This window comes from Salvelinus alpinus, chromosome 11 (genome assembly GCF_045679555.1).
Source record: "Salvelinus alpinus chromosome 11, SLU_Salpinus.1, whole genome shotgun sequence".
Classification (NCBI taxonomy): Eukaryota; Metazoa; Chordata; class Actinopteri; order Salmoniformes; family Salmonidae; genus Salvelinus; species Salvelinus alpinus.
The window spans coordinates 41,412,491-41,534,386 of record NC_092096.1 but is presented as its reverse complement, the minus strand read 5'-3'; the positions used below and the strand labels follow the sequence as shown (position 1 = coordinate 41,534,386).

At 43.6% G+C, this 121,896-nt stretch overlaps 3 protein-coding genes across 16 annotated transcripts; 2 read left to right on the top strand and 1 right to left on the bottom strand.

Moving 5' to 3' along the window:
- The first annotated feature begins 446 nt into the window (after positions 1 to 446).
- LOC139534177 (aldo-keto reductase family 1 member B1-like) lies at positions 447 to 7,854 on the top strand. 5 transcript variants are annotated; one of them, XM_071333046.1, is made up of 12 exons: positions 447 to 569; positions 1,193 to 1,324; positions 2,172 to 2,295; positions 2,698 to 2,865; positions 3,165 to 3,281; positions 3,383 to 3,460; positions 3,583 to 3,705; positions 3,815 to 3,921; positions 4,215 to 4,296; positions 5,009 to 5,092; positions 7,243 to 7,325; positions 7,413 to 7,854. In XM_071333046.1, the coding sequence occupies exons 3-12, from the start codon at positions 2,224 to 2,226 to the stop codon at positions 7,453 to 7,455; spliced, it is 957 nt and encodes a 318-aa protein (XP_071189147.1). In that variant the 5' UTR covers positions 447 to 569; positions 1,193 to 1,324; positions 2,172 to 2,223; the 3' UTR covers positions 7,456 to 7,854. The 5 variants fall into 5 exon arrangements, with proteins under 5 accessions (XP_071189147.1, XP_071189149.1, XP_071189148.1 ...); XM_071333048.1 differs by having other exon boundaries at positions 463 to 569; positions 1,250 to 1,324; XM_071333047.1 differs by having other exon boundaries at positions 463 to 569; positions 1,250 to 1,324; positions 2,122 to 2,295.
- Positions 7,855 to 8,494: 640 nt separating this feature from the next.
- Positions 8,495 to 23,180, bottom strand: LOC139534178 (aldo-keto reductase family 1 member B1-like). Its single transcript, XM_071333051.1, has 10 exons — positions 22,934 to 23,180; positions 11,940 to 12,107; positions 11,597 to 11,713; positions 11,237 to 11,314; positions 10,862 to 10,984; positions 10,065 to 10,171; positions 9,704 to 9,785; positions 9,501 to 9,584; positions 9,316 to 9,398; positions 8,495 to 8,839 (listed from the first exon to the last, which is right to left on the bottom strand). Exons 1-10 carry the CDS (start codon positions 22,997 to 22,999, stop codon positions 8,797 to 8,799), a joined length of 951 nt encoding a protein of 316 aa, XP_071189152.1. The 5' UTR covers positions 23,000 to 23,180; the 3' UTR covers positions 8,495 to 8,796.
- A 7,541-nt stretch (positions 23,181 to 30,721) lies between these two features.
- LOC139534175 (transcription factor EC-like) lies at positions 30,722 to 73,943 on the top strand. Of its 10 annotated transcripts, none has more exons than XM_071333036.1 (9): positions 30,722 to 30,814; positions 37,557 to 37,839; positions 65,404 to 65,655; positions 66,232 to 66,333; positions 68,600 to 68,642; positions 70,006 to 70,062; positions 70,160 to 70,235; positions 71,125 to 71,299; positions 72,730 to 73,943. In XM_071333036.1, the coding sequence occupies exons 2-9, from the start codon at positions 37,579 to 37,581 to the stop codon at positions 73,186 to 73,188; spliced, it is 1,425 nt and encodes a 474-aa protein (XP_071189137.1). In that variant the 5' UTR covers positions 30,722 to 30,814; positions 37,557 to 37,578; the 3' UTR covers positions 73,189 to 73,943. The 10 variants fall into 10 exon arrangements, with proteins under 10 accessions (XP_071189137.1, XP_071189144.1, XP_071189138.1 ...); XM_071333043.1 differs by having other exon boundaries at positions 71,152 to 71,299; positions 72,730 to 73,883; XM_071333037.1 differs by having other exon boundaries at positions 30,723 to 30,814; positions 65,389 to 65,655; positions 71,152 to 71,299.
- The last annotated feature ends 47,953 nt before the right edge of the window (positions 73,944 to 121,896 follow it).

Genomic DNA, 121,896 nt, shown 5'->3' with positions numbered 1-121,896 from the left:
TTTTACAGAATCACCAATAACTACTGCAATACTTTGGGTATGTGTGTTTGAAAATGTATTTGTGTTAAAGCTATTAAAAATGGCAGTTATGATGAGAATTATGCTAGGATAAGGTTATGGTTTGCTCAACATACTGTATTTAAAGTAAGAAAATTAGAACACCTCATCATTAGTAGCGAGTCATAATCAGGGAAAAAGCTGGTTCTGGCCAAACTCCGTTTTAGATCTGGCATCCAGATCCACGCCGGTATTGGCCCGCTTCACGGATCCGGACCAGATGTTGCAATAGGTCCAGGCGCGGATCTGGCGTGGATCCTTCTTGCTGTCTGGGTAGCTAAAGTCTATATGTCTGTGTGCTGCCATCCTGTTTGAAGGTAACAGATTATTTTATTACAATGGTTAAAATGGATTTTCATTGTGTTCCATGGTGTTCTTCGCCCCCTAGTGGAACTTTCTGGTACTTAAGACTGTACCCAAACAGGAAGTAGAGAATTCGTTCTACAAGCATAGAAGCAGCTAAAAAGTGTAGTTATTTCTTGTCACGCTTCAGCTTCGGAAAATATGTGTTTGTAAGTTTGATTCAAGCATTTAGCTAGTGATGATAATCTTGTTATTGATAGAGTTGCTTACATAATGTTGGTTGCATCTACTCACACAAATTGCAATGCCTTTCATGTATGCCGTCAGCTGTATTACTTTGCTCGTGCGTCATGCAAACGAATTGTAAAATATACAATACTGTAGTTTTGTTAATGTTTCTAGTGTAATATGCTTTGTTATTCTACAGAGATGGTTGTACATGATTAGAGTCATTAAAGGAGTTGCCAATTACCATATGAGTAACAATTAGCTATATGGTTTGGCATCATGCCAGATGCATGGTACTTTAGTACGTGCTTTGTATTCATGCAACTTCAAATGTATAATGTACAGCTACAGTATGTCGGTGTGAGTTGAATACTAAAGTATATTATTTTCTGTATTTTGAAGTTTCACAACATAAACGTTTTCAATATATTCATTCAAGAAAAGTCAGCCTTGGGAGTTTTATTGAAGACTTCGTTGTTAGCTATCTGTCTAGTTTTGCATGGGAACGCAACTCAAGGGCAGAATAGCCTGGCTTGAACCCATATCACAAGATTAGTCCATATAATTTACTGTTCAATCTCAGCTTTTCATCCTTTGTTTGTAGATTTTCACTTTTCTCAAGTTCGGATAAACGTGCAATAAAACAACGTGGGCACTGCAGATACTAGCTCGCTAGCTAGTTTGTGGCTCCAGAGACTTCTAGACAGGCTCTTCATAGCCATCACTAGTTACCACAGTAAGTTATAAAGCCTGCCCATTTCTACAATTTCTCTTCTTAAAATGTGATTTTAAACCTAACCTTAACCACACTGCTAACATTTTATGCCTAACCTAGATAGCGTGTGGTTTCAAATCTAGTAAACTAGCTATGCTTTTGAGGCTTGTGTTGCAGATCTGCGTAAAATATGGAGTCTGTGGGTCTGGGTCTGTTGTGTTTAATTTAATCAATTTTTATGCAAGGCCACCGTTATACATTTTATGCTAGTCACACCTTCATACAAAAATGTATGCACGGGATGCTGATTTCAACAGTCAGTGACTCAAGCATTACAGCTTGAGTCACTGACTGTTGAAATCCCCATGACTTGTCCTTTTTAAATCACAGTCATTGCAAGGTCAAAAATCACTCCAATATTGTATTTAAACACTAGTGAACAGGTTATTACCTTGTTCAAGGAAGATGATTTGGCTCTAGACATACTACAAATACTGATCAACAACAAAAAAAAGCTGTATATTCGACATTATTATCATATGTTCTTCAACTCAATCAATATTAGCATGAAATGCATGCTGCATCACATCCTGAATTGTTTAAACAAGCAATGTGTTCTTTGTCATTGTGACAAGCAAACCCGCTGCGCATGCACACACACTCATACATGCTGATTCATTCAGCTACTCCTTCACTCGCCCTTTCCTGGCCCCATTCGCTGCTTTAGCTGTAGGGGGCGGGAGGCAGGCGTAACCAATCAAACCCAGATGCTCTCCCTCTACATAAACCCCATAACCCTCTTCACATCTGTGTTTCAGCTGTTCATGTGCTGCACTGAGAATAGTGATTCCTTCCACTCTGAATACAGGGATCCTCTCAACCCAGAATCCTAGGATTGATACTACAGCAGATCTTTAAAAATGACACCCACACCCACTGTGACTCTCAACACCGGGGCCAGCATGCCTATCGTGGGCTTGGGGACATGGAGGGTAAGATAAAGCGTAATTTAGTTTCGTCTAGGCATCTTGCATGGATAGCATTGATACTTCTTGAACTGGCAGTTAACTGCTTCTTTCTTTTGGCAACTACCGGTATGTTCATGTTAAAATATGAGTCTTCTCATTTGCCATATATCCTGAGAGTTTTAATGAACTATGATGACCAAGATGAAGCATCTTATTTTTGCACTTATGTTTCACCGTCACACTTGGAATCGGGGGTTAGCCTATACTTGACTTTTTGACCTAACATAGGCCGTCTTAACGATGATTATATTATACAGTATAATCAAATCTGTCCTGATTAGTATTTCTACAGTATTATGTAGCCTTTCTGACAGAGGCTCAAGTCAAGTGTGAGGTTACCAAAATAGGCCCTCAATCCGTGTGCAGGCAGAAGCAGGCAAGGTAGCGGATGCAGTGAAAGCAGCCATCTCTGCAGGCTACAGACACATAGACGGAGCCTACTGTTACCAGAACGAGGACGAGGTGGGGGTTGGCATTCACACCATGATTGGCCAGGGGGTGGTGAAGAGAGAGGAGCTTTTCGTCGTCAGTAAGGTTAGTAAGTAAGGTTACACGCATTAGTCAAGTTTATAGATTTGGTCATGGAGCCACTATGATTTCCCCCTAGAAGCCAGGCAGACAAAGAGCTCCATACGGGCTTAAGGCATGTCATCACATGCTCTGTATGGTGACCAATGTCACACGAGTACTGTCATTTGTTCTGGGTGCTCCCTTACTCAACTGCCACACATCACCATGACACTTAAAAAATTTGTCCATAGGCTAGTATTGACATTTAAATTGTATTTCAACATGCGCCGCAGCAGTTTAATATGACGGTTTCTCCCAAATAGCTGTGGTGTACTCTCCAGCAGAAGTCTATGGTGAAAGGAGCCTGTCAGAAGACTCTGAGTGACCTCAAACTAGACTACCTGGACCTCTACCTAATACACTTCCCTATGTGCTTTCAGGTACTGTGTGTGTCTGTCACGAAAATGACTCAGCTTTCAAACTATCCCTGGTTAAGAGTGAGAGGACTATTGTCCTGTAACTAGTTTGTTTGCCATTGCAGCCTGGAGAGAATCTATTTCCTACTGGTGAAGACGGACAAGTAGTCGCAGGTGAAAGCAACTTCCTGGACACATGGGAGGTAAGGAAAACAAAAAAATGGTATACTGTATTCCAAAACAAACATCCCCCAACACCAGCAAACAGGATTAAACTACAAGACATTTGACAGTTTACTGAGCTTGATCTTGACCTATTGAACAGGCTATGGAGGAGCTGGTGGATGCTGGACTGGTCAAGGCTATCGGTGTCTCCAACTTTAACAAAGACCAGATTGAATCCATCCTAAACAAGCCAGGACTCAAGTATAAACCTGCCAACAACCAGGTACTGTAGTCTTTGGTGATCAAGACAGACAAAACAAGTCAATACAGTTAAGCAAGGCATTATTGCCCCTTATCTCTGTATTACCAACGCCTCATCTTTGTCCCTTCAGATTGAATGCCACCCCTATCTGAACCAGGAGAAGTTGATCAACTACTGTCACTCTAAAGACATCTCAGTGACAGCCTACAGCCCTCTGGGCTCCCCAGACAGACCATGGTGAGATAGGAATATCTTATAAAAATTGTGATCTAATGTGTATACAGTCACTTTGGATTAAAAGGAAGGTTATAGAATGAAGTACAATTGACCTGTACACTGAAATGATCCAAAACAGGCATTGTATTTAATTGGTTATTGACAACGTTTCAATGAGTGTGTGTGCATTGTCGGACCCTACCCTTTCCCTACTTACAGATTTTGTTTTTCAGGACCCACCCACCATTAAAAATGATGTGCGTTTGACTTCATGTCAACATAAGGAAGACTAAAATAAATTACATTTTCAACAGGGCGAAACCTGGTGAGCCGTCTCTGCTCGAGGACCCAAAGTTAAAGGCCATCGCTGATAAGCACAATAAGACTACAGCACAGGTATGAGAGAAGCATCAATAACCTCTACAAACAGTGAACTTTCTCCTAATTCTGCCTTTAGTGACATACTGTAGCAAAATTTGATCCGGTATTTTAAGCCTTATCCAGAAATATAAAATTACACCAAAAATGAAAGCAATTGTCTGAGGATGGTGCTGGACAATCTGGCATAAAAAGGGGACACTGATAAAAGCTTACATAAAAAAAAAAATAAAAAAAAAAGTTAACATCCAGGCATGTCACATGATTGCACCAAACACAGGGCCCTAGCTATAGGGAATACAAAGGGTATAACCAACCCATGTTCTCAACCATACTTACTCCGGTCATGATTCGTGAAATTCTACATTTTCAACAAACGTCCATTCAAGTTGAGGTTAACGCAGCTGATCACTCTCCAAATAATATTACAGTACAATTATATATGCTGATAGATTTTATATACAATAATTAGCCTGAAATTGGATATGGGTCCCATGTATAGCGTTTAAAGAAAACGGCTAGGGGTTAGAATGGGGACAATCAATTGTCAAGGGTTTGGCTAGTGTTTTCCAAGACAAGTCTCTAACATTAAGAATCATTGTTTTGAAACCATGTCATCGGGCGTGGGTCCAACGCTCACATGGTAACAGTTACATTCTTTGTCTGGATACAAGGAGTCTTGGTCTAGGGTCAATCAAGTGACCAATCCCTGTTCTTATCCTCTCCACAGGTCCTTATCCGCTTTCAAATCCAGAGGAATGTGATCGTCATTCCTAAATCGGCTACGCCCTCCCGGATCAAGGAAAATTTTCAGGTATTTTTTTGACAATTATCACTGTAGATGGAGTTGAGTCGGTCAGAGGTTAAATCCCTGCCTCCTAGAGGTTCATATCTTGTCTGTTTTCTACAGCTTTCAATGTCAAATATACGAAGAGCAGTGTTCTAAGAGTGGAAGAGCCATTGGCTCTGGTAAGAATCTTACCTCTGATGTACGGGGTTGTAGGTTCCATCCCAGGCTCAGCTCCTGAATGTGATTGCGTTGACTCTCTGGGATAGTTGGAAGGCTGTCAGAACTCATGGTTGTATATACCTGGGGTCCCCTCCTGTATAAAGCAGCAATTATGGAGAAAAGTGCCCACTTTTTCCAGGAGCATCTATATTTTCTTTATGTGCCTATATTTAAAAAAAAGTGTCCATTCGGAAAGTATTCAGACCTCTTCACTCTTTCCTCATTGTTACATTACAGCCTTATTCTAAAATGTATTATAGTTTTTTTCCCTCAATCTACACAATACCTCATGACAAAGCAAAAACTGGTTTGTACATTTTTTGGCATAAAAACAAACTGAAGTATCACATTTACATAACTATTCAGACCCTTTACTCAGTACTTTGTTGAAGCAGTTTTGGCAGCGATTACAGCCTCGACTCTTCTTGGGTATGACACTACAAGCTTTGCACACCTGTATTTGGGGAGTTTCTCACATTCTTCTCTGCAGATCCTCAAGCTCTGTCAGGTTGGATGGGGAGCGTCGCTGTACAGCTATTTTCAGGTCTCTCCAGAGATGTTCAATTGGGTTCAAGTCTGGGCCACTCAAGGACATTCAGACACTTGTCCTGAAGCCACTCCTGAGTTGTCTTGGATGTGTGCTTAGGGTCGTTGTCCTGTTGGAAGGTGAACATTTGTCCCAGTCTGAGGTCATGAGCGCTCTGGAGCAGGTTTTCATCAAGGATCTCTCTGTACTTTGCTCCGTTAATCTTTACCCTCGATCCTGACTAGTCTCCCAGTCCCTGTCGCTGAAAACATCCCCACAGCATGATGCTGCCACCACTGCTTCATCGTAGGGATGGTGCCAGGTTTCCTCCAGACATGAAGCTCTGTCAGAGTGACCATCTGGTTCTTGGTCACCTCCAGATGTGAAGCTTGGCATTCAGGCCAGATTTCAATCTTGGGTTTCATCAGAACAGAGAATCTGGTTTCTCATGGTCTGAGTACTGATTGGTGGAGTGCTGCAGAGATGGGAGAACCTTCCAGAAGGACAACCATCTCCACAGAGTAACTCTGAAGCTCTGTCAGTGACCATCAGGTTCTTGGTCACCTCCCTGACCAAGGCCCTTCTCCCACGATTGCTAAGTTTGGCTGGGGGCGGCCAGCTCTAGGAAGAGTCTTGGTGGTTCCAAACTTCTTCCATTTAAGAACGATGAAGGTCACTGTGTTCTTGGGGACCTTCAATGCTGCAGAAATGTTTTGGTACCCTCTGTGCCTCGACACAATCTTGTCTCGGAACTCTACGGACAATTCCTTCGACCTCATGGCTTTGTTTTTGCTCTGACATGCAGGGTCAACTGTGGGACCTTATATAGACAGGTCTGCGCCTTTCTAAATCATGTCCAATCAATTGAATTTTCCACAGGTGGACTCCAATCAAGTTGTAGAAACATCTCAAGGATGATCAATGTAAACAGGATGCACCTGGGTAGTGGACAATTTTTGATACACACAGGAAACTGTTGAGCGTGAAAACCCCAGCAGCATTGCAGTTCTTGACATACTCAAACTGGTGTGCCTGGCACCTACTACCATACCCCGTTCAAAGGCACTTAAATATTGTCTTTCCCATTCACCCTCTGAATGGTCAAGACAAAGTGACATCAGTAAGGGATCATAGCTTTCACCTGGTCAGTCTGCATGGAAAGAGCAGGTATTCCTAATGTTTTGTACACTGTGTATATGATATAGAGAGTTAAAAAAACAAACGGACAAGATGAGTTTTGAACCTACATGCAAGGCAGGATTTAACCTGGAAGCCACGGAGACCTTCACACTAACCTCTTCATATATTTGACATTGACAGTGGCAGAATTGTACACAAAAGGAGTGTGTGATTTGAACCCACAATCTTTTGGTTTCAAGCCACTGGTTCCTTCGCATGTCTACATTGTTATTTTGTCGCCTTCAAACAGGTGTTTGACTTCGAGCTGAATGACTTAGACATGAAAGTCATCCTGAGTTTCAACAGGAACTGGAGAGGATTCGCTATGGAATGGTGAGTTCCAGAGTGTCTAGATGCTGACTTCAACCCCACTTTCCTCTTTACCTGTTCTTCCCTGACGTACCCTCCTCCTCACTGCAGGGGCAACAAGCACAAAGACTTCCCTCTGCATGCAGAATACTGAAACCTCCGAGTGGACACCCACATTCCTACACTGGGGACATACAACGAGAAGTGCAGTAGTTGTATATAGATTCAAGCACTACTGTGACCTTGTTCATGAAGCGAACAGAATGTCAATGTGTAATGTAGTAAGTGCCAAATATTGTTGCCTTTACTTGTTCAGAGTTTAAACATGTTGTACGTTTACTTACATGTTGGAAAGTGCCTTTGAAAGCACGGTGTCCCTGTGCTCCTTGTTGTAATATGAAATTATATTCATAATTCCTTAGACAGTGCTCTTTAGATATCTCAACCACTATGTTAACATTGACAACTTACACTAAAATGTGACTCATTCCATCATTTCTTTATGTATTTCGATTCTAATCCTGAAATATAAATTGCTACCTGACTACCTTGATATGTCCTTATCTGCATGTATAATATTGTACGAGAACACAGTACACAATATTGAAGCAAAGAAAGCTATTATATAAAAAAAACTGTTCAAAGGGAACTGGGAATTTCACAACAGTCTCACACGTGCTTTATCATCCTGTAAGGCAGGATGATTCATTCTAGGCCAAAGGGCTCCTATGACTAGGCATTTGAGTGAATCATCCTGTAAGGCAGGATGATTCATTCTAGGCCAAAGGGCTCCTATGACTAGGCATTTGAGTGAAGGAGTGTTCAACAAAATATCTTAATGCACTATTAGGATAAGCTATGTCTATATGCCAATGTTTCACCCTTTGGCCATTTTTAAAAACAAAACTGATGTGTTGGTATGTAATACTGTACATCACATACAATGTCCATGTACCACTGTGATATTTATGTAACTTCAGTAAGACATACCCAGCTCATATGGTTGAACTATAAATTCTTTATGGTTATTATATGGCCTTTAAATGTGGAGGCTCATTGATGAAAAAGTCTTGAGACCATTAGACTCAAATCGAAAGAGACACAAACAAACTGGGTCATGTGAGAAGCCACAAACCCTATTGTGCGTTAGCAGATCCAAGGCTTCAGATTTCCTACCAAACCAGTAACCAAACTCAAGCTTTTTATTTATTTATTTATACTTCACTAATATCGATCCTATGTCAAATTATGTTTCCATGATTATAATAATAATAATTACTATTGTGTATTAGGCTAGAAGGCAACAATATATGTCATGAGAAATACAATACTGCAACACACAGATACTAAATCAGTCTTTAAATCGCTAGAAACTAGCTCAAGGATGGCCATTTATGCACACCGTCTTAAAGGGAGAAATAAGAATGAATCAAAACGAGAACAGAGAGCCCAGACATCTCAAGCAAGCCACAACACCAGATCTAACTTTGTTTCCCTAAAATTCAGCATTGAAGGGGTAGTCCTTGTGCTTCATGCTCCTAGGTGACAAAGAAAAACAAAGCATGATTCAGAGAGACTTATACAATTGTTCACATGTTCAAAAATCAAATAAACACTAACTATGTAGAAAAAGGAGGAAGGAAAGTGCTGCTAAGGTACAATAGTCGATTTTGGTAGACAGAAGGTGCTCTTTGGTAAAAGGGATCAATTGGTCATCAAAAAGAGAGGACCAAGGCACTCTTCATATAATTAATTAAAATGCCTTATTTGTATGGCATGCTCAATGGAAACAAAGTTTAAAAACTCAGACGCGTTTCGGCTGCATAGCCTTCGTCAGGGAGTACACCAAGTCTATTTACATTCAAAGAAAAGTAACACCGTAATAAACATAGCTGTCATCACATTAAAATGACGATTTGACTGAAATTCGGGGGGACATCAGTTTGAGCCTCTGCAGAGTGTGTACACTGTAAAATACAGTACATGGGTCTAACTAAACCAAGTAGAGTCTCACCCTGTCATTGGGCAGACTCTCCAGTTCCTGTTGAAGCCCAGAATGGTCTTCATTTCCTCATCGCTCAACACAAAGTCAAACACCTGCATGTTTCAAAAAGACAAAAATGACCCCAAAGCTACATGTGAACTAAAATCAGATGACACACCTCTTCAAATAAATTGAGAATTTATGGGAGAGAATACCTTGAAATTCTCCTGGATACGTGTGGGGGTGATAGACTTGGGAATCACAATCGTGTTCCGTTGAATATGGAAGCGGATCAGGACCTGAAGTGAGGATGACGGAGAGAGGAAAGCGGACATGTAAATGTGATCCCAGGTTAAAGAAAATATCAGTGTGGTTCGGGTTGGCTCGATAGTGTGAAAAGGGTTTTAGAGTACAGTACCTGGGCAGAGGTCTTCTTGTGCTTCTCAGCGATGGCCTTGATGTTGGGATCATCCAGCAGAGAAGGGTCCTCTGGTTTGGCCCTGTTATTGACACAGTGTTACAATCTTTTCACAGGGAGAACTGTAAATGGCTTTGTATGTTCAGAATTCATGTACTAGGTGAATGTACACCGACTATACCAAGCATAAAGGAACACATTCCTTATATTAAGTTGCAATATTGGATTTAACAAGTGACATCAATAAGGGATCATAGCTTTCACCTGGTCAGTCTGTCATGGAAAGAGCAGGGGTTCTTAATGTTTTGTATACTCAAGAGTATATCTCTTAGGTATTATTTGTTGAAGTATATACACTCACCATGGTCTGTCTGGGGAACCCAGGGGGCTGTAGGCTGTCACAGAGATGCCCTTAGAGTGACAGTAGTTGATCAACTTCTCCTGGTTCAGATAAGGGTGGCATTCAACCTGGTGGCATAAATCACTTGTGAGGATATTCACTTCACATGCAGTTCTTATACATGGGATGTATTGTAGCATTAGAGAATTAGTGGAGTGGTATTTTACGTTGATAAACATACATAATTAAATTATACGGTGGATTGCAAATAAATAACATTTATTTTAATTGAGACCCATTGTGTATTACTGTCAAAATACGCCCCATAAAGTTTTGCTGTTTATTTAGGAAGCCTGGGAAGTTGTTCAGTATGGTGACAATAGAAAGCACAAGAGGGTCTGTCCACTCAAATAATCAGATTGATATGTACCCGTTAATCAAGATGTCTATTGGGATAGATGTGCCTGGAAAACAGCAGGAATATAAGGTCACCAAAGCATTGCTGCCTTGCCTCAGGGAAAGAGGCTGACTATAAGGCACTAAACTGGCCTTTATCTGACCGAGCTGTCACTGTGAATAAGACAATGGGGCAGGGATATTGACAATGAGGCCTCTGCCCTTTGAGGGAGGGCTTAAAACAAGCGTTGGGTGCTCAGTGTCCTGAAAAGTCCCATTTAGAAGAAGGTTGAGGGATACAATATACAATTAAGAATATAGGATCAGCATTGTGTGCTTCACAATGTATTGTGTTGATCCCAGGCTTGTGAGCTTTTTGAGTGACTATCACTAAACACTCATTCAGTAATGAACGTCAGTACCTGGTTGTTGGCAGGTTTATACTTGAGGCCTGGCTTGTTTAGGATGGATTCAATCTGGTCTTTGTTAAAGTTGGAGACACCGATAGCCTTGACCAGACCAGCATCCACCAGCTCTTCCATACCCTAGTATACAGGACAACATCAGATCAGACACAGGTCAATACGGCATCCCCAATTTGTGATAGATTACAATAAACTCAGGGTTGTATTCATTAGGGCACACAACAGAAAACAAACATGTGCATTTCTTATTGGACCAGGTAGTCCCTGTTTCAGTCCGTTTGGTGTCTAATGAATATAACCCAGTTTAAGTGATTTTCAATTGAAGAGAACTGTACAGTGTCTTAGAGGACGCGTCGTCTCGCACTGGCTCACCTCCCATGTCTCCAGGAATTTGGACCCATCATCAATATTATTTCCATTGCTGTCCGTAGGGAAGAGTGCTTCTCCAGGCTGCGCAACAACGATAGTAGTAAAACAATTATAAAAGTCACAAGACACTCCTCTTACAACACCATAAACCAGGGGTATTCAAATGTGGACCTTGAAGCCAGTTCTACTGCTGATTCTCATTCTTCCTCTCTTATCAGGGACTGATTTAGACCTGGGACATGATCAGGTAGAACAGCAGCACTCCCATACCTCCAGGCTTGGATTTGAATAAACCCCGTCATAAACCAATGATGGAACCTCCTTGAGCAAAAAAGCTACAAGTTAAAATGGTATTAGTCTCACCTGAAAGCCCATGGGCCAGTGTATCAGGTAAAGATCCAGGTAGTCCAGTTTGAGATCACTGAGAGTCTTCTGACAGCCTTCTTTCACCATAGACTTCCCATGGAATGTGCACCACAGCTGAAAAGAGAGCAAGCTTGAGTTGCGTAACTTCGAACCAATTTCCTCAATTCAATCTAAACCACAGATTCACTAGCCAAGATTTGATCACTTCAATCACTTAGCCTTGATATCAAGTTTGTTATTTTAAGTAGCATATTAAAGAGTGATTCAACTTCTCACTGCAATGTCAGTGTTACAAACTTGAGACCAGAGATAACTGTCCTGCAGTGACATTGTATCTCACCTTGCTGACCACAAACAGCTGCTCTCTCTTCACCACCCCCTCCTTGACCATGGCATGAATGCCCTCTCCCACCTCGGTCTCGTTCTGGTAGATGAAGGCCCCATCGATGTGCTTGTAACCTGCAGCTATGGCCGCTTTCACCGCATCAGTTACTTTACCTGGAGGGGACTGGTACAGAGGAGGGAGCAGGAAACAGAATGATTCATTCTTTCAAATGTTTCAACTACAACATTAGCGAGATCTTTAGTAGCCAATCGGCGGTTGAAGGTGTGCTTAGGACGCTAAAAGGTGCGTTACGGGTACGGAGGTGGTATGACATCATCAGGGACAACATCCCCTTCTCCGATGGAGGAGGCGTTCCCAGAAGGGATATTGGAAAGATAACTGGAGATCTACTTAGTCAGTTGCAGCTACAGTATTTTTAGCAGTGCATATAGTATGGTACAGCTACATGGATAGATGTCAGGCATTGATTCTGGTAGTATTAGTAAGTATGAATAAATTCAGGGTGTCAAGCAGCTTGATCATCATGGTACTTTTTGGTAGTAAAGTTTACAGGCATATATTATGGTAAGTATAATTGAAATGTGTATCTCATTACAGTAAATGGTGAAATAAGTATAGTTAGCTGTAATTGTAATGGCTTAGCAGATTTTTGAAAAAGCATTATCAGTCTTTACCTGGCTAAAAGAGAATGAATATAATATCTATTGTTTACAGGAAACTCATTCTACAACTACAGATGGAGGTTGTGTGGAAAAGGGACAGGGAGGAAGAAATATTTCTGTCATGGGCAAAGAAACTCAAAAGGGGTGATGATATTAACTAACAAATAATTTCGATCCGAATGTGCAAACAGTCTTAACAGATCCGCAAGGAAAGGTGGATCCTTTTAAATGTGCTATTGGACGATAAAAAGATCTGGCTCATTAATCTATAAGGTCCAAATAATCATGATCCACACTTCTTAGAAAATATTTATAACAATCTATCGATCTCACAAGCAACAACAGATGCTATTATGGTGGGAGATAACACAGTTTTAAAGTAACTTCAATGGGCCGTAAAGGAAATCACACCCTCGTGCACTTAAGGAGACCACAACTATTATGGACACATTAGAACTAGTCGATATACGGAGGCTGAAAAACCTTGACCTACTGAGGTATACATGGATGAGGCTTAATTAATCTAGTCGTCTTGACTACTTTCTTGTGTCCTTCTCGCTGGCACCAAAAGTTTAAAAAGTGTTGATCGTAGACAGAATGCGATCGGACCACCATCCACATAACTTACCGAATTTCCGCGGTGGGGGGGGGGGGGGATATTGGAAGTCTAATCCAAGCCTACTGGATGACAAGCTGTTTTTAATCAAGACAGAATAATTTATAACTGACTTTTTCTTGCATAACATTGGTACAGTAGATCACCTTATTGTATGAGATACTTTCAAATGCGTCTTCAGAGGCCATGCAATTCAATACTCATCTTTAAAACAAAAACAATTTAGGTCAAAAGAGATTAGAATAATAACTCAGGAACATAAGGAATAGCATAGATGGATGGCAATAAAAATGGTACCATAAGGGTCTCCCGAGTGGCGCAGTGGTCTAAGACACTGCATCGCAGTGCTTGAGGCGTCACTACAGTCCCGGCCGTGACCGGGAGTCCCATAGGGTGGCGCACAATTGGCCAAGCGTCGTCCGGGTTAAGAGAGGACACCTCAGAACAGCCTCAATTTGTCGGGGATGGATTCTACAATGTGTCGAAAGCGTTCCACTGGGATGCTGGCCCATGTTGACACCAATGCTTCCCACAGTTGTGTCAAGTTGTCTGAATGTCCTTTGTGTGGTCAACCATTCTTGATACACACGGGAAACTGTTGAGCGTGAAAAAGACAGCAGCATTGCAGTTCTTGACAAGCCGGTGTGCTTGGAACCTACTACCATACCCTATTCAAAAGGCACTTAAATCCTTTGTCTTGCCCATTCACCCTCTGAATGGCACACATACACCATCCGTGTATCAATTGTCTCAAGGCTTAAAAATCCTTCCTTAACCGGTCTCCTTCCCTTCATCTACACTGATTGAAGTGGATTTAACAAGTGACATCAACAAGGGATGATAGCTTTCACCTGGATACACCTGGTCAGTCTAATGGAAAGAGCAGGTGTTCTTTATTTTTGTATTAGACCGAGTGTACAAAACATTAAGAAAACTGGATGGAAAATTGCACAAAATATTTTAGAATTTAATATAGAAATGCTATCAAAAATAATTTACAGAAACGGATTCCAAATGAAGGAGTCATCCATGATTCACCGAATGATATTTTGAAAGAGGAAGCAAAATATTTTAAGCATATTTTTTTGCATTCTCAGTCTCCTCCATCTCCACTGAATGATGTTAACTGTAATGACTTTTTTGCTAATAATAGCGTAAAATGAACAACTGTACATAAAGACTTGTGTGAAGCACAAATTAAAGAGGAGGAACTTCTTGATAAAGTGAATTCCTTTCAGTCCGGAAAAACTCCAGGGTTGATGGCACAACTCAATTTTGTGATGCAAAAATCCTAGCAAAATTCATAGCGTATACAATGAAAAAGGATATCGGATATTATTCATCTTGATCAGGTAGTTTTTCTTTTACATGGACGATACATTGAAGATAATAAGTCAATAGAACACTGATCTTCATAGCAGATTTTGAAAAGGCCTTTGATAAAGTATGACTAGAATTTATATATAAATGCCTGGACTATTTACATTTTTGAAAATCTCTTATACAAATGGCTAAAAGTTATGTATAGTAAGCCCAAGTGTAAAATTGTAAATAATGGTTACTTCTCAGAAGGTTGTCCATTGTCTCCATATCTATTTGTTATGGCCGTCGAAATGTTAGCTATTAAAATCAGATCCAACAATAATATCAAGGGGTTAAAAATAGAGGTCGACCGATTAAATCGGAATGGCGGATTAATTAGGGCCGATTTCAAGTTTCCATAACTTTTTTTTTACAACTTTATTTAACTACATAGGCAAGTCAGTTAAGAACACATTCTTATTTTCAATGACGGCCTAGGAACGGTGGGTTAACTGCCTTGTTCAGGGGCAGAACGACAGATTTTTACCTTGTCAGCTCGGGGATTCAATCTTGCAACCTTACGGTTAACTAGTCCAACGCTCTAACCACCTGCTTTACATTGCACTCCACGAGGAGCCTGCCTGTTAAGCGAATGCAGTAAGAAGCCAAGGTAAGTTGCTAGTTAGCATTAAACTTACCTTATAAAAAACAAATCAATCAATCATAATCACTAGTTAACTACACATGTTTGATGATATTACTAGTTTATCTAGCATGTCCTGCATTGCATATAATCGATGCGGTGCGCATTCGCGAAAAAGGACTGTCATTGCTCCAACGTGTACCTAACCATAAACATCAATGCCTTTCTTAAAATCAATACACAAGTATATACACTGCTCAAAAAAATAAAGGGAACACTAAAATAACACATCCTATGAATGAAATATTCTTATTAAATACTTTTTCCTTTACATAGTTGAATGTGCTGACAAAGAAATCACACAAAAATTATCAATGGAAATCAAATTTATCAACCCATGGAGGTCTGGATTTGGAGTCACACTCAAAATTAAAGTGGAAAACCATACTACAGGCTGATCCAACTTTGATGTAATGTCCTTAAAACAAGTCAAAATGAGGCTCAGTAGTGTGTGTGGCCCCCACGTGCCTGTATGACCTCCCTACAACGCCTGGGCATGCTCCTGATGAAGCATCCGCCAACTCCTGGACAGTCTGTGGTGCAACGTGGCGTTGGTGGATGGAGCGAGACATGATGTCCCAGATGTGCTCAATTGGATTCAGGTCTGGGGAACGGGCGGGCCAGTCCATAGCATCAATGCCTTCCTCTTGCAGGAACTGCTGACATGCTCCAGCCACATGAGGTCTAGCATTGTCTTGCATTAGGAGGAACCCAGGGCCAACCGCACCAGCATATGGTCTCACAAGGGGTCTGAGGATCTCATCTCGGTGCCTAATGGCAGCCAGGCTACCTCTGGCGAGCCCATGGAGGGCTGTGCGGCCCCCCAAAGAAATGCCACCCCACACCATGACTGACCCACCGCCAAACCGGTCATGCTGGAGGATGTTGCAGGCAGCAGAACGTTCTCCACGGCGTCTCCAGACTGTCACGTCTGTCACATGTGCTCAGTGTGAACCTGCTTTCATCTGTGAAGAGCACAGGGCGCCAGTGGCGAATTTGCCAATCTTGGTGTTCTCTGGCAAATGCCAAACTTCCTGCACGGTGTTGGGCTGTAAGCACAACCCCCACCTGTGGACGTCGGGCCCTCATACCACCCTCATGGAGTCTGTTTCTGACCGTTTGAGCAGACACATGCACATTTGTGGCCTGCTGGAGGTCATTTTGCAGGGCTCTGGCAGTGCTCCTCCTTGCACAAAGGAGGAGGTAGCAGTCCTGCTGCTGGATTGTTGCCCTCCTACGGCCTCCTCCACGTCTCCTGATGTACTGGCCTGTCTCCTGGTAGCACCTCCATGCTCTGGACACTACGCTGACAGACACAGCAAACCTTCTTGCCACAGCTCGCATTGATGTGCCATCCTGGTTGAGCTGCACTACCTGAGCCACTTGTGTGGGTTGTAGACTCCGTCTCATGCTACCACTAGAGTGAAAGCACCGCCAGCATTCAAAAGTGACCAAAACATCAGCCAGGAAGCATAGGAACTGAGAAGTGGTCTGTGGTCACCACCTGCAGAACCACTCCTTTATTGGGGGTGTCTTGCTAATTGCCTATAATTTCCACCTGTTGTCTATTCCATTTCCACAACAGCATGTGACATTTATTGTCAATCAGTGTTGCTTCCTAAGTGGACAGTTTGATTTCACAGAAGTGTGATTGACGTGGAGTTACATTGTGTTGTTTAAGTGTTCCCTTTATTTTTTTGAGCAGTGTATTTTTAAACCTGCATATTTAGTTAATATTGCCTGCTAACATGAATTTCTTTTAACTAGGGAAAATGTGTCACTTCTCTTGCAACAGAGTCAGGGTATATGCAGCGTTTGGGCTGCCTGGCTCGTTGCGAACTATGTGAAGACTATTTCTTCCTAACAAAGACAGCCAACTTCGCCAAACGGGGGATGATTTTTGCGAAAAAAGCACAATCGTTGCACGACTGTACCTAACCATAAACATCAATGCCTTTCTTAAAATCAATACACAGAAAGATATATATTTTAAAACCTGCATATTTAGCTAAAATAAATTCAGGTTAGCAGGCAATATTAACCAGGTGAAATTGTGTCACTTCTCTTGCGTTCATTGCACGCAGAGTCAGGGTATATGCAACAGTTTGGGCCGCCTGGCTCGTTGCGAACTAATTTGCCAGAATTTTATGTAATTATGACATAACATTGAAGGTTGTGCAATGTAACTGGAATATTTAGACTTATGGATGCCACCCGTTAGATAAAATACGGAACGGTTCCGTATTTCACTGAAAGAAGAAACATTTTGTTTTCGAGATGATAGTTTCCGGATTCGACAATATTAATGACCTAAGGCTTGTATTTCTGTGTGTTATGTTATAATTAAGTCTATGATTTGATAGAGCAGTCTGACTGAGCGATGGTAGGCACCAGCAGGCTCGTAAGCATTCATTCAAACAGCACTTTCGTGCGTTTTGCCAGCAGCTCTTCGCAATGCTTCAAGCATTGCGCTGTTTATGACTTCAAGCCTATCAACTTCCCGAGATTAGGCTGGTGTAACCGAGGTGAAATGGCTAGCTAGTTAGCAGGGTGCGCGCTAATAACGTTTCAAACTCGCTCTGAGACTTGGAGTAGTTGTTCCCCTTGCTCAGCATGGGCCGCAGCTTTTGTGAAGCGATGGGTAACGCTGCTTCGAGGGTGGCTGTTGTCGATGTGTTCCTGGTTCGAGCCCAGGTAGGAGCGAGGAGAGGGACGGAAGATATACTGTTACACTGGCAATACTAAAGTGCCTATAAGAACATCCAATAGTCAAAGGTATATCAAATACAAATCGTATAGAGAGAAATAGTCCTATAATTCCTATAATAACTACAACCTAAAACTTCTTACCTGGGAATGTTGAAGACTCATGTTAAAAGGAACCACCAGCTTTCATATGTTCTCATGTTCTGAGCAAGGAACTTAAACGTTAGCTTTCTTACATGGCACATATTGCACTTTTACTTTCTTCTCCAACACTTTGTTTTTGCATTATTTAAACCAAATTGAACATGTTTCATTATTTATTTGAGGCTAAATTGATTTTATTGATGTGTTAAAATAAGTGTTCATTCAGTATTGTTGTAATTGTCATTATTACAAATAAATTGTAAAAAATAAAATAAAATATATATATATTTTAAATCGACCGATTAATCGGTATCGGCTTTTTTTGATCCTCCAATAAGCGGTATCGGCGTTGAAAAACATAAAATCGGTCGACCTCTAGTTAAAAATCCAGAGTTTAAAAACATAAGTGTCAATGTACGCCGATAAGTCCGCAATCTGGATCACTGCACTGCAATGTTCCCTCTAATATTTGTCGGCACTGAGCAAATTTCAGGTCTGCTGAGCGCAAACTTGAACCCTGTGAAATTTCTGTGCAACTTCCGGTGCGTGTTTACTGTGAACACTGAGGCTGTAACCGCTTTTATTTACTATTTTAACAGCGGCCAAGTAGACTATTTGATCATAATGTAGGCCTACCAGAGTGGCCTACCATAAAAAAAAACTATGGAGAGAATGAATCACATAACATTTTGAAATGGAAATAGCTGTTCTATCATTCAGCCTACAGTAGCAGCCAATGTGTGGTGTTCAATGTAGGCCTACATTCCATGACGTTGGAAAAAAACATGCAGGGCTTGACATTAAAACCTGTTTATCCACTTGTCCTTCAGACAAGGAGGTGACTGAACATTTTGCTGTGTTGTTTGATGCAAGAAATCACTTTACAAAATAAAATTCATTATAATTCCCATGCCATTATCACAGAGAATCAGACACATTATGCTACCCTTTGCCTATTAGCTACTTAGCTTATTCAATCCTGTCTCAAAATACAACACTGCCCCTTTAAGACAAAAAAAACAACTCTTTACCTGACTCGCTTATCAAAGATATCTAGAAATGTACACGTTTTGTGCTCTTGTAGTAAGCAATCACTTCCCTATTGCTGTCTAGAAATGTACACGTTTTGTGCTCTTGTAGGAAGCAATCACTTCCCTATTGTTGACTACAAATTAGCTATAACTGGGCTAATAACTCACCAATTGGCGCTCCGGTCCGGCCTGAGTCGTGCCTGTCAATGCAACAGATTCCTACTCCGATGCGCTCTGCCTACAACAACATCTCTTGCATAGTTTGATTTGTTTCAGTATGTTGCAGTGAAAGTAGCTAAAATTGTGTTGATTTGATCACAATTCCCACACTAAAAAGGAAACGTTGATAGTGTTAACTAAATGGGGAAAACTCTAGAAAGTTGAGCGAAGTTCAAATCTCATGCGCATGGCAAATTTTTCTTCAGTCTCCTTGAGGATCTAGATGATTAATACTGCAGTAGTTAATGTGTCGGGGGGCTAGGGTCAGTCTGTTATATCTGGAGTATTTCTTCTGTCTTATTCGGTGTCCTGTGTGATTTTAAGTATGCTCCCACTAATTCTCTCTCTGCCTCTCGGAGGACCTGAGCCCTGGGACCATGCCTCAGGACTACCTGGCCTGATGACTCTCTAGTCTAGTCCACGTGGTCGTGCTGCTGCTCCACTTTCAACTGTTCTGCCTGCGGCTATGGAACCCTGACCTGTTCACCAGACGTGCTACCTTGTCCCAGATCTGCCGTTTTCAACTCTCTCTCTCTACTGCACCTGCTATTTCAACCTCTGAATGCTCGGCTATGAAAAGCCAACTGACATTTACTCCTGAGGTGCTGACCTGTTGCACCCTCTACAACCACTGTGATTATTACTTGACCCTGCAGGTCATCTATGAATATTTTAACATCTTGGCCATGTACTGTTATAATCTCCACCCAGCACAGCCAGAAGAGGACTGGCCATCCCTCAGAGCCTGGTTCCTCTCTAGGTTCCTGCCTTTCTAGAGAGTTTTTCCTAGCCACCGTGCTTCTTCTACATCTGCATTGCTTGGTGTTTGGGGTTTTAGGCTGGGTTTCTGTATAGCACTTTGTGACATCGGCTGATGTAAAAAGGGCCTTACAAATACATTTGATTGATTGATTCTCTAGCCTCTCTGGACTAAAACCTAATTATGAAAACTTATTGGATTGGATCATTAAAAGACAACTTTACCTGTAGTTTACCAGTCTGATGGTGAAGTAGACAAAAATAAACAAACTCACTACAACAAATTTCATTAGAAAGTTAGCAAAAATAAACGACATCTTGCAACCATGGAGAAGTAAATACCTGTGTATTTATGGAAAAATCACACTTTACACTTTAGTCATATCACAGTTTAGTATGACGCTGCCTACTTATATTTATATAATGAATAACAGTTTGGGGGGGATAAAATGGATTCAATATTAAAGAATTAAACCTCTCAATAAAAGCTTCAGTCATACAAGAGTTATACTTAAAAGGTCATGAATAGTAAAAATTATGTTTTTCATGAAAGTGGATGATATTTGAAGGAAACCAGATCAAAGAACGATGACCAAAGTATGAAAAATTATCACAAAGTTACTGGTCCCCTCCCCCATGTCAAACACATGGACAAATATACCAGTTTCATTTGAAAACCAAAATGTTGACAGCGGTGCCATACAGGTTGCAAAATAGCTGGGAAGAGATTTGAGATGTTCCGATTGCATGGCACATGGTTTATGAACTGATACACAAAACAACGCTTGATTCAAATTAAATTATTAAACAAAATTCTTGCCACCAACATAATGCTATGTATATGGGGCAAATAACCATCTCAGCTCTGCAGATTTTGGTCACAGGTTCAGGAGTGGCTGACAAATCATAAGAGGGTGGTTTACAGAGATACAGTAGGTGGAATGGGGAGAGAGCAGCTGAAGGGTGGGTTCAAAAGCCCATGATCTATAAATGTTATGACTGAAAATACTATATACAGTTCATTCAGGAAAGTATTCAAACCCCTTGACTTTTTCCACATTTTGTTACAGCCTTATTCTAAAATGGATTAAATAAATAAAAAATCCTTATCAATCTACACACAATACCCCATAATGATAAAACAAACTAAAACAGAAATACCTTATTTACATAAGTATTCAAACCATTTGCTATGAGACTCGAAATTGAGCTCAGGTGCATCCTGTTTCCATTGGCCATCCTTGAGGATGTTTCTACAACTTGGAGTTCACATGTGATGAATTCAATTGATTGAACATCATTTTGAAAAGGCACACAACTGTCTATATAAGGTCCCACTTGACAGTGCATGTCAGAGCAGAAACCGAGCCATGAGGTTGAAGGAATTGTCCGTAGAGCTCCGAGACAGGATTTTGTCGGGGCACAGATCTGGGGAAGGGTACCAACAAAAATTCTGCAGCATTGAAGGTCCCCAAGAGCACAGTGGCCTCCATAATTCCGAAATGGTAGAAGTTTGGAACCACCAAGACTCTACCCAGAGCTGGCCACCCGGCCAAACTGAGCATTCGGGGGTGAAGGGCCTTGGTCAGGGAGGTGACCAAGAACCCGATGGTCACTCTGACAGAGCTCTAGAGTTCCTCTGTGGAGATAGGAGAACCTTCCAGAAGAACAACCATCTCTGCAGCACTCCACCAAGCAGGCCTTTATGGTAGAGTGGCCAGACGGAAGCCACTCCTCAATAAAAGGCACATGACAGCCCGCTTGGGAGTTTGCCAAAAGGCACACACCTAAAGGACTCAGACCATGAGAAACAAGATTCTCTGGTTTAATCTCTTTGGCCTGAATGCCAAGCGTCACATCTGGAGGGAATCTGGCTCCATCCCTACGGTGAAGCATGGTGGTGGCAGCATCATGCTGTGGGGATGTTTTTCAGTGGCAGGGACTGGGAGACTAGTCAGGGTAAGGGTAAGAGGGTAAGATGAGCGAAGAAAAGTACTTAGAGATCCTTGATGAAAATCTGCTCCAGAGTGCTCAGGACCTCAGACTAGGGCGAAGGGTCACCTTCCAACAGGACAACGATCCTAAGCACACAGCCAAGACAATGCAGGAGTGGCCCAGCCAGAGCCCAGACTTGAACCTGATCAAACATCTCTGGAGAGACCTGAAAATAGCTGTGCAGCGACGCTCCCCATCCAACCTGACAGAAGTTGAGAGGATCTGCAGAGAAGAGTGAGAGAAACTCCCCAAATGCAGGTGTGCCAAGCTTGTAGTGTCATGCCCAAGAAGAGGGGATGGTCCAATAATAACAAGTATTCAGTAGCCTGCAAATGTATGGTCCCTACCTTGTGGATTCAAATGTATACAGACTTGATCACAAAATATTAAACAAAAGGCATTTGTGACTTTTATAGAAGCATTTGAAGAAATGGGTGCAGCCTTTCAACCATAAATCACAAGACCACAGCTACGAAAAGCTCCGTGACAGAAACTATGGGGCCCATTGCCTATTCCTAAAAACGTAAGAGTTCACACAATATCTTGACAATATAAATCGAACAAATGACATTGCTCATTTTATGGAATTACAGCTGGCTCCCAGTTATGTTATTGTCAAGAACGTGCTAGAGAGAAAAGTAATTGACAATATATTATAATTACATTAATAACGGAAGAGAGAAAGCTACGTATTCATTTGTCATAAATGCATACCATTCTGTAACGTCCAAAGTAGCTAAATAGCTCAAAGACCAAGAACTCAAAAAGTTGGCGCTAGCTAGCTAGTAGCATAGCTAGCTTTCTTGGCAAACTACAAGTAAAAAGGATTACTTGCTAAATTTAGAACGAACCTTCCACGTCCCGAGACCGAGAATGGGCATTTCTGCACCGGTGTTCAATTTCACGGATGTTGCCATCGTCCTCTTTGTTGCAAAATATACCTTTTAGATACTTTGTTGCAATTGCAGACAGTGCTTGTCCAACAGTTAAGTGCAGCGCAAAGTGCAAATTACGAATGGTATAGCAGCCAATCCATATTGTTGATAGATTGCTTATGTCTGGAATTCTATTTTGCTAAACATCTTGGACAACAGCGCCACCCAGTGCCACCGTCATTCTCTTTAATAATGAATCGCGTCATACAGGCAACTTTGACATAAACCTGCAGATGGATTTTAAATATTTACAGAATACGAATGACTTCTTCATAAAAGCAAAATCCTGAACCAAAATAGTTTATTAATAGTATTGTCACAAATTGAATAATCATTGCTGCCCCCCCCCCCCCCCCCCCCCAGCGTCATACAGGCAACTTTGACATAAACCTGCAGATGGATTTTAAATATTTACAGAATACGAATGACTTCTTCATAAAAACAAAATCCTGAACCAAAATAGTTTATTAATAGTATTGTCACAAATTGAATAATCATCAATCCCACACACACACCTTGACCTTGAATTCTACATTTGCATCTTATCAATATGTGTCTGACAGTTCATCAAAAACGTTTGCTTCACCTCAAGCATTATGGGTAACAAGCACTAGAGGGAGACATTACCACACCGTTCAACTGGCAATCAAACGCTTAAAGGTGCAATCAGCAATTGTTACGATATTTTTTACTTTGAAATTCATATACCCATTGATTCTTGAATAATATAACTTATAAACGTCTGAGCTTAGTTAAATTGTCTTACCGCACCAGAACCCAAAATATAAGCTTGTTTTACTCCTTTGTTTGGTAACACTGTATTGCCTAAAACACTTTGATCTTATGGATGGTCTGTCTTTGCATCCATAGCTCTGTCCATGAATTTGGGAGAATTAACATTTCTGTAGCCCCAATACCTAAGCTATTTACCAATTCAGGGGCAGTGTAGCCACTTTGTTATTGTTTGAACTACAGACTGCATCTTTAACTGGCATATTATGGCTCCTACACAATGGAATACTGAACTCAAAGGAAAAAATGAAATTATGCATTTAGTGATGCATGCATGAAGTCAAAAGGTTACGTTCTAATATGCTATTGATACTAAGATTTCTATACTTGTGTGAAATGTGAGGAAGAGAAGTGGTCAAGGGAAAAAAACATTGCATTGCCATCAATATTATTATTTAAAAAATAAGAAAAGACTAAGATAAAGCCTAAAGTATGTAAGTAGGGGGTATAATATAGACTAGTCTTTAGTACACTGAACACAAATATAAACGCAACATGTAAAGTGTTGGTTTCATGAGCTGAAATAAAAAATCCCAGAAATGTTCCATATGCACAAAAAGTTTATTTCGCAAATGTTTACACAAATTTGTTTACGTCCCTGTTAATGAGAATTTCTCTTTTGCCAGGATCTCCACATCCGGCTTCTTCACCTGCGGGATCGTCTGAGACCAGCCACCCGGATAGCTGATGAAACTTGAGTTTTCATAACCAAAGAATTTCTGCACAAACTGTCAGAAACCATTTCAGGGAAGCTCATCTGCATGCTCGTCGTCCTCACCAGGGCCTTGACCTCACTGCAGTTGGGCATTGAAACCGACTTCAGTGAGAAAATGCTCACCTTCGATAGCCACTGGCACGCTTCAGAAGTGTGCTCTTCATAGATGAATCCCGGTTTCAAATGTACTGGGCGGATGGCAAGCAGTGGCGGTTCTAGCTTGTATGGCTCCTTGGGCGAACCCCCCCCCTTCAGTCCCCCCCCCCCACAACAAACAAAAAAAGAACCGTTTTGCACTATTTGTAATTTTTATTCAGACATTTGGAACAACACAAATAATGAATCATAACATTTAAAACTATATAAATATAAAAAATATACACAAAAATATAACTCATAAATATCAAAAAGAAGTAACAAAGATAAATAGAAACAAATTGTAGTATATAAATAAAAAAGAGAATAGAATTATTACACTATTACCCTATTGCTAACAAAAAACACACAAATTAAACTAAATTGCACAAATCCTTTATCACACAAATAGAATAACACACTTATAAAGAAGAGAACCTGATTATTACACTATTGCACTTCAAACAAGAAACACACAAACTAAATTGCACAACTGCCATCTACATGTAAACCCTGACCTTTCTTGCCTTCATCAATTACATCATCATAAGAAATCTGCCCAGCAATTGCATAGTTAATACTGATGACAGCAAGGCCACTAAGGCGTTCCTGTGACATGGTGGACCTCAGATAGGATTTGATGAGCTTCAGCTTTAAAAAGCTCTTCTCTGCTTCAGCTACTGTCACTGGAAGAGTAAGACAAATTCTGAGAGCAGTCCACAAATGTGGATCCATTTCTGAGAGCTCCCTTTCGTGCATAAATATCAGCAGCTCAAGCAGGGTCATGGTCTTCGATGGCAAGTCAGGCAGGTTCTTCAGTTCCTGTGCAAGCTCTCTGCCATCCAAGTCTGAGTGTTCTTTATACTGCAGTGTCATACTAAGGGCCTCACATTGTTCTGTCAGCTCCTCATTTGGAAGGTTGTCAGCACTCCAAACTTCTCTCCCACACTTCCTGAAGGGCTGAGGTTGCAGAATCAACAAAGACATTGAAAAATGTCACCTCCAGCTTCTTCAGGGCATCACTCAAAGGCTCATAAAAGGATTTGTATGAAAAGTGCCTGCTTTGTGGACCTCAGACTTCTTTTGTTGTAGAACGGCCTCTACGTTCATACCCTCACAAATATCCTTGGCTGACATTTGTGCGGTCATAAAGTCTGTTGCCCTGTAGTTGCTGAGACCTCTCTCTGTCTTTCTGAGAAGACTGACTGCAACATCCACATGCATACTGGGAGACTGCATCAGCTTGCTTACATGTTGTATCTGGCTCAAGATGTCACACCACACCACTGTACAGATGGTGAAGCGGTATGATCCCACCACCACTGACAAGGACTGGGCCTCAATCTTTATCACAGGGTCTTTGGTTTGATCCCTCACCTCAATCAGTGCCTCTCTCACCGCTGCTGCCTGATACCTCAGTGGCTCGACACTCTTAACTTGACTCTCCCACCTTGTCTCAGTCCACATCTTCAAAGTGATGTCCACATGTTTTTTTTTCGGGATGGCCCATCGCTGTGTGGAGGCTGAGAACAAGGTGTACAGTTTGTGTAAGATGCCAAAGTATAGAATGATAGAGAAGAATTTTGCCAGCTTGGTGTCACTCACCATAATTGAAATGACCTTGATGCTCAACAAATCAATGAGTTCATTCTGTATTTGGTGGCCAAAGTAGTTGGTGGTGTGACTCGAGGTCCCTTTTTTAGAAATGGTTAAGGTGCTCTTTCATGACTGGATCAAATTGTGCCATCAGTTCAACCTCTTTGAGGAAATTTCCATTTGATGGAGAGTACAGCATTTCTGTGTGTCCCCTTAGTGCCAGATGTGCTATTTGATAGATTCCCCCGCTCCCCCCTCCCTCGGGCTTCCAGTGGGGAGACCTGAGGTCAACCTACCCCTGCCCCCCTCCCCATCTCATACTTCTGAGTGGGAGACCTTCCCAGGCAGTAGCCTGCCTAGCTCACAAACTAAAATCAGGGCGCCCACTCCGACAAGGTTAATTGACCCACAGTCCCACACGGTGACATGATATCATTGACGTGACGTGCAAATGAGCGATAGAAAACCGATCGCGCAAATGTCACCATTCCGAAAATGTTTGTTTGGCCGCCCCGTGCCGCCCCCGGCAAGATGGCGCCCTGGGCAGCTGGCCATGTTACCCATACCTAAATCCGTTACTGGATGGCCGACACCGCGTTTGGCGTTGTGTGTGCGAGCGGTTTGCCGATGTCAGCTTTGTTAACAGAGTGCCCCATGGTGACGGTGGGGTTATGATATGGGCATGCATAAGCTCCAGACAACGAACACAATTACATTTTATGGATGGCAATTTGAATACACAGAGATACCGTGATGAAATCCTGAGGCCCATTGTCGTGCCAATCATCCGCCGCCACCACCTCATGTTTCAGCATGATAATGCACGGCCCCACGTCGCAACGATCTGTACAAAATTCATGGAAGCTGAAAATCTCCCAGTACTTCCACGGCCTGCATACTCACCAGACATATCACCCATTGAGCATGTTTGGGATGCTCTGGATCGACGTGTACGACAGCGCGTTCCAGTTCCCGACAATATTCAGGAACTTTGCACAGCCATTGAAGAGGAGTGGGACAACATTCCACAGGCCACAATCAACAGCCTGATCAACTCTATGCGAAGGAGATCTGATCGCGGGAACGTTGCTTTTACATTTTTAACCTATAACGCAGATCTTCCGCGATATGGATTGAATCCAGCCCTTAACCAGGTTAGTCTCATTAAGATAAAAAAATATTCTTTTCAGAAAATCCCTTAAAACATGTGCAATGGGAATGTGTGGAGCCTACTGTAAGTATCGAACAGTTTTTCACCACCATGACGAATAAGCCAAACCCCGAGAGGCAACCAAAAGAAGAAAAAAAGTCAGACAAAACCTCACAGACCCTTTAAATGAGCCGTTCAAAATTCTGAAAAGGACGTACCTTTTCAGGAAAAAAGAAAAATAAGAAAAGAAACAAGAAACAGAAAAGTTATCAGAGCCACTGTCTGTGTACCTCACAATGGCTCTCGCTGAAGTTTGTGTCTCTTCTGATCTTCTCCCAGCTGGACTTCTGATTTCCACCCCGTCTCCTCTGATCTGCCTGCAGACATCCGACAGCCTTTTGCCAGCCTGTGAGCTGTCAAAGTACCCCTGGAATCAAACGCCCAGCCATCCCATCTCCATGCTCCGGCATGATCAAAGAGGCACAGGTAAGCCAGACATGAAGCCACATACAATTGCCATCTAAAAAGGTGGAACATTTTCATTTTTTTTTTTTTTACATTTATCTTTTGTGTAACTTGACTAGGCTGAGTTGACACGGCTCCTGGAGAACAGAGTCAATGCATCGATCAGAATCAAGGACAAAAAAGATTAGCAGTTTGGAAGATAAGAGAGATTAGTTGATCTTGATCTGACTGTCTCTCTGAAACTTTTGGACAAAAAGTTTAACACTGCAGTGAGTTGTCTAAACATTCGGAAGAATTTGAATTTGAGATGGAATATTCATCACCTTCCGTCTAAAGTTCATGTTTAAGTTATTAATTAAATACATATATACTGTCACTGTCTCATCCATGTCAAGATATGGCTATGTGCCTACTATTACCTATGATAAAGTGCAGGCAAGCATATATAGACAAAGAGAAATCTGGAAAGAGAACACACACACACACACACACACACACACACACACACACACACACACACACACACACACACACACACACACACACACACACACACACACACACACACACACACACACACACACACACACACACACACACACACACACACACACACACACACACACACACACACACACACAGAGGCTATTGACCAACACACATTATTGACCCAGTATTCCTTTCCAATGCTGCTACTGATCTCCCAGTCTGGCCTCCCTGATGTGTTTGGTCATAATAGGGTCTCTGTGGGCCGGTGGCCATGCTTCCCTTCTTCTTCCCGCTCCCTACCAGAGATCACACACTAAATCTTGGAGTCCTGACCTGTCCTGGGGAGATCAAACAGTATCTCTGTGAGCGGCTCGCCGGGCCTCCTCTCTCTCCGACTCTGTCTGTCTGCCAGGGTGAACTGTCCACGGACATTCTGTCTACGGACTAAACACAAAATAGGAGATATCGTCATCAGGCTTTTACTAGAAATCTCTACTGAAATCAACGGATAATGCTTTTCATCATCATGCTTTTAGTATAAATCTTCACTCGAAATACCAGGAATACTAGCAATCTCAACTGGGTTAATAGACAACGAACACGAACAAAGCAGTTATGATTGAATTGGGTCTGATCAATGTGAATCAAATTAAAGCAGTGGATTGTCATCTTCTGAGAAAAGTTATTTGCGGGAAAACACATAATGTAGAAACAGAAACATTGTAGAAAGTCAATGGTTCATTAAATATAAACGTGTCTCTTTCTTTTAGCATTTGATGGAATTCTGGCTGTACAATCAGACCTTGATGATGATACTCGAGTTCTCAGAAAGAACAGGAGAGAGGTCATATAAAGACATGCAACAAGTAGTCTGCACTATCCACCTCACCATCACACAGAAGAGCTCCTCTGTCCAGTGGGACGCCTGCTGCCCCTCTCAGAGCTGGGCGACCCTTCACCTCTGCTGTGCACTGAGGCAGACACAAGCCTCTGAGTGTCTTCTTCCATCGTCTGCCCACTCCCTGCCTGTGTATTTGTAATGCGGTGTGTGTGTACTGTGTGTGTGTGTGTTTGTGTACGGTCCGTGGAGCGTCCATAGCCACGGGCCTCTCCTGTCCACTCCTGGCCCCTCAAACAAGGCATAGGCTTCAGCTTGATTAACCACTTAGTTCATCCTCTCAGACAGAATAATGCAGGGAGAAAGGAGAGTAATGAAGTGCTTCTCTGACGCCTTGATTTTTTGGGTTCAATACTGTTTGTTCCCTGTGGACAATCTGAAGATGCTTCTTTTTCGCCAAAACAAGTGCCCATCCATGTCCCTCTCTCGCCATCCCTAACTGGTGTGAATAAACATAATCATAATAGTACATATTTTGAGAGGAAATTGGAGGCTTTTTCTCTCAAATCACTTCTGATGGGCTGTTCATCTTTCTAATTATGTAGATTATACTGCGTGTGTCAGACATGGGCTCAACAGACGTGGAATAGAAGAGTGCTTTGCCTTTGTACCGGACGGAACAGAGTGTCAGAGTTCCACAAAGGTTGGCAATTACGTTCTCCTGTGTGCTTCTTTGTTCATGGGAAGAGGAACTGCACTCGACAGACAGACATGGATAGACTGTCTCAAGAATGATTGAGGATTGAGGAGTCAAGACTTAGTTGAAAGTCAAGTAACTGTGCAGAGCCTGCAGTCTAGCAGCAACACTGACGGCTAGACACATATACCAATCCCCAGACCCCACCGTAAACTGGGGTTCAATTCCTGCGTCCACCTATCCTACTGTTCTCCTACTTGACTATCTCCCTCTCTGTTTCCAACTGTCTAAATAAAGTGCAAAATGTAAAAAAATATAGAAAAAAGGAATGTCAATTAACTGCTGTTAGTGTTTTTCTTTCATGATATCAAATTGTCTCTGCCTACATTCATACTACAACTCATTTACAATGTACAGTATCTGACTTTAAGGACTTCAAATAGCCCTGTTTACTGGAAACAATATTCTGTTAAGAACTTTCACAAACATCCCTCATTGAGGAAATAGATGCCATGTCAAAAACTGAAAATTCACCTGAAACTTTTACAGAAAATGTCACTTGTACTTTCGATCAGCGCTCCAAGCAGCTCGAACTCCACCCTAACGACGCATCCCTCTTTGAAAAAGACGCCATGGAGTGAGTGATGTGACACACATTCATCAGTGTACACAGCGGGATGACTTGTCAAAATCTGTGGGTGATTATTTCTGTCCAAGATATGTCAGACCAAGGATTTGACGCAACAACTTCCCTTTGCACTCCGCTCCAATAGACACAAAAGAGGAAACGGGGTTTGGTTAAATATCTAGGGCCTTTTCACTTGTCCATCCAGGGCTGATATCCAAAGCTGAAGTTAGAGTGCAACATTATAATACTCAATTGACTTCACCTACAGACCTGCTACCCACTCCAAACACAGGTAGGCTAATTCAGTTTTCATTCTAATAACCAATAATCCCAGATTTATCTAGACAGATATTTCTGATTTAAAAATTGTAGCTAGCAAAAGGTTTGTAGCAGTAGGCCTGTGTGGTTTTCATTTGAATGGATTCCATAAATTTGGATGATGATGGAATTCTGCCCCTTGTCTGGAGGTACATCAAACCACAGATCTAGGATCAGATAACCCTATCCACAATGCTACCCTTGAGCATGAGGGGGGATGAAGTATCTAACCGTAGACGATTGGTTGGATACAATTTATACCTACTCTGGTTTTATCCATCCCTAACTTCTCCACTAACCACATCCTGCTTAACAGGAACATCTTATTCAGGATGGATTGCTCTTTACAAACATCGGAAACATTTAAACTGTTGACACTTGTTGGATATTTTTAAGTGATGGTTCCGATTGGCTATGCGATGTTGGGGAACTAAAATAACTCTATAATAATATATCAAATCAAATCAAATTTTATTGGTCACATACACATATTAGGCAGATGTTATTGTGGGTGTAGGGAAATGCTTGTGTTCCTAGCTCCAACAGTGCAGTAGTATCTACCAATTCACAATAATACACACAAATCTAAAAGTAAAAGAATGGAATTAAGATTTATCTAAATATTAGCTCGAGCAATGTCGGAGTGGCATTGACTAAAAATACAGTAGAATAGAATACAGTATATAAATACGAGATGAGTAAAGCAGTATGTAAACATTATTTAAACATTATTCAAGTGACTAGTGTTCCATTACTATTATATAAGCTTGATTCTAAGTCATTATATGCCCTGATTAAAATGTATGTAGTAATGCTGAGGTTTACTGCCATTTGATTTTCTCCAAACAAAGAAGAAATCCGTCTCGCTTTGTGATTGAGAAGTACCAGGAAAGGAAATAAACACGTGAGTCACCGCGTTGCTTTGGAAGTTCACTATGAACTCATCCTTGTGTGTTCACTGCAGATAGTCGTGTTGCTGCGGCCGTGCAGTTGTTTGTGCTTGTTCTTCTGAGAGCAGCATGTCTCGTGTCCTGGGATTGTTTTTGTTCCAGTGAACTTCAACAATGTACACAATGGCATTGCAAGAAAAGCCTTCCACCCCCCCCCCCCCCTTTTTTTTGGGGGGGGGGGGGGGGATTTCCTGTTTTGTTTGGTCACCAGATATTATTCTCAATATGTTTATAAAACTCTCTCGGACTTCTGTAATTTGGCACATTCATCATGGGGCATTTGATTTGATCATGTTATATGGGCATCCTGTTTAGACAGGAATGTATTGGCTTGCAACCCACACTGGTGAGGGGCGAGGGACCCAGTGCGAGTATTTAAAGGGGCACATGAGTCATTACAGAACGTGTCACTATGACTTAGCGAAAACTCTACATGCCTATTGTGCATTATGAGTGGTGTGGTCCACTATGTGAAAAGTGTTTGTTGTCAGTGTGTTGTAATTTGTGTGGGAGTAGGCTACTGGATGAGTCAGAGTTAATTCATGATTCATGTAATACCTAGGCTATAATAGGATTTCTTAATATAGTTTCACCCCAACTGGACTTAAACGTATAATAGTCCTTTATGCATTCCTATAGGATGGCAAGAGAGGGGAACCACAAGGAGCATAGGAAATAGTGTATACATTGCCCTCTTGTGGATCATAGGTGAAAGACAACATGAGCATGAAGACAAGTAGAGCATCTTGGACCACTACCATCTTAGTGTTCAGTATCTCAGATATAACACTGTTCAGATATTATACTAATGTTAATGATAGTGGACAAAATAACATTGCCTCGATAAGAAAAGGATGACTTTGGTTTGAGATGACACTACTCTTCTATCAAGTGCTATGTCTGGTGATGGGAGAGCCCTTCAGATACTCACTTTACCGTAGAGGGGAAAAGAGTGGGCACTTCACTGCTCCACAGACACTAAACTAAAACGCTGAAAGAAGGCTTGAATAGAGAGAAGATAGCGGGATGGAGATATACGGACGGGAGAGAGAGAGACGGACAGAAATGCGGACAGAAAGAAAGTGAGAGAGAGACCCGAGAAACAGAGACTAAGACGTAGAAAGAGAGCGAGAGAGAGAGAGGTCAAATAATGTAAACATTGTATCATTGCATGGTCTAACAGTTCAGTTCCAAGTGGAGACCATGCTAACCTTACCCCAGTGGGGGGGTCTCATTGAGTTCAGTGAACGTATACGTTGCAACCCAGACCTGACCAACTAGAGATGACATAGATTGACATAGAGGATGGAGACGAGGAATCTATCTCCCACCCACTGAGACTACTCCACTGTCTCTTATGCTGGGGCGCATTTGTCTTTGAAGTAATGAAAGTGATCTGATTGACTTGTGAGGCAGACAGTCAGACAGATACAAGTGTATTTTCTCTCTCATGGGTAGGGTAATGATGTAATCGCAAGGCAGACATGCTCTCTGTCTGTCTGTCTGTCTGTCTGTCTGTCTGTCTGTCTGTCTGTCTGTCTGTCTGTCTGTCTGTCTGTCTGTCTGTCTGTCTGTCTGTCTGTCTGTCTGTCTGTCTGTCTGTCTGTCTGTCTGTCTGTCTGTCTGTCTGTCTGTCTGTCTGTCTGTCTGTCTGTCTGTCTGTCTGTCTGTCTGTCTGTCTGTCTGTCTGTCTGTCTGTCTGTCTGTCTGTCTGTCTGTCTCTGATAACGGAACACAGGTGCTACAAATTTGTGAAGAGACGGTTCAATCAACAAGTGTGATATCTTGACTAAGGACGCGAGCTGTCCGCTACCTCAAAACAAATAGCCCGTGTGTCAACATGCCTCTCGAACAACACGCCCAAAGAATGATCAGACTGTCAGGAAACATCTTGAAACACAGAATTGGACTGGTAGGCCTATTCTACCCGGCAGTTGAAAGGAAAAGTGATGTCAAGAAGTAATTTGATATAACTATGACCTATAATCTGAGTTCATTTGCACACATAACACGTGGTGATTGTAGAGTAGCAGAGTGCTTACGGTTGGGCTGTTCAGAACAGAATAGCAGGGCTGTGCCGTGAATAAGGCCTGCATCTCTCCAGGGTCCGTAGCCTCATCATTATCCCAGCTCAGTGACTCACATCCTGAGGAGAGAAAGCAGTCTCTCATGGCTGCCTTGTTCACAGCTCCACGGGAGGTGTGGAGGGACAATGATGGAGAATTAGCGGTGAAAAGAGCAAATAAATAGGTGCTTGCTACTTGAAAGGCCAGTCACAAAGCCCCAGCAGCCCACTGAAGACAAGAGAGGAAAGAGAGAAGAAACATGTTTTTTTCTCTTCATGTCTTGCCTGATGAAAATAAAGGGTTGAGGCTCAAAGGAAGACATAGAGGCAGTGGGGGATAGGAGGTGACGAGAGAGCAGAGAGCCTCACAGAATGGCGGTGTCTATGGGATGGGTTTTAATGAGGAGGAGAGGTGGAGGGTGGTTGAGTGGGTGAAAGGGGGCATGGGGGGGGGGGGGGGGGGTTGCTCGTCAGACTGTGACACAGACGCTCAGAACATAACATCCTCCTGAGGAAACGATGCACTGACTTCCTCTCTCTGGGGCTGAGAAGGACGTGTGTGTATGTGTGTGTTTTTGGTTGCACTATCCTTGTGGGGACCAGAAGTCCTCACAAGGATAGTGTAAAACAATCAAAATGTGTCCGGTCCCCACAAGGAAAAAGGCTATTTTAGGCTTAGGGGTTAGGTTTAGGGTTACAATTAGTGTTAGGGGTTAGGTTTAGAGTTAGGAGTTAGGGTTATGTTTAGGGGTTTGGGGTTAAGATTATGTTAAGGGTTAGGGAAAATAGGATTTTGAATAGGAATACATTTTTTGGTGCCCACAAGAATAGTCAAACAAACATTTGTGTGTGTGTGAGTTGGGCAGAGGAGGGGCAGAGGGACAATCACGAAAGCTGTGTCTTTTAAAAGGAGCGAGACCGTATAACATTTGCATGTTGCCTTCGAAAGACCCCAAATAAATAGCCTGGAGGCCCGTTAAATCAGGAAGATGTAACTGGGATCTGATTGACCCATTGATGGAGAATTAAGTGATCAAACCATGCTGTGATCAATAAGTTGCAAGAGAGAACACAATACAAGGGGATTCAAAGCTTTTACGCTTCCTAACATGTCATGTTTCATCATCTTGTGACTCAATCATATTCAACCTCGATTTTACGGCAGACTGTGAATATATTTTGCTGAATCTATTCTATATGGAATATGCATGTAGTATGAGGTCCATCTCATTGAAATATACAGAACAAAAATATAAAACGCAACATAAAATCATTTCAAAGATTTTACTGAGTTACAGTTCAAGTTTTTTTGTTTTTCAAATTATTTGTACCTTTATTTAACTAGGCAAGTCAGTTAAGAACAAATTCTTATTTTCAATGATGGCCTAGGAACAGTGGGTTAACTGCCTTGTTCAGGGGCAGAACGACAGACTTTTACCTTGTAAGGAAATCAGTCAAAATAAATAAATACATTTGGCCCTAATCTATGGATTTCGCATGACTGGGCAGGGGCGCAGCCATGGGTGGGCCAGTGAGGGCATAGGCCCACCCACTGGGGCCCAGCCAATCAAAATGAATTTTCCCCCACAAAAGAGCTTTATTACAGCTAGAAATACTCTTTAGTTTCATCAGCTGTCCGGTTGGCTGGTCTCAGATGATCCCGCAGGTAAAGAAGCAGGATGTGGAGGTCCTGGGCTGGCGCGGTTACAAATTCTCTAACATGACGTTGGAGCCAGCATATGGTAGAGAAATGAACATTCAACTCTTAGCATGCCAATTGAACGCTCCCTCAAAACTTGAGACATCTGTGGCAGTGTATTGTGTGACAAAACTGCACAATTTCAGAGTGGTCTTTTATTGTCCCCAGCACAAGATGATGATCATGCTGTTTGATCAGCTTATTGATATGCCACACCTGTCAGGTGGATGTATTATCTTGGCAAAGGAGAAATACTCACTAACAGGGATGTAAACAAATTTGTGCACAAAATTTGAGAGAAAGAAGCTTTTTGTGCGTATGAAACATTCCTGGGATCTTTTATTTCAGCTCATGAAACATGGGACCAACACTTTACATGTTGCATTTATATTTTTGTTCAGTGTAAATGCATATACAAATAATTTTGGTGGGCATATATAGTCACATCCTTATTTTTCAATTCAACACTATCCACCCCTAACATAGGTGTCAACTGTTTAGTAAATGATAGACAAAGACAGTCACTGCTAAATGACTTAGGGCCATTTGACCTCTAAATATGGCTAAGTAGTGTAATGGGTGTAACTGGCAACAAAAGCCTGGTTTAGTGACATTACCTTGCCCACAAGTGCCCATTAGTATATTACCACTGGCAAAATGGACTCCTTGTCAGAGATGGCAGAATGTCCTCTCCCTAATAGAGGGACCTACACACAAACAATGGCTAACACAGACACAGACCCAAGTCAAGTGCAGACAAGGCCAATTGTTCAAAATGGGCAGGCTAAAACAGGGATCACCCGTGGAATGGACGATAGGTGGACAAAATATGTTTTATTTTCCCGTCACCCAACTTCATCCAACACATTTGTCCAGTGTCTGAGATTATCTAGCACCCCGGTGGCAATTATCTAGCACCCCGGTGTTCTGCAATACTGGCAACAGAAAAAAAGAAGGGGCAATTAAATAGTGTTTGCGTTATGCACAGAGAGAGGGATAGGGACAGGGAGAGAGAGAAAGCGAGAGAGGGAGAGTGAGGGGGAGAGAAAAAGAAGGGGAAAGAGGGAGAGATGGAGAGAGAGTCAGCCAGAACCTTGCCAATTACATCTCCGTGTGAAAGAAGGGATGAAGAGGAGAAGGGCCATTGCTTAGGGCCCACACACTTCTCCTTCCCTTCCACCTCACCTCCCTTACCTCCCTATTAGAGGCCCCTTCCCTTCTAGTCTCTGCTCTGTTTATTTCTCAAAGCTGTCTCTGAGTGTGTGGGGCCGTCTCTCCACTGCCTGAGCTCTAATGGGGAACACATAGGGATGACACACAGACATTCAAACAGGCATGGGCCAGGGCAGCAGAAGCTGGCTGAGAGGTCCTCATTTGTGCCACAGGTGATTAACAATGTCGGCAGAAGTTGCCCGACTCCATATCTAAACAAAACCACCAGGAAAATGAAAGATGTCAACTTGTATGTTGTATGGTTAGGGCCAATTATTTGACACATGTGCATAATAGACTACTGAGAAAGGCCCCAAATTGACTTATTGACGTACAACATAAAGTAAAACATGGCATTTAAATGTATTACACTGTTTACAGACAGGCCACACTGCACTGGATCATGATTTGGATGAATAGTCCCCAATATGTCACTTTAAGTCATTTACAGATAGCTCTAGTTATTTACTGATACCATTGGTTTGTTGGCAGACTTGTTTTCCCCAATTCAATTGCCCAGCTTGATTTAGTTTATGTATCAACTGAATTCAGTATGCCGCGGTAATTTCGATGGTTTATACAGAACATGATGCTCTTTATTACTACAGTGACACTCTCATTATCCCCTAAAAGATTTAGTAGCTTTAGGAAGAGATAAGGACATTACCCAGCGAGCATGACCCCATGGCCCCATATGGGTATTTGGTGAGCAAGGTGGGCAGGGGCAAACATTACGGAGTGGCTTAATGACTGTAGAGGCCCTTGTCTGTCCTGTTTCTCTTCGACCCAGACAAGACCATTCGTGGAGAGCCATGTTCGATTCCCCGACTGACCTGCCTGTGGTGCAGCTGGTGAGGGGTCAACTAAGGGGACAGCCTGAGAGGGGGAAGCAGGAATACTTGGGCCCCCCAGGACCACATCCCCATACCTGGCCCCAGCAGCACCGGCCCTACCTCTACCCTCCTCACCCTGCATGTCCAACCCGGCCTGCCCGCCCTCCATGCCCATACCTGGGGGCCTACTACACAGAGCAGCAGCCTCCAGCCTGGTATCAACCACACAACACATGGAAGGTATGGACAACCTTTTTGTTCAATTTCTCACATGGGGGATATACAACTCTTTACCTACAGTTGAAGTCAGAAGTTAACATGCACTTAGGTTGGAGTCATTAAATCTCGTCTTTCAACCACTACACAAATGTCTTGTTAACAAACTATAGTTTTGGCAAGTCGGTTAGGACATGTACTTTGTGCATGACACAAGTAATTTGTCCAACAATTGTTAACAGACAGATTGTTTCACTTATAATTCACTGTATCACAATTCCAGTGGGTCAGAAGTTTACATACACTAAGTTGACTGTGCCTTTAAACAGCCTGGAAAATTTCAGAAAATGATGTCATGGCTTTAGAAGCTTCTGATAGGCTAATTGACATCATTTGAGTCAGGTGTACCTGTGGATGTATTTCAAGGCCTACCTTCAAACTCAGTGCCTCTTTGCTTGACATCATGGGAAAATCAAAAGAAATCAGCCAAGACCACGTTCATCTGTACAAACAATAGTACGCAAGTATAAACACCATGGGACCACGCAGCCGTCATACCGCTCAGGAAGGAGAGGCGTTCTGTCTCCTAGTGATGAAAGTACTTTGGTGCGAAAAGTGCAAATCAATCCCTGAACAACAGCAAAGGACCTTGTGAAGATGCTGGAGGAAACAGGAACAAAAGTATCTATATCCACAGTAAAACGAGTCCTATATCGACATAACCTAAAAGGCCGCTCAGCAAGGAAGAAGCCACTGCTCCAAAACCGCCATAAAAAAGACAGACTACGGTTTGCAACTGCATATGGGGACAAAGATCATACTTTTTGAAGAAATGTCCTCTGGTCTGATGAAACAAAAATAGAACTGTTTGGCCATAATGACCATCATTATGTTTGGAGGAAAAAGGGGCAGGCTTGCAAGCCGAAGAACACCATCCCAACCGTGAAGCACGGGGGTGGCAGCATCATGTTGTGGGGGTGCTTGCTGCAGGAGGGACTGGTGCACTTCACAACATAGATGGCAACATGAGTAGGGAAAATTATGTGGATATATTGAAGCAACATCTCAAGACATCAGTCAGGAAGTTAAAGCTTGGTCGCAAATAGGTCTTCCAAATGGACAATGACCCCAAGCATACTTCCAAAGTTGTGGCAAAATGGCTTAAGGACAACAAAGTCAAGGTATTGGAGTGGCCATCACAAAGCCCTGACCTCAATCCTATAGAAAATTTGTGAGCAGAACTGAAAAAGCATGTGTGAGCATGGAGGCCTACAAACCTGATTCAGTTACACCAGCTCTGTCAGGAGGAATGGGCCAACATTCACCCAACGTGTTGTGGAAGGCTACCCGACACATTTGACCCAAGTTAAACAATTTAAAGGCAATGCTAACAAATACTAATTGAGTGTATGTAAACTTCTGAACAACTGGGAATGTGATGAAAGAAATAAAAGCTGAAATAAATCATTCTCTCTACTATTATTCTGACATTTCACATTCTTAAAATAAAGTGGCGATACTAACTGACCTAAGAAAGTGAATTTTTACTGGGATTAAATGTCAGGAATTGTGAAAAACTGGGTTTAAATGTATTTGGCTAAGGTGCATGTAAACTTCCGACTTCAACTGTATGTGCAGCCTATGTGTTTGATTGACAAATCTACTGTACATTGTAAAGCAGTGGTCACCAACCTTTTCTGAGTCAAGATCACTTTCTGAGTCAAGATCACTTTCTGAGTCAAGATCACTTTCTGAGTCAAGATCACTTTCTGAGTCAAGATCACTTTCTGAGTCAAAATGCATGCCGGGATCTACTACTCCATTTTTAAAAAACATGACTTAAAAAACGTAAATCTATGCAACATTAACCAATTAAGAACAGTACTGTAGCAATGAAGTTCATGCAGTAAGCTATAGGTCCAATACATTATCACCGTATACTGGCTTTGTTTCAATTGCCCTGCCAATGCATTGTTGTTCTGGACATTTTTTGAAATTATATTTCAAAATTTGAGGTTGGCTATATGATCACACCGGTAATAGATCGATCAGTTGTTGTATTACTCGTGAGGCACAGCTGAGTGAGCATACATTTAAATAATTAGCTTGTTATTTGTACTTTACTGGGCTGAAGGTCCCTGCATCTGATGGTCAGTCTCGGTGGAGGGAGAGAGCAGCAGACGGACATGCTGACCACACCGCTTGCGTCGCATGTGCTGCAAAATAAATGTGCATATATATGTTATTCAATCATTGCATCCCCACTGCTCGCAAGCGTCTGCGTAGCCAGGCGCTAAAATAGAACTTGGTTCTATTTGTGACGCTTCACACGCTGCATGTCCCTCCTCTCCCATCTCCTCATTGGTTTTTAGGAGCATACACCCATGTGGGTGATTGAAAGATGAACTGAGGTCCACACTCCAGTCCAGTTGGTAGTGGTAATGCACCTTAAAGTTGGTTGCCAACCGCCATATAAAGTCCAAAGAAGAAGAAGCCTGAAGTAGGCGAGATTACTAGAAATGAACTCGGTTTAACGCTACCCTTTTATCTGTGGATTAATTGTTGGAGTAGAGGACCTTGTGCATTTCAGGTAAAATAACAATCCATTGTTTATATCCCAGGACAAATTAGTTAGCAACAGCAAGCTAGCTAGCTAATTTGCCATAAATGTTTAATGCTTTTCGACCTGTCCCCAAATTAATACAGTTGGTTCAGAGTTTGTTTTGATATTTCAACCTGCGTGTCCTGATCGCGTCTGGTGTGCGTGAACAAAATCAACATGCGCGCGAGAGGTCTGGTCCGCCTCTCAACGTTCCCCCGCTCTCCCTTTCCTCTGCTGACACTGACCAAAAAGGGACACCGTCTTCCAGCTGATGGTGAAATTTGAGTTGCACCGCTTTAATCCTGCCTCATGCACAAATACCTGTTGTTACTCCAATGAACAGAGAAAGTGAAATTCTTCACTATTAAAAAAGACCCATGCCTCTAATAATAACAATGCAAGCCTATCGATACACTTTCCTACTCATTCATTACAATACTGATTGTTGTCTGTGTGGAAGTAGGAAGAACATTGCATTTTATGGCATTTAAAAGTGTTGGAAAAAAAGTGTTGACAGTGTTGACAGACAACTTAAACATGAACTAACTCATAAAAACAAAAGCTCTTTGGTGTATTCGTTGACCGTCTCTCTCTAGTCATGGTTTTAAACTTTTTGAAATCTCATAGTATCAACTTTGCTATAGCGTTTTTTTTTTATGCCTGCTACGTCACTGCCGACACGGTAATCTCAGCCATCCGATTGGCCAGCAGTAGGCCTAGTGCACTTTATTTGCTCTCCTGGCCTGCCGGGAAGTCAGAGTTTGTCCCTTCAGACACATGAAATGATTCAAAATTGGAACATTTCTCCTACCCGGCGCACAGGGCAGCTGAATCGGGTACACCTACCGCCAACAGCGGGAGACAAGAAAGAAAAAAAAGATTGATGATTTATCGTTGGGTTTTATACAGAATGTTTGGCGATAGAATAGGAAAGCCTTGGAGATCGACCAGTTCCGATCGACTGTTGTAAAGTATGGCTGTATCAACAAGGTGAATGATGCTCATTGTTGATGATCCTGTCACATTCTGAAGCTCAATATGGCTCGTAGGTAACTAGAGGTACTGAGGTGAGGCACCTAGCTCTGTTCAAGGGCAGTGTTGTTGCTGTCCCTAGCCGGTGGTGGTGGAATCTATATTTTGATTAGTGTTGTGTGAGACTTGGCTGAGTGTGTGTGTGTGTCTGTCCGTGCCTTCTGGCTGTCTCTGCTCTGCTATCAATACTTAATCTCATGATGTGTTTAAAAAGGCATGCCGATGCCCACCCAAAAAGTCTCTGTGTTTCAAGGGTCATTTCTCAGGAATTCAGTCCCACAGGATTTGGCCGGTATTTTCCCTGAGAATAAGTCCTCCTCACAAAGTGCTGATGGACCACTGAGCCAAGACATGTCACTGGAATTATAGCTTTCAGTGTTAACATGTGCGTGTGTACGTTTATTTTGGTTGTACTAACACTAAATCCGGTTTCTTTTGAGTTTTTTTTATTCTCTCTCCTCCCCTGGCTTCTAGCTATGCAACTGAGAGTTTATATTTCCCAGTTTGGGGATGTTGGGGCTGTTGTCTATGAAGTAAAATAACTCCCAGCTCAGTTACAGTTGGCCAAGACAGGTTACCCAAAGCAAGAAATGAATCAGACTTGCAGCCGGTGTTGGGGAGAGGAGGGAAACTCAGGGAAACTTCAAAGCAGCAGTTCTGTTTTCTCTGGTCTGCAGGAGGCCTTTCATGTGTTAAAGTGTGTCTGGTTCAGGGGAGCTAGGGCCTTACCCGCGTCTCGGTGTGTGTGCCATTGAGTGTGTGTGTGTGTGAGAGAGAACGAGAAAGAGCGATTAAGAATGTGTGTGTATACACCTGTGTATTTATTTGTGTGTGTACTCACACGTGTTTGCCTGTGTGTAAGAGGTACCAAGAGGGTCGATCCTATCAGAAGCAGGGTCTCCCCTAAGGTTGCTGAGGGCATGGGGGATGGATGGATGGGAATCCAGCAGTGTGTATGTACAAGCAGCCCCTGCTGTGAGCCTGATTATGCCTGATGTTGACTGTCTCAGGGCAGGTGGAGGTGGAGGGGTTGGTGGGGGGCCCAAAGCTGACAGCCATATGGACCAGCCTGAGGGACTGGGTGTAGGAAAGGGGGAAGGTGTAGTTAGGGGGGGGGTAGCTAGGCTCCTTACATGCTAAGCCACAGAGATTCAGGCAGTGATTGGACCAGACCACCCATCTGGGCTGGCGCGGTGCCTGTGGGTGTCGTGCTGTGGCCCACTAGGCCTGCAGTCAGTCAGTATGAGGGAGTCTATCTATGTATCTACACACTCCAGTCCAGACCCCATCTCTGCTGGGATGAATCCAAAGGAAGAGCCAGAGGTAGGGTATTAAAGTCCCACAACCAGAGCAGCTGTGGTTCAACAGAAGAGCTTTTATAGTGTAGGCCTACACACACTCCGAGCCTGCCTGGGAGACCTGAGGGCCAGTTGCAATTACTATACAGTACTGTAGCATCTTTGAACTATACCTAGGTTACTCAGCTTTTTTAGGTTTCTTGTCTCTGGCCAGAATACTGTGTCAGGGAAACAGTCCATCTACCATATGGAGAAACACTGTCGAGCAGATGTGGATTCCCCTGGCACACATGGTTCTGATCCAATTCCTCTAAGTGGATAAAGGGAAAACAAAAAAATACGTAATGTACTTTGTTGTATATGGAAGCTGGTGTTTGGAGGATATATTGACACGGTTAGCCGCTTTTTTTGGTTACTACAGGATTCCATATGTGTTATTTCATAGTTTTGATGTCTTCACTATTATTCTACAATGTAGAAAATAGTAAAAAGAAAGAAAAACCCTGGAATGAGTAGGTGTTCTAGAACTTTTGACTGGTACTGTATATCTCATACTGTACTTTCCTCCCCAGATGGTTAAAAGATTTATCCATTCCAGTATTAATACTCCCTATACATTAAAGTAAAGGCCTTGTTTGACATTTGGAGATTTTCGGATGTGATTCGTAACAGCATTTAAACGTTGTGTTTTATGACCTGGGGGAAATAGAGTCACCTTTTTACTGAAGAATGTGTCTGTTTTTTAGGATTGTGTTTAGCTTTTTGTATATTGTTGTGTATAATAACGTGTAGTTTAATGTGTTTGTTGTATTGTGACGTGTATTGTGGTGCTATACAGGGCTCATCTGGAAAAGAGACCTTGGTCTCAGCACTGATTCCCTGTTAAAATAAAGGTTAACAATAATAATAACACGTCATCCCGGGGCAGTCCCGTACGTCCGACCTTTTTCAGTTGTCCCACCTTTTCTTTCTACAAAAAAAAGGTCCTTTTGTCAGCATGACTCGTCACTTATTTTGGCGAATCACTTTTTTGATGTTTTGTAACAGATGTCTCTTTCCATGGATCAAAGTGCACTGTTTGGATGCTGGAATTATTTTGGAGTGGACGAACATGCGCAGGATGCCTACTAAGTGACACACACACACACACACACACACACACACACACACACACACACACACACACACACACACACACACACACACACACACACACACACACACACACACACACACACACACACACACACACACACAGAGTCCCAGTCCTGAGCCCCCCCCACCCTCACCTCTTCCTCCTAATAAAGTCATTGTATTATCCTTCCCTCTCTTCCTCCCTCCCACAGATGGGTTCTTGGCAGCCTAACAGACCTAGGCTGGGGCTTGGAACAGGACAGGGACAGCCTTCAGTGTGTCTGCCAACTCTCAGATCCCTGCCCCATCATCCACATACACACAGGGCCTACTGCACACTGGAACACTGGCATCCCTGGCCCCCATTAACAAGCGGCCCCCACATACTAGACGTTATGAGATTAATGCAGTGCATGTAGCAGGTGTCTGCCAAAATTCCATTCCTATTTAAACCTCCCGGCCCATACCAGCGGTTAATCCTATTACGGCTAATTGAGTGAAGTCGTCAGTCTTTTTCAGTTAAACCAAGTTCAGCCACTAATAGGATTCAAAAGAAAAGGTACAATGGTACAATGCATGAAATAGAATAAGCAACCAGTTAGTCCAGTAGTGTGTGGCTGGAGCAGTGAGCGGTGAGCAGTGGCTAGTAAGGCCTGAGGAGATCTGCCCCCCCTGCTGATTTGGGATCTGTTTTATAATGAGAGAGGGGTGAGGCTGGGGTCTCTGGAGGCTAGAGGTGCTGAGAGGGAGATCAGGACTCAGTGGTGGGAGGGTGTGGTGGTGGGTTTGAAGGGGTTATGGTGAGGGTTTGAGGTGGGGGCTGTTGGTGGATGGTGACATTCCTGTCTGATTATTGGATTGATCCTTATCCCACTGTGCTCATCAAAGGGACCACACAAGGGACAAAAATGCTCTATTAGTTGTGTCATGTCCATGTACACATGGACAATATGAACCTGGAGCCCATTTCATGCTGATCCTACTTTAGAGAAATAGGAATTACTTGAGCAAAGCCCTTAACGTTTCCTAATTTCCCTACGTTCTAAACGGAAAAGCAGACAAATATTTCCTAATCGTTCATGACAGATGTAGAGTTGATCTCGATTTGTTAACACCACCAGGTCAAATGCATCAGTGGCCTCGTGAAAGACCCGACCCTAGCGTGATCTTATCTTGTCCTCCCTAGTCACCTATGACCTGCTCCTATCTAAAGAGGATGAGAAGCGAGAGAAGAAACAACTCCCTCACACAGACCCACTGTGTCCTGTCATCATTTGGCGTAATTTAGCCCCCTCCCCCTCATCCCTTCAGCCCCATCTCCCCTCTCCGGCCACCAAGTTAACTAGGCCAAAGTGGGACACATCTATTACCAGTGGCGTCAGGACAGACACTGCCCCAGGAACTAACCTTTGGAGAGGGGACAGGGACCAGTCTGAGACTGGTCTTAGCCAGGGGTGCTGGGCTACACGGACTCCCTTTGAAGAGGACAGCCATGGAGACCAGGCTAGCAGTGATACACAGTAGTTCCATGGGGTGAAATTAGAGACACGTCTGTCTGTTCATGACAGACAACTATTACTCTCCCTAGGCAGACGGGCTGTTGCCAGGGTGGCAGGTAGCCTGGCCAATAACAGAAAGGTTGCTGGTTCGAATCCTCGCACCAGCAAGGTGGAAAAATCTGCCGTTCTGCCCTTGGGCAAGGCAGTTAACCCCCACAATAACTGCTTCCCGGGTGCCGATGACGTGGATGCCGATTAAGGCAGCCCCCTACACCTCTCTGATTCAGAGGGGTTGGGATAAATACAGAAGACACATTTCGGTTTAATGCATTCAGTTGCGCAACTGACTAGGTATCCCCTTTCCCTAGGTCTGGGATTTCCGTCACTAGACAACTAAGGGAGCATTTGGACTAGCTGACATCGAAAGAACACAACTTCTTTAAAGTCCAATGGAGTGAGTCGAAAATAAATGCAAATCTTAATCTGGTTTTGGAGATGCAATAAACTTGAAAATAAGAATCTAAAATACAATTCATGACGAAGTATGAGATATGCAAGATCTTATATAAGCATACTTAAATTGTACGCAACTAAATTCAATTTTAAAACCCCTCAATAAAAAGGCAAACTGGTTTAACGACATCCTGAAATAATATAACAGGTTAAAAAGACCTTTTTAACTGACCTTTCACTAAGCACGGTAGACTGGCCAGTCATAGAACTATAAAATTCACAACTCTCATTTTCTACAGTCTACTTAGAACAATCCCTTAAGTCTCCTAAGTGTTTAAAGAGCTTACAGGCAAAAAACAACAGCAATTACCGAGCTAATTCAAATCCTCACACTAATTCCATTGGTGGGTGCTGTACTGTGGACTCCTGTATATTTTATACATATAAATAAAAGTAAATTATCTATCTATAGAATTGCCCATGAAAACTTTACTTCCCTCATCCATCATCTCCAGACAAGGACATGACATCTCCGTATTCACGCTTTCAGATGGAGGGAGAGATAAAGTGACCCAACAGACAATAAAATACTGAGTTGCCGTCTTTTCCGCCTAATCACATTGACACGGGTTGCTTAACAGATGACGGCCCCTCTCCTCCGCCATGGCCTTCACTGCTAGGATAATATGTCCTTTTGTTTCTTGTATTTTCATGGAATCCTCTGTGACGTTGAGGGTGTATGACTTGACCTGCAGCGGTAAGAGGGGAGTCCATAGCGTTGGATCCGAATATTATCAGTTACAGTACAATGTCAAATCAGTGCTTCGGTTGGAGGTGGTCTCTCTAGCAAAAGAGATGTTATCTCAATGAGACTATCCTGTATAAATTATGGTTTAATTCAATTAAAATGAAAGGGAGCAAGAAGAATGTCTCTCAGTGTTTGCAGTCCACTGAGTATAGGCCTATTCCATTCTAGCTTGGTTCCAGTCTGATTTATATCTGGCAACAGAGTAGTTCGAGGAGTCTTCTTTTTTGGGCCACATATTTCTGAAGTGCACAACCCACGTATTGTGAGGTTTAGTATCTACTATCCTACTTGGTAGGATAGACAGACAGACAGACAACAATGTCATTGACTGTACTTTATCTATACTATCTATCTATACCATAAATCAAGTGTGGCCTTTCCAACAGGCTGTTAACTGGCTCAAACTGTGACAGAGCTCCGGGCGGTTAACCCTTCATTCAGCTGTGGGAAATGAAAAGGAAGGAGCAAGCAAAGTCCACTGTGGAGAGCCATGTAGTTTTAGCTGGGTTTGACTTGTGGGAATCAAGGTTAGGGACAGAGAGTGTCTTCAATGGCTGGTTGAAGCAGGAGTTGTGACATAACAAACTAAATCACTTTGGACAAAAGTCTTTAAATGCTAAAATGGTCATGAATGATTACACACAGAGAGTTTATCTCTCCTGTCAGAGACATTTAAAGTTCAAATGGTATGTCTCCCCCCTGGTCTGTCCTCTGAATTAGAGAGGGTTTAAACCAGGGGTGGGCAAACTACGACAAGCGGGCCACACTAGATAGAGAGTACGTAGAAATGATAAATAGACTACATACTGCCCTTTTTCTAGTTTGCAAATTGATTTGGACAACAACAAAAAATTAGGCCCCTGCTAAAACCTTTGCCCACCCCTGGTCTAAATGGTCAATTCCCCCGGTAACATCACCAACCACAACCACCCCCAGATACGTGAGGGGGGAGAGGGGTATTGGTGTTGTGGAACCTACGAACCCTAAAGATTAAGAACGAGAACCCAAATGAAGGGGGCCAGGAGAAAAAGTAAAAGATACAAAAATGTAAGAATTGGATTAATTGGCATAATGCAAGGTGGCTAGGCACAGGGAGGAAGAGTGTCAGTGTTAGTAGGCAGTATCCCCACCATCCTCAAAGTAAGATGGTCTGCACAATTAGCCGTGCGACCCTTGACCCCGGTCAGAATAATTAATGAATAACAGAGGGGATAAAGACAAAAGACGTGGAGCGGTTTGGGTGAGGAGCACGGGCGGCGTAATACATCAAAGCGGGCCGGTAATTGGCCCGGTGGCTTTCATTCTTTGCCCTATTTCTTTCAATTCATTGACTCAAAATAATGGGTTCAGGTTCATTATCAACAGGTCGTAAGCTCTGGGAGTGCAAAACTTTCAACAGTGTAGTGGCTAAGCTGTGCTGAGTTGGGCTGTGCCATGTTGATGGGTGAGTGCTAAGCTAGCTATCCCCCCCGAGACCTGACGACATTATTAGCCAACAACGCCCAGGGAAAAGCAAGGAGTTGTACAGATACAGAACCGAAGAGTCAGAGTGGCCATCATATTTTAAGAACAGTTTAAACCGGAACAAACACCGCTACTATCAAGCGATAGCCATTATGCTGGAATATAATTGGTATGGCCAGGTAAGTCAAACGGAAATGCTGTTTATAGCTGTGTTTTGTTTTAGTCACTCATTTCAAAGTAAGATTAGAAATAATGTAGAATAAATAACAATAATAATAATAATAATTATCAAATGGTACTAATATAATAATATAAGATGGCATCACTCTTTGAGAATTACGGGCATTTTACTAATTCTCAAATAACATTTTCAATAGAGTACATGAATGGACCATGTGTATGCAAAGCTGTAACAATTGAATGAACTTTTAGATAAAGCAACTGTATCGTACACAAAGCCAGGAAAGGATCATCAAAGTTGAATGAACTCTGATGACAAGATAAATATCCCTTGGTCAAGGCCCAACCACTTGGTCTACAGATAATCATCTCTGGCATGCTCTTGTCATGACCACTCATCTTCTCCTGCAGTGTAGTTATCCTGTAGGTTGAGATGCACAGTTGAGTTAGGATAACAGGCTATGAGATTAACAGCATGTGCACGGGCAAGTCTGGTGACGTCAGCAATGTTATGGCTACATGATTACTGTAATATAATTATGAAACGAATAGTCTAATGACCATGTAACACGCACATGGTCATAGAACAAGTAGAAGAGGAAGAGAGTTGTGGCATTTCGAGACGTGCATTTTCTTTAAAGGTGAAAGCTATGGTAAAGGCTACAACCTGATTATTTAAAAGGTTTTCTGAGCTTTCTTCCTTACACCGAGGTCACCTTTAACAGAAAACAACAAAAACAACCAAGAAAATATTTTTGAGAGACATATCATGCAAAGAGAATCGTAGATAGCCTATTGGTTAAGAGCGTTGGGCCAGTAACCGAAAGGTCGTTGGTTCAAATCCCAGAGCCGACTAGGTGAAAAATCGGTCAATGTGCCCTTGAGCAAGGCACTTAACCCTAATTCCTCCTGTAAGTCGCTCTGGATAAGAGCGTCTGCTAAATGACTAAAATGTAAAAATGTCAAATAGGCCTGTTATCAACTCAAACTGAGGACAACATCAGGTTCACATACTCTGTGTTGCCTGATGACAGACAGAGGTGTGTATCTTGCAGAACCACCAGTGAGGGTTAGTCACAATACACAACCTATGCTGGTGTTACTATTCTGGTGCTAACGGTGGCGCTGAAAGAGCGTGTGTACGGTAGTACATTCCACACAGGGAAAACACTGAGCCCCATTCACCTATCCGTACTATCAGTTGTCTCTGACTGTGTTTGCAGATGGCATTCTGTGTCAAAGGACACAATTCAGAAGGAACCGAAACATCAGATTACGTGTAATTAGCCCAACTCACGCTACATACTGTGGCGGAGAGAAGAGTGTAGGAGAGTTTAACTCAATTGCCTTAACCCGAGTTTTTAAGCAGAAGACACGTGATTGTTGTAAAAAAAAAAAAAAAAAAATCAGCACTTGTTATGGTTCGAATCTAACCTCTTACAACTCACGCTTCTTTCTTTTTTTGAATCTGTGCTTTATTTGCTGTTAAAAGGTTTCCATAGTACCATTACCTGGGTGTGCCATGTCAAGCAATTAATATCCTAATAAGTCTAAAGTCAGTCTTTTGGTCTGGAGGGCACCCCGCTGTGATGAAAAGACTGGTGCCGTGTCACATTAGCCTCACACAGGTGCTCGCTCTCTTTCTCTCTCTCTCTTTCCGTCTCTCTCCGCTGCACATCAGATCATAGTGATGCTGAGCCCAAAAGAAAGGGGAGAGAGATGGAGGGAGAGAGGTGGGGGGGGGAAGAGGTGATGGGGAGAAGTGAGAGGAAAAGGGGGAGAGAAGAGGTGGTGAGAAACATCCCAGGAATGTTCTGTGCTCTGGTAGTGCTGGAGTTAACGCTGGGATTATTAGCCCTCTCTGGCTACATTAAAAAGACCAGGCTGAAGCAACTGTTGGACCTCTTTAAGGATTGCTACGTTACACCTTTAAAGGGTTTAGAGACTTACTGCTGAGCTGACCCACTCTGACATCACATGGAACACCATTTGAACTATCAGGGCAGTTAGTACTCAGGGTTCAGTGGGCTTGAGTGAAGTCAAAAACGTCTCAGCTGTTATCCTATTGTGAGATTAAGATGAAAGATAACGTCCGATAATCGATTGTTTTTGCCCTGTGATTGTTTTTGTTATCGACCAATAGCTATAGTATAGATCAGGGGTGGCCAACGTTGATGGGGGTGGGGGCCACCAAATAAATCGGAACTCTGCATACCCCCATCCATGGAGGAAAAAATACTACGTTTTAGAGTTAAATACTTGCAATTCTACACATTTTGCCATGGGGCAGAGAGAAGATTTTGCAGTTTTGCGGCAATTGGGTGGAGAGAAATGTTTGCTAATTCGACCAAATTTAGATAGCTGGACGCTAGACTAATTTACCAATCTAAACTAATTTATCTGACATGGGCTAAATGAGTGACTGTCAGTGACACAGAAAAACTGCTGATGCACAACCACAATTAGAAATGACACCCTGTGTATTCTAGTATTCCAACTCTCAACCGTAAATTGAGTCCCCCAACAGTTTTTACATTTGTTTTTAGGAAATTGATCCGCGGGACGCCAGTATATTGTGCTGGTATAGATTGTGCTAGCCTACACCTGCTACTGTACGCATACAAATCAAAGTAGATCAGTTGGTCATGAGAGGGTTTTAGAAGCGAGGAGAACTTAAAAAGAGAAGAGGCTTCTCCTCTACACGCAGGCAGGCTAAGAATACAGCTGATTCGCCGAGATGAGAAACGGACCTTATCTGATGTCCAACAAATCATTGTATATCTCCTCCGTGACTATCTTGGCGCTCGATCCTGGATCAGGTCCTAAAGAGATAGGGCTGGGACAGGGGACGGAGACCCACGACAGGACACGGGGAGACAAGGCCCCTCTTTGACAGGCCGGCCAAGGGAGGCTGGTACAGTGGTTTACTTTGTACTCCTCGCTCTGGGGGCCTTGTCTTCTTCAATATCAAATTAAACTCAGGCTGAGATGATTAATCAATTAAGAAAAAAGGGGGGCCATTGATCCAATTTAAAGCAGACTGGCCTGGACAATTAATTATTGTTCTATAAAGAAATTATTGAATATTAAAATCTATTTTATTAAGTTATAACAGTACCGTTATGAACTATAGTAGAGTACTTTGGGGATAGTTCATGGTTCATTACATCCCCCTGTCTGTTGTCAGTGGAAAAAATACATTTGCATGCCGAGTTGTAAGTATTTGTAGAACTTTAATAGATAGTAGAGTACAATTAAAGCCAGTAAAACAAACAGAATACAGAGGTCAATTACAGTGCCTTCAGAAAGTATTCATACCCCTTGACTTATTTCACATTTTGTTGTATTCCAACCTGAATTCAAACTGGATTAAAAATATTTATTTTCTCACCCATCTACACACAATACCCCATAATGACAAAGTAAAAACATGTTTTTAGACATGAGTCAATACTTTGTAGAATTTTGCCTGTGCTTAGATCCATTCCATTTATTTTTTATCCTGAAAAACTCCACAGTCCTTAACGATTACAAGCATACCCATAACATGATGCAGCCACCACTATGCTTGAAAATATGGAGAGTGGTATTCAGTAATGTGTTCTGTTGGATTTGCCCCAAACATAAGACGTTGTATTTAGGTCAAAAGGTTAATTGGTTTGCCACATTTTTGCAGTATTACTTTAGTGCCTTGTTGCAAACAGGATGCATGTTTTGGAATATTTATATTCTGCACTCTGTCAATTAAGTTAATATTGTAGAGTAACTACAATGTTGTTGATCCATCCTCAGTTCTCTCCCACCACAGCCATTAAACTCTGTAACTGTTTTAAAGTCACCATTGGCCTCATGGTGAAATCCCTGAGCTGTTTCCTTCCTCTCCGGCAACTGAGTTAGGAAGGACGCCTGTATCTTTGTATTGACTGGGTGTATTGATACACCATCCAAAGTGTAATTAATAACTTCACCATGTTCAAAGGAATGTTCAATGTCCGCTTTTTTATTTTTGCCCATCTACCAATAGGTGCCCTTCTTCGTGAGGCATTGGAAAACTTCCCTGGTCTTTGTGGTTGAATCTGTGTTTGACATTCACTGCTCTTCTGAGGGACCTTACAGATAATTGTATGTGTGGGGTACAGAGATGAGGTAGTCATTCAAAAATCATGTTAAACACTATTATTGCACACAGAGTCCATGCAACATATTATGTGACTTTTGAAACAAATTTACATTCCTGAATTTATTTAGGCTTTCCATAACAACTCAATCGACTCAAGACATTTCAGCTTTTAATATTTTATTAATTGGTAAAAATGTGTAAAAACCTAATTCCAATTTGACATTATAGGGTATTGTGTGAAGGCCAGTGACAAAAAAATCTAAATTTAATCAATTCAGGCTGTAACACAAACAAAATGTGGAAAAAGTCAAGGGGTGTGAATACTTTCGGAAGGCATATGGGTTACTAAGAGTGTGACACATAACAACAAATCCCCGGGGCAATAGGATTGTGATGTCATTGTGATGATATATCCAGTCATTATTCCCTTGGGTAAGACAGGCAAAAAAAAAATAAATAATTGTCACAGTATTTGTCAAAATGACACATGGCATGTATCAGAATTAACAAGGCTAATAGAAGTGTATAAAAGTGACTGTGACGTATGATTATGTGTAAACAACATTTAGCTAGGCTATGCAATGCGAGCATTGAGATTTATTTGCTGCTGTGTGTGTCGGGAATGTGGAGTTGTGAAGAGGACTTATGGGCCTTTTGTACGTACAACATTTTCACAGTATCTGAGTACATCCTAACAGTGTCTTGTGAGCATAACCACAATAACGATTTTAATTTATGATCTGGCAACTTTTCTTAAATCCTAATTTCTTTAGACTGTATGTGGGTTTCCCCCTTGCTTCTACAACACAGTAACCACCTCGTAACAAGACAGGGGACAGGGTGCCCATCTACTCTACCTCCTCCCCCCTATCCTTCACCGCTTTCACTGGCTCACGGTCGGTTCTAACCTCAGCCTGGGTGCCTCTGGGTAGCACAGATCTCCTCCTGTGCGCGCGTGCGCTCTGTCTCCCTCTCCCCCCTCGAAACATCCAACTGTGCAACGACAGGGGACCAAAGACGCTTAGGACAAACGCGCCTTTGTTCGCCACACACAAACCACATATTATTTGTTCCTGTAAGGTCAAAGTTGATCAAATGTTCTGCTTAGTTCTCATTAAACAGCTATTGCATTATTTCATTTCCCACAATCAGATTATGGGGGGGGGCGTAATGAATATATCGAGTGAAAGGTTTTGAACGGTGGCTTGCAGATTTAGCCCAGATATATACTTAATGTGCACTTTCAAAAGTTTGGAGGAGGATTTTACTCCAGGGAGATCCAAAAGGTCAGTTGGGGGAGGAGGTAAGGCAGGGATGGAACCAGTGCTTTTTTTTCATCTCCAGTCTCCACGTTATAAGCCAGGCAGGGCTGCTTTTAGTAACTCTGATATAGGAGGAATCAATGAAAGATTATTCACAACACGCAGTAAATATCACCCTGGTCGAAATGAAACCATTTTTTTGTGAGCTGTCAGCTTTTCTCCCTCAGTCACAGAGTAGATGATAAATCCAAACAATAGGAAAGCAGCGTGAGCTTCCCAGAATCAGACAGCCATGACAGGCCAGCTAATAGTTCACTCTCATTTCATCTACCCTGACATTTGTTGTAAAATGGACCAATTGTTTTCCATTCTCTTACCTCTATCGGAACGCTTTCTGCTCTGAGCGGAAGCTCGCTGTTTTCCTAATTGTTCCTGAAATAAGACAGACCAACAAGGGTTGGTTAAAACCTATTGCATTAAATGTACAGTGGTTGTGTTCTGCCTGACTATCAGCGTAACAATGTAAACAAAGTTGTGTTGCTACCATGCTGTGTTGTCATGTGTTGCTGCCATGCTGTGTTGTTGTCTTAGGTCTCTCTTTGTGTAGTGTTCTGGTGTCTCTCTTGTCGTGATGTGTGTTATGTCATACTTTTTTTTTTATCCCACAGGAGGCCTTTTGCCTCATGGTAGGCCGTCATCGTAAATAAGACTTTGTTCTTAACTGACCTGCCTAGTTAAATAAAAAATGAAAAAAGAGCATACAATGCGTATGACTCTTAGCGTGGTAAAATATTAAATCAAGTAGAACAATAAAATGGTGGTGGTTACAATAAGACATAGTATTTAACTTTTTCCCCCCTTCAAATTCAATCAATTTGTGAAAATAGATTTTGTCAATGGAAAGGACATTCAGTGAAAAAATCATTGCGTTCGGTATACAGTACGACAACGATAGTATTCAGTCTGCTTTTGACGTGCATTCTCTTCAGACTACTACTCTGCTATCGGAACATCTACTTAAGAAAATATCCACTATATCATACAGCAGTGGAGGCTGGTAGGAGGAGCTATAGGAGGATGGGCTCAGTGTAATACCTGGATTGCAATTAATGGAACGGCATCAATGGGGTTTGTATATGTTTGATCAGTTCGATACCGTTCCATTGATACATTCCAGCCATTACAATGAACCCATCTTCCTATAGCTCATCACACCGGCCTCCTCTGTTACGCAGGTATATTTCTTGGAAGTGAAAAAAACTTGAGTACATTTGTTCCATGAAATTGTGCTCTACTCGAGTTACGGTATCGACATCTCTTTACTGAGTGCATATCTTAGGACCTCAATGTTACAGAAGTGACCGCTTTGTACTCCCCTTCACTCTCTGCCAAAACACAGCTTAACGTAGCCTGCAACACCACTTCTCTTAACATCACCCAGAGGATGACAATAAAGAGGATCCATTTAGTCCCAGACCAGTGGTCAACCCAGTGCTCAGTCAAGGTTAGGGACAAAGATGCCCTTCAAAACTGCAGACACAGACACAGCAGTTTACCCATAAGCCACTGCTCTGTGGCGCTGGGCAGCTTTGTGTCTGAGGGTCAGGGAGGATGGAGGAGTCATGTGGCAGGAGATGGCCATTTGGTGATTCGGGGGGAGGTGAGGGTTTCGTGAGTACCATCCGGGAGGTTTATGATTTGTCACACTATTACCTCCTGAAGTTAAAGCTGCTCGTGCTTGAGTAATGACAAGAACAACTATAGCCATTTGATGGTAGCCTAGCGGGTAAGAGCGTTGGGCCAGTAACCGAAAGGGCGCTGGTTCGAATCCCCGAGCCGACTAGGTGAAACATCTGCCGATGTGCCCCTGAGCAAGGCACTTAACCCGAATTGTTCCTGTAAGTCGCTCTGGATAAGAGCATCTGCTAAATGACTGAATTGTAAAGGTAAAATGTTCTGTGACAAGAGGGACACTGAGGGGACATTCTGAGCCCTCAAATTGTATTGATGCATTCTGTAGTTGATGTTGATCATGCTTCTCTAATCAGTAACATTTGATTTGGTTAGTTTGTAGAGTATCTACAGATGGACTATCAGTAACATGTCAAAGTCTGTCTGTAGTTCATCTACAGGTGTTCAACAAACTATTTGTAGACTATCAGCAGCATTTTAACAGCATGTCTTTAGCCTTTCAGTAGCACCTCAACAGTATATCTCATCATTTTCAAAAACAGTGAATAAAAAACACCTGACAACCCCATTCAACCCATGTACAGTGTCTTTATGTCTGTCTGTGAGGAGAACAAAGATGTTTTATTGAAGCATGAAGTCATTGAAAATTGTGAAAAACATCTACTACATTCCCATTAACGTGAGATGAGGAAATGATGGTTAACATAGCTATTAGGTGATCAATTTTAATCTGATTAATATTGGAAGGCAAAACATTGTGGTTGTGCAACGTTGTGATATTGACGCATGGTTCATATATCATAAATTACTAACCTTTAGCATTAATTATTTAAAATTGACACAAACATTAAATTAAGTAACGTGCATTACAAACCAGAAACATGAAGAAAAGACCGATATTTTGCACTTCTCGCCCGCTGTTACTTCTGTCCCAAGGCTGTGTTACTCCCGCCCCACCGACAGGTACAAAAGTAACGGTGCAGTTGTTCTGTTCTCTGTCTATATAAAGGCACAAGGCGAGACCCAGATGCAGACACAGGAGGCAGATGGTTAGAGTCCAAGATGTTTATTAACAATCCAAAAGGGGTAGGCAAGAGAATGGTCGTGGACAGGCAAAAGGTCAATACCAGTTCAGAGTTCCAGAGGTACAGAATGGCAGGCAGGCTCAAGGTCAGGGCAGACAGAATGGTCAGGCAGGCGGGAATGGAGTCCAGAAAAACAGGCAAATGTCAAAACCGGGAGGACTAGTAAAAGAGAATAGAAAAGCAGGAGCACTGGAAAAACATGCTGATTGACTTGAACATACAAGACGAACTGGCACAGAGAGACAGGAAACACAGGGATAAATACACCGGGGAAAATAAGCGACACCTGGAGGGGGTGGAGACAATCACAAGGACAGGTGAAACAGATCAGGGCATGACAGTCTATTTAATTTAAACTAATTTACCCTAGAAATGAAATTACAGTTCTCCCCTACTATAGCAGCTCATTACCCTAGTTCAAGACAAGCGTATCACAGGGAGATCCATACAGGCACGCCTCTCATTGGCGCTGCTAGCTTCACAGGAAAATTGGCATACCTTCCAAATTTCCAATCTACCTTCTAATCTCTGTCATTTAAACAGGAGCAAAGAGAAGGAAGCAGGGAGGGAGGAGGATGACCTTAGATGCCTTAGCTCTCAGGTGTCCCTGTGAACAGCCTCTTGTCATCCATGACAGGGAAGGACCAGGCTAATTGATTTAAGGGCGAAAATCACATTACTCCATTTCACTGTAATTTCATCTCCTGCGAAATGACTAAAGAAGAACGGTCTCGTTCATCTCCCCTCTCCACCCTACGAACCTATTAGAAGTGTATGCCATTGTTTGTAACGTTGCTGCTCCTCTTCTTCAAAAGTCTCGATTCGTGTGAGCGCGTGTGTGTATGAGCATGTGTGTGTGTGTGTGTGTGTCTGTGTGGAGGGTACTGTTAGTTAGCCAACGGGTCATTCAGTGTTTGATGACCTCTTTAGGCTATGGATGATTAAAACAGAAACTGAAAGATATGCGTTGGACAAAAGATATTGCCACTAATTAGCTAATTATAGGTTTATCTAGAATAAAAAAATCGACGCACTTAAAATGTTATATTGCATTCGAGGAATGCAATGATATTCCTAATTCACTCATATCAGAATTTACAATATATATTGCATGCTGTCGGATTTTGTATGTTGTACAATAGATATGATTGGTACGGACAAGCAAGTCCTCATTAAAACTAATCAACATTATATCCATCTACACAGTAGACATCCCTCTATTCCCAATATACCGTAGGCGACGGTACATGCGCGTTGTAAAGAAACGTACGAATACAAGGTCAACATTTCCAGTACAGGCACATACCACCCCTATACCAACATCAAACTCAAGGTAACAGTTAGGCACACATATAACACTGACGTTAAAATGGCTGTAATATTTAATTTATATATCAATCATTAAAGGGAGGTGCCGCGGCTATTATGCATTCCTTTTCTAGCAGGATAAAACAGCCCTTAGATGTGGGAGCAGGACTTTGAAGTCTCGTCTCAGAAGCAGGCCAACTCTTACAGGAAGTACCTTGCTCATGTTTTAAATATATCTGCTGTGGTGTGTGGGACTAACAAAGGTGAGCATTCTGGATGGGCCCCAAGATGAATGGAAAATGGCCAGCCAGGAGTTTCAGCAGTGGCGAAAATAGACGTAGGCATAAGGGGTCATACAAAGATACAGGCGCGCACGCACACAAACACACACACACACACACACGCACGCGCACACGCACGCGCACGCACGCACGCACGCACGCACGCACGCACGCACGCACGCACGCACGCACGCACGCACGCACGCACGCACGCACGCACGCACGCACACACACACACACACACACACACACACACACACACACACACACACACACACACACACACACACAGAAAGAGAGAGAGAGCTGAACAAGCACTTGTCTGAGAACTCCAACTTCCTTCCCAGTTGAGAACTTCCTGTCCACTAAATGTGTCCACTAAACGCAGAACAAAATGATACCAAAACATCGGCTAAAGTGTCACTTCAATTCGACTGCTCATTTACTCAGATAATTAAAACTGTCAGTTAACACAATGACTCCACTAAGGCCAGTAGCCTAACGGTATCAGCTTAAGGATTTCCCACAAGGATTTCCCACAAGAATAAAATCATGAACCATTCAGGCCCAGAGACATGGGTGTTTATTACGTCACAAACACGCCTCCCACCAGAAAACGAATTCACGACAACATGCTTCTTCACGACACTGCGAGACACTGGCCTTAATTGAGCATTGAAGTGTCAAGTTAAGCATGCACTCCAAAGACCATGTGCTTGCTATCTGCTTCGCTGTACTGTCATTTGAACCCTTATTGCTTTCACTGTACCTAAATTCAGCTCTGATACGTTTACTTAACTGTGTCTAAAGTTATTTGGGCGTTTGACCATCACAAATATTGATACGGCTGACATCGACCGAAGTCGTGAGAATTAAGCAATAGTGACAAACAGACACAACACAATGTTTTCGCAGAATATTTGGCAGAGAAAGCGTTAAAAAACACTATCAGTCTCATTCCTGAAATATGGTTCCCTAATGGAAGAATCCATTTCCCAGACCAGGTGTTTGTTGGCTTGGACATTTCGCTGAATGTTTTGACATTATCTGACGCTACAGGATCAAGAGGTTGAGTCACACAAGCTTCCACTTTGCTGTCCTCAGTACTTCTGGTACAGAGAGGTTCTGGTAAGCACAAGGCCTTCTGAATGCCCAGTGAGACCTGTGTGTGTTTGTGTGTGTGTGTAGTAAAGGGATTCCTGGGGAAGTGAGTGTCAGTGAGATAACCTGGGAGGAATGTGCTAATCAGAGCTGAAAGGGTTTCAGGCAGGAAAGTGTGGCAAGTCGGAGGCAGGAACACAGAACTATCCCCCCCCTGCTTCAGATCAACTGCCATCTGTATTTCTGCCACAGTCAGGCCTTTTCCTAACCAATGTTAGGGTTTGCAATGAGTGCTTGGCTCACGCACGCCCACACAGACTTAAAGGAAGCGGACCTGCTCTCCAAAAAGCTTATGTGTCATACCTTCCTTTCCTGGAACGACATACGTTAGTTTCAGCAAAGCTCAGGAAGCGCACATGGCAGCTCCTCTCTTCTTCTCCTTTTTCTGTTTCCGGGATCCTGACGGACAGGCAGTACGGCAGTGCTTCTTCTTCTGTTGCCTGAGTCGTCTCTGTAGGGGGAGGCCGTCACTCTCGGAGCCATGAGTCGATCCTGTGTGGTCAAAGTTATCACTCTGACTGAGATCCAGATACTGCCGGTAGGTGACATGAGCAGGCAAAGGAGAGAGGGAAAGAGGGGGATAAATAGGGAAAGAGAGAGGGAGAAAAAAGGGGGGGGGGGGGTCTCTGCAGTCTCACCCAGGATACTGCATGTATATGGAGGTACTCGCAGATCTTGTGCTTGGATACACGTGAAAGTGCTTTGTTTGGTTGATGGGGTGTCTATGTATGGTGGGTTATTGTAATGGCATTTTCTGTGTGACCTATATAATACTCACTTACTACTTACACATGCACATACACACACAGTTCCAAAGAGCATGATCTTCAAGACTGACATTCCAAAAAAGGGCAATTCTACTCAGTGTGGAATTATCTCTCCTCCCTCTATACAATCTCAGATGTGTGGTCACAGCTATTAACTGGTTAGCTGGTTCAGCATATCCACAGGAACCATGTCTGAGAACATATCTGTCGTGTTCCATATAGTTCTGTATCCATTTCTGTATTTACACCACAGAAAGAGCATTACTGCATAGCATTACTGTAGTAGTATTACTTCACAATACTTAATGCTTTATAACACTAAAGGTTGAGATTCATAGTAGAAATGAATCACAACAGTTGTAAAGTTCTGTCCAGAATTGAAAAAGCCTGTCCAAGCGAAATAATAACCCAGTGTTTCATAATCCAGATTAGTCTGAAGTGAAACAAGAACTTGTGTAAGAGTGAAACTGAGTTAAACAACAGCTGGCTATCTAGAATAGTGAACACTAGCTACCTGGGAGTGAGCTCTGTGACGTACAGAGGCGTCTCTTCAAAGACCATAGATCACTGTGCTACTGCAGGGCTTCACTGTCTGACTTCAAGAGGAAAGTACATACTGAGGTAAATCAGTGCAACTTTGTCACAATTTAAAGTAGATTTGAGTATGGATATTATGTATAGTTCATAGAGTACTTTAAAATGTTAAAAACATCAATTAACTTAATTTGGTATTTGAAAGCGTTCTTAGTAAATTTTGTCTTACGTGATGTTGTTAGAACTTGAATGGTTTTTACCAAGTTTCGTCTTGCAAATGTTTTTAGCCCAACTTTTTTTATGACTCTCTTCCTCATAAAAGCGAATTTAATGGGAAGCCTGAATCTGTCCATACATTATTTGTGTTTTCTTGTTGACTTTGACATACTGCGCATCCTATTTAACTCTCATTGATCATAACCGACAGAACATTTCATTAACATGATGCACTTTCTTTATCAGTGCCATCACAGCTATGTCGTGTCAAATAATGTGGCATGTCATACATCAGAGTAGGAGACAGACAGTAAGAGTCAGTCCCAGAGTGATCCATGGATCAGATCAGTAAGTTGTCGCTCCCTTCTCTGCCTGTGAGACATTCCTCGTTTTAGTGGCTTAAGCAGTGAAAACAAAGTTATGAAGTGGGCACAGCTGCCGTCCTAATAGGAATCAAAGCTCTCATGGATATTCTCCCCACCGGCCAATAGAAAAACAAACGAAACAACAACAAATTCATGCTCTGATTCAATCATAAGCCAACTGCATTGGGAGTACAAAATATGTCTGCCTCAGGCCTACAGTACATCTACAGTGCCAATGTCTGTTAGGCATACTGCTTGCTGATGTATATGCTAGTGGAATGATATGGAGAGCATTCAACTATGTATCTTGTACAGTGGGACAGAATAATGGCATGGGTCAAGTGCACAAACGAACCTGACTTTGAGTCTTTATTTTTATTTTTTTGTAAAAAAATGTACCCCCTTTTCTCCCCAATTTTCGTGGTATCCAATCGCTAGTACTTACTATCTTGTCTCATCGCTACACCTCCCGTACGGGCTCGGGAGAGACGAAGGTCGAAAGCTATGCGTCCTCCGAAGCACAACCCAACCAAGCCGCACTGCTTCTTAACACAGCGCGCCTCCAACCCGGAAGCCAGCCGCACCAATGTGTCGGAGGAAACACCGTGCACCTGGCCCCCTCGGTTAGCGCGCACTGCGCCCGGCCCGTCACAGGAGTCGCTGGAGCGCGATGAGACAAGGATATCCCTACCGGCCAAACCCTCCCTAACTCGGACGACGCTAGGCCAATTGTGCGTCGCCCTACGGACCTCCCGGTCGCGGCCGGCTGCGACAGAGCCTGGGCGCGAACCCAGAGACTCTGGTGGCGCAGCTGGCGCTGCGATGCAGTGCCCTAGACCACTGCGCCACCCGGGAGGCCCGACTTTGAGTCATTTTGACATAGAAGAAAATAATTATAAGCGATATCCAAACCAATAGGGTGTGTGGGTGCGGGAGCAGACGTGACAGTATAGTCCCGACACGAATCTAAGGTTGCTTCCCAGGCCGGCTGGTTGTTTGTTCTATCGGTTCGGTTGCCAGAGACGCGACCCAGTCGTTAAGTCTTTCTGTTCTGTGTATATGGACGCGACCTGGTCGTTCGTTCTAAATATTCCATTGCCATACTAGCTGGCAACGTTCTTATCCCTTGCTTGCTAGCTAGCCAACCATAGCTAACTTACAGTCACGTCAAACAGCAAAGTCGCTGCATTTGCATTTGTTTAAGATGTTTTTTAGTGACATTTATTGGTGTACATTCATAACAATGAGCTAATGATGCGTGATTTTGCCTGGCATAGAAAATGTGCATACTCATTAGGACACTGTTGTTCAGAGAAGCTAGCCAACAACACAGCTAGCACAATCACTTCAAACTGAAGCTGGAAAGACTGCAAACCAGCTGCATTTAGTTTTCTATTGAAATTTCATTGTATAAATCCATAAAAATTATGCTAACTGATTCATGATTTCGACTGGCTGAGATAAACTGTCTGCTTGTCTGTCTCGTCCCGACAAGTGCATTACTATGGGACAGCTGGAGATCGAATTTTAATATTCAAACAATGTCGCAGATGTTGGAGAGACCGACAGCAAAGTTTATACAAATCTCCGCTGTTGAAAACCAAATGCTAGTCTAAAAGAAATGGAAGATAATGTCTAGATGTTTTTTATAGAGGAGATCAAGTTTCTAAATTGCCTGGCTGGGCTGATGAGACAGTGGATTGCGCAGTGAGATGGAACAGAGTAAATAGGCATTTCAACGTCATTGCTTTGGCCACTGGTAACTTGTGGAATAGAAACCGGCTGGAATGCAATTTTAACCATGAAGCATCTAGGATTAGACCCACCCGTTGTATAAATGATGATGCATTTACATGACACTTCAACATTCTACGGCAGCCATGTTAGCTCCCCATTAACATTACATGGGTAATATTCAAACAATGCTACGTAACTGATTTGTCTAGAATTAGAACAATATTCACAATTCTAAAAGTCGGCCTAACTCTTTAAATATATGACTCTGATCACGGCAATCCACTGAATGACAGAAGGGACGTCACAATCAGTTCCATCAAGTGGAATAGAATAAACACAAACTCTTCCATTTTCAAGAGTGTCAAAGTAATTTACAAACGTCTACATCGCCGATTCTCCAGGCAGATATCTTATTCTGTGCCTAGTGAACTGCAGTGTGACTTGTCTTCATGCACAGTCCTGTCATTGTCGTGCCGCGCATTAGTGACAGAAGATACATTACTTGGTAGGAATCTAATTAGATGTCCCCTAACGACCTAATAGGCGTGTCTCCTGCTGCATGTACAGTAGAGAGAAGGCTATTAATCCAAGGACAACCTCTATCTCTTCAGACAACAAGCTGAGTGTAGTACGCTGGCAGTCTTTCCATCCGCTGTGGAAAAATGTTGATTGAGTAACAAATGGTATCTTGTTTAGCCCTTAGTTGCCAGCGATGAGACTTGGTCTCTCTCTTCATTGGTGACAAGTTCAGTACTGTCGTGCGGGAGTCCATTCTGAGCAGGGCCAGTCATCTATGTGAGCTATGTGGACGACAGACGACAGCACTGGTGTTGACCAAAAATGCTGATTCTATACTATCATTATGTGCATCTGTGTCTGTGGTCAAATCATGTGCTTCTAGTACTTTTGTTATAGATTTTTATTTTATTTTTACAACCTCAAGATGTTGTTGCTAGTATTCGAGTAAAGGGGAGCAAGTGGTCACGGTTGTCTGCTGTGGTCTGGAGCTAAAAGAAAAAAAAGGGAATTCTGAATGTTCCTGTATGATGACCAGGATTACAACTTCACAACTGTAGTACAGACCTACGTTGACCTGAGTTGCTTCTTCTCTGTATTGAATAAATGAGGAATGATTAAGAAAGCCAGAAGCTACTCCTAAAAGGAGACAAACGTTTACTGCCAGGAGTTCAATCAGCAAGGCAAATGGTTTCCAGTAAAGACGTTCAATTCTCATGGGAATTCAATGATAGTAGAAATTAAAACCCAATTCATCCAGTGGACCTAATAATCAATCAACCAATTCTTCCCAAAATACTTAAGCAACCGTAAACCAATAAAAAAAACGACTACAATAATCCCCTTTATAGCCCTAGACAAGAGTAAAACATTTTTAGACAAGAGGATAAAAATAGGGTCACGATAGCTATAGTACTAAAATTAGCCCCCAGAATAGTCCATCTAGGGTTATTCTTGGAGTAATTGATATTAGACAATGAGCGGCCAAAGGAGGAGTCATGGTACAAATGGCCATCCAAAGTTATTTAAAAAAGAAGAACAAGAAAGAACCAATTGTGCTAGAGTCAACTACTAGACCCCCGAAGGAGATCGTAGAGAGTCCGGACTAGGGGTCGATCGTGATTGGCCGATAACTCCCAAACAGAAACAGGGCGGTCCCGTTGAATTAGTCGAGATATAGGCAAAAGCCATAGGCAGATATCCTGTTGGGATCAAACCCGGGGGTAATCTGATGAGTCTCTGTTTGAAGTGATTATCACGGAGGGAAACTAAGGGATAGCCCGGCTTCTCGCCGAATTAGCAAATTTAGTGCAGAGCCTTAAGAAGTTTATAAAGACACTGGCTGAGGAGAGGAGGGGACAGTCCTCAACATATCAACTCATATCAACTCACCAGGATAGCCACCGGATAGCAGCAGCTTAACCGCAGTCCTACTGCTACTTTGAGCTGTTCTACAACTAGCAGACCAGACCTGAAGACAGTCTCTCTCTGACTGATGAGAATGCCACACTTAAGGGACTGTAGTTATTACAAGATGCGAGACGGAGGCCGAGTTTCCAACGTAAGGATGAATGTTTCAATAGCAACAGTATACACACTCCAATGAAGTCGACTTGGACACTTTGTTGAGATATTGGTTTAGTAAGTCGGTTGTAGTTGTGTGGTGTGTGTAGACATTTAGGGCATAGACATTTGAAGGATACGAAGGATACTACATTGGGACATCAGCTAGTGCTCTACTTACTGTTACAACTTTTGACCCTTACGGCAAATCATCTTCTTACTGCCTGTCTAAGGTTTGATTTGTCCGTGACTTGCCTGGGAATTCAAGAGGATTTGTCTTGTAATTCAGGGGTAAAACATGATTAAGAACAATTTGACGAAACAGCTTCAACATGACTCACGACTTGCTACACTATCAATGCTCTCTCTGAGACTGCGCTGAGCGGGGACTTTTATTTTTTTATGTCTATCTTAGGTTGCATACTAACACTAAACTCCGTTATCTGAGACTACATAGTAACCGTTGCCTGTTGTGTTACCCGATAACTGATCTTAGGTCTGTATGGAACAGGTCCAGAGCCACCTGGAGGGCTCTAAGTTCCACCTGCACCAGGCCCAGAGTCAGCAGGTCAAGCAGTACCTGACCCTGGGTTCCAAGCTGGCCGGGGGACAGGGGGGCCACCCTCACCCCACTGCGCAGGGAGGGCAGCTCCTGGGCACCGTTCCAGTGATGAGGAATGGCCACATGGACCCCCTCAGTGATGGCAGCACCCCCAGCAGCCCCGTTACACTGCTGACCCTGGCATCCAACCACGACAGCGAGGTGAGTGAGCGTCTTGATTGATCTTTTCAACAACAGTAAGTGCTCATCTAGGTACCTTTTGATATTTAGTGTTGGGATTCAATCAATCCCGCTATTTGTTTGTTTTATCTCAATGTCTTTGTTTAGTAGGCCCTTACAGCGCCAAAAATAGTTAGGTGATTTAATCACACTATGCAGGTTTGATTACAGTGTCCTAAATCTCTTTTACCTGAGATACCGGCTGTGTGAACAACTCAGTTATCTCTAGTGACCCGCCCATTCGCTCTAAAACGCTCATCAATAACTCATCAATTAACAGAGAATCTCTGTTAAGGAGGAAAGTAGTTTGATAACAAACATTTTGTTCCCGCCATGGCTGATCTCTTCCAGCATGGTGGTGAAGAAATGTCTGTTATTGGATTCGGATCCTAACTGTCCCACCCTCTGAATGATAGGTTTAGAGACGATGCGAAAGGAAATGTTACATTGAATTACAATGAGAGCATTTGCTCAACTAACGTTATAACTACCTGTTGTTGGATACATAATGTATCTGAATTGAACTGAGGCTGGTACAATATGACTGTTTTCTTTTAGTTTCCAATGGATGAAGTTATTGATGACTTGATTAGCCTGGAGTCCGGCTTCAATGACGGGGGCTTGGATTGTATGGATCCCAGCATCATAATGCAAAACAATGTAAGTATGAATAATCATATAAACTATTATATCAGTCGCAAATGTCATGGGAAAAACACTTATTTGAATTGCAAAACTAAGGGTAAAAACAGAAGAAATGCTATCGACATGCAGGTGTTTCTGTCTATTGATTCTCGCTGACCTTATTCCTTGATCCAGACGTGATTCCCAGAAGATCCTTGATCTTCTTGACACTCACGAAGAGCATATATTGGGGTAGTTAAGTTCAGCTTTAAAGTTAAGTTGCTTAACTAACTTCTTTAAAGGACTTAAAAGGGGAATATGAGAACTACTTCCTCTGCCAAACATGAACTTTCAGGCTTGACTTGCTTGGGAAAAAAAGGAGCTGGCTTTGTGTGAGGTCAGATTAAGTCCACCGATGAGTCAAAGTTCATTTCACCTGGGTTGAGGCTTAAAGCATTTCTCACATTTCTCAAGATGCCGAACAATACGGATTAATCCGCAAGTGATGTCATTACACGGTAATTGATGACAGTGTGGGAAATAATGTGTTAATTAGTATAAACACTAAGTCTGTGATTCTTCTTTTTTTTTGCTGAAAGCCCTACATGGACACTGGTCACTGCCATGGAGTTTGGGAATGGTAGTCAATAAGACAGAGGGAGAACAGAGAGACTATGCTAGATATCTACTACAACAAAAAATATATTGTTCAGACTAGGCATTCCATTACAAAAATGCATGGACGGCAGCAGAGACAAGTGCTCCCAGTGCGAATTATATCTGGAGTTGAATTCCAAAAAACAAAGACTCATTTGAGTAGCGATTATAGACACACCTGAACTCACCACAGAGGTATGTGGTACTAAAGGAAAATGTGTTCCCACCGCATTTCAAGAGAGAGGCATTGAGGAGAGGCCAACCAGACAGAGAGATAGAGATGAAGAGAGATAGAGAAAGACAGAGGCAAGCAGGCAGGCATGCACACAAACACACACATAGAAACGGAGAGAGAGAAAAACGGGGTGACAGAAAAGCAGAGGGGTGTGTGTGTGTGTAGGAAAGACAAGACGGGGGGGAGGGGGGTGTAGAGATTGAAGATCAGAGCGACAGGAAAAAAAAGGGAGAGGAGGAGAGATTTAGAGCGAGGCAGTGAGGCATTGGATTGGGTTAATGCCTACACTCCCGATGGGCTTGTTCCGAAATAATAGCGCGCTTAAATGGATCAATTCATTCTAATTAGTCATACAGTACGATGCATCACGTCGTTTTGTCATGTCAACATATCCCAGGAACACAGATGGGAGCGGATTGAAGTGATTACGATGTGAGCAGTCGGGGGACTGTCGCAATCTTTCATTTTGATAAGTAACCCCCCCCCCCCCCCCCCGTTAGAGATAATGACGGAGAGAAAGCCATCTACAGGCAAAGCAAACCAACTGCAAATATTGAAATGTCTACTGTTCCTTCTTTTTCTCCCACTCTCTCCTTCCTTCCCTCCCATAACTTGACCTCTATTCTTATCCCTCTCTACACTACTCTAGGAACTGAATTTCACACATACACAGTGACAAATTGTCTTTACACAGCTTGTGGCGTCTATGCCGGCTTTTGTAGGATTCCCAAAAATGCACGGCTCCCTAAGATTAGACATGCATACATGCATCCCTCTTCATTCCAACAGAGTTCCTAAAAGAGACCGTAGTTATCCGGCTTGTTCGGAAAATATATGCCTATTTTCTCACAGTGGACAAGCGGCGTAGAAAAACAGTTTGGTGTCTGTTTGGGCGGGTTATGACCCGGCTTTCATCCAGTGGGGTGCTATTTTGAACACACAGACGCCTCTGTGTTCTGGGGCCCTTTCAAGCTGAGTAGCCATTGTGGCCACTGATAATGGTACTATTAGGCTAGTAAACAGGGGCACGGAGCGAGGTCGTACCCCCAGAGAAGGACCTGAGAGGGCCTTAGGGGACGCAAACAGGGCTGTGGTCAGGCAGGGCCCCTGGTGGGGAGACATGGAGGCCCCTAGCCTCTCCTGCTGGATCACACAAAGCAACGCCCTGAGGGCTGAGAAGTGACAGGACTGCCAACAGTGCTATGTTTGCCCTCATCTGAAAGCCTTACAAATTCCTGCCACCATTTCAATGCTTTCAAATGCTTTCAAAAGTCAATCTGCTTCCAAAAGTTTCAATGACTTAGTGAACTTGAGGTCCCCGAGTCTGAATGAAGTGTTATCTCTCTGTGTCTGTGCGTCTGTGTTCAACCATTCCCTGACATCTTCCTCCTCTCCTTTTCTTCTCTCCAGGTGCTTAGCAGAAGCATGCTGGACATCTATGGGTGTGAACCAGGTATGACTACGGCCCCTCATGGCCGAATGACACCCACCTCACGCCCCACTAAGCTCACTACTGTAAAAAGGGAAGTCACAGGTACGAACACACATCATAGCACTAAAGATGATCAAAATAATCAATGCATGATCACATCGAAAGAGGATAGAAGTGTGAAACTCAACCACACACTGTAGCATAAAAGCACAACACTCTAGGTGACACATTCCTGACAAGTGTAAATCATGTCAGTTACTGGCATCCATTTTTTTTTTTAGGAATGAATAAGTTTAGCATTTTTTTAAGGTGCCCGACAACAGGAAACAAGAAAGAGTAATCCATTTAGTCATTTTTCTTCTTTAGCTGAGTAAAATTATGACAAAATGCTGTGTAGGCCCTCTTCTTCAACCCTGATGTGTACAACGTTAATCCTACACAAACTATTCAACTTATTACTAAGTAAACTCATGAATATCCTTAGATTAAGTTTGTCTGCTCTCAGCCGATTGCCATTGTGTATTCTATACAGCATCTACAACTTGTCAGTCACTTCATTATAATGGAAGACAGTGCAGGTTCAACATGGATTTGTTTTGGATAAATTACGGATCGCTTCTATAGGGTATGTAATATGTTTACATGTAGCAAATAGATTTTTCCCTTAAATGTGTAGTGTTTGGACTACAGTTGTATCACTCACATCCCTCATTATCAATGGCCTCTGTCCATAGTCCGCGACACAAAGGACCTCTGAGAAATGTTTTATAAATGCCATGCATCGAGTAAAGCTAATTGATTTAGGAAATAGAAAGGATGCCTCAAGAACGCTTCACTCCGACGAGAAAATAAGTGAATTAGTATATTTTTCATATAAGTGTGCGGTCGGGAACAACGGGCAGTTACACAGAGGTCTAAATGACCTTATTGAATCAACAGAGACGAATTGAGAAATCCAATCACAGGTTCTAATTATATAGTTTGGGAGAAATGTGAATGTGAATGTGAATATGAATGATATAGCATGCCTTTCCCCTCATGGGTAGATCAGCAAATTTGTTAAGCAGACTTAATTGCCAGCCTGAGTGGCTTAAAAGAGGACACAGATTTTTCACAATGAACCAAAGAGAAGAGACGCAGTTATGTATGCCAGGCGGGCTGGGAGCGAGTGGGATAAATTGAGCCCTTTCACTGTGTGTGTGAGTGTGTGGAAGGTTCAGACTCTGTGGAAGGTTCAGACTTTGTGTCTGTGGTGGCAAAGATGATCTCCACTGTCTGCCACCCCAGAAATATCCATGCCAGAACTGTGTATCGACTGACTGGAGCTTCTTTGATACTCTGTGTGCGTTTCTTATCAGGCTGTGTTCTTCTTTGTGTTTCACAGAACATGAAACGAGAGTGATGGCCAAAGAACGACAGAAGAAAGACAATCACAACTTGAGTAAGAGTCGCCCTGCTCAATACAGAGTACCGTTCGGGAAATGTTGTGTGGGGCACTAAAGTAACTCAATGTCCTCTCGCTCTCTCTCTCTGACCAGTTGAAAGAAGAAGAAGATACAATATCAACTACAGAATCAAAGAACTTGGAACAATGATACCAAAGTCGAATGACCCGTAAGTGATCTTGCGCTTATTACACTTTTCTCAGTCTTTATTATGTTCCAAACATTAGCTTACCTGACTCAAAGAAACTCCCCATGATCAAGTCTATTGCCATGAAAAGAAGCGCAAATGTCTGGCTGGTGTTAAGCATATGAAATACTAAGCACAGGCTGCTAAATGTTGTTAATTGAATTCAAATTAATACTCAAGAGCACATTTTGCTTCTATTTCAAGGGTGTACTTGAGTAGCTATTGTAGTCTTCACGCTCTGCAAAGTAGTGAGTCTGTGTCCTCCTTGGGCACTCAACAGTAGACTACAGCTTAGAGCTCAATGATGAAGATTGGGGTCAAACGCAAAGAAGGCCACCACCCATTTGAATCAAAGTTTGAGCACAATTGGCCCACTAAGATGGAATAGGGAAGCCGGAATTGGAATCCGACTGGCCCAACAGCAATTTAACTTTTGATAGAATTTAAATGGAAGGTTACCGCTGTCGCCGTGCCATTAAGACAAGATAAAGAAGATTATTAGCTGTAGAGCAGACCAATGTCTTGTTCCAACGAAAGGTGCATTTTACAGCTGCTTCCTCCTTTTTAAAAAGTAATGGTATCAGGGAATAGGGCCTGCACTCTTGGCTTCTTCTAAAGTCACATTTTCCCCCCTCTTCCGACACCTATTTTTACTTGAGGATTAATTTTACCATACAAGCGGTTCCAAAATGGACTTTCTGCAGACGCACTTATACTTAACTATTCTATTAAAATTCCCATTCAAAGGCTGGATGTAATGTCCGAGAATGAATAATTGGCCATGTAAATCACCATTTCTTATTCATATATAAAAAATGGGTCCCTGCGTAAGTTTTTGTACAGAACATTCCGCTGAGGCGGTGAATAAAAGGTTATCTTTTACGTCCCTCTGCCGTAGTGATATGCGCTGGAACAAAGGCACCATTCTCAAGGCGTCGGTGGAGTACATCAAGTGGCTGCAGAAGGAGCAGCAGCACGCCAGAGAGCTGGAGAACAGGCAGAAGAAGATGGAGCAGGCCAACAGGAGGCTACTGCTCAGGATCCAGGTATGGACTACGGGAGAGAGAAAGAAAGACACCCTCAAAACCCGAGCCCCCTACCACTACAGATCCCCAACCCAGAGACTTCCCCATCCTTAACACCATGTCAATGTGCACCATCACGGCCCTTATGCTCAATAGAGACCCCCCCCCCAACCCCTTTCCCTGACAGAGACCGGACTTGCTCCTATTGATGTTTGTCAAGCAGTTCCTCATCACCACTCTTCTCTTCCACCTCTCCTCTCCAAGCCACAATAATTACCTGATTAATAAATAGAGTGATAGACTTCGGCTCCATCCGTCCGGAAGTAGGAATCAGGTCAGAATTAGATTGTGAGTCCTAATAATACCCAGAGCCATGCCTCTCTCCCTCCACTTCCCCTCGCCCTAAAATGATGCATTAAAACGGGGCGACTGGGTATTGACATGGCAGCAGAGCCACATGTCCTCAGCCACTGAGACATCGCAATTAACCACCAAATGAATCTTTCACGGCTCTGGCTCTTACGCTGAACTCACAGTCAAGCTTAACTTTTCAATGTAACAGTGTCATCCTAAAGGACGCCGAGACCAACAAAACACATAAAACACAAACGAGACGAAAAGAGACATTTCATGTGGAGAGAGCTAACAAAAGCCGTTAACGGAACGTTAGCTTCACAGCGTTAGCCAAATAAGCGCTGATGACAGTTGATAACACACTGTAGGGAGAAAGACAGCATCAACACCAAGCATCACTCACATAAACATCACGCCAGTCTTACTTAAATGTACTGTTGGAATCCTACAGAAAGATGTTGAAACTGAGAAAAACAGACGGTTATAACTTTGCATCACGTAACGTGGGAACAGCAATGCTTCTCACTTTCCTCTACACTCTTTTTATCCCCTGAGTTTGTTTAGCTAAACGACATGCTAGCTTAACCGTTATCAAGGTAGATTGACAACAGACTATTATCCATAGTGTTACTGCTCGTAGAGCGTCGATGGGGAGGCGTGAACCATATTGCTGAACTGCTGGTAGCTGATTGATGAGGTTTTGTCATTGGTTCCTCCCCGTCATGTTTATAACACATATCCCGAGGGCCCCGGCTGCGTACTGAGAGGGGGGTCTGGAGAGGAGGGGTAGATTAAATGGATCGGCCTCCACTACATTAGAGTGCTATTTAAAGTCAATTCATAATCATCTACCAGACTATGAGGTATGTGTGCGTGTGTGTCGGGGAGGAAGGGAGGGGGTATCTGTGTGTGTAATGTGTATGCATCCATGTGCGCGCCTGCGTGTGTGTGTGTGTAAGGGTTGCCAACTCGTACCGAGCTCATTCTAAGAAAAGTCACCTCCTTCATTAAAAATCTTCTTATTCGACACTGTTCCCATTCCTATGTATCTGAGAAGAACACTGTCCTGATCCTTGGTCCTTTTCTGTGCGTTTCAGGAGTTGGAGATCCAGGCCCGTGCTCACGGCCTCCCCAGCATGGCCACTGCCCTGGGTACTGTAGAGCTCTCCTCCCACCTCCTCAAACAACAGCAGCAGCCCTTGGCTCCCCAGTCACAGCAGGGTCCCCAGCCACCCCTGTACCAGGAAGAGCTGGACGGGGAGTACCTCCAGAGGACCTCCATGCCAGCCATGACCACTGGGGGTGTCACTGGGGTTACAGACCAGGGTCAGGGGGTGGTTGACGGCTCCACCACTTTCTCCGACCCGCTGTCTCACTTCACAGACTTCTTCAGCGCCACGCTCAAAGAGGAGCAACGGCTGGACGAGATCCTCATGGACAACCCGCTCTCGCCGTTCGGCATCGACCCGCTTCTCTCCGCCGGCTCACCCGACGCCTCCAAGGACTCCAGTCACAGGAGCAGCTTCAGCTCGGACGATGGCGATGACGACCTATGATCCCTGACCCCTCCGCGACCCCACGGTGACCCCGTGTCAAAGTTCAAAGGACATAGAGCAGTTGGTCACCCTCACAAAGTGGTGCAGGGATTTGTTCCAGCCCAGCACCAACAACACATCCGATTCTACTGACCAGCTCGAATCATTGAGAGCTTGATTAGTGGGCTCAGGTGTGTTAGTGCTGGGCCGGAGCAGAAGCCTGCACATCCTGTGGCTCTCCAGGACCAGGGTTAGTTACCACTGGCACTCCCACTTTTTACAAACTTTGGTGGAGAGTACATACCTCGCGGACAGAACCAGACTCGTGAGAAAAAGGGAGAAAGACAATCGGTCCATACTGATCATATAATACTGCTCCACAATGCATTGGACACTGGGGTTGTTGTACACCACTGTAAACTATACTGTGTCTTTGCAATATGCCAAAAGAGGACAGTGTCCTTTTCAGATGTGTACTATTACAGTTATTGTATAAAAGGACTTTAAACCATTGAGGTTCACTGATGGGCCCTATCTAGAGCTAGTTACTGGTGGTTCCTCTTTTAGTCAGAAATTGAAATGGAACAGTGATACTTTGGCGAAAAAGCCTAACACTTCCTTTGTTTGTCTTTAAATTTATTTTTACAAAATGTTGTATGTATTTATGTGTTTTAATCCATGTATTCCTAAAAAAAACATGACATTATCTAACATGCTCTCTTTTTTTATTCTTAGTGGGGGTGGGGAAAATATAATAAACCCCTTTTTTTAATAAATCAGACTTGGTGTTTTTTTCCCATTATAATCACACATGCTTACCACATACCCAACACAAAAGCTCTCGTGTTTAATTTGTAATATTGCCTACTCTATCACAGATAACTACGCTAAAATAAAAAAAATGATGGAGAGACCTGTTAACTTTCATTATTCTCCTATCTAACAGGAGCATTTCAGTTATGAACCAGGAAGAGTGACAGAGAGGTTGATTATCACATAGTCAGAGGCAAGACCTATGAGGCTAAACTGACGAATGAAGGTCCATCCAGGGGAACTGTCTGAACAAAGGTGAGAGTGTGGGTAAAATGAAGGTTTCACCCAGGGTGACAGACAGTAAATGAGCGACAGAGAGAAGACAGAGAGAATGGGAAAATGAGGAGTGATGATGACGATCCAGATAACGGCTCTTAAGGACAGGGAAAAGGCAGAATTAAAGGAGAGTATAGAGTAGGCTTTAAAAAAACGCGGTCGTTAAAAAGTTATATGAAGAAGCTAGATGACTGATTTGAAAGAATATGTCAAATTAATCATTGAGAATCAAAATAGTTGCTTAAAAAATGTACTCAGAAAAGTTTAGTCAGACTTGTTTTGGATACATATAATGCTGAAATCTTTAGAAGAAATCTTTAATTAGTGGATATTTTCTAATCATGTAAAAGTTATGCATTAATAAAACAACAAACAGTCCAGAGTGGAAAAAACAACATTTCAATGCGTTTCAGTGGATACCCTGTGTTCCTCATCAAAGCTCTTCTAAATTAATGTTTTAGAATGTTATTAGCTGTATGTTTCTCCCATAATGAAATCGAAAGATTCCTGCTTGCATCTCCTCTCCAGCTACAAAATAAAATTGAACCACGAATCATTATGAAATATAGGCAGGCCAACTACAAAGCGATGAGTGATGTTTATGGGTAATTGGCCAACGAAATTATGGAAGGTAAATATGGATTTTCATTAAAGAGAAAACATGGAGGGTCTCGGAGAACTTTGCGTGACTAAAATACATTTTCCAAAGGCACAATTTACATTTTGATGTCAATACGATTCTCTCCAGATACTCTCCTATTGCAAAAAAATATAAAATAAATAATTTGGATACACAAGCTTATCATTATGTGACTAAAAGAATCAACACATTTCATCAATTGAATGTATTTCAACCCTGTCCAGTTTCCTTGCTACATCAAAGACAATATTGAACAAAGTTCAAGGGCTTCAAACAGTGATGTGGCCTGAGGCAACGGTGACATCAGAACTAGGAACTTTTATTCGGAATATCACAGTTCATTAAACCACAGCTTTGGAAACTCAGGGGCAAGACAGGGACACAACATGTCTTATTTAGATTGACAAAACAGTCAGACATTGTTAAGAGTATCCGATAACAGTTTAATATAGGAGACATTAACCGATACATTCAATAACTAAAGATGAATGTAAAGATGTAAAACAGACTAGTTTATTATATTTAAAACCTTCCTTGATATGGTGTTGCCATGCCCTCTGACTAACCTTCTGCACACGACAGAGATTGTAATTATTATTCTACTAGAATAACTGCCAAAACTGTGTGGTTTGTAAAATAAGCTTTCCATTGCTTTATTGTATAACTTCTGTGCGTAGCTGAGCATTACCTCACCACTTCCAGGCAGCAGTAGTTCACTGCCATAATTCACCAGTAGGTAGCAGCAGTATGCTGTGTACTCATGTCAAAACCCCAAAAAGCTCTCGTTTTACCAATCCCAACACAAAACCAGAGAGTTTTAGTACTATTGTGGTTGAATTAACGAGCAAGGCAAACGAACAAATCCCAAAAGGCTTTCATGTTAATGTGAAATCAACTCCTTACTTTCTAATATATATATTTAAAACATAATTTTAACATTACCCCAGTAAAATTACAAGGAGTACATTTGGGTTTCTTCTAGATGTACAGTATATGGACTCCAATACAGACTCACCAGTCTTATAAACCCAATAGATGTAATGAACCTCCGAGGTGCTAACGCAGAGTTCTGTCACCACAACAATTTCTCACCCCTTTTCCCACTAAAGTTGACACGGATGCTGCAGAGCTGTCACCTGTACAGCATGCCACAGCTGCCAGCCTAGCGCGCTACAATGCTTTCACCTGCTGAAGCTGCCAATGGCAACTTTGAAACACAACGAGCACTCTGACACACACACACACACACACTTGCATATGTATATGTGCGTGCGCATAGGCACACACACCATTTTCTCACCTCCTCACCTGCCACACCAACCCGAGCAGGAGGGGGGAAAAAATACAATTTACAAACAGTCATCAGCATCTGGCCTGTGACAAGGCTTGTGCACAAGTTAAATGAAATTTGACTGTGAGTAACAAAGTGACAGCAGGGCCCAAACATCAAGTGTCATATGTATTTTCATGCCTCGACTCAGAGTTGCCGTGTGGTAAACAGCATGCTGATTCTGATCCAGAGATCCTGGGCACTGGATACATATGGCAAATTGCACTCCATTGCCAATCTTGTACACTACTTTTGACCATGGCCAAATGACACCCTATTCCCTATAATATAATGCACTACTTTTGACCAGAACCAGGGTGTCATTTGATATTTGCAGATACTGTAGCGCCCCTCTGCCACACTGTACAGTACCACCCCAACATATTCCATGATCCTTTGGGGCTGGGCCTCCAGTCCATTGAGCCTTTACGAGGCGAGACCACACCATGACCAGTCTCTCACAAACTCCCACGTCACACGCTAGCAAACCATCACATTAACGACGGAACACAAAGGGATGAAAAATAACCAGCTGGGCTTCGAAACCCTATAAAAATGAATGCGATTTCCAGAGGTTTTTATGAATCAAAACAGACGTCGAAACATTTCTTCAAACAAATTGACTTCCAATTATTTGCGCCACACAATTCCAGATGTTCAACAGATGGGGGCGCGGAGGGGGGGACCAAAGGTGTCTCGAACCGCAGTTTTGTTTTATTCTGACAATAAAGGCAGGCGGTTACAGTTGTATGTGTTTTAAATCAGTGGGCGGGGCTGAGAGGTGAGTGGAGGGACATAGAAGAGAGACACAAAGCACATCATTAGGAAAATGTCAATCCAACCAGCGACAGAGAGAACAGAACACTGTAGCGTTCATATAGTCAGTTAATATCTCCGTGCTGAAAGCCAGGACCAACCGTATCAAGGTTTCTCTGAAATGCTAATGTGATCCCTCTGCACATTTTTCTTTCAGTGTTCAAATTAAATGAAAAAAGGAACCATTACTGAACTCACTATTTTCTATGCGTGTTCACATGAATAGCCTAGGCATATGGTCATGCATATGGACATACATTCAATTACATGGCCAGATGTTGTCTTTACGCACGTCTATGAACATACCAAGAACTACAGTATAAGAATGAAGCCGGCAGCCTCCTTTACGCCACAGACTCGGCTAATAGTGTGTCTAACTGCACTGTGTCCAGGGAATGGTCCCGACTGGCTCTGATCCCATTATAACCAGAGCCCTGGGGCCTGAGGGAGCCATTGGGGATCCACCAGGGATCGAAGATGTCCGTGTTATTCAGCCTGGGCCCATAGAGGAGCCATCCACTGGGGCTCCATTGGGGCTCCCTGATTCAGCCTCAGTCTCCTCACTAACGGGCTGCCTTTAGCACCTCCGGCCCAGCCTCTGATCTGAGGGGGCCAAAATATCCCTTCTCTGCCTCTCTCCCCCTCTCCATCCATAATATCTCCGGCTAGCGTATTCTAATGGAGCAGAAAAGCAGGTCCGTTTTGTTGGGTTAGCATCTAACTTTCCCCGTTTAATTCCTCCACTATTGGGAACTGCTATGCTAATCCTCTCATCATTGTCCCCCTCTCCCACTCTTCCTCGTTCTCTCGCTGGTAACCTTCTGTAATCTGGGTGACCTTGGTGGGGCAGTGGGGATGGTGGGGACGGTGGGGGGATAGCGGGGCCGTGGCCATGGAAGGTCCTGATTGATTTGTAATTCAAAACGGGAGCGACAGGTCTAGGGCTATGATGGTCGCTGCTTTAACTGCCACCCAAACCCCCCAAACCCCCCCAAACACCTTAGGGGGAAACTAAGAAAGCAAGCAGGGGAAATATTCTGTAAAACATGAGAAAAATAAAAGTTGCACCTAATAGTGGAGAGTGCAATTGGACAATGCGCTGTAGTGTGTCTCTCTGTTCATCGGCATAAGTGAGTGTGTGTTAGTCAAGAGCGAGACGAGGTGAAGCGAGATGCAGGGCGTGACGTGTGGGTAAATGTCAGCCAGGTTTGGGGGGATATGATGATCATTACCACAGCGAGATAATTGGCTCTAGCTGTGTGGGCCGAGGTGTTTGGTGAGCGTCTCTTCTCTCCAATGGGCATCTTTCTACTCGTCTACATTATTCATCTATTCATCCACCTCTTTATCTCTCTCTCCTCTCCTCCCTCACCCAGGAATCCAGGCCATCGCTGGGCCTTCATTCATAATTGATGGGTAATTGTTTATTAAATGCAAGACCTGACCCTATTATGTCTATTACCATGTCTGCAGAGTAGTAGTGTGTGCATTTTCCCATATTCTAAAGATCTTACCATCCCCTTTAGGAGATGGGATCGTATGGATAAGTGGGTATGGATGGATGGATGGACGCAAGGGAAAACAGAGGTGCAGGGAAAGGGGGAAAAAGAGAGAGAGAGGAAGCCGGCCCGAGGGAGGAGAGGAGCGAGAGGAATGATAAAAAGAAAGAAGTCAATGCCCATGCGATTGGCCCGCGCGGAGTTAGTGCGGAGTTAAGTCAGTCTCCGTACAGAGTGAGAGGAAAGGACGAGAGACAAAGGAGCTAAAATAACCTCTTTTGCTCTCATTACATTGACTCTTAATCTCTCCACGGCCCGTCGTGGGCAATCCCAGCTCTGGGCGTTTGGAGGGTAAAGCCTTCCGACGAGACCGTCCGTCAAAAGCGGATTCATTACCTGAGATGGGACTGCGGCTGCGTGCCAAATGGCACCCCGTTGGGCTACGGTCCAAAATAGTGCACTATGTAGGGAAAAAGGTTGTCATTTGGGAACACAGCGCGAGTGTCTGTCTGGCCACCACTGAGCCCAGTTAAATGTCATCTCTGCAAGGGAGGGACAGAGACACAGAGAGGACCTGATTGGGACCAGGCACCACTAGAGGTCAGTGTGGCTACAGAATTAAAAGGTATATCTCTAAATGCCTGACAGGGCTGAGGCTAAGGCATGGACTCAAGCAGATGCAAACATCACAAAAGGGAGGACAAAATATAATTCAGGTGATGGAAATGAATTGAAATGAAATGATTAAGTTCAGTTAATTACTCGGTAGCTTAGGCAAATCAGCTTAACTTATATCGAAAATCATTACTTCAGCTAACGCGTAGTCAGGCAGGCAGATTCCGGGAAGATATTTAGCCAACATGTACTTAAAACAGCCTATATCAGTGTATATAAAGTAGGAACTCGGTTAATGGATTAGATAGCATACTGTGTGCCCCATGTATCGTAACACATATTAATGTGCCAATAAGTTATATTAAGTCTTGGGGAAAACAGTAAAAAAAAAAAAAAAATGCATATCCACAGATGGCTGAGTGTAGAAGGAGGAGTTGGGGTGTTTTATTTCCTATCGTATTTGGTGTCATATCATACTAAGTGTTTGTATAGTCAATGTGATGCCACAAAGTGATTGACAGTTTTGTTCAATACAATTCCCTTCCGAAAATAGAAGAAAAAAAACATTTTTACACACATCCATTTAATGAAAGCGCTCTTTGGAATACTATAGTATCTTTCCACACACACACAGGCAGAGAGGTGAAATGAAAGGAGGAAATATTGTGTGAGGTGTAGTGAGTGTAGCGATCTGTATGATGGAATGTCATTACCGTGGCTGGTTTCAAAGTGATTAACACGGAGTGTTAATTAAGAGCTCGGAGCCTAAGGAGTGGGTGTGTTGCTAATCTAACGACACAGTTCTGAAGAGTTCGCTCCTCTCTACACATAAACACACAGTAGAGATCCAGCTACTGCTGGCTTCTTTTCAACAAAATGTATTAAAACAATAATACGGTTCACAATAACAGTCTAAAATAGACTCTGAATTAAAAATGTTGCATATTGAGTTAATCAAAGTCAATGTATGCTGTGATAAAATAGCACAATTTACAACATGATAAATACTTAATAATATTACTAATAATACTTGTGTTTGTACATAAGACAACATGTAATTGAAACATGTTATATTACACATACAATTTTGTGTAATACAGTGCATTTTAACCATAGACAATGCACTTCAGGCTCACCTAGTGTTATAGAAACCTTGTGGGAAAGTGCACTCAGTCTCAACTCATAATCAATGAACGCAGCCTGGATAAAAAAAATGGCTACTAGTGAAATCAACTACAGGTACACGTGAACAACTGAACATACTATTCTGAAGCAAAATATTTTGGAAATTAAATACATTACAAAACTAATAACTATGAAAATGGTTCAAATTAACAATGATTATAAACCATTAATAAACTTCAAAACATTTAAATCTCTCTCTTTAAGAACATCAGGTGTAGGCCTATATCAAATAGCCATAAACCGATATAAAGATAATCAAATCAAACGTTATTGGTCACATACACGTGTTTAGCAGATGTTATTGTGGGTGTAGCAAAATGCTTGTGTTTTTAGCTCCAACAGTGCAGTAATGTCTAACAAGTAATATCTAACAATACACACAATCTAAAGTAAAGTAAAGGAATAGAATTAAGAATATATAAATATTAGGATGAGCAATGTAAGAGCAGCATAGACTAAGATACAATAGAATAGGATAAAATACAGTATTTACATATGCGATGAGTAATGCAAAATAACTAGTGATCCATTATTAAAGTGGCCAGTGATTTCAAGTCTATGTATATAGGGCAGCAGCCTCTAATGTGCTAGTGATGGCTATTTAACAGTCTGATGGCCTTGAGATAGAAGCTGTTTTTCAGTCTCTCAGTCCCAGCTTTGATATACCTGTACTGACCTCACCTTCTGGATGATAGCGGTGTGAACAGGCAGTGGCTCGGGTGGTTGTTGTCCTTGATGATCTTTTTGGCATTCCTGTGACATCGGGTGCTGTAGCTGTCCTGGAGAGCAGGTAGTTTGCCCCCGGTGATGTGTTGGGCAGGGATGCACCACCCTCTGGAGAGCCCTGCGGTTGCGGGCGGTGCAGTTGCTGTACCAGGCGGTGATACAGCCCAACAGGATGCGCTCAATTGTGCATCTGTAAAAGTTGAGGGTTTTAGGTGCCAAGCCAAATTTCTTCAGCCTCCTGAGGTTGATGAGGCGCTGTTGTGTGGGTTGACCATTTCAGTTTGTCAGTGATGTGTACGCCGAGGAACTGGAAGCTCACCTCACACTCCCAGGACCCTCACCTCCTCCCTGTAGGCTGTCTCGTCATTGTTGGTAATCAGGCCTACTATTGTTGTGTTGTCTGAAAACTTGATGATTGAGTTGGAGGCGTGTGTGGCCACCCAGTCATGGGTGAACAGGGAGTACAGGAGGGGGCTGAGCACGCATCCTTGTGGGGCCATAAGTGTTGAGGATCAGCGAAGTGGAGGTGTTGTTTCCTACCTTCCTACCTCAGGAAGTCCAAGACCCAGTTGCACACGGTGGGGTTCAGACCCAGGGCCTCAAGCTTAATGATGAGCTTGGAGGGTACAATGGTGTTGAATGCTAAGCTATAGTCAATGAACAGCATTCTTATATAGGCATTCTTCTTCTCCAGATGGGATAGGGCAGTGTGCAGTGCGATGGCAATTGCATCGTCTGTGGATCTATTGGGATGGTAAGCAAATTGAAGTGGGTCTACGGTGTCAGGTAAGATAGAGGTGATATGATCCTTGACTTGTGTCTCAAAGCAATTCATGATGACAGAAGTGAGTGCAACGAGACGATAGTAATTTAGTTCAGTTACCTTCGCTTTCTTGGGTACGGGAACAATGGTGGACATCTTGAAGCATGTGGGGCCAACAGACTTGGATAGGGAGAGGTTGAATATGTCCGTAAACACTCCAGGCAGCTGGTCTGCGCATGCTCTGAGGACGCGGCTAGGGATGCTGTCTGGGCCGGCAGCCTTGCGTGAGTAAGACACGCTTAAACGTCTTACTCACGTCGGCCACGGATACAAATCTCCTTCCCCCTCCACCGCGATGTACACTACTGAACAGTAAGGAAACAGAAGTTCCAGTGGCAGACCCTCTCAACACTATTGAGTTGATTAACTGAACTAGAGAGAGAGGAGTGAGGAGTGAAACGCCCATCTTTCCCAAAAGCCTATTTATACCAGCAACGCCTGCCGGTGATTATACAGGGGTAGAGCAGGCTAATGCCGTCCAAATGAATGAGCAAGCCAATTTAAATGAGCTTATCTGTTGTGCTGCGCGTAACACACGTGGAGTTCTGTAAATAATCGGCAGCTGTCCCCCCCAGCTCAAACACATCGTATGGAGCAGCTACGTAGCTAATGCCATGTTAGGATTAGCTAACACAGATGAGTGAATATATCATGAACTGAGGAGAAGTCCTGCCAGGCCAACAACAGTTTACACTACAGAAGGAATCTTCTGCAACACATAAAATGTAATTAAGGAGTGGGGAGTGAAGAGCAGAGAGAGGTGGGGGGGGGGGGGCGTACACACACACACAACATGCAAATGCTCCTTTGTTACTTGCCGTTATGCATCCTAATACCCAGAGAGTAAAATACCTTTTTTCGCATTATGGAATTTGTCATGTTCAGTTGGAGCTGTCATATCTGGGAGTGTGTGCATTAATGTGTATAATCTGCTTTGCAACACATCAATTATGATGGATGTTCCTCCAGCGCCAGGGTTTTGATAGCAGCCTTTACGGTAATCAGTCTTCTCTTGTTAGGCAAGCAACCTGTTTAGTAAATAATGATCCACTTTGGCGGAGGCTGGCTGCTGTTCTATTATGATGCTGGCTGGTGAGAGAGTGCGTGTGTGTGTGAGTGTGAAAGTGAGTGAGAGTGTGTGTGTGTGTGTGTGTGTGTGTGTGTGTGTGTGTGTGTGTGTGTGTGTGTGTGTGTGTGTGTGTGTGTGTGTGTGTGTGTGTGTGTGTGTGTGTGTGTGTGTGTGTGTGTGTGTGTTTGCCAAGGAGCAAGGATCAAGCCGAGTGCATACAAAAATGCTTTAGGCTAGAATTCAATCAAAGCCGCAATGTGGAAAACAAATACATATTTTACAAATTCTTCCACACAATCTTTCACCGTCTCACCCAAGCATGCCACAGAGTGCATGTATGCCAGTTGTGGCTTCCCCCTTAAGTAGGAAGCAGGCAGAAAGAAAAAAAGTGAGAAGCTTTTGTCAGGTTTTGGCCAGGACTATTATGGTTTTGGTCACTAGATGTCCCCATTGCACCTTTTTGTACCGTTTGTTTTTTCCCCTTCTAATTATTGTTTTCACCTGTGCCTCATTTCATTGTTAGTATTTAAACCCTGTGTGTTCCTCAGTTCCTTGCTCAGTGTTTGTATGTTAGCACCCAGCCCCAGCCTTGTTGTGAACAGATATTTTTCTCTTGTTGGATTTTCCAGAGGTTCTCTGGTTTTGTTCTCGTGTATTTTTGGATTAGTCTTTTGAGGTTTGTTTTTTTCCCTTGCTGTTTTTACCACTTTGTGGATTTTCTTTGTATTTTGGAAGATATCTATTTTTTATTAAACCACCATCTTTAGTACTGCTGTGTCTGCCTCATCTTCTGGGTTCTGCCAATTATTAGTGACTGTTTCTCGCACCGGGTCCTGACAGCTTTGCCAGCTTTCCACCTTCTCTCCCGCTTCCTCTCTCCATCCCACTCTCTTTCTCTCCCTCCCCCCATGTCTCCCTCTCCCCACTTCTCCCCCCACTCCCTCTCTATCCTCTCACTCTCTGGGGCTGGGGCCTCAGGGAAAGAGGAGCAGAGCCACAGTCCTAATTCGCTGCTCAACCCTGCAGCGGGCGTAAGATAACAGCAGGGCTTAAAACACCCGGCCCCTCTCCCTGTTCCCTCTCTCTCCTTCAACAAAGGCCTGTTTGTTCAAACTTCCACACCTGAGACTGCTGGAACATCAGCGCACAGCCACATCACCGTGAGGGCGTCTTCAAAAATAAACATGTTTAAAACAAGGCCCTCCCGTTTTGCTTGGCTCAGATCCTCCTCGTATCCCCCTACATTTTTCACGCTCTTATTTGGTGTGGAGACAGAGAAAGGGCCTTGAGAGGCTGGTGATGGTGGGGGGCTGATTACACACACCAACGGGCTCTGGAGGGCTTTAGCCCCTGAGGCCCATCGGGAGCTGCATGGATCAGATGGAGGTTTCTGTCAGACCCAACACTTCAGTCAGGCCTTCACTCTGTTCCCCCAGCATCAGCACAAACCCTGACTGATCCGCCTGGAAATCACTCACAGACCCTGTGCTGTGTGTATATTGCGGTGTAGCGTAAAGCGCCGTAGACGGCTGTATTGAAAGTTACTAGAAGTGCTTAAACAAATTCAAGCCTTATATTGCCAATCAATGGGAGAATTTGGGGGAGAGTGAAGGGGAGGAAAGAAAATGGCCGCCAGCTACTTATCCCCTCAGAATCGACAGTTAAAAAAAGCAAGAGGAAAATAGTCACAAAACATAACACTTTTAAAAATGACAACAATCAATTGACATTGACAATGATGTGGCAATGAAGGAAAAGATAATATCAGATACTTTCACTGTTTGTTTCTTGTCAATATATTCGATTTACTTCACTACCTCCCTTAGTTCTACCCCGAGAAGTCAATCCATCAGGGTTGAGTGAGTGAGAGGGGGCTTGAATCGTCCCATGACAGAAGAATGAGTACCTATCTACCTATCCTCAGTGCATTCAGTGGTGTGGAATGGCTTTATTTATGAAGTAGTACAGGCAGGCTGGCAGGCAGGCTGGCAGGCAGCGAGATAATGCAGTCAGCCACACGCTACGGCCAGTAGCCATGCAATCCTCACACATTTTAAAGATTGATGCTGTTTTGTGTGAAGAATGGTCCCTCATGTGAACGGCAGTCAGGGGACTGAGGGCAAGCACGTACATTAAATGGTGCTGGAATAAAAAAAAGAAGACAGATATTTCGGTTCTGTAACTGTCTTCCACAAGAAATTGTTGGTGTTGAAAATATTTCAAAGATATGATTTTATGTTGTTACATTCATCTGATTTGAATGTCGTTAACTGGAGGCAGTCACATGTGAGTTACGCACCAGAGGATTTGAATAGGCCGGAGAAATGAAAAATGCCCTTGAGATGATCTTCTCCCTCTATCGGTTTGCTTGATCATCAAGTCGGACTGACGGGCAATTAAAATTACACTCACGTGACACGGTCATTACATTCTAATCAGCAGCATCAGTAGCTACAGTGCAGTATTCACTGACTCTTTTGACGCATGGTGTTGAGTATAATTTTTTGAATTGTGTGAGGGAAAACAGTTGCTCTCTAACTGGCCATAAAAGCATGAAAAGATCCCTTTTCGCAGACACCTGGGGAACTTTCCAGTCATGGAAAAGCATGTCTCTAAAAACAGGAAATCAGGAAATCTCTGCAGTACTGCCCAGAGAGGAACAACTCCTCACCAAAATCAATCCATTAAACTCATTACAGATACACCCACTGTCCCGTATACTCCCTCTCCGGCGCTCGAGGTCGTCAGGCTGCTCATTATTACGTACACCTGTCACCATCGTTACTCGCATCAGCGCCTCATCAGACTCACCTGGACTCAATTACCTGCCTGATTAGCTTCCCTATATATGTCACTCCCTTTGGTTTTTTCCCTAGGCGTTATTTTTTTGGTTCCATTGTTTCATGTCTGTACGTTACTCATGTTTCTTGTTTTGCTTCCTCGTGTTATTTATTATTAAAGTCACTCTCTGTGTCACGGCCGTCGTAAGAAGCGGACCAAAGCGCAGCAAAACTTTCTAGGGAGTAGCCACCGTGCTTCTACACCTGCATTGCTTGCTGTTTGGGGTTTTAGGCTGGGTTTCTGTACAGCACTTCGAGATATTAGCTGATGTACGAAGGGCTATATAAAATACACTTGATTTGATTTGATTTGATTTGATGGTGAGCGTACATATTACTTTATTTAAGAAAATGACGCTGACAAAAAACAATAAACAATACAAAACAACCGTGAAGCTTAAGGGCTAAGTGCCACAAACAAAGTTAACTTCCCACAAAGAAAGGAGGGAAAAGGGCTACCTAAGTATGGTTCACAATCAGAGACAACGATAGACAGCTGTCCCTGATTTTGAACCACACCGCCAAAACATAGAAATACAAAATCATAGAAAAACAAAACATGAATGCCCACCCCAAATCACACCCTGACCAAACCAAATAGAGACATAAAAAGGCTCTCTAAGGTCAGGGCGTGACAGTACCCCCCACCCCCCCCCCCCCCCCAAAGGTGCGGACTCCGGCCGCAAAATCTGAACCTATAGGGGAGGGTCTGGGTGGGGATCTATCCGCGGTGGCGGCTCAGGTGCGGGACGCAGACCCTGCTCCACCACTGGCTCACCCCACTTTGGTGGCACCTCTGGTGTATGGACCCTCGTCGCCGACCCCGGACTGGGAACCCTCGCTGCGGGCCCCGGACTGGGCACCCTCGTTGCGGGCCCCGGACTGGGCACCCTCGTTGCGGGCCCAGGACTGGGTACCCTCGTTGCGGGCCCCGGACAGGGGACCGTCGCTGGAGGCTCCGGACTGCAGAACGTCGCTGGAGGCTCCGGACTGGAGATCGTCGCTGGAGGCTCCGGACTGGAGGCCGTCGCTGGAGGCTCCGGACTGGAGACCGTTGCTGGAGGCTCCGGACTGGAGACCGTCGCTGGAGGCTCCGGACTGGGGACCGTCGCTGGAGGCTCCGGACTGGAGACCGTCGCTGGAGGCTCCGGACTGGAGACCGTCGTTGGAGGCTTCGTGCCATGGATCGTCACTGGAGGCTTCTTGCCATGGATCATCACTGGAGGCTTCGTGCCATGGATCATCACTGGAGGCTTCGTGCCATGGATCATCACTGGAGGCTTCTTGCCATGGATCATCACTGGAGGCTTCGTGCCATGGGTCATCACTGGAGTGAGGAGACGTATGGGCAGTCTGGTACGTGGAGCTGCCACAGGGCTCACCAGGCTGGGGAGACATACAGGAGGCCTGGTTCTGGGGACAGGCACAGGACTCGCCAGGCTGGGGAGACATACAGGAGGCTTAGTTCTGGGCGCAGGCACAGGACTCACCAGGCTGGAGAGACATACAGGAGGCTTTGTCCTTGGCAGAGGCACCGGATACACTGAGCCGTGGAGGCGCACTGGAGGTCTCGAGCTTAGAGCTGGCACAACCCGTTCTGGCTGGATGCTCACCCTAGCGCGGCAGATGCGGGGAGCTGGGATGTAGCGCACCGGGCTGTGAACGCGCACTGGAGACACCGTGCGCTCCACCGCATAACACGGTGCCAGACCAGTACGACGCTCGCCATGGTAAGCACGGGGAGTTGGCTCAGGTCTCCAACCTGACTCAGCCAAACTCCCCGTGTGCCCCCCACCAAAAAATGTTGGGGGCTGCCTCTCGTGCCTGCTCCGTTGCCGTGACTCCTGGTAGCGAAGTCGTTCCTCCCTCGCTACTTCAGCCTGTTTCCATGGCAGGGTCTTGTCCCCTGCCATAACCTCCTCCCATGTCCAAGATGTCCTCCATTCTCTCTTCTCCCGGGCCCAGGATCCCTGCTCCTCCTGGCCACGCTGCTTGGTCCCTTGGTGGTGGGAAGTTCTGTCACGGCCGTCGTAAGAAGCGGACCAAAGCGCAGCATGGTGAGCGTACATATTAATTTATTTAAGAAAATGACGCTGACAAAAAACAATAAACAATACAAAACAACCGTGAAGCTTAAGGGCTAAGTGCCACAAACAAAGTTAACTTCCCACAAAGAAAGGAGGGAAAAGGGCTACCTAAGTATGGTTCCCAATCAGAGACAACGATAGACAGCCGTCCCTGATTTTGAACCATATCGGCCAAAACATAGAAATACAAAATCATAGAGAAACAAAACATAGAATGCCCACCCCAAATCACACCCTGACCAAACCAAATAGAGGCATAAAAAGGCTCTCTAAGGTCAGGGCGTGACACTCTGAACCTGCTTTCCGACTCCCAGCGTACACGTTACAGAATAACGCCTCACCAAAGGGGAGCATTTTTTTGTTTTTTGTTAGTGTAGGTGACGTCTGGTCCGGGTGTCGCTACCGGAGCAACCGGGGATGCCTCAGCTGGCTCGTCAGGCTTCCATGCCTCAGCCGGTTCGTTAGGTTTACAAGACCCGGTTGCCCTGTCAACCGTCCGTTGCCGAGTTTACCGAGGATGCCTCAGCCGGCTCGTCAGGCTCCCCATGCCTCGGCCGGTTCGTTAGGTTTACAAGACCCGGTTGCCCTGTCAACCGTCCGTTGCCGAGTTTACCGAGGATGCCTCAGCCGGCTCGTCAGGCTCCCCATGCCTCGGCCGGTCTGTCAGGCTCCCCATGCCTCGGACGGCCTGTCAGGTTCTCGCCTAAGGGGTGTACGCGGGGGAGGGGGGAGGTGGCCTATTTTACCTCAGCTTAAAACTGACACACCTGTGGAGTAGTGAAGCATCAGGAACACATACCCCATTGTTTCTTCACTTCATTCTGTTACCACCTAGCTGCAATCCCCCTTTCCCGAGGGCCACATGCAGTAGTCCCAGTGATGTTTACTGAGTAACTAGGGGGAGTTACTTTTCCTTTTAAACAAAGTTAACAAACGTAGCTAGGACAGTCAAAGTTATTGAGCTCTGACATGATACTGGATGGGGCTGACCTATGACAAAGTTATAACTACACACTCCCAGACAGATTTTTAACAGCATGACTAACATGGTTAAATGTAAACCAAATGCCAACACATGCTACAGAGTAGCATCTGCCGGCAAGACACTTGAGAGGAACTTAAGGTTGTTATCATCAGTATCACTGAGAGTGTGTGCTGTATCATACAAGTCAGACAGGAGAGGAAATACTTTTCCATCTTTTCACAACCCTTAAAGACTAAATATAGAGTCTGGCTTTTGTACCGTTGGATCACATATTTCAGTCTGACCCCGTTTCCACAGACAAAGAAAGCACTCAATGTTTTTTTCTTTTTTTCCCTTCCTCTCCTTTTCTCAACACATTTAATATCTCACTTCTTCGTCTGCGCGACGCGATAGGATTTACAGCTAAAACAACAGCGGGGGCTCAGATGCGTTCGCTCAGTAAACTGCCCGTTTGTTAAAGAGAGATGTTATACTCCGGTCACGTTGGTTCCCATCTTGTTTTGCCAGGTGGAGCCGCCACAGTCACACTGTTTTGATACAACCCAGCTGGCAGAGGCCGATACCAGTTTAGTCTGAGGAATCAGCCTGTGCAAACAAACACACGGATCCCCGCTGCATCTGCCAACCATTAGCTATGTATCGGCAGGGAGGGAGGGAGAGAAACAGAGAGAGAAACCAAGAGAGAAACAGAGGGATGGTGTGTGTGAGAGAGAGAAACTGTGTGCGGGAGAGAGAGAGATTGTGTGTGGGCGAGAGGGATAGAGAGAGAAAGGGAGTGCGGGAGAAAGAGAGAGAGCGAGAGAGAGAGAAAGAGAAGAGAGAGCGAAAGAGAGGGAGGTGCGAGAGAGATGGAGGAAGAGTGATAGGTCCTGCTAAATAAGCCTGATCCTGTTTCAGAGCCAGCAAATAAACAACAGGCCCAGCATCATTATTCATTAGAGATGATATGGCCAGGGAGTTTTTAAAAGCACACCTGCTCTGTGTGGGAGGGCTGCATGCCCTCTCACTGACTGACTCCCCCATGCACTGGTCCTCTGAGAGGAGTGGGCTGGCCAGACGTCTGCATACTTCAACCCCCATGGGAGATACCACCTAATTCTTACAGGTGTGGTGAGTTACCTCCATGCAATGTGAAGTGCTACGATGGGGGTTATTCAAAGTGAATTTATGCCATTTATTCATTCTTCATCATTCTAAAAGTACAATTCAACAGCGCAATATGAGTAAGTAGGTGAAGTGAAATCCAGCATTGTTTTTATGGAGAATTCCTGGGGTGCGCCAAGAACACGTTCCCTGCAAACATGTATCGGATTATATTTTCAGTCATTCCAACACAATGCATGAAACTGATGAAACATTTGCTCCGCTAAGCAATTCCAGAGTGTCAGAACGATTGAAGCTTACTCGTAAACACGCACTTCTCCCGGGAATAGTAAATTGTTACAAAGCAAGGAAAAGCTTTTGTGTTGATGGCAGAGAAGTGAAAACCACTCACATTGGTTACAAACCCTTTTGGTGTGTATGGATAGCTTTTATGCTTGAAAACATCTCCAGTGCCAGGGGTAGTGTGACTAAGAGAAAGGAGAGAGAGAGAGAGAGAGAGAGAGAGAGAGAGAGAGAGAGAGAGAGAGAGAGAGAGAGAGAGAGAGAGAGAGAGAGAGAGAGAGAGAGAGAGAGAGAGAGAGAGAGAGAGAGATGAGCTAAGAGGGAGGGAGAGACAGAGTGACAGAGAGAGAAGGAAAGAGAGCAAGAGAGGGAGAGAGAGAGAGAGAGAGAGAGAGAGAGATAGTGAGAGAGAGAGAGAGAGGGAAACTAGAGAAAATGTCAGATAGAGAGAGAGAGAGAATGAGAGAAAAGGTCAGAGGAAAAGTCAGAGGAGGGAAATGGAGAGTGGGGTAGCGGCGGAGCTGTTTTCATTGGCACACCTGCGTTGAAAAACACCCGGTAACATGAAGGTCTAAAAGTAAATTACATCACCGGCGAAGCCAACAAAAATGTTTCTCATTGATGTAATTTGACAGTGATTTTAATTATGCTGACACTTATAAACGTATCAAATTATTGAGCAGTGAATGCCGCAATAATGCCACACTGGCTGCCTGTGCTTTTTCAACATTTACTCTGTCACACCCGTTTCTCTTCTAAATACACAAAATGAAATAAAATGAACATTTGACTTCCTAGTTATGGTCAAGTTAAAGGGATAGTTCGGGATTTTCCTAGAGTCAGATGAACTTGTGGATACTATTTGTATGTCTCTGCATCCAGTATGAAGGAAGTTAAAGGTAGTTTTGCGAGCCAATGCAAACTATCATTAGCATGCTAGCTGTACCCAAAGACTTCCAGTCTTTGTGCTAACCTAGTTACCCCTCCTGAACTACTGTATTTGATCAGAGCCTACTGTGTGTGTGTGTGTGTGTGTGTGTGTGTGTGTGTGTGTGTGTGTGTGTGTGTGTGTGTGTGTGTGTGTGTGTGTGTGTGTGTGTGTGTGTGTGTGTGTGTGTGTGTGTGTGTGTGTGTGTGTGCATTTCTCTGTATTTATCTCCACTGGGCTTTCCTTTCGTCCCCTGGCTCTGTTCATTAGCTGAATCTTGTTCCCCTGCCCCGCTCCACAGCGCCGCTCCTGGTGCTAATCATTCTTAATTTCAGAGGCCCCTCAGTGCCCCCACTACCCCAGCTCTCCCCTCCCGGGGCCCCAACACAACCCCCTCACCAGAGCCTGGTCCTCCAGCCTCCACAAACATTAACACTCAACACAGAGTGGACCACACCATGCATAACCTACTATAGCACCACCTGGGTCAGGCCTGGTCAGATATAGAGATAGATACAGAAGTCGTTTCAGTCAATCTACAATAACAGACAATGGCTGGACTGTGGGGTCTAAAGGTCTGGAAGACTCAATCCAACGTTATTGGTAGGAGAGAGAGAGAGAGTTCAGAATGCTAACATTGACACTTTTCATCTCAGATGAGTGGCTCATGCATGCCTGCTGACTTGTTACCATAGAAATCAATTCCATAGCACACCACCCTTCACCACCCATGAATGTCTCACTGTTTGGGAGGAGAGACTGACATAGCTGTATGTATGTTAAATGGTTGAGTAGACGTAATTAATCACTTGGTGCTGAGGGGTATTTTGTGGAGGAATGGCGACGGCGTAATTTGTTCCAATAAGGCGTATCTGAAGGAAGGGGAAACGTGCTCAACCACGTTGCAGTCTGAGAAAACATTGTGGAGGAGAAACAGACAGCATGGAGCACTGAGAGAATCCTCCCTCCCCACTATGTCAGTCCCGGCTGGGCTGCTACTCAGGCAACCCTCCCCTGGTTGGCTGGGGCTGCTCACTCTGCGTGGGAGTGACTCTGGAGACATCATCAGCCACTCCACCATGAGAAACCTTGCCGCCTTCAATCACGTTGTCGCCTGTAATTAATATTAATCATCGTTCCTCCATCTCAGTCCTGCTGATAAATATTGATATGGTGCTGTGATGACGAGAAACAATATCAAAAATAATGTACTGCTAACATTAGGCGAGGTCGTGAAAATGTGAGAAATTGAATACGAGCAAGCACATGCACCTACACACACACACACATGACCCCCCCCCCCCCCCCCCACCACACACTATCATTTTCAGATGATAAGGTTGGCCTGTACACTGACATTGAGGTCACGACCCTGTGAGGACCACACCCACAGTAGGCCCGGCCAGTCACGGCTGGCTCCTGGTTCAAAAGGAAGTGACACGTTGTCACCCAACTGCCCTCTACTCTCCCCTCGTGTGGACTGTTCCTCTCTCCTGAGGGCCTGTTTAAACCTCCTGTTTAAACCGCCTTTCACAATTTAATTGTCCCTAATCACTGTTGAAGGTCAAAGCCACTCAGTGAAACAGTGCCTCAGTCTCAGCACACACATGCACACTCACACACACAGGAAACTTCCAACTGTCACTGCCAACTGGGAATCAGCGATTGGACAGCCATGCGTTGCCCCAGCAACCACCTAGGCTAGCTACACAGCACTGTACTGTACTACAGTCCATTATGAATAGGTTATTTTGGAAATACAGAAATGGAGTGAAACTGTAATTAGGGCCCTTTAAGGTCCAAGTAGTCTCATAGGAATTCATCAGAAAGGAAGCTGAAAATTAACAGTGAAAACATAAAGTTGAAGTCGGAAGTTTACATACACCTTAGCCAAATACATTTAAACTCAGTTTATCAATATTCCTGACATTTAATCCTAGTAAAAATTCCCTGTCTTAGGTCAGTTAGGATCACCACTTTATTTTAAGAATGTGAAATGTCAGAATAATAGTAGAGAGAATGATTTATTTCAGCTTTTATTTCTTTCATCACATTCCCAGTGGGTCAGAGGTTTACATACAATCAATTAGAATTTGGTAGCATTACCTTTAAATTGTTTAACTTGGGTCAAATGTTTTGGGTAGCCTTCCACAAGCTTCCCACAATAAGTTGGGTGAATTTTGGCCCATTCCTCCTGACAGAGCTGGTGTAACTGAGTCAGGTTTGTAGGACTCCTTACTCGCACACACTTTTTCAGTTCTGCCCACAGATTTTCTATAGGATTGAGGTCAGGGCTTTGTGATGGCCACTCCAATACCTTGACTTTGTTGTCTTTAAGCCATTTTGCCACAAATTTGGAAGTATGTTTGGGATCATTGTCCATTTGGAAGACCCATTTGCGACCAAGCTTTAACTTCCTGACTGATGTCTTGAGATGTTGCTTCAAAATATCCACGTAATTTTCCTTCCTTATGTTGCCATCTATTTTGTGAAGTGCACCAGTCCCTCCTGCAGCAAAGCACCCCCACAACATGATGCTGCCACCCCTGTGCTTCACGGTTGGGATGGTGTTCTTCGGCTTGCAAGCCTCCCCCTTTTTCCTCCAAACATAACGATGGTCATTATGGCCAAACAGTTCTATTTTTGTTTCATCAGACCAGAGGACATTTCTCCAAAAAAGTAAAATATTTGTCCATATGTGCAGTTGCAAACCGTAGTCTGGCTTTTTTATGGCGGTTTTGGAGCAGTGGCTTCTAACTTGCTGAGCGGCCTTTCAGCTTATGTCGATATAGGACTCGTTTTACTGTGCATATAGATACTTTTGTACTGTTTCCTCCAGCATCTTCACAAGTTCCTTTGCTGTTGTACTGGGATTGATTTGCACTTTTCACACCAAAGTACATTCATCTCTAGGAGACAGAACGCCTCTCCTTCCTGAGCGGTATGACGGCTGCGTGGTCCCATGGTGTTTATACTTGCGTATTATTGTGTTTACAGATGAACGTGGTACCTTCAGGCGTTTGGAAATTGCTCCCAAGGATGAACTAGACTTGTGGAGGTCTACCATTTTTTTCTGAGGTCTTGGCTGATTTCTGAGTTTGAAGTTAGGCCTAGAAATACAACCACAGGTACACCTCCAATTGACTCAAATTATGTCAATTAGTCTATCAGAGGCTTCTAAAGCCATGACATAATTTTCTGGAATTTTCCAAGCTGTTTAAACGCACAGTGAACTTAGTGTATGTAAACTTCTGACCCACTGGAGTTGTGATACAGTGAATTATAAGTGAAATAATCTGTCTGTAAACAATTGTTGGAAAAATGACTTGTGTCATGCACAAAGTAGATGTCCTAACCGACTTGCCAAAACTATAGTTTGTTAACAAGAAATTTGTGGAGTGGTTGAAAAATGAGTTTTAATGACTCCAACCTAAGTGGATGTAAACTTCAGACTTCAACTGTACATCGCTATAAAAATATCCACATTTCTGCAATTACACAGCAATACAGACGGACGGACGGACGGACGGACGGACAGACAGACAGACAGACAGACAGACAGACAGACAGACAGACAGACAGACAGACAGACAGACAGACAAAGAGAGCAAGCAAGAGAATAAATGAGCTGTAAAAACAGAAGTAATCATCTGTGTGTGTGTGTGTGTGTGTGTGTGTGTGTGTGTGTGTGTGTGTGTGTGTGTGTGTGTGTGTGTGTGTGTGTGTGTGTGTGTGTGTGTGTGTGTGTGTGTGTGTGTGTGTGGACTAGAGCAGAGGATGGTGTCTGAAGGTCACTGAGACATTGAGGCAATCACCCTAATGAAAACAAACGAGGGAAAGAGAGGGGCTCTGCTATGCCTCAGTATAATCACACACGCGCGCACGGCCCTGTGGCACACACTCAGTCTCACACACACCGCATTGTTATTTTATTTACTGTACATGCTCATCTAGCCTTTTGAGGCCTCACCAGCCACTAATGACACTATCACATGAAAAGACAAAGAATTACGAGAAGGTTGATCCTGGAGGGATGTATATACAAGACGAGCTAGAAGCAGGAGGCACTGCACCCGACTGTGACATTCAGCCTAAAGAAAATGATTAACGGCACAGTGCGGTGTGTATCATCATATAGCATGGAAATATTTACATGCTCACTTTGACTGTACAATACCTTTACACTGAACAGTCTTACACTGAGTCTTAAAGGTCCGATGCAGCTGTTTTTATCTCAATATCAAATAATTTTTGTTGTGAACAATTAAGTACGTTACTGTGATAGTTTTAAATTCAAATGGTCAAAAAGAAACAAAAATAGCTTATTAGCAAAGAGCAATTTATCAAGCAAGAATTTAGCTATTGGTTTATTATCTAATCTACCATTTGGTGATGTCACCAGGCAGGCCAAAACGTATTCGCACCACAACAGGCTGAAATTTCAGGCCGTCTTCTCAAACATCTCTTACACTAAAAAGAGCATTATTATCATTTTCACAATTTCACAGTATTATTCCAATCTCATAGTGTGGAAACATATAAAATAGGGATGTAACGATTCAAATGTTTAAAGGGAAATTTCAAAATGTTTCTCCAGCACCACCCCAAGATCAACATAATGTGAAAATTGCGTGTTTCTTTGGTGTAACGCATGGTGTTGAGTATAATTTTTTGAATTGTGTGAGGGAAAACAGTTGCTCTCTAACTGGCCATAAAAGAGTGAATAGATCCCTTTTCGCAGACATCTGGGGAACTTTCCAGTCATGGAAAAGCATGTCTCTAAAAACAGGAAATCAGGAAATCTCTGCAGTACTGCCCAGAGAGGAACAACTCCTCACCAAAATCAATCCATTAAACTCATTACAGATACACCCACTGTCCCGTATACTCCCTCTCCGGCGCTCGAGGTCGTCAGGCTGCTCATTATTACGTACACCTGTCACCATCGTTACTCGCATTAGCGCCTCATCAGACTCACCTGGACTCAATCACCTGCTTGATTAGCTTCCTTAAGGCTGCAGGGGCAGTATTGAGTAGCTTAGATGAAAGGTGCACAGAGGTGCCCATATTAAACGGCCTGCTCCTCAGTCCCAGTTGCTAATATATGCATATTATTATTCATATTGGATAGAAAACACTCTGAAGCGCCTCCACTATAACGTGACGAAATGTCCAAAAGTTCCATAACAGTCAGTAGAAACATGTCAAACGATGTACTGAATCAATCTTTAGAATGTTGTTAACATACATCTTGAATAACATTCCACCTGGAGAATTAGATTGACTTCAGAAGAGCGGTGGAACGGACGTCCTCCTCATGTGAAGGCGCATGGTGAATGCGTGATCAGCTCGTGGTAGTGATTACTCATTCCTGTCTCCTTCGGCCCTCCTTCACATTAGAGTCATCAGACAAAGTTCTATTGACTGTTGACATCTAGTGGAAGCCATAGGAAGTGAAAACTCATCCATATCTCGCTGTAATTTCATTGAGAGCTTGGTTGAAAATCTGCCACCTCAGAAACAATTCAAACAGGAAGTGGAACTTCTCAGGTTTTTACATTTACATTTAAGTCATTTAGCAGACAGTCTTATCCAGAGCGACTTACAAATTGGAAAGTTCATACATATTCATCCTGGTCCCCCCGTGGGGAATGAACCCACAACCCTGGCGTTGCAAGCGCCATGCTCTACCAACTGAGCCACACGGGACCGTGCCGACATATGCCTGCCATATGAGTTCTGTTATACTCACAGACATAATTCAAACAGTTTTAGAAACTTCAGAGTGTTTTCTATCCAATACGAATAATAATATGCATATATTAGCAACTATGACTGAGGAGCAGGCCGTTTACTCTGGGCACCTCTGTGCACCTTTCACCCAAGCTACTCAATACTGCCCCTGCAGCCATAAGAAGCTATATATGTCACTCCCTTTGGTTCTTTCCCTAGGCGTTATTGTTTCTATTCCATTGTTTCATGTCTGTACGTTACTCATGTTTCTTGGTTAGTTTCCTCGTGTTATTTATTATTAAAGTCACTCTCTGAACTTGCTTCCCTACTCCCAGCGTACACGTTACAGAATAATGCCTCACCAAAGGGGAGCATTTTTTTGTTTTTTGTTAGTGTAGGTGACGTCTGGTCCGGGTGTCGCTACCGGAGCAACCGGGGATGCCTCAGCTGGCTCGTCAGGCTTCCATGCCTCAGCCGGTTCGTTAGTTTTACAAGAACCGGTTGCCCCGCAAGTGTCCGATGCCGAGTCTACCGAGGATGCCTCGGCCGGCTCGTCAGGCTCCCCATGCCTCGGCCGGGTCGTCAGGCTCCCATGCATCAGTCGGGTCGTCAGGCTCCCGCGCCTCAGCAGAAGCGACTTGTCCGCTCCTGTCCCCGGGATCATCCCTCTGGTCGGCGTCCCGTTTCTATGTTGTGTAGTAAACATTTTTTTTTTTTTTCGCAACATGAAACGTTATTAACATCTGATCAAATACAGTACACCCCCAGGAAGAATATGACACTTTTTAAACATTTTCTAACAAGTGATCACTTAGATATGGTCATTTTCACATTTTCATAAATTCTTGGAATGTTTGGGGAATTGCGTATACGAAGGCATTTGTGAAACTTCTATAGCAATATAGAGTGGGAAAGTGGCCATGCATTTGGACAATTAACAGACACTGCAGTAAATAAAACCTAATAAAAACATCTGTCTCGTCCAGGACCGGAGTCTACACAGACCGGTGCACCATAGCCAATCAGAGCTACAGTAGGCCTTTATGCAAACAAGCCATTGCCACACAGGCCTGCCATCATTCACTTTGAATTGGACTGTGTGTTTACAGGCAGTTGCAACAGTGCGACTTTAGATCATTAGAACGCATTCACCAAATGCAACAAAATACACCTGAATGGATTTCTGCAAATATTTCAACACCTCTTACATTTGGGAACTTTACAGTCCTATTGATCAAACAACCATGAAAAGGTAGGCTCTCTCTCAGTTATGCACATCAACAACAAGACAAATAACTAATGCTAGCCAGAGCAAGATGAGCTAAAATATAACGAAGAACATTAGATAAATCCTCCCAAACTTTTTCAGCTAGTTGGCCGTCAAAATTCAAAAGGCACTCGCACATCTGAGCAATCTTTTTTGCAGGTGCATGGTAACAGCTGAACAAGATGGAGGAAAAAGGAAACCGCTCTGACGAAGCTTATTAAAGATCAGTGATACTGTCACTCTATCAAGAGCAGTGTGCGGTTTCCTTTTTCCTTCAGCTAGCTGTCAAAATTGCGCTGATTAATGATGGGGAAATGTAGCCTACTCGTCCTTCAGCAGCTGGCTAAAGTTGCCTAGCTTGCTAGCTAGCTACTTACAGACACAAATGAGAACCTCTCCCTGACCATTTTACTCGCCCTAACAGAGCTGGTTAGCTAGGCTGTTGTGAGCAAACGGGAGGAGAAGCTTACTCCATAAAAACTTAAAACATTTCCATTTTGAGATGAGGTGAAATCCAAAGTTGTGCTATATATTAATTGGGATATTTTTTAAAGATAGATATTGATACATTACTAGCTCAAACACTTAAGTGGGTGATGGTGATTTCAGATCAAAAGTGGTGGGAGAAAAAAGCATACATTGCATAACCCCCCAATCTGATAGTGGGGTGGTAGATGCCCACTAGTCTCCCTTATGGCTCAGCTCAGGTGACTACATACGTCATACATCCTTCTCTCTCTCTCTCACTCACACACACACACTCACACTCACACACACACTCACACACACACACACACACACACACACACACACACACACACACACACACACACACACACACACACACACACACACACACACACACACACACACACACAGTCAGCTCAGAGAGGTCCATCATTAGCAGATTTGAATTTAGAATGGAAAATGTATGTTTATGCAACAAATGTTAGTGCATCAAATTGTATCTAACCGAATTGCGTCAATTCGTTCCCTCTAATCAAACCAAATCGCATCGAATCGTACAAACTAAAATGCATCTTTCCTGTATCTTTGACAGTAAAAAAGTGCAGTCAAAAACGTTATTTTCCTGTGTTTTATATATGCAGTATTTCCACTATGAGGTTGGAATAATACTGTGAAATCGTGAAAATGATGACAATGCACTTTTAGTGTGGGATGAAGCCTGTTGTGATGGGATTTTTGGCCTGCCTGGTGATATCACCAGGTGGTAAATTAGTTAATATACCAATAAGGAAGAGAGTTTCAAACCTCTCCTCCTCATTTAGACCACTCCCAGACAGTCCTAGCAAAATTGTTGCTTGAGAAATTGCTCTTTGCAAAGAAGCCATTTTTGTAATTTTTTTACCATTTTAATTGAAGACAAATTGCAGTAAGGTACAAAATTGTTACCCAGAAATGATTTAATATTGAGATAAAAATGGCTGCATTGGACCTTTAACTGCCAAATAAAGTGTCTTAATAGGGCATTGGGCCACCACGAGCTGCCAGAACAGCTTCATTACGCCTTGGTATATATTCTACAACTGTCTGGAACTCTATTGGAGGGATGTGAAATTACATCATTTGGTGTTTTGTTGATTTTGGTGGAAAACACCGTCTCAGGACCCGCTCCAGAATCTCCCATAAGTGTTCTATTGAGTTGAGATCTGGTGACCAAGACCCCTCTTTCAAAGTCCGTGAGACCTCTTCTTCTAGCCATGGTAGACAAAATAATGGGCAACTGGGCATTTTTATACCTGACCCTAAGCATGATGGGATGTTCATTGTTTCATTAACTCAGGAACCACACCTATGTGGAAACACCTATTTTCAATTGACTTTGTATCCCTCATTTACTCAAGCGTTTCCTTTATTTTGTCAGTTACCTGTATATATATGCCCATTTCTTATGCACCATATACATATGCCCCTTTCTTAATCTTAATGGCATGTTAAACAATCATTTTCTTTATCCATCAGAACTGATTAGAATTACAGTGATTAAGAATGTGATTTCAACTGCACAGTTCAATTTTCATATGAAAAGCCTAAAACATGCTAGAGAGACGTCTGTCTATGATAGAGAGACTTCTGTCTATGATAGAGAGACTTCTGTCTATGATAGAGAGACTTCTGTCTATGATAGAGAGACTTCTGTCTATGATAGAGAGAGAGATGGAAAGATTGCAACCCACATCGACTTTGAGTGAATGAACCCTGTTTCGTTCGTTGTCTAGATTAATGTAAAGGCCAGGATGTGGGGCCTTAATTAACAGGGCTGCTAATTAACAAGCAGTTGTAAATCGGGACACACACACACACACACACACACGCACACATGGTGGGCCGCCACCACCACAGTAATCGCACGCTTTGTTGAGGCCAGCACCAGCCCACTACTCAAGTATGCAGCCCGCCCGGCAAGCCCCCGTCTACCGATAACATGAGTGAGAGATCATTGAAACATTAACACTGGTCAATAAATGGAGGCCCCACTATTGCATATAAACTATCCCAGCGGAGGACAACAGCCTCAGGCAGGGCAGCGAGAGGAAGGGAGGAAGGAAACGCCTCAGAGAAAGGCAAGGACAGAGTGGGGAGGGATGGGGAGAGAAAGAGGGAAGGGGTTGAAAAAGGAGGGAGAAGAGGGGAAGAGGGAGAGAGAAAGGGGAGAGAGGGGGGAAAGGAAGAAAGAAAGAGCCCACCACATCCTCTCTGAGCAGCAGGTGAGCAATTGGTTTTGACATTTACACCCACACACACCGCTAACTTTAATTAAGACGTGATTGTGTTGTTTTATTGAACAGATTTTACTCAGTAGGAGGAGAGACAGACTAAAGTGAAGTGGCTGCTACAGTAGACAGGCCGTGGTGGATGCTCTACCTACTGTACAACCACATTCCCCATAACAGATTCTCTGAAGGTATAAATCCAACCAATAGGCTTTTTTAAAACCAGAAAGTGGAAAGCTGATCAATTCAACTACTCATTGAAGTCATATTTACAGTGAAAAACGACACATTGAAGAGCCATGATAAGTCAATCTAAGAGCGCAGAACGGGCTATTGACGATACCCAGCAAGGCCTGCATCCACAAAGCGTCTCAGAGCAGGAGTGCTGATCTAGGATCAGTTTTGCCTTTTAGATTATAATGAATAATATGATATGGACAGATCCTAAATAAGCACTCCCACTCAGACACTTTGTGGATACAAGCCCGGCACCTACTCTGAGAGGCTTTGTGGATACGGGCCCTGGTGTGCTACACAGACAGCCTAGTACAGTACACGTGTACTGACATCAACCTCTGTACTGTACCTCTCTACTAAACAACCTGACTCAGCATCTCTGTCTCTCTCTCTACTGAACTCTGTTGAGCCGTGCTCATGCATTCTCTCTCAGAGAAAGCCTGGTGGTTTAGTTTTCATTTGGAGGGGATTTCGTCCCTATCAAGCGCCAGCAGACCAGTATCAAACGCACGTGAACACTGTGCTGTGGGGCTTGTAGCCTTGTAAACAGCAGCTGGCAGTTCTCCAGACCCCCTCCAGTGCCGTGGACTTGTGACACTGATCCCAGCCCTATCGCTCCCTCACAGCACACACACACCCCCGTGTAATAGACCCTTCAAAGCTCACCTCTATCTATATTTTATTTGCGTCTGTGCAGTGTGTGTGTAGTGTGTGTGTAGTGTGTGTGTATGTTTTCTTCCCTCCTTCTCCTTCCTTCGCCAGCCTTGGCTTCTTTATTGCTTGTTGTTGACATGGATCCCTTTAGACCTCAACAGGAGGCAGCAGGGGGGGATCTTCTGCTGCTAACCCGACGCCCGCCACCTGCTACCACACTACCCATAGTGCACTGCGCTGCTCTGCCAGGGCAACAGACAGAGAGCGTTATTATTGAGCAGGTCAGGACTCAGGCTGAATCCCAAATGGATCCCTATTCCCTATATGGTGCACTACTGTTGGCCAGAGCCCTATAGGGTACTCTGCGGGCCCTGGTCAAAAGTAGTGCACTATACAGGGAATAAGGTGCCATTTAGGACGTATCCTCAGACACAGCAGACAGCCAGTAGTGCTTGAGGCAAAGACACTCACACTGAAATGATGTTCTCAAACAGACTCCATGTTGTCCTCTTTATTCTGACAGCGAGCGGCGGAACATCCACAAATAAATAATCATCTTGGCCAGACGTGACTGCTGCTGCCATCTCAGGGCTGGAAGGGCTGGAGAGAAAAATATTGTTTTTATTGTGGGATGGTGCTGTCTGTGTGACAGGCTAAGTGCTGTGTGTCTGTGCCACACAGACGCGGACGAATGGGTGATATGAATAGTGTCTAGAGGGTTTCTAAGGACACATTGAGGGGGTTATAATCAGTTCCGAGGGCTGAATGGTTATGACAAAGGCCTGGTATATACAGACACATATTGTGTACAATATAAAGAAGAATCTATGACGCAAGTTCTCGAAATCAACAAGGTCTTGGTGGAGAGGGTAGTTTAAGAATGCATACAGAATTTTAAGCATCGTTATGAACTGCCATTTTGTTTTTGCATTTTTGCCAGAGGGAATATAATAGATTTTTGTGTTGACGCCGGTTTATTTAAATGGCTAGAGCAAAAAAAATCTTAAAATGCTGCTGATGATAATGAAAAGAATAAAATAACTCCCCAGCCGGCTAATAAAAGAAAGCAGACAGATGTGTTTGAAGGTCCTCCTTCAAAGCCCGGCTCGACACCATGGCCGCGTCGGGGGAATATCTGTTATTAATTGAAGTTAATTTTCTGGGATATCAGTTTTCCGGGCACGTGGGAAAGATTGATAGCCCCGGCCACTGTGTCTCCCGAGTGTTGGGAAAATGACACTGTTCCTTCACCAGGGCTCTTTCACTTTTATCATCACAAATCAAATTATAAACATCGCAGCCCAACCTTGCTGGGATTCTGGCTGGAGGAGATTTCCATAAGATTAATTAGGCTCGCCAGCCAAAGACAGAGCTGGGCAGAAGGGACAACATTTTTTTATATTTTTTAATGCGATGGGAGGAGGTTGGATAGAGGGGGTGGGCGGGAGGCGGTGGGGAGGCATTCAATGCAGTATGTGAATAAGGGAAGTCAATTGGACAATAGGTAGTTAGTGTGGACTAGCATGGATTCTCAAAGACACCAGAGGACACCGGACCCTCTCCCTCCTTTCTCCCTCTTCTCCCCTCTCTAGGCCTGTGATGTGGAGGGCCACGTGGTGAACCCCACATTTAATTAGAACACTTTGATACCCACAGGAGAGCCTGGCGGTCCCCGGGGCATCCTAAACACTGACTGACACGCGGCACACTCCGGCCGCTCCCCGCTCTCCAATTAGAGACGCGTCACGCTGTGCTACCACACACTCCACACACACATCTATGACCGTACCACTACTACACAAGCTCCACACACACACACACACATCTACAGTACATCTACACACAGCTGCCAGTTGCCAGCCCAAACAAGCACTAACCCGCCGGTCAGTATTTGCGTGCCTTTTCAAATTGGCATTTGGATTAAATGGTGCCTAAAATGCCCTGAAGTGTGTCAGAGAGAGAATCTCTCACCTGAGCTGATCGGGGGTGCAGAGAGACTGCAAACCAAGTGATTAAAATGAGGATACATTTTTTTTTAGGGGGGATAGAGAGAGAGAGAAAGGAGGGATTGGTGTTTGCAAACTGTCTGGCATGAGGAACAGACACACAGAGTTTGGTTGGCATGCCGATGTGCAATCTGCAATATTAATGTGGGTTGGGCTGAATAAATGATAACAATGCGGGGAGCTTTGCTGTGTATACACTGGTGTATTTTTAATGTGCAGGGATAAACCTAACAGCACAACATTTTACAATGCTTGACTTACGTGAACAATCACTGGGTTCATGCATTATGCAAATCAGGACGCTTTCATCCAACACATACAAGTGTTTGTACGTAAACAAGCGGCTTACTCTTTAGCTAACAAGATGTTGCTGTAAATAATAGATACTCAAATCTGCTCTCTGTCGCTCTCGCCAGATGAAGAAAAGAAGAAAGTTGTTGTAATTTCTTGTATTATTTAACTTTCCCCCCGCCGTCGCTTCCCCCGCTGCTCAGTGACAAACAAACACAAACAACGCAAACATCAAGAGAGGCCTCGCGCGCTGTTGTTGTTCTGTCACGGAACACGATTCCTGTGAAAGTAGTTCCTTTTGCATAACAAACCCCTGTTATAAATGTATTATCCAACTTTTAAATATTAACAATATGAATCTGACGTGTACTTCTCTCAAAGAGAAAGAGCGTGACTATCTCCACCGCAACGGGAGTGTTGTGTGGTTAGAGGTTTTAATCAAAAGAAATCAATAGGATAAATATTTTATTTCGAAAGACAACGGCAACTCACAATACCGAACGCCATCACAGACTTTGCATGCGTCTGTCAACGTTAATTCCTCTAGAAGTCTGTCATATGAAAACATACTGCATGTCAGGCTGCGTGAGGAACCGGCTGAGAGACTCTAAGACGTTGCTGTAATGGATTGCTAGGACGTGGGCCTATCTCAACACAACAAGCCTGTCCTGTGTGCTAGTCTGTTTATCCAAGCTTCAGTCGGTTGCAGTGTTTCATCAATAACCTTGTTTGGTCAGAGATGATCTTTATCGATGGAGGAAATCAAACAAACAGAGAGCACTAATGGTTTGATAATCACTGACAAGGACAGGGCTCCTCATAACCACTATGGGCTGGATGGTAGGCTTAGTGGTGGCTAGAGGAGGAGCGTTTTGTTTCCAACACCCCCATCCCCTAGCCCCCCTTCACAGATTATAAAACCCTATTACCATACACCCCCCCCCCCCCCCCCCCACCACCGCACACCCTGCTGCCACAACTCACCCCCACAACTCACCCCCACCCCCAGACACTCTCTCACCCCCCCCACTCCCAGAGGCGTTGGGTGTCCCTTCCCTTACCAAACAACCACCCACCTGCCCCCTACACCCCCTGCCGCCTCTTCCCCTTGATACATGTGGGGCCCTGGGACCCCAAAACACCCCCAGATGGGTTCTCATTACCCCACGCCGACACCAGTCATATGCCGTTTTAACCATAGAACCACGTTTTATACATATAAATGACATATGCTTTCAAAGCCAGGTCCTATACATATAGATGTTGCTAAAACTTAGCATGACGTGAACTCTGATTCGTGTGGAACTCCAACAGCTGTCAGAAATGAAGTCCAATCATCTTTCCTCTAGGCAGGGATTGGGCTGCGAGCCCAGACTGTGAGCACCAATGGCTTTATTGGGCCTGACAAATTGAATGACTCTTAGAAAGCAAGTTATTTGGCCTTATAATGCATTTTTTCATTGTTTGCCTAGATTTTGGCAGTAATACCAGCAGTATACCACTTTGAGGTTGAATGTGATGTATGGTGTACCGACTGCCATATTTCTCTCCCGCCGAAGTGTATAAGATTTACACCCATCTCAGTTCTTCTTTTCTCCTGTTTTCAGTTCTGTCTGCTGTATCAAAGTGCCTCTCAGCACAGCTTGTGTTCCTTTCAAAAGTGATTTGTCAAAACGTGATTGAGGGACGCATCTTTCTCACTCTCACGTCAGCCTCTCCGACTTCCCACCCTTTTAGAGGTGATGTGAGCGAGATGGAAGGGAGCTGTCAGAGGATATTGAACATCTGTATCAATCAACATGGATTTGTTGTTGGAAACCGACTTTTACTGTATAAATCAGTTATCAGGTTACTGACTCTCTCTGTTCATTTATGTTATATCCCAGTAGGGGATTCATACATATGAGATTACTGTTTTGATTTGTTTCTGTCACACTCGGGTATGTATACTTAAGGCCTGGGGGCTTTTAAAAATCACCATTCTCTTTTGCTATGCTATATCAGGTCAATTTGATGACAAGCATAAACATGCTACGGTGAGTTAGCTATAGGGAGCTCGATAGTTCACGTAGCCAGTGTGATCATGGTAAAAGTGAATAGGGGCCGAATACTGCAGCGTACACAGATAAAAAATAAATACAATAAGTCTAGGTCTCTCTATGGTCAGACTGGCTGCTTTTATTATATACTTTTTTATTTCTTCCTTTTATTTATTCAATCAAAGGTTTGATTTCCTCCCAAAACTCTTATCTCCATCTGGGAGAAGAAGAAAAAAATGTTTAAACAATAAAACAGTTGAACCTGAATAGCTCCACCAGAAGCCAACTTGAGAGTTAATGCTGAATCGTCAGCCAAGTCTGATGCTTGCCAATGATACACTGCCTGCGTCCTACTCACTAAAGACTACACACTCGATATGCTTCTTCTTCTTCTTCTTCTTCTTCTTCTTCTTCTTCACCGGAGCGTTCATTACTCAAAACGGAATGGAACAAGCCGGTCACAAAATCCAATCAAAGGACTCAACATGGAAACCGTTGGCACTGGTACATGAGGTACTTCTTAAACATCTCCGTGCTCACTCAGGACAAGCGACCAAAACATATAACACTGCTGAGCTTCATCCATTCAACAGCTGCTAGCCATTATCATTTGTTATATATTCTGTATATCAACAAGGAAAACATTAAATAAAGAGTTCCATATGCCATTTGTGTGTTTGACGTTAAACGGTTTTGAGTAATTTAACATGATCCGTTTGGAGAAAGAATCGCTCTCCCCTTTCCAGCAAATGGTCTTCCACAAAGACACAAAAACATATGGCGTGGAAGGCATGCAAGTACAATAACATTTACACTGGGAATCACAACCACATTGGGCTTGTGTTGTGTCAGGTAAGCAGCTCCATCCAAACCAATCCACACACTGTGCTGTGCTGCTCGGCTTGCTGATGTGTACTGGTGGGTGTCGGACCTGTTGCCGCTTGGCTCACAGACATACAGTGTTGGCAGGGGCCCAGCATAGCCTATTAAGGGGAACGCCAGCCAACGCCGAGAGACAAACAAGGCTTGTCTCCGCTCCGTGACGTTGTGTTACATTAAGGCTTTAATCGGTGACAGTTCGCCGCTAAACTGTTGTAAACACTCCTCGTCAGCGTGGGCGGAACTGTGAGAGAAGAGCTAACAGCAATCTGTTGGTAAATTAATGAGGAGGGGCTTTTCTACTCCTCCTGCACCCCCGCCCGCCCCCCCCATTGGCACAATGCCAGGCCTGGAGTGTCAACAGGCTGGCAGGGAGAGGAGGAGAGAAGGATGGGGGAGAGGAAGGTGGAGGAGAGGAGTGGAGGGAACGGGAGGGGGTGGGAGAGGAACCCTCAGGATCCAGCGGAGAGGAGATGGGGGTTTAATGTGAGAGGATCAAGATGGATTCAAGGTTTCCCCCTAAAAATAACTCCCAGTCTCCCACCACCATATTATATCCAGTATCCACAGCCTAGTCTGGAGCTGGCTGCGCTCTCTGTGAGTTCAAAGTGACAGTTCACATTGAGCAGGGTTGCCCTGCCTGTGCCAGAGAGGGCTTTTAGCTGCAGCTAATTTACAAAATGGATTGTGTGAACAACCCCTGGCCTCACCCCGCCCCCTTTCCTCACTTGAAAGCAACTTTATCAGGGGAGAGATTAGACTACACTTAACCCCTAACGAGCCATATGAGGGACAGAATAAAAGGTTTCTTAACTGCACTTTTATTTGATGGTTTCAATATGAGCCACGGGGTGGGGTGGGGAGGTCTAGAGCTCTCGATGGCTTCATATTTAAAAGCAACCCTCTGTCTCCGACCGGCACAACTCATACCCGCCTCCCTTTGACTAGACACAGCTGTTTCCCACCCCTCCCTCTTTCTTTCTCTCCTCGCTCTCTCCCTCTCACTTATTATTTTTGTTGCAAAATAGGCCAAAGTAACTTCCAAGGGTTTCCCCCTGAGGTTTATGTGATATTTAACTACGGCTACAGTGGCATTTACTAATTTTATATGTGCAGAATTTATGTCAGAATCTTATTCAGAGATTTCCGGGACGCGGAGCAAAGGTGGCCCGGTCTCTGTCCCGCTGTGTATACAGTGGTATTAAGTGAACTATTCACAACACGTACGGTGACATGTGCATCGCTATTTTGTCTGTAACTCTGCTGCCTTTCCTCACCTCGCGCCACAATTAAATGCTAACCTTAGCATTTGGAGAGGGTGACCTGCAGGAGCCAATTTGTTGTCCGCTGCACCTCACCTTCAACACAGAAGAGCCAGATAAACGCAGTGGGGTGTCTTGTCAAAGGAAGCCTCTCTGAGGGGCCATCTTGTTGACAGGGACATTGGGATAAATCAGACAACATGAGCACAGAGACACACGCTGTGGGTTGGTATAAGTCACCCTGGAAATAGTCTATTAACAAGCTGCATCAACTGACACACAGTCATTTCCTCCACAGTACACTTCTTTTCACTGCTAAAGCCACATATGCGTTCCACATAGGGCTCTGGTCCAAGTTAGTGCACTATGTAGGGGAATAAAGTGCAATTCGAGATGCAGCCACAGCTACAGTCCAGAAATACACTTTCAGCATCCCAAGCTTTAACCAGTGGCCTCTGCATATATATATAGCGATTAAACCAGAAACTGTCCTGAAAGACAGTTCTTCACCATAAAAAAATCTGTCAATATTCAAGTCAAGTCAAAGTTACAGTATGGAGAATTGGGGGGAAATGAAAGAACGATAAAAGAAAATGCCTGAGAAAGGGTTCAGAGGATTGACCCGCGGGGCTTCAAATCAAATTGCGACGGTATTGTATCCCCTCCCATTTCCAGTAGTGCCGGTAAGCTCCTTATTGATACACATGTGATGAGACCACCCATACCTGGGGCTCATCCCCCTGTCACTGTACAGGACGGAGGATAGGAGGGGGAGAAGGGGAGAAATCACAGGATCCTTTTCTTATTCTAAAAGCTAAATCTAAATCCCCTGGGTGGGTTTCTGTCTCACTCCTGACTCAATAAAATAATTACCTTCTGGTCTGCATGCTCGTTAATCAAGTAGTTTAACGTTTTATGCAAAAAATACAAAAGTATTAATCTTATCCCCCTTTTTCCACCTGGTGGAGGAAGGATTGGTCGGTGCCCACTTTTATCTCTGCAAAGTTGCTGATGTGCAGTTTTGAGATTTCTATAAAACCTACTGTATCGCACAGATTGCTTTTTAATTTTATGTTTAGTCTACAGGAACCCCGATTGTTGCACTCCCTGGACTGGGTTGAGAAAGTAATTCAAGTATCAGCATAACTGTTCCGTTTAAAATAAATCTGCTCTGAGCCAATGAGAGGGCAAGTCATGTAATTATTTTGTTTAAATAAACAAAATGTGCAGTTTTTCTTGAGATTCCTCTGTTTGTAATTGTCAGTTATAACCGTTAACATCTGTTTGGCTCTGACGTCCCGGTTACAAACGACCCCAACAATTCCAACACCCCTTAGACAAATAGGCAGGAGGGAACAAGGCAAAAAAAATCTAACTAAAAGTCCTATGGAGATTTGGGAGGAATTCTTTGGAAGCACCCTGATTAGAACCATAATGCCAAAACATATTTTAGATAATAATAATATATATATATTTTTTACTTTCATTGAGTATCTTTTCTTCATATATCTTTTGGATTGCTATCTTTCATTTAATAATTGTCTTCACAAAATGATCTAGGACCAGAGGGAGCAGGATTAAAATCTTACATCCATTTGATTATTGTGTTCACAAAATGATCTAGGACCAGAGGGAGTAGGATTAAAATCTACTTGTTGTAACAATAGACTTGATTGCTCCTTGAAACGAAGCGACAGAGAACAACACTTGTGAGAAAGAAGTGTTAAAACCGGTTGGAAGTGTCGAGGGTGTCTGACAACAAGTGAGATACTTCTGTCTGTGGACGCATTACGACACTACGCCGTTGGCGATGGGTCTGAAATATGGAGCGTTAATTCAGGTCCTGACACGTCTTCATGTTTTTTTCCCCCTGCTACTTCACGTTTCTTTGCATCATATTACAATTTGAAGGTAACAGACATATGTTTTAATCAATGGTATTTCACCTATGCCAGGCACAGGCAACTGGGCTATACTCTAGCTCGCAAAAACAACAGTAGACCTACTGCTATATTTTATAACCATAAAAGTACGAATTGATTCAGAGCAGTATCTAACAGTATCTATTGACTCTAACAGATCAGAAGCATTCCATTCAGACTTTCAAATCTAGGGCATTCAGTTTACACTAAAGGGCTGTAGGAAGCAGATTCAACCAATCCCCTCAGTCGCCTCTACTGCACAGAGAGGGGCATCCATGGTAACGGAATTACACCAAGACTCACTTTAAAATGTATACCAAACAAAAATCATTGATTTCAAAGTTTAACCAACTGTACAACTATGCACAATGACTACTTCAACAATTCCACCGAACATTTGACAAAAACACATTTCCAGGAAGAACTGTGCAGATACAGAGTTTAGTGACAGACTAAAACTGATGGAGATTTTACCTTAATTCTGTTACCAAACTTTGCATCTGCACAGTTTTTCCAGTAAATGTTTCTTTTTTACTGTGTAAATTGTTCAAAGTAGTCCTTGTGCATAGAGCTGTGCGATTTGTTCAACTTTGAAATCATTGTTTTTTGTTTGGCATACATTTTACAGTGAAAAATTGGAGTCTCAGCGTAATTCCATTACCGAGGATTGTCCATTGTCCATAGTCCTATCCTCTTTTAAATATGACCAGTATTCTTGCTACTGAACTGTGTCCACATAAGGGGAATCAAGCCAACCTATTCCTGGCCAAGCCATCTACCTTCAAACAATTTCAACCTCAAGTTACACTCACTATGAATGCCACATGTTCTTTTATTTCCTCCCCAAGAAAAACAGAGGAAACATGAATTAATACTGAAATGCTAAGCAATGAGCCTTCTCCTCCGTTCTCCCACCAAAATAGAAAGAAACAAGCGTCCCTCGTCCTCCTTTCATCCTGCTCTCTCGCTCCATCGAATGTACATTTCTAATGCATGAGGCCCACGGTAAGGCATTGTGGAAGAATCCAGCATCAACCAACAAATCGATCAATAAAACATGGAGGCATGGCGTTCAAAGCCATGGTAAACGCACCTGACATGGAGAGGAGGGAGAGGACGTGCATCTTTTGTCAGATAGGGAAGGGAGAGAGGCAGGAGTAGTGTACTGTAGACGTATACAGTGTGGTGAGGAGAAACAGAAGAGCCACGACTGTTGTGGTGGGCAGTAGAAAAGGACGGGGCTGCTTATAGGTGACATGTGAAGCTAGCTTACCTTTCAAACTCCCTTTGCACGTCTTCTTTAGGGAGGGATGGAAAGAGAGAGAGAGAGAGAGAGAGAGAGAGACAGACAGAGAGAAAGAGAGCGAGAGAGAGAAGGAAGAGGGAGAGAGATTGTTATATCAAATGGTTTCATCTTCTAAAAGTTGATTTGATTCATTTGTTTATTTCATTGAATGATTCTCAGTATAGTGACTGTAGCCTATACATCTAAGGGTTGTGTGAAGCTTTATGTGAGTTTGTTTACTACATTATCATGTTCCAGGAAGTCTTGTAATTCTATCACATAGGAAACAGATATAATTAGATATTAGTGTTAACTCACACACTTTCCTCTGAAGGCATAATTGGATTCCATTTCAACCGTCCTTGTCACACACAACCTCAACAAACTATTGTCACAATATGAGAAACACACTCAGCGAGAGACATTAACACTCATACCAGGTGGGCATGGAAAATGGTAGATTCTCACATAATATATAGGAAAATCTGATGATTTTATTCTCTTAACCATAGAGGTTAATTGGAAGAAATAACTATTTGCCTGTTGAATAAACAAACTGTGAAGGTGACTACGGTGGACTGTGTTGCTAATCATCGTTTATCATCATTATCATGTGTAGTAGAAATTTGCTGGAGCAGGAATGTTGAAAATGTCCATCATCGTGTCTGTCTGTTTTCTTTGGACAGGAGCACCAAATCACCTCTAAAAACTGTCAATAATTTTCAATCGTGACCGCTGTCCTCGATCCATAATCTCACAGTCCCTTGACGGACAACTCACACTGGCCCACATCCATGATCCATCCACACATATGGTAAAGATTACTTAAGAAATAGAAAAGAGACGAGTCCAAATGAAATAAATAAATAGACAAATAAATAAATAAAAAACACAAGCTAGTGTTCTCATCCATTTTTGATGACAAGCTCGTATTGATTGGGTGCGTTTGAAACTAAACAAGCATATCCATGCCCCAGAGCGCTGAACATGCACACTGATAATTATTTATGACATATTTGGGTGGAAGAGAAGAGGCCGGAGAAGTTTTCTTGGCATAATAAACCGGACTGCTCTCTATTTTACCGTGCAGTAATCTACTGGGTGATCCCAGAGACTCACAAGGCTAGGTCAAGTAGAGTGGAGTAGTCTCTTAATGAGATAAAGAACTTTTGGAGAGAAGGGAAGAATCCCATAACAAACGTGATGTGTTTAATTATCGACCAATTCCACACGCACTCTCGATAACAAAATCCCAAATCAACTGCATTTCTTACAGAGATCTACATAGACCCTGTGAATAGAAATGCACAGGGAAACACACAAATAAAGGATGACTCTTCAAAACAGTGGTGGATGATCACCCAATTTAGCCCGTCGTAAGTGTCAGCCGCTGGGGTTCAAATCATAATAGCGCGACGTATGATCTTGTTAGCCGTACCTTGTCATGACGCCGAGGCAACATCTTAATCTGATCTAAGAACAGGCCCGATCTAAGCAGCTACGCGGCTGGGTGGAATAAAACCCGTTCAACGTGCAGATAAGCCCCGGAGAAAGATGAGACAGGGCCTAATGTGACAGGTGATACACTTCACATTTAACAAGCTTACACTCCAGTGTGTCCGTACATACAAACAACCCGTAAGTAGCTTAGAAATCAATGGCCAGCGAGCAGGGAACAGACAGAGTTTTTATTTATTTCCTGAGGTGTCTAGCAGACAAGAGCTTAGCCATCCATAATCCATGTTTAATATCAGGAGAGGAAGAAGCCCCGGTCGGGCCAAAATGGGAACCTCGGATATCCAATTTGAGCCCAAATAAAAAATTGAACAGTAATGAAATACTAATCAAGTGGGATGTTTACTTAGCTGTGATCTCTGATCTCTGTGTCTGATTATGTTTTCTCTCAGGGTGTGTGTGTGTGTGTGTGTCCTGATCTCTGAGCTGTGTTGACGTGTTAGCTGGCCGGCCTCCTGTACTCTCCAGACAAAACGGTCATTCCATAGATCAGCCTTGTAGCGTTGCACAAGCTGGACCAGCCGTCATAACATTAGGGCACAGAAGTACACTTTAAAAAGCCAAAAGTTGAGTGTCAGACACAGACACACGCAAAGTTGCTAGGGCTCCTGCAGAGGTCGGTATAGTAACGCCACAAAGATCAAAGGCTTTTCCTGACTTCACACACACAGACCAAACCCTGCATGATTCCTGAGCTGATGTACAAGACTTCTGAGACGTCTGTAACTAAAACTATAGATAGAAAGTCTGCATGGACCGACTGAATTAAGAGGCGAAAGATCGACTCCGTAAGTCACACTGCAAAGCCTTCCTTCGGCACAGGTTGCGCTGTAAAACACATCAGTCTCCTTGAAAATCTTTTCTTCCACCTTGGAAGTATCACATGTTTAATAATCACAAAGTCCCCTTCGTGGTATCATAGGAAAATAATGTAAAACACTGATATTATCTACTCCAGCTGAAAGGCATCGTGAGATCTCCTGTGTTAATTAATTCCATACCTGTCATTCTCGTAAAACTCTCAAATCTTAACACATACCATCTCTTCTATTTCCATGTGAACGAGAAGAGAAAAGGGAAAAGCTGCAGGTTGTGCTGAGATTGAGAGAGGGAGGGTATGAAAGTAAGTGTCTTCCTCCTCTGATTTTAATTGCGAGGTGCAAAGTGAAATGGCTGCACTCCATGACAGCGTTAAAGAAGCACGAGTGTCAATGAGACTGGATGGGTGGAGGAGGGGGGCTTGGAGGGAAGAAGGGAAGGTGACAGACAGAAGAACCCGTCCCCAAGGTGCTCTCCAAGAGCAATAGATAAAGATTCCCCTGGGACATTTTTCTCATTAGTCGTCAGACACAGTTCAGTAATTCAGGGGGTGTTGGGTTACCATTTGTCATGAGACAAAAAAAATACATGTCACTCCATGCTTTGCTTCCTTTATTTGGATATGTCACCTCGGAGGAAAAATTATAAGCCTGGCTTGCATTCAAACAAAGGGACTGCTGCACACACAGGCAAGCACGTACAATCACACACACACACACACACACACTGAACGGTGGGTTTACATTGAGGCGCGTAATGAATGATGGCAAACTCTGCGCGATGCTTATCGGCCTGACTGTTGTGATAAGTCCGTCTTTAATGAGTATGAGGTGTTCTCCACCAGAGAGAGCCAGTGTTTTAATCCTGCTGGCTGTACGTTACTTCTCATGTCGGAGTCTCGGACAAGGAGACATCTGCATTAGGCTATCTGGGTTTGTCACTCACTGAGATTGTGCACTTTCCTTATTTACAGCTCAATAGAAAAACCAGAAGGATCGAGTCACCTTAAAACGAAGAAAATAAAAACGACTAACGGCGATATTGACACTAGAGGTAGTCTGTCTAAAGTAAAGATGCAGGGCGGCGGAAAAACATGCTAATCTCGCACCCAACACTGTCTGTGTTTGAACAGCTATCTCCGACTACAATATGTGCTCCTCCAACAAAAGGAGGAGCTTTTCTTCAAACGACGCTGTGCAAGTTCTGGACGTTTTTATTACACCCGTTAGCCACATTAATTCTGCCGCACAAAAGGAGCCTTTGCTTGCGTGTCACCTCGGAGACAAAGCCATACCAAGACAGATGAATTCCCGAGGATGTGCTTGTTTCTAAAGGGAAAGATCTATTCTCTCTCAGAAGTCTTGACACCACACCGCCAGATACAACAAATGTGCCCTTTCAGGAGCATCTTTGCAGGCGCAATGGAAGGACAGGGATGACAGGGCCAATGGGCAGTGCCCGTGACAAACCAGCACTTCCACCTCTTTTATAAACTCACTACCCCATCAAAATCATCCGACTTCTTTCCCGAGAAAGAAATAATGAATAATAGAAAAATATTGAAATTCAATTTCAGTGAGAGAAACGGAAGAAAACCTGCATATAACCCTGTTAGATTTTCCACACCAGGAGGGTGTTAGGTGTTAGTTATCCCCTTGGCTTGTGACTGTGTGCCATCTTTCTCCGTATCCCTAGCTGTCTGCATGCTTAAGAGAGGAGGCCTGGGCCTATTAGGGAAGACCTAGACTGAGACTGTAGGAGACTAATTGTGTCAGTGACTGTACCCAGGCCCATCTCCACCATCATCATCTCACATAGTGACCTTATCATGAACAGAGAGCGAGAGATAGAGAGAGCCGGGGCGTGTGGCTTCACCGCGTGCCCTCGCAATACTGATGGACCGCCAGTCTATAACGGGGAGAATAATACGCCTCGCTCTCATCTCACTCATGAACCCGCCGCAGGGTCAAAGGTCAGGCCATATCTGTCCCGAGTGGTCATTTAACTCTTCTTAACACAACAAAGATTGCAGATGACATCCCTGTTGCATAAAAAGGTTACACACGCCGTGCCAAGAGGTCTCGGGCTCTCATTGCATATTTAGAAAATGCTTGAAGCTCTCGGCTCGGCCTCCACGGCAGGAATGTCCACAGGTTCAGGGAGGCTCGCGCGGTGGGAGAATAACGGGTTGGTTCTTCCTTCTAAGCGACCTTGGAAATCTTCTCAGCTATTCACAAATACAAACCCTCTTAACAGATGCCTTTCATTATTAATATTGTAAGAAATAAGCAGTGAGAGAAAAGTAGGGAGACTATGGGGTTTTATAATACTAGTACCCAGCAGAGATAGTCCACATAGACCACAGGAGGTTGGTGGCACCTTAATTGGGGAGGACAGGCGCGTGGTAACGTCTGGAGTGGAATCAGTGGAATGGTATCAAATACATCAAACACATGGCTTCCTGGAATTCGATGCCATTCCATTTGCTCCGTTCCGGCCATTATGAGCAGTTCTCCCCTCAGCAGCCTCCACTGACATAGACAGGGATACGTGACAGAGCTGTGCAATTACAATTCAGACCTAAAATAAACACAGAGGTTGTTGAAATGGAATAACAGGACGTGTCCTGTGGCAAGTCGAGGCTACACAAACGTGAACAAAACTCGTAGAGTATTAGTAAGTTCATTTCATAACCCTCATTTGTCCTGTCTCGGTGCCGATATCTTCTAAAACCAACAGTAAAAGAAACATCTGACCACACGAGGACATTGGTGCTGTTCCAACATCACACCCAGCCTCTGGCCTCATATCCCCCTAAAACAGTGGTGTTCCTTCCCTTCATGCAGGGGTTATCAGCAGTCACCCGACTCTGTCTGACAAGCCCCCTGCTACAGTACAGGGAACAACTGTCTGTCCTACAGGCCTTAGTCTGACCAAGCAGAAGAAGAAGAGCTACATGTTTTACACTCCTCATCTTCAGGGAAAAACAACCGTAGTAGACAGTCTGTGTGGACTGGAGGCTGCTGTGCTACTGCCACCACTAACACTGCCCGGGGCAGACTCGGATGCAACTCAAGTGCCCCGTGTGGCTCAGTTGGTAGAACATGGAGCTTGCAACGCCAGGGTTGTGGGTTCGATTCCCACAGGGGACCAGTATGAAGAAAAATATGAAAATGTATGCACTCACTACTGTAAGTCGCTCTGGATAAGAGCGTCTGCTAAATTACTCAAATGTAAAATGGGACAAGTGCCTACAAACGTTGATATCTGAACAAATTGTCATTGTTTGGCAAATAGAAGGAAGTGTTTTGTGTTGAGAGGTTCAAGTCAGTGTCACTGATTTTAGGACAAACATGTTTCTGCTGAATGTCAGATGTATTTATCAATGTATAAATATGTCACAACAAAACTATATATGTACTGCATGTATCCCGTCACACAAAAATCGAAATACTGTGTATCAGTACAGTAGATAACCTTGTCCTCAACAAATACTCCAGCTGGAGTTCACTCAACGGTTGGACTAACACCAGAGACCAGTAATAGCTACAGATACACCACAGTAAAGAGATTATGAATTTTCCCTAATTTGAACTCACGCAGAAAGATATTTATAGGACGACAAGCTTTTGAGCTGTAAGCAGAGAGAGACAGAATAATGTCGATTCAAATAGCATATTCTTAATATCAAAAGAAAATAACGAAGGGGCTATAATGTGTTCTCTGTAACAATGAACGAGTTGGAGGAAATGTCCTCCCGAAACCTTGATCTAGCAGAACAATGGGCCTGTTCATGGACAATTAAAACAAAGAGTCAATGGAGTTCTGCTGGGGAACAGTGATGAGCATAAATGTCCTTTAAGGCCCGTGCAAATGGTTCCTTCTATTAGAGATACCACATTCAACCTTTTTTACATTTACATTTTTACATTTAAGTCATTTAGCAGACGCTCTTATCCAGAGCGACTTACAAATTGGTGCATTCACCTTATGATATCCAGTGGAACAACCACTTTACAATAGTGCATCTAACTCTTTTAAGGGGGGGGGGGGGTTAGAAGGATTACTTTATCCTATCCTAGGTATTCCTTAAAGAGGTGGGGTTTCAGGTGTCTCCGGAAGGTGGTGATTGACTCCGCTGACCTGGCGTCGTGAGGGAGTTTGTTCCACCATTGGGGTGCCAGAGCAGCGAACAGTTTTGACTGGGCTGAGCGGGAACTGTACTTCCTCAGAGGTAGGGAGGCGAGCAGGCCAGAGGTGGATGAACGCAGTGCCCTTGTTTGGGTGTAGGGCCTGATCAGAGCCTGAAGGTACGGAGGTGCCGTTCCCCTCACAGCTCCGTAGGCAAGCACCATGGTCTTGTAGCGGATGCGAGCTTCAACTGGAAGCCAGTGGAGAGAGCGGAGGAGCGGGGTGACGTGAGAGAACTTGGGAAAGTTGAACACCAGACGGGCTGCGGCGTTCTGGATGAGTTGTAGGGGTTTAATGGCACAGGCAGGGAGCCCAGCCAACAGCGAGTTGCAGTAATCCAGACGGGAGATGACAAGTGCCTGGATTAGGACCTGCGCCGCTTCCTGCGTGAGGCAGGGTCGTACTCTGCGAATGTTGTAGAGCATGAACCTACAGGAACGGGTCACCGCCTTGATGTTAGTTGAGAACGACAGGGTGTTGTCCAGGATCACGCCAAGGTTCTTAGCACTCTGGGAGGAGGACACAATGGAGTTGTCAACCGTGATGGCGAGATCATGGAACGGGCAGTCCTTCCCCGGGAGGAAGAGCAGCTCCGTCTTGCCGAGGTTCAGCTTAAAGAAGAAACATGGGATTCTTCTGATTCTTGTTCCTCTCTTTCTCTCTTTCTCTCTGACCCTTTCTTTCTAGCTTTGCCTCCCTCCCTCTTTCTCTCTCTCCTCCCCTCTTTCTCTCTCTCTTTCCCTATCACCCTCTCTCTTTCCCTGCCGGCCTCTCTCATTCCCTATCGCCCTCTCTCTCTACCTATCTCACTTTATCTTTCTCCCTCTCTCTTGGTTGTTTGGGGAAGGTGACAGTGTGTCCTTCCCTCTTTCCTTCTGACTGTTCCTCCCCAATCCCTGGGAGTGGAGTAATCACCTCTTTACCATGGCGCCTGCTGACACTTTTGGAACGAACCAGAGGGCTGAGGTTGGTGAATGTGATTTCACACACGGCAGGGTTTGCAGGTGACAGGACTGGGGGACTATCTGATTAGTCCCTTGCTGTAGTCTCTGAGCAGAGCTACAAAGCATGGTGCTCTACTGTCTCTGTCTCTCCCTCCCTCCCTCCAACCTCCCTACTCAGGCCCTGTCACCATAACAAACACTCATTATTTTTGATTTACTTATTATAGAAAGCCTCTCTCATTGCAATTTGTACAAACAAACATGTGGGGTATCTGTATGGAGATAGTGATAAATACACATATTTAAAAAAACACATCATTTGCATATATTACGGGGAATTTTGTATCATTGCGAGCATGCATACACATGAACACACAGACAGACAAACACAGACAACAATTTGCCCTGATTGTAGATCTATCTGTGCTAAAAACAAATGCTATGGAGTCAATTGGCTCATCCCCCCCCCCCTCCCCCTCCTCTCCCCTGTAACTATTCCCCAGGTCGTTACTGTAAATGACAATGTGTTCTCAGTCAACTTACCTGGTAAAATAAGGGTAAAATAAATACAAAATATCAAAGGGGTATTCGTACGTGTGTGCAAGTGTATGCTTGTGTGTGTGTGTGTCTCCGTATATGTGTGTGTGTGTGCGTGGGTTCTTGTGTGTGCAAGTGTGAGTGCGTGCGTGTGTGCGTGTGTGTGTGTGTGTGTGTGTGTGTGTGTGTGTGTGTGTGTGTGTGTGTGTGTGTGTGTGTGTGTGTGTGTGTGTGTGTGTGTGTGTGTGTGTATAGAAGTAGAAGGTTAATGCAGACCTGTGAGCAGAGATGACAGCAACTGGACCCTAGTGAGCACCAAAACGAGGAGTCCAGGGACTTTCATCTTCATATGCACTGGCCCCTTTGTTCCTCTCCAGTCTCAGACTTCACATTTATTGCCAGGCTTTAGAGAGGGCAGAGTGGCCTTGAGAGGACCCTGTAGTCATCTATTCCACTCAAACACTAGTTAATTAGCAACACCACGGTTTGGGGTTTGCTAAATCACTGGATAGAGTAATCAAACCACAAGCTGACAGGCCGCGATACAAACGGCTAAGCAAAAAGGAAAGGACCACGGTACTAACTCTGAAAGAAAATAATTACAGCACTGTGTAGTGGTGTGTGGGGGTGAGGGGCTGTGTGTGTGTAGTAAGTGTGTGTGTGCGTAGTAAGTGTGTGTGTGTATGTGTGCAATAAGTGTGTGGGTGTGTGTGTAGTAAGTGTGTGTGTGTGTGTATGTGTGTGTTTATAATCTGTGAAGAAACATGCTCCGAAAAAAACCTACTCAATTAAGATAGATCAAATCAAATCAAATTCTATTTGTCACATACACATGGTTAGCAGATGTTAATGCGAGTGTAGCGAAATGCTTGTGCTTCTAGTTCCGACAATGCAGTAATAACCAACAAGTAATCTAACCTAACAATTCCACAACTACTACCTTATACACACAAGTGTAAAGGGATAAAGAATATGTACATAAAGATATATGAATGAGTGATGGTACAGAACGGCATAGGCAAGATGCAGTAGATGGTATAGAGTACAGTATATACATATGAGATGAGTAATGTAGGGTATGTAAACATAAAGTGGCATAGTTTAAAGTGGCTAGGGACTGAATAGAGGAGACAGAGTAAAATGTTTAAAAGGACTATCACGGCAAACATCAGCCTGCTGTCAGAAATGCCCCTTCCCATGGTAAGTCTATGGAGAGGAGGGAGAGTGACCTGCCTTCCCTCCCTCTCCCTCTGTCAGATAGACCTATTGTTCCTCTTGGCAATCAACAACCAGCCAGAGGTTACACGGAGGCGTTCAAATCACTCACTTCCCTTTTATTATTTCACATTCTTCCTGAACAACATCCGTGAACAATTTTTAACGCTCACTTTTCAAAAGAAAAGGAGAGAGGAAAAATATAATATGGCAATTTAGCTAAATAATTACAGCATTTTACTCCTCTTCCGCCTACACTCGGAGGCTCCGCTGGCGGAAAAAAAAGCTAATAATTCAATTTCTCAGTGCTTGTAATTGTCACCGATGTACCTAAAGGTCATATCATTCACCCAGAAGAAAGGGAGGGAGAGGCTGGAGACATGCTCAGAAGAGGCAATTTAACACAGGGCTAATGGGAGGAGTGTTACTCAAATGGACGAAGGAGTGAGGGAGGAGAGAGGGAGGGCGTTCGGTTAGCAGCCACTTGGTAACGGCGGGCTCATACTGTATCGGCTCTCTCCCTGGTCGCTACGCCCTCCATCACCACCGCCACCATTCTCAGGTAACTAACAGATGAGTGATGGAGCCAAAATGGAGATGATGTTTAGGCCTGTGTTAGAGGTTAAGCCTGGTGGACTTTCAAATGGCTGCCATCATAAAAGTACGGTCGGGAGGCAGGATTGGGGGAGTAGCAGCCCTGGCTTTGAAAGTAATTGACTAATACAGTGCTGGGTATTAAAGTCATAGAGTGCCAAAAGGGAACACACAGCCGCTTGACCCTAAGCCACTTTGGAGTAATCTAGTATTCAATCCAGCGTGTAATGACTGCTGGGGCTGTCAATCCTCTGGGCTCTCTGTCTCTGCCTTGCTCCCCCAGTCTATCTCTCTCTCTCTCTCTCTCTCCCTCCCTCTCTTCCCCATAATTCCCTCTCTCTCCCTCTTCTTCCCCCTTATATCACCCCACCAATCCCCCTTTCTCTCCTGGCCCATTAATGCTGTTGTTTCACAGAGAGGAGATGGAGGGATGACTGAGTTGAGGGTTGACTGAGTGGCCTAGAAGAGCCAGGCTTTAGAGTGTTAAGTCCAGGGCTACCCACTGTCCCTCCTCCATCCTCCAGTCTAATCCAGCGACACCAGAGGGGTCAACTCACTCTCCGTCTCCCCCACTACCTCCTCCCCG

What these genes read in the sequence shown, in the direction of transcription:
- LOC139534175 (XM_071333035.1), top strand. Translation starts at nt 37,579, where the DNA reads ATGTTCGATTCCCCGACTGACCTGCCTGTGGTGCAGCTGGTGAGGGGT. An exon ending in CATCTATGGGTGTGAACCAG is followed by an intron (nt 68,643 to 70,005) that starts GTATGACTACGG and finishes TGTGTTTCACAG; the next exon opens with AACATGAAACGAGAGTGATG. An exon ending in ATACCAAAGTCGAATGACCC is followed by an intron (nt 70,236 to 71,124) that starts GTAAGTGATCTT and finishes GGTGAATAAAAG; the next exon opens with GTTATCTTTTACGTCCCTCT.
- LOC139534178 (XM_071333051.1), bottom strand. Translation starts at nt 22,999, where the DNA reads ATGGCAACATCCGTGAAATTGAACACCGGTGCAGAAATGCCCATTCTC. An exon ending in AGCTGTTTGTGGTCAGCAAG is followed by an intron (nt 11,714 to 11,939) that starts GTGAGATACAAT and finishes CTCTCTTTTCAG; the next exon opens with CTGTGGTGCACATTCCATGG. An exon ending in ACAAGAAGACCTCTGCCCAG is followed by an intron (nt 9,585 to 9,703) that starts GTACTGTACTCT and finishes TCCTCACTTCAG; the next exon opens with GTCCTGATCCGCTTCCATAT.
- LOC139534177 (XM_071333046.1), top strand. Translation starts at nt 2,224, where the DNA reads ATGACACCCACACCCACTGTGACTCTCAACACCGGGGCCAGCATGCCT. An exon ending in AGCTTTTCGTCGTCAGTAAG is followed by an intron (nt 2,866 to 3,164) that starts GTTAGTAAGTAA and finishes TCTCCCAAATAG; the next exon opens with CTGTGGTGTACTCTCCAGCA. An exon ending in AGAGGATTCGCTATGGAATG is followed by an intron (nt 7,326 to 7,412) that starts GTGAGTTCCAGA and finishes TCCTCACTGCAG; the next exon opens with GGGCAACAAGCACAAAGACT.